The 112545-nt window shown below is 41.3% G+C and overlaps 3 protein-coding genes across 7 annotated transcripts in view; 1 reads left to right on the top strand and 2 right to left on the bottom strand.

Moving 5' to 3' along the window:
* Nucleotides 1–790: 790 nt before the first annotated feature.
* On the bottom strand, nucleotides 791–72090 carry LOC110077995 (alpha-2-macroglobulin-like protein 1). Of its 2 annotated transcripts, none has more exons than XM_072991650.2 (37): nucleotides 71678–72090; nucleotides 70643–70826; nucleotides 67275–67316; nucleotides 65714–65855; nucleotides 65107–65159; nucleotides 61064–61084; nucleotides 59341–59518; nucleotides 56714–56798; nucleotides 53567–53690; nucleotides 51604–51718; nucleotides 47875–47984; nucleotides 46394–46558; nucleotides 42488–42718; nucleotides 38712–38775; nucleotides 37783–37928; nucleotides 37450–37596; nucleotides 36441–36623; nucleotides 31025–31127; nucleotides 30196–30340; nucleotides 28418–28646; nucleotides 25301–25427; nucleotides 24731–24852; nucleotides 24369–24420; nucleotides 22976–23059; nucleotides 19186–19362; nucleotides 17290–17371; nucleotides 14939–15095; nucleotides 12917–12991; nucleotides 11095–11251; nucleotides 8680–8840; nucleotides 6945–7160; nucleotides 6080–6201; nucleotides 5059–5149; nucleotides 4057–4125; nucleotides 3403–3505; nucleotides 2155–2196; nucleotides 791–1474 (listed from the first exon to the last, which is right to left on the bottom strand). In XM_072991650.2, exons 1-37 carry the CDS (start codon nucleotides 71743–71745, stop codon nucleotides 1464–1466), a joined length of 4383 nt encoding a protein of 1460 aa, XP_072847751.2. In that variant the 5' UTR covers nucleotides 71746–72090; the 3' UTR covers nucleotides 791–1463. The 2 variants fall into 2 exon arrangements, with proteins under 2 accessions (XP_072847751.2, XP_072847752.2); XM_072991651.2 differs by having other exon boundaries at nucleotides 30196–30325.
* Nucleotides 72091–85399: 13309 nt separating this feature from the next.
* TMED1 (transmembrane p24 trafficking protein 1) lies at nucleotides 85400–91110 on the bottom strand. Its single transcript, XM_020791690.3, has 4 exons — nucleotides 90797–91110; nucleotides 90389–90486; nucleotides 88665–88848; nucleotides 85400–87052 (listed from the first exon to the last, which is right to left on the bottom strand). Exons 1-4 carry the CDS (start codon nucleotides 90995–90997, stop codon nucleotides 86834–86836), a joined length of 702 nt encoding a protein of 233 aa, XP_020647349.3. The 5' UTR covers nucleotides 90998–91110; the 3' UTR covers nucleotides 85400–86833.
* A 681-nt stretch (nucleotides 91111–91791) lies between these two features.
* C2H19orf38 (chromosome 2 C19orf38 homolog) overlaps nucleotides 91792–112545 on the top strand; it is a 25145-nt gene continuing 4391 nt past the window's right edge. The window contains exons 1-9 of one of the 4 annotated variants that reach the window (XM_078386684.1): nucleotides 91792–91865; nucleotides 100931–101254; nucleotides 101728–101775; nucleotides 103985–104032; nucleotides 104277–104372; nucleotides 105002–105026; nucleotides 105424–105467; nucleotides 105855–105892; nucleotides 106388–106682. In XM_078386684.1, coding sequence (XP_078242810.1) covers nucleotides 100939–101254; nucleotides 101728–101775; nucleotides 103985–104032; nucleotides 104277–104372; nucleotides 105002–105026; nucleotides 105424–105467; nucleotides 105855–105892; nucleotides 106388–106510 — 738 coding nt within the window. In that variant the 5' untranslated portion in view covers nucleotides 91792–91865; nucleotides 100931–100938 and the 3' untranslated portion in view covers nucleotides 106511–106682. Of the gene's footprint in view, nucleotides 91866–98992; nucleotides 99201–100930; nucleotides 101255–101727; nucleotides 101776–103984; nucleotides 104033–104276; nucleotides 104373–105001; nucleotides 105027–105423; nucleotides 105485–105854; nucleotides 105893–106387; nucleotides 106683–112545 lie in introns of those variants that run through there. The other 3 variants (XM_020791554.3, XM_020791560.3, XM_072991649.2) reach the window with 3 other exon arrangements.

The following is a 112545-nucleotide window of genomic DNA, read 5'->3' as shown; positions in this document are numbered from 1 at the left end:
CATGAGCTATACGTGTGCATTGCTTTAGGCTGCAGGAGATGCTCTGTGGTGGTGCAGTCTAGCTGACCCCAGACTTCCATCACAACCTATACTCTGTGCCATAATGAGCCCAGGGTGGCTGTCAACACAAGACAGGGTTTTTTCCCTGTTGAGGAAAAGAGAGGGGCAAGAGAGGAATTTCAGTTCTTCACACTGCTTCCGTAGTAATGTTGCACTTCTTTTCAGTCTCACTTTAACTCTTCTTCTGCTTCATCTTTGCCAGCACAGCAATTCACTGACAGTTCTATTAGCAGGTGCACTGGTACAGTGCGTTTCCTAAATATCTTTTTAAAAAAAACAGTGGTGAAATCCAGAATAAAATCAAATCATCATCATATGGATGCGTCTATAATAATGTTCTAGAAGCAATGTACATATTATAAAGCAAACAACAAAATGCCTTTTTAAAAAAATTGAGAAAAGAGCATTTATTTTTAAAATATTTTTTATTCTTATTTGATTATTCTTATCTGAATAAGTAAAATAATTACTTGGTGTAGGAAACCAGTTGCCTTTGGTAAATAGAGAGTAATAATACAGTCCACAGTTACTTTGTTGGTGTTGTTTTTATATATATTGTATTTTTTATATATATATGTGGCGATCCTTCTTTGTGCCCTTTATACTTCTGGGCTCCACAAAGGTAAATACGCCCTTTTCGCTGCCACCAGGTATTTTCCTAATACCAAATCAAGTCCCACACACAGGAGCTGTCACCCCAAAAGAGTCATATAATTTTAGGAGGCAAGGGTTTTAAATAAATTTTCTTTTATTATTGAACAAAATCATAAGGAGAATCAAATATAACTGTTTCATATGTTCATGGATATTAAATCAGGTGTTAAAGTGTATCAGATCATGTCATTATCTCTCATATTATACTGATGCGCTCATTCCTGCTTCTTCAATATATTTTACTCTTTCAATTTCCTTTCTTAACCTAAGCCCTAGCACTCTCTCAATAACTTCTGGTCCCTAACTCTCTCTAAACCTCTCTCTCTATCTCTGATTCCCTAACTGTCTCACCCAGCTGTTTCAACTGTCATTCTGACTCTGCCCCTCCTGCTCCATCCCCTGATTGACATGCAGGAATGACGTCATACTTTGGGTTCCGTTACAATATACTTGTCATTATTATGACCTCAGTTAATTATCTCAGACTGAAGCCTGGATTGTATCTCATCTTGACATCAGTAGCCTTCTTCTTCCCTCTCCTGATTAAATTTTTCAATTTGTTCCACTTTCAACCAATATCCAAATGATAAGTGCTTCCTGAATTCATTGTATCACAATGGCTAAGATATTACTGACAGTTAAATGAGAAAGGTTACATTTACTGTATAATAACATATGATGAGAGATCTTCTTGAGCAATTACAGTATTCACCAGTGATGGAGAGGTACTGCAAGCTTTAGATATAGAACTATTGGTGATCTGTGGAAGAAATATAAAGAAATTAGTTTGCATACTTTAAACATAAACAGGGCTGTGCTAAAGGGCTTATCAAGGGTTCCTTCTCCAGCCGGGAGGAGGTAACAAGCAGGATACTGGGTCAGTCCTGGACCCAATGTTCTTTGACATTTTATTTAATGACCTGGATGAGGAGGTGCAGGAAAGGCTTATCAAATCTATGGTTGACACAAAATTGGGTTGAATAGCTAACACTCTGGAAGACTAAGACAAAATTCAAAAAGGTCTTCAGAAACCAAATGCTCGTTTACAAGATGGAGAATAATACTACATGTAAAAAGGATCTTGAGATTTTTTTAAATTACAAAGTTAAAAATGTGTATGCGCCAAAAGTGTGATGTAGCTTCAAATAAGGCCAATGCTATTAACAGAATTATACCCTCTAAATCACGCGAAGGACTAGTTTGCCTATATCCGGCACTGGTTTTGCCTCACTTTGAGTACTGTGTCCAGCAGCAGTTGCTTGAATTGGAAAACCTTATTTAGAGGTCTCAAGATAAATGATTGACCAAATTAATGATTCAAAAGCACAAGTATGTACAGTATCACCTCATTAGCCAATGGCAGTTCTGGATTATTGGGAGTCTGAGAGCCCTCCTCCACCTTTTGGGATGTGACTAAGACTAACCTCCCCCCATCCTTACCTCTGCTACAAGGTGTGTTATATTCTTCAACCACATTGTCTTCTGCGCATGAAAAAAAAAGAGAGGACAGTCTGTGAGAAACCCCAATACCACTTTTTCTCTAATGTTCTGCCAGAAGTTACTGCTGGACAAGAATGGGCAAAACGCAGCCCTGTGGATGTTGTTAGACCAGCAACTCCTACCAGCCCTCGCCAGCATAGCCAAGGATGAGTGATCTCAGAGAAATCTTGGCTCCTTCTCACTGGATTTACAGGGCAAAGCCGACTTGCCACTGTCTATGGAGGTTCACTTTATCTTAGGCTTTTAGTTACTTTTTTTAAAATGTTTTTTTTTCCCCAGGCTTTTACTCTCTGATGAATTTGCATTTCTGTTGCAGCCATTTTTGGAGCAACCTGTTTTCTGCAACCTGTGGTAAATTACAGGAGTGGAAAATGTACTTTTGGCATTCAATGAGTCAAAAATATTTCATTCATTCATCGGGATCCTTTGCAAACAAACAGTCTGAACCTAGAAAAGTACACCACTAATATTTTTATTTAGCAGTATCAAGAAATGTGCACGGGGGCATTTATTTAGAGTGCTTGAGGACATGGCTTTCCATTTTGCTTCGCCTGGAGGCTCCATTTGAATCTCCCATTAGTGTATGTCTATACGTGTCAGGACGTCCTTGTCAGGAGCTAATAACTCATCATTATAATTCTATAATTATACACTCAGGAAGCATAAACGTCAATGTGGGTCAAAATATGTCATATCATTTATTTTGGACCCAGTGAAATTAACATGACTCTGATGCGGTAAGTGTACATCTGAATCTTTACATGCCGACTACATATGGGCCCACTTCAGACATTCATGAAGGAGGGCTGTAGTCTCACAGTGAAGGGGGTTTCACCTCTGCATGCTCCATTCCCAAGCTCCTAAGGTTGGTGAGGTAGATCTGCAAAGATGGCTAAAGAGCTTCAAGTACAGCTTCACACAGCTGTGAATGCTGGTTTATGAGGGTTCCTGGTCTTTGTGGAGAAGTGAATATGCTTTGTGAACATGCTTACAACCAACTTCCAACAAATATCCCTTATCAACACAAGAGTGAGCAGTTGTAGAAAGGGCGGGAGCCAAGTGCGCACCCCTGGCTCCCTTCAGTGTTACAGTAAAGCCTTCTATAACTAACACCTAAAGAGGACTTGTGGATCGATAAATGGAATCCGTTTGGTTATACCTATCCCTGCTGCAATGAGATGTGCTTACCGGGATGATAGTAATCATAGACTTTCACTGTTGCTGCCTTCAGATCCAATACTTCAGTTCTCTGCTTCACAGAGAAATTGTACTTTTGGACATTGTTATCCATCTACAAGGAGAAGAGAAAAATTACAGATAGTGTTGGAAATGGTGAATGGTGCAACACTTTGCAGAGCTCTATGCTTACAAGTGCCTGTAATACTGGAAAGAAAATTGTTAGGTAGCCTGACCATTTCTTATCCTGTTTTCCTGTGACATAAACTAATTTTCTTAGGAACTCACTTGTCTCCTGGTTCTCGAATGCTTCTTTCCTCAGCTCCCCTACTTGGCATATAGCACAGCAACTTAACTTGAACAGGGTTCCAATAGTGAAGATAATTATCTCTGTTTAATCTTAAACTAGTTCCCTTATTATTAATGCAGATTAACAAGACAAGATAAGTGAGAGAGGTGTCAGTGCATGCATACAGGGCGACCGGCCGCGCATACACACATACGCACATTCCTGTTCCTTCATTCCTCAAAAATATTGGAAGTATCCAGTGTGGCCCTCATGGTCAAAAGTTTGGAGACCCCTGTCCTAGATGAACCACCACCTCAGAGCTTCTTCTTCATACTCCAGTTTTAAGTCACTCTAACAGAGATGTGAATATCTCTTACCTGATCCAGGTAGATGTTGACCTTGTCATTCTCAATTTCCACATTTTTAACTTGGGTCATCCCCAGCAGCTGCCAGAATAGAAGGGGAAAAGACATGGTTAAAGTATTTTAATGTTAATGTAATTCAAAAAATTGTGTCTCAATAAAGGTACTGAGGGAGGCAACTGGAGTCCCATAAAATCTTGAACTGCACAAAGGACCTAAAGATCAGCACATATCTTCACGATTCTCCTGCAGAAAATGAGCTGTACTGATAAGATTAGAAGAAACAAAAAAAAAATAATGTATAGTATATTTTTTCATGGTAAAAGAGAAAAAAGCATGTACTGTAGATGAATAATTATATGCCACATAAATTGGGACACTGCTCAAACACTGCCATAGGCAATGAATGAATGAGTGAGTGAGTGAATGAATGAATGAATGAATAAGAGGGAGGGGAACTAGAGGGGAGGTTTAAAGTTCTTACTCTTTTCTGCTGGGTTTCTCAAGCTTTAGTTGTGTTTTTAATGTTCTTTTATAATTTCATAATATATTTTTCATAAAATATTTTAGACATAATTGTTGGGGTGGTACAACAACTACAATTGTGTTCTGTCAATTGTGTCTGCACAAGGATGATTGGTTGCAAGTTGGTCACATCCCAGGATAGGAGCAAGAACTCTTCAACTACCAGTAATCTGATGGTGGTGGTAGCATCATCACTAAGGGGAGGAGTTCTATGACATGTCGAATTTTTCACTGCAACCTATGTTTGAGCTTATGGGTGCACTTGAACATGTTTATGAGGAATCTGGTGAGAAAGGCCGGATGTCCCATAAACATGTTTGAACTTGCTCATGGGTTCAAATGTAGGTTGCAGAGAAAATGTGAACCATCATAGACATCCTCCCCTTAGTCATCACTTTTATGGAACAGGAGTTTTGACAATATAGTAGGATAAAAATTCCAAAATAAACAAATTAATGGAGGGTATATAGAAGACATTTTAAATCATCTTACCTTCTTTACAGATTTCTTCATAGGCCTAAATCCGGATAGCATATTCACCTCTAAAATGACCATGTTGCTTGTCTCCCGTTCACCTGTGTAGCTACAGGAAGAAGGAATGAGATTTCAATAATGAAGACAATTACCAACATTGTGAGAAATATGAACTTGAGTGGTGGGCTTTCTTTCATTTCTCCTGTGGGAAAGAGTTCCAGAATCTGGGAGCAGCAACCGAGAACATCGGAGTCCCAGTGAAAATAATAACACCTTGGCCCTCCTTCCTCTGCTGACTAAGCCCTCAGTGATTTTCATGATATTTCAAAACCACTTTGGTATGTGTTTTCCCGTGCCATATGGATCTCTTCCCTGCTGTCCTCAGTTAGCTGCACAAGAAATTGTGCACTAGACTCAGCTGAAGGCCCCTCTGGCCTCATCTTTTTAGAGTAAGGCTTCTTCAGTTGCCACTGATAAGTCATAAAATTTGGACAGGCTTGTTTGATGCAGTGATCATGACAGACCTTTTCCCCCATCATTATCATGCTCTATGCTGCAAATCCCTTGGCCAGGACTCTTTTGTTTCTTTACATCCCATCTCCTTTTCACCTTCTGCATGTGCAGGTGATCATGTCCTTTGCTTCTTGGGCTCCTCCCCAAGGGCCTGGCTGGGAATTCCTGCATTCTCCTGTCTTCCTTGCCCCAAAATAGCTACCTGGCTTTTCACCACCACCACCCCCAAAAAATTCCAGGTCACCTAGAACACAACAATTAGTTGGCTACAGATCAAAGGGCAGAAATTCACGGCGTCTAGTTAATCTACCTGCCTTTCTGCTCATCATTCTGCCTCCAAAGGAAAACATAGACTGAAGATGCCTGATGACAGACCAATCCCATTGAGCAGTTATTTTAAAAACATAAGGCCTGTTCCTCCAACATACTTATCTGCCTGCAACTATAACTTTTTCCCATATTCTTTTTGGCTCCGAGTGTGCTGTTTCTTATAGAAAGCAGAAAGACAAATAAGACAGAGCATTACCTCACTTGGAGGTAGATATCAAACTGTTTTATGGAATTCTGACTGCAGTCCTTTGATGATGTTGTCACATTTAGAGCAAAAGCATCAGATTTCAGAGGAGGTTTATTATAGCGAAGAGTGGCCTAGGAGACAGAAGAACGTGTTTTTATTTTGATACCTTACAAGTAACAGTGCTGGGTAAGAGAGATCCTACAACAGTGAATGGCAAATGGCTTGACTGTGTATTCACCAGGGGAATGTTGAGTGGGCCACCTAGTTTCCCCCCGTCATTTATTTTTATACTCCAAGTGATATGTATTTCAACTTCCTTCAGTTCAATGAACTTGTGGGATACAGCAGTCCTCTCCAATCTGGTACCCTCCTGATGTTTGGAGTTTCAAATCCCATCACCCTGACCTTTGACGATGCTGATGAAATATAACTAGAGTCCATAACATCTGGGGAGGAGTGTGTTCAGGAAGGCTGACACTGGCCAGGAGAACTGGGATAATTCTGGGAGGGGGATATATTTTAAGAGTAGAAATATCTAATGCTTTCCCCACATTTTTGATAATAAATAATGAAATCCTTTTCACAAGCTGGACTTAAAACAAAATACTGCACCATGGAGGAGAGTACTCTTGTTAAGGATTCCAGCCAAGCCTCATTTCCACCTCAGTCTCCCAGGACAAATTACTTGGCTAGGTTCAGTCAGTTTGATAAACGCAGGTTCTCTATTCATTTGCCTCTACTGCTCCCTTCGATACACAATTTCTCTGGCTCCCGTGATAACTCTTTGGAGACTTTTGCCAGGTTCTACTTCACATCTCAATCTTAGTAAATCAAAGGCCATGCTCACTGGTCTTTTTCTGGTCCATTAGCTCACCTTCACATACACACAGCCATTCCCTGAGACCTCCACCTTGTATTGACCTGGGATCTCTGGAAGAGAGACCTTCTGCAGCACCAGGCGGTTCTTCTTGTCCACATGGAATTCATGCTGGAAATCCTTGCTGGACTTCACCAAAACCTTTAGCTCTTCTATCTCACGGTACGTCAAGCCTGCATATTTGGTTAAAGCTTGCAGGGCAACTATAGAGTCCTGGAAACAAAGAAGGAGTTACCTGGGCAAGACAAGTTCCATCATTATTCTTTGGACCAAGAAAGCATTTTAACCTATATTGAAATCTTGTTTTGAATATGTTCAAATATAATACTATATCTGGGTTTGGTGATACGAAAACAAATCTTCCAGACATTCAATATGATAAACCTGTCTAGATCAGATGAGATTTTTCTTAACATGCTTCCATGTGTCAAAAATTACATTGTTAAAAGTTGTTTCATGAAGTGGTCTGAGGCCAGCTGGTGCAGTGGTTAAACTACAGTACTGTAGTCAAGCCTCTGCTCAAGATCTGAGTTCAAGCCACATAGCTGGCTCAAGATTGACTCAGCCTTCCATCCTTTCAAGGTCAGTAAATGAGTATCTAGCTTGCTGGTGGGCAAAGTGTTCCTTGCATAATTACATTGTAAGCCACCCAGAGAGTGCTCTAGCACTATGGGGCAGCGTATAAGCCAACACGACAACTGTGTGGCCTTGGGCAAGCTACACTTCCTCAAAGTGCCCCCCAGAAGAAGGGGAGAGTAAACCACTTCTAAGTACTCTCTACCTAGAAAACCCTGGAAACCAGTCATAATGAGTCAGAATTTACTTGACGAGACATTTTTCTTCATCATCACCATCATCATCATTATTAGCAAACTGACCAACCAGCTAGGTCTGGATATCTGGATACACCAAGATATAGATGGGTTAGTTTAGTATGATGATCACACCTTATTGATGGAGATAGAAAATGAGCTGACATAGTGGCAAACATTATTGGCTGGTTGGGAAGAATCTGTATTATAAAATGAACATGTTGCCAAAAATGTTGGCTGAAATCCTGGTGCACAAGTCCACATATGCAACAGTCATGATGACAGCAGCAGCAAATTGCCACTGATTAAAGGCTTCCTTGGGGATTTCAGAGTGCAGGCAATTCCATGCTTTATGGACTAGTTGCATGCACTGCCAAATCCCCCAAATTTGCTCCTGGTGATGATGCCATCATCATTGCACACATGAAGCTGTGCAACAGGATTTCAGCTATTAGTTTTGTTTATGAATGTCTAGTCGTTGTTGTTGTTGTTTTCTTGGAAAAACCTGATAAAGAAATTCATATTACACAGGAAACCCACTAACATGACATTGAAGATCCGGACACGGCCAATTGACAGAGGTAGTCCAGGAGTAACAAACATTAAACTATATGATAGAGCAGTTAAACTGGCCAAGAGGTTTCAGATGTAAAGATGTATCAGAACGGACACCTACATTAAGTAAAGGTTTAAGACAGAAATCGGATCTGGTTTTATAAAGGCACTCAACCACAGGGCGTGGCAGGCATTTCTTGCCACAGATCCCACTGCCCCATTTTTCAGTGACACTGCCTTCTGGTCCTGCACAGCATGGATTCAATGCTTGCTCTTTCATTAAGGGTCTTTGTTCCCCTGGAATTAGTTTTTCTTTACTTACTATGTGCTATCTCTTCCCCCCCATAGGAGAGAACTGGACTTACCTGTGTGGAAGAAAATCCCCCATATGCATTCTGTAATAGGACAAGGGCGCCTGCAAGTTTAGAGGCAACATTGATGTCATCGGGGGACACCTCTGGTGCAGAGAGGTGGGCCAAGAGGAGGTAAGCCACCACCTCGATATTCAAGAAAAATATTAAATTTTCTACAAAGGGAAGAATGAAATAAGACTTAATTTGGAGGGGAAAAGCAAGCCACCACTGAGTATACATTTCATCTTCTGCAGACACACCACAGAGGATTTGCTAAAGCAAGATCCAAAGGTCCTAAGCCCTTCCAAGCCTTTCGCATTACAAGATAGCTCTACTCTGAACTCATGGACTCCTTACTTTACCAAACTGTCCATATGCTATGTGCTAAGTTGCAATAATAGAGAAATTTAGCTTTGTTCGTGGGAGTTGCTTCAAAAATCATCCACAACATTTACTTTCTGTACTGAAAGAAAATAAGCCTTGTTCGGTTGTGTACTGGACTTGGAATGTTTCCAGATGAATTTTGTACCAATACCGGAATATCATGGGGCACTTTGTCAAAGGTTTTGCTGAAGTCAAGATACATTTGCTGAAGTTAAGATATATCATATCTACAGCATTTCCACCATCTAACAGGGAGGTCATCTGATTTTTTTTAAAAAAATTGGCAGGATATGTTCCTGACAAATCCATTTCAGCTTCTAGTTATTACTGCATTGTTTCCAAGGCACTTGCAGGGTGACTGCTTTATAATCTGCTCCAGAATTTTCCCTAAGACTGATATCAGGCTGACTGGTGTGTAGTTCCCTGGTTCCTCCCTTTTGCCCTTTTTGAGGATTGGGACATTAGCTCATCCAGCACTTTGCACCTCTTCCATGATTTCAAGAAAATAATAGACAGTGTTTCTGAGATTTCTTCAACCAGTTCCTTCAGTATCCTTGGATGCAGTTCATTGAACTCATTTAAAGTAGTAAGGTATTCCTCATTTTTCCTGCAATCTTGTCCCCTCCATCTGTACTTCACATCTGCCTGGAGGAGCATAGACTGCTTTTGGGAGAAGACGGAGCTGAAATAGGAATTGAGTACAGTGGGGTCTTGACTTGAGAACTTAATCCGTATTGGAAGGCAGTTCTCAAGTCAAAAAGTCTGTAAGTCAAGTCTCCATTGACGTACAGTGCATTGAAAACCAATTAATCCCGTAACAGGCCGTTTTTGTTCCATTTTGGTTTTTTTCTGGTCTGTAAGTCAATTCTCAGGCTGCAAGTCAAACCTAAATTTTGCGGCCAGAGAAGTCTGTAACTCAAAAAGTCTGTAAGTCAAGCCGTCTGTAAGTCAAGGGTCCACTGTATACAATATCTTACCATTCATTTTTATTTTTATTTTGGGGGGGGCTGGATGCTCTGGGACAGTGCAGCTTGCTCAAGACTACACGGGCTGGCCCTTCTCCTAAGAAGCACGGTGGGAAATTTTGTTGGAGTTATTTCAACTTTGTATAATGCCTCTGGTAGCTTTGTCTGGGTGGGACCTTTCTGGGCTGATGTGACTGTCAATCAATCAATAGTAAACAATTGTTCCTTCCCTGCATCTGATTTCAAAGAGAGCCACACCTCTCTGCTCATTCTCTTTTTCCCTCTCTGTCTTTTTATTTTTCTGGCAATTATGTACTTACTGTGCAGTGAGAATGTAGTCTGCAGGAGTCTGCTGAAAGCAGTCAATAGGCGTCTGTTGAGGACTGCTACTATTAGCATTCATTTTTGTTCAGGATACTGTTTTTGATGTATTAAACTGTGAGTAAATTAAACCTTTTATTTGTTCTCTTACTAATGTCAGAATGGGTTATTGAGACTGAAAATGCCAGTTGATGAGACAAAAAAGGGTGGTCTACTCTGGGAAGACTTCAAGCCAATTCTGCTCTGTCAGTCCTTAAATGTCTGCTGTGCAGCTAGAGGTTGTTGGGTTTTCTAAACCAAAATTCAAAACTCTGGAAGAAATTTAACTCCCAACCTCTGGCTCCACAGCCAAGTATTTAGCTCACTCAGCTATCCAGCCAATGGGGAGATTGCAACTCTCTTTTTCTAATAATGAAATAATAAGGTTTCATAAAGCTACCAGAAAGATGAACAAGATAAATAACAGAGATTCTAGGAAAAAAATATTTCTTGCAATTGTGGAGAAATCATTTTGACTTACTGACACAAAGAATCACCTGAATTAGAATTAATTAATTTATTTATTCGTCTATTCAGTCTATAGCTTTATTTTCCCCCAAGACTCAGATTCATAGGAGGTATGTTTAGGAAAGCTGGGTGCTCAGAAATCATAGTCAGTGGAAAGGGCTAGGAGTCAGACGGGATCAAGGTTCACAGAAACAGTAACCAAGTGCCATTACTTTGAAACAAAATGCTGAATAGAATATTTCCACTTAACCTTTTTTGTCAGCTTGTAGTTCCTTCAGGAGCTGTTGCCTTGTCTCCATGTCATTAGCCAGCGCAAACACATACGCCAACAGGGCCTTGGAGTAGACTCCATCTACAGAACTTAAATTTCTCTTCAGGCAGAGCAAGGCATCATCCACCATGGTATCCTATAATGCAACAGCAGTGAATTAGATTGCCAATTATGGGGGTACCATTCCTAAGGTTGCTAAGCCACACGGGTGTTGTAGTGAGGGAAAACTCTCCTAGCATCCTGTGGCTGCTTCTGAGGGAAGGAGCTGCCATCATTCTCCCTCCTTCTCATTATCATAGAGAGCTTGGCATAGAAGCCTTTCCTTAGGCCAATCAGAGCGCTTGATTAATTGCCTTTCTCCAGACCAATCCTAATGTAACCATTGTCCTGTCTGGACCCTGTCTACTATCTGTAATGCTGTCACTACCTGTGACCTTGTAATGTTAATAAAAGAACAGTCTCCTGGTGGCAGAACAGCAGAACGTCACAGACGGAGAAAACTTCTCATTCTGCTTCCTTGCTGAGTCGCCCACCAGGAGTACTGCTGGCAGACATCCATCTGTGTGTGTGGCTGACTTCTTCTATCTATTGCTAAGAGACTCTTTGCTATCCATTATCTCGTGATCACCACAAAGCCCATCAGCCTGCTCATTGCCTGAACCCCAACAGCCAATTAGAATATGATCTTCATTCAAATGAGCTCTAATTCACTTAGGAAAGCCTATAAATGTTTAATAACAGATTTTAAACCAATTCTCAGTCTCCTGGAATTCTGGAGTGATGAAGTTATTCATTCAGAAAGTGACCATCATGTGCTTCCTATCCACTTTAGCGTGGCTTCCAGGCTAGAAGGAAGATTTCACTGACATTCACAAACTTGGGTAAAGAGTACTTGATACACCATAAGGTCTTGTTCTTTCAGTCGAGACTGGTGCTGGAGAACGTTGAAAAGGCTGAACATAATGACTCATGTGATATATAGACTTCACTGATAAAATGACTGGAAATTACAGATAAGCTTATGGATTTACTGTTTACACTCCTCATCATAGGGTCCTCCACTGGAACAAAAGGCCTGACGCAGGCTTGAACGTCTAGATGAGGATGAGAGAAATTCCTTCACTGCACTCAGGATTCCTTCACCAGCAACCTTCTGAGGCTGAGCAGGTCAGCCTTCTTTTACTTTCTGCTCATAATTATGTGTGCTGCATAATGTCACCTCTTGTGTTGTCATACATTTTGTCTTGTTGCAGTTCTGCTTATTAAAATGACTCTTTAAAAAATATGGTTCAGACGGGACTATTTTCCATATTTGCTCGCTGGCTCACAATATCATAGGTCTATAGCATCCATTACAAGATGTGGCAAGGCATTTTAGGGGTTGGAGCCACTGGCTGGCTGCAGGGATGGCCCATGGAAAATAATTACAATCTTACAAGACAAAATATCCAGATGAAGACAATCAAAATATTCCAAAGATTGCCAAAAATATGCCAAAGAGCATTCAAATAAGAACTGGTAGTTGTTGGCAGCTGTTATGCACTGTACATATATTCATTGCTATGTTGATAGATTTAGCAGGTGCCATCCATAATACCTATGCAGGTTTGTAGGCATTGTTCACAATCAAAAGGAGATACCATAGTATCCCAGATATGTTTGCTGTGATTGAAAATCCCTTTCTTGGCTCATATTCATATTGTTCAGCTGACAGTAGGCTGAACATTCTATTTGGAATCAGCCTCACCTAGAAATCAGGATTTGGGGATAGGGAAAGGCTGCTGTAGAAAGTCCCACTTACATTCTTCTCCAGATGGATCTCAAGCAAGGAGGCAGTAACGTAAGCTGTCAGTGAGAGATCATCTTTGACACCACCCTGTAGATGAAAAGAACCCAGGCAAGACCATGAGATTTCAGCCTCTCTGTAGTTTGGTGACATTTTTAATATTACAGGGATAATAACTGGCCATTTATTAACTAAATTTCAGTTCTCTGTGACGTACGTCCAAATTATAAGTCTCTTGCCTATGAAAATTCAGCAGTTTTATATTCAGTTTCATTAAATCTCTTGCTTCAATGTTTGATAGCCCTGCAGAATTTTTTTTAAAAGAAATGTTGAATTCTTTACCACCGTACAATAGTGCACCATTCTGCAAATGGCATGTGACTAATAGCATTGCTATTATTCTCATAACATGTATCAGAATTCCCTTTACATGTGTTTAGTGATTTTTTAAAATCCATTGATTCATTTATTAATATTTAAAAAATAGGTGCCCCATCTTTTGGATATTTATGGTATTGGGAAAAAAAACTTTGCTAGAAGTGTGTGTGTGTTTTAAAAAAGGCATAAAAGTTGTGCAGTACTTGTACAGAATCCAAAGGCAAGGATGAGTGATCTGTTTATGAGTGATAATATAAGCCTAAACTAGCTATTGTCCCTATGTGTGTCTTCCATCAGGCTAAACACTATAGCGGTTCCAAAAGAAATTTTAAAAATCACGGCTACATATGCATGGCAGGCTCCCTGACTAAAATCAAGATTTAAAGTATTGGGGGGAGACTCTGGTCAGAGGTACAGGTTTCAGATTGATTGATTTGTTTGTTTGTTTGTTTGCTTGCTTGCTTGCCTCCTTGTTTTGTTTTAAGAAAGACCCAAGGTGGCTAACATCATTAAAATACAATATATAAAGCAAACAAAACAGTCCAAATACCACACTAAAAGACAGTTAAACAAAGGCAACACCGAAAACACATTCAAGGCAGCAAGGCACAGACATTCATGTAAAATTCCCCTCAAGCAGCCAGTCATTAAGGGAAAGCTTGCCAGAAGAGAAAGGTCTTTGCTGCTCGAGGAAGGACAGTAAAGATGGGTCAAGTCTGGCCTCCTGTGGAAGACTGGTTTTTAACAGGGACTCGGACTTGGGGCTTGGCACTCAGGACTTGGTACCAAAGACCTGGGGTCGGACTTGCGCCTTGGACCCAAAGAGTTGCCAACATCCCTGCAAGGTTTCTCTCTCTTTTTTGGCTGGGAACAGAGACACAGAAATGTGGCAAATCTTGTCTCGGAGAATTTGGGATAAAATTTAGTCTCATGTGAGGTAAGCCACCAATTACAGCCGAATTAGCACTATTCGCTAATGATTGGAGAAAGACATTGTCTTCAGTTCACAGTCCCAGTTGGACGATATTAAATGTTTGTGTTTTGTTTATGGATGATGCACTGGTCAGCAATTTAGAGGGTTTTTTTTTTTCCATAGTCCAACCAAAAGAGGGGGAAGAAAGCCACAACGGCATACAAAGACCCCATGGTTTCTAATTCTCATTTTTTATTACCTCATCTGAATGTCTTTCTTTAAAAAGATGCAACAAGCCTATAACAGAAGTCCAAACAAACAAAAATCTGCCATTTCTTAACTGAGGAAGGTTTGGTTGGACATCCCCATTTAGATTGGAAGCCTTTTCAGGGGATAAAGCCAAATAACACCTTACCTCCTGCTGCAGCCCCAACCTACATTGAACCCTTCTGTTTTTGAACCTGGAAGATGTTGACTACTTTTACTACACGAGTGGGAATTTTCCTTCCTATGCAGAAATGGTTTAAACCAGGACCACAGAGGGGTACAAAGACTTAAAGCAAACCTGTCCACCTTCCACTGCATCTCCATCTCCATTGGCAGTCCACTCATATTTACTTTTTAAGAACCATACATTTAAAAAAGGTAAGTGTATGAATGTCATCATATCTAGTTTGGCACATACATTGCAGTGTTCATGGGGGCCACACCTTAATCCACTATCCAGCAATTTATAATGTTCTTACCTTCACGGCATTGTTGAAGACTCTCCCCACACTCTGAAAGCAGCCACTGGGAAGTTGGTGTTGCCTTAACCAGTGAATGGCATCCTGAATATGCTTTTCTTCAATGTAGATGTAGGACTTTGCTTGAACAAAGGCTTTAGCCACAAAAGCAGTCAGCCTGTGGAATAAAAACAAAATCCCCAAAAGAAGTGAATACATAGTTTAACCAGAGAACCACACACCCCACCTACCATTTATTTTTCATTTGAGCTTTTCCCTGCACTGTAACTGTCCCAACTTCTAATCTTTGTGCCTTCCCTAAGCATTTATCTTGGGCAAAGTAAGGAAATCTAAGCCTTTCCAAACTCCTTCCTTAGGAGATTTAATGTATAGATTTTAGATTTAATGTATGCAAGTTTGCTGAAAAAGAAGTACCGTAGCTATTAATGTGTCTCTGTGTGAAAACGTATCAAGCAGTCCAGCATATGTTGCTTGGATAGATGTCTGTTTTGTTAAAAAAAATCATTGAAAAAAGAGCAATAGTTAATGCTCCTACATCCCCCACCCCAGCAGGGAACAGAAGCCCTCTAATTACAGGCAAATTAATCTCTTTTTCACCAGTAACAGAAGCATCATTCAAACAGAAAACAAGAACAGAAGTAGAAGCTGTAAGGAAACTAATGTTTCAGGGGGCTTTTGTTGACTTCTCTTTAAACTTCAGAGCACCTTGCCAATTCTGGCTGGATATGATTTGACTTGTAGCACAAGAGTGTGGAACTCTAAGGTGTCTCCATTACATTAATTGAAATATTGCATCTTCATTTTAATTCTAATTCCAGATGAATTTTAAAAATTCCTATGCCTAAAGGTAAAGGTAAAGGTTCCCCTTGACAATTTTGTCCAGTTGTGTTCGACTCTAGGGGGCGGTGCTCATCCCCGTTTCCAAGCCATAGAGCCAGTGTTTCATCTGAAGACAATCTTTCCGTGGTCGCATGGCCAGTGCGACTTGGACACGGAACGCTGTTACCTTCCCACCGAGGTGGTCCCTATTTATCTACTCGCATTTGCATGCTTTCGAACTGCTAGGTTGGGGGGAGCTGGGACAAGCAACGGGCGCTCACTCCATCACGTGGATTCGATCTTACGACTGCTGGTCTTCTGACCCTGCAGCACAGGCTTCTGCGGTTTAGCCCGCAGCGCCACCACGTCCCTCAAATAGTCCATGTATGGAAATAATCTCTTACCCAAATATACCTAAACTTTCTTGCAGAAACACAGGGGTTTGAAAATTGAGCTATATGCAATGTTTAGCCATTATATCGTCCTCTTGGACGCCTGCCTTAATGGTGGTGGCGATGGTGGGTTGATTGTGTCAGAGAAGCTAAAAGCAGTGCTGTCAGGAGGCAAGACTCCGTTGCAAGTCTGGACTCATAGCAGACTCAGGACAGAATGGTCAAGCTGAGGCACAACACTAAGATGCAGCTACCCTCTTCAGGATTAGTGGTTACATCAGCAGAAGAGAATAGATAGATTGATTGATTGATTTTTTTATTTTTTATTTTATTTTATTTTATTTTTATCTCACCTATCTGGTCTTATGACCACTCTAGGTGGCTCCCAAATGCATACATAAAAAACATATAAATATGACACAAAAATTATTACATCAACTAATAAATTATTCCAGATGGCAAGAGAAAATCAAGTGTTAACTGGAGGGAAGGCCTGCATGAACATCCATGTTTTTAGTTGGTTTTTGAAGATACCCAGTGAAGGGGCCGCACGAATCACCAGAGGGAGATTGTTCCAGTGGCGAGGAGCCACCGCCGAGAAGGTCCGTTTTCGTGTTTTTTCCCTCCGGGTCTCCCTCGGCGTCAGGCTCCTCAGCCTCACCTCCTGACTCGCTTGGGTGGTACGGGTAGACCTTGGTGGGAGTAGGCATTCCGCCAAATATCGAGGCCCTAAACCGTTTAGGACTTTATAGGTAAGCATTCCAATGGTAATGTGGGCGAAGCTACCGGGCAGCAGCAGTAGTAGAAGGTGACACTGACAAAGCATCTTTCACAGGTAACTGTAATGACTTTCAAATTAAGTATTCTGCAGCATGAACCTTGAACACTCTATGATGAGACTATCCAAAATGAAAGCGGTGATAGGGCTGCACAACAAAAAAACTCAAATGTTCAGGGTAGGGCACTCTAGTAGTGAGAGAAAAAGGCAGCAAATGTAAACAGTACCAGTAGGTGATGAGGCACAGGATTTGATTATATCACCTCCTATAATTGTTAAAAGCAGATGGCAAAATACATAACTGGATGGCACCCAATAACAATGACCAGTTTCTCTGGCTGGCACTTGGTCTGCTTACTCACCATGTATTCCCTTCAGTATCACGCTTCCCAAAGGCACTGTAGGAACCATTATCATGTTTGTAGAGCAGCTGACGCTGGTAACCTGTAGGAAGCAGGGAAGGGAAGATGTAGCATCGCCATTTGCTTTTCGTTATTTCTACTCTTACTTATGTACTGGTCTCTCTTTCCAAGCAGAAACCTCCCAGAGTTGATGACTAAGTTAAAACAATTAAACAATAAATATAGCTGTAACTGTACCAGAGGAAAATTACCACAAATCATATGAAAAAGTAAAATCCAATATTTAAAATGACTAGAAAAATCTTGAAGTCTTTAATGAGCACAGAAAATACATAAGGCTCAGCATGTGGTCACTGGGATTTTATTAGGTGAACCTCATATATGAATTTAATATGCAATCAAAGGTTTGACGTTTTATATTTCAATATAAGACACAATCTTTAGCCTTTCTCCGACTTTGTCTCTGCAAACTGGGTGCAACGATAGTGCTGTAGAATTTTCAAAGCACTTCATATTTATTATCCCAATAGTCCTAATAATGACTTAATAAAATAAGCTAGTATGATTATTTCCATAATGTGGTGTGTATTTATTTATCTGTTTTTGTTTGTTTTATTTACAGGCCACCTTTCTCCCCTATAGGGTACCCAAGGTGGTATGTATAGCAAAGGAGTGGTAGAAGCTGGAGGCAGAATGTTGCCTGACGCTGACAAGGCTTTTTGAATTCACCACAGAGGTAAGACATAGCCCCCCTCCTTCTCAGACACCTTATTACCTTACGTTTAACTTGGACCTGATCATTGTGTGCCCCATAGATTGGATTAACAAAGAAAAATCTGGATTTTGCTTCGCTGGATTTGAGGCAGGCACATAAGCAGCTTGATAAAGCTAAATTGGAAGTAACCTCCAACTCAGCTAGGATAGATATTTGAGACAGAGAATGCAGGATTTAGCTTGAAGTGGTTTGGGAAGGTAGTGGGATCATGCCTCATCATAGGCACTAAAAGGGTGCATAACATTTACACTTAACCAAGGATTACTCCAATTTATAGGTCCTCCCCTCTGCTGGGGGACCTCGGCAGGTGGATGGTAGTCCGTAACACACCAAATTGTTAAACCACCATTTTTATTTATCACAATAAAACACTGGGCCAACAGTATTGTTAGAAATTTTGTTGCTTTTTAGACTCTACTACTTTCTGATTTGAAAAGCTGGACCCAAAAGTATCAGACTATTGTATACCACAGGTACAACAACTGAATATCTTTAGAATGTTCTTCTTAAGAATATTAATACACATTATACAGTCACCATGGTATTATTATGCAATATGTTGACATGTGATTGCTTTCTAAAGAGGCCTTGCTATCTGGATTTTGGGAGCTGTAATCCAGAGAGGTGGCTTTTCCAAGCTCTGATTGCTTCAGCCTGATCCCGGGCTTCAACAAAGGCAGCATTCAGCAGCAAGGAGTTCAAGAGTAGCATCCAGAAACGTTCTAGAGAACCTATTAAAATATGGTAAGTTGCAAGGCTGATTTGATGAAATCTTATGACTACTTCTGTCAAATGGTAAAACAGAGAAGCCAAACTCCCATTCAGAAGACAGCTCACCGGAGGGCCAATTTGCTGTGTGAGCGCTGCCAGTCTCCAACACACTTTGATCTTTGCAAAGAAATCTCAAAAAGATCCCATGTTTCAGAGACCAGGCAGCAAAGGTTCTAATGCCTTCCGAAAACATCTGCATGCAGGATTATCCTGAGAACAACTTTCCCAATTCATCTTCCATTCTGTCCATGCTCCTGAGCAGGACATTGTGGTCCTCAAGCCTTCTGCTATTTCACACCATCCTTGCTAATGAACCTCTAATTCCAAGAATTTGATGAGGCAATACTTACCCATTTTCATTAAATTTTTCACCCAGTCTTTGGTCTCAGGAGTTGCCTGGTTGGTCTTCTCCAAGTACTGGAGCGCAAGAATGTTGGGTACAAATTTGATCATGTTTTGTTCACCACAGCCAAGGGGTAGCTGAATCAGACTCTCTAAATGTTGCAGTGAGATGCCTAAAATATCTCCTGAATATTGAAAAAAAGGGAGGACAAAAACATCCTTTAAACCTAGAAGGGCAGGTCACTATGGGGATTTACAATGACAGTTACTGTACTGCTACTGTATAGAAGCCCCAAACCTGTGCGTCCAAAATACAAACTAAGGATTTCCTCATTTGTAGCCTACTATGGAATGTTAGTACCTCAATCGAAAGAGAGTTGTTTCAAAACAGGTTGAAACCTTAATTACGGGTGCAGAGGACGAATATCACAAGAGGAGGAGAGTGCCTCCCACGTTTAGAGGCCGGCCATTCAAAGTCAGCCTGGGACTGGTGTGATGTTCAGGGCCCTACTGCTGCCTCTGAGAAAGAAACAAAGGGATTGTTTATACCAGTGGTCCTCAACCTTGGGCCTCCAGATGTTCTTGGACTACAACTCCCAGAAGCCTTCACCACCACCACTGCTGGCCAGGATTTCTGGGAGTTGAAGTCCAATAACATCTGGAGGCCCAAGGTTGGGGACCACTGGTTTATACAATGCTGGGGGGCATACAGGAGCATTGTTGCATGAAGAGACTACATGTGAGAATTCTTGCTTGCAATCCATCCTTGCCCCGGGATCAAGCAGAACGACAGACATGCTTTGTATTTTTTTTTCTTACATGAGGAAAAGGGGATAAAGATTGGGCTGTGCTTTTTCTGAAAACGTCTTCCAAATTCTAACCCCTCTTCGGGCACATCTTCTGTGCCTCATGGCGCAGTGGTTAGACTGCTGTACCGTAGCTAAAACTGTGCTCACGACCAGAGGTTCAATCCCAGGTAGCTGGCTCAAAGTTGACTCAGCCTTCTATCCTTCTGAGGTCGGCAAAATGAGTACTGTACCCAGCTCTTGCTTGGGAGGAGCAATCTGTAGCCTGCATAATTTAACTTGTACATCACCCGGAGAGTGCTTTAAGTGCCATGGGGGGGGGCGGGTAGATAAGCAGCAGGCTTTGCTTTTTTTGCTTTTAATTCCTAGAACACAATTTCATAGTTTTTCTGGTTGTGGCCTGCTGCAGGTCTCTTCTCCACTATTCGCCCAGGAAGGATTCTCGTTAAGGCCTGGTCTCACACTATTCCTATGCCTTTTGTAAACTGTCCTGGCAGTTGTACTTCAAGCCAACTTAATTAATTTAACTTGTTTCTTACTAAACTTTTAACAAACATCTATGTAAAATATTTGCTTTGTTGTGGTCATTGGCTGAAACCCTTTTACACAACTCTGTGTGAGCAATGTGGTAATGTTAGCAGCAGCAGCGAATGCTGTGGATTAAAACTGCTTTCAGGATGCGACTCATACGCAATGCAATGAAGTAAATGCATACCTCAGCATTGCCAAATGAACCTTGTAATGAGCAGAGATTTGGCACTGCTTCTGGTGGCCACCCTGCTGTGCATGCTGTCCAATTACCAGGTAAGATTCACTCTTGTCTAATGCTGTGATAGATCGTTCCCTCATTTTATGAAAACTTCAGACAAAAGACCAAACACTCTAGTGAGCAGGACAAGTAATCATCTGTTTGCATTTTTCCTTTATAGTATCTCCGGTTTCTATCTACAGTTCTTCTGGTTTGAAGTTAACTGAGTTCAAAAATGCAAATCTATGATTTACATAGAATCATAGAAAAATGAAGCTGGAAGGGGCCTACAAGGCCATCAAGTCCAACCCCCTGCTCAGTGCAGGAATACAATCAAAGCATATCTGCCAGGAGATTATCTACCGTAAGTTTTTCTTGAATGCCTTCAGTGTTGGAGCACTCACCAACTGCCGAGGTAACTGGTTCCACTGTCGTACTGCTCTAACAATTAGGAAGTTTTTCCTGATGTATTCAACCCAAATCTGGCTTCCTTTCCTTTATAATACACAATCTTATTCCTCCCCCCCACGAATTTTATTAGAATGATATTTTAGCACTACAATTGTTTTAGAACCCTTTTTCAGCTTTGTTTGAATTATGAACAGTTCACAGTCTATAACACAATCCACTTCTGATCTTCTTCCTACAGAGACAATAGAGCTCCTTGTGCTTCCAATAATATATTATGATATGTGTTGTTGAGTCACATTGGGTTTCCATGGTTGAGTGGTGATTTGAACCCAGGCCTACAGTCTTAGTCCATCACTCTACATAATAACCAAACTGACTCCCATCCAGGTATATAGTCCCCTTGATTTCTAAGTTGGTAATCACAACAATGACAGCTTACAATTGTCTGCTCAGTTGTCTGAAGCATATATTTGCGATAAACAAATTTGCTCTCTTGCTTCATTTCTGAATCTTAGGGCAAATTCTGACCATGTTTGGTTCTGCTTTATCTCCTACTTTGCTTCATGATTACCAGCATATGTTTTGGTGTGTGATCAATTTCTTCTGAATACTTGCACAAAAGCTTTCAATTTCTTCGTTTTCAGCTTCTGTACTCGAAGCATAGACCTCAATAATGTTTATGTTGATAGACTTTCTATTAAGTGTAATTCATGTATTTGGCTATATGTGTCATACACCATAAGGCTTTCCTTTTGCTTCCACAAAAATCAGCAACTAGAGGTACTTTTGACAGTAAGGCAGTTGTTTCATTAGTGACAGTGCTGTTTGTAATTATTCTTAGCTCTTCCCAAGTAGCTGATCAAGTGCTTTCCAAGTGGAGAGTACATCAGTACTACATCCATCTACTGTATCACCCTTAGGATTCACAGTGTGGTGTAGTGGATAGAGCAATGGACTACGACGCTGGAGAACAGGGTTCGAATCCCTTTTTGGTCATGGAAACTCACTGGAGGACTGGAACTGGTAAAATCACTCCTTAAATATCTCACTTCTCTTGAAACCCCACTCAGGCTGACATTAGTCAGTTCCAACTTGACAGCACAGAACACACACACACACACACACACACACACACACACACACACACACACACACACACGCATGCGCACGCACACACATACACACACACCTCTTGTTTTAGTTTGGATTGTACCATCATAGGATTTTCATAAGATAAATATTCAGAAGGGGATACCATTGCCTTTTCCTGCACAGTACTAACAAAAAGCTAGCTTGAGTGCCACTGCTATTGTTTCGAATTAAGGCCAAATGGGGAGATGTGTTGTACATACATGCCTGTCCTTCTTTGTTTGTAGAACGGGCTGCCTAAATTGCAACCATAAAACAACTACCAGACTCCTCACCTCCATCTAAGAGAGACAAGCCTGGCAAATGGCCAAGAACTGCTGGACTCAACATCTAAGGGCAACTTTCCTGGCAAAAAATATATATCTTGCCACATACTTTTGGACCTTAAGTTCTGGGCTTTAAGTTCTTCACACTGATACAATCCTGATGAAGTGACGTTTAATCCACAAAAGCTCAGTTTATTGTGTGATGATTTTTTAGTGGTCTATGAAACATATCGTCTATTTTTGCCTTTAGCTTTCCGTACACACATCTTTGGGACAGCCAGCTACGCAGATACTACTTTGAGGCTGGCATGAAAGAAAACAAACATGATCAGAGCCGCCAGCACTGAAACATGCTGCCTTCTCATCTTTACAGAGTCTGTGAATGGGAGAGACTCTTGGTCTGAAAACATTTTCTCACCAACAGCAGAAATGGTGGCACGGGCAGAATCCTTCACAACAGCTTCAGGCAGTTCAAGGGAAATGCTTTCCACCAATGGATCCCCTACAAGGAGATAAAGCCAGAGAATTATTATTAGGAGTTGGCCCAGAGCACTGCATATATAAGGCAGAGCCACAAGTACAACTCACTAGAGGGCAGGTGCAAGAAAGGGGAGGGGATAAAATCCCCATAACTGAGACTAGTAGGAGGGTGGAAGACATCAAGGAAGGAGAAGGAAGGAGCTAATGGGGGAGGATGGGAAATATGATGGCCAGGCCTTACTTTTGGACAGCTGAAAGGAGAAACTCTAATAATTTCTTATAATTATTCCCCAGGAGTTTTAAAGGGGACGGCCTGGCCAGTTATGCCCTTGGACCTCTCCCTGAAGCAAAGGAAGAATGAAATTACAGAGTAAGGGTCTCAACAGGGGGGATGATAGAATTGTCATGGGGGAAAAGGAAATCCAAAGAATGAGGAAGAGTTGCTTCATAACTGGGCAGTGAAATATCTTTTCTGTATTTTTCAGGCCTTTATTTTTTTAAATTATTTTTTGGTTGGGGAGTGCTAGACCATCTGGTGGTAGATAGTGTTAGTGCACCTCACATTTGTTTTATTGAATATTTATTATCAACACAGAAAGGAGAGTTGATAATATTAATGAATATGGGCTTAGATAATTCCAGACATAGATCTGAGTGACACAACTCCTCCCGGAACCTCATCTTGCCCCTGCTTATCTGCCAGGGGTGGGGGTGGGTTAATCTTGAATGGACTAGTCTTAGTCTTGAAAGATTCAGAGTGCAACTGCACAGCAAGAGAAATACAAGCCCACTCACATTCACTCGCTGTTATATCACTCTGGGGAACTGGAGTTTGTTCAATTTTAGTGGCCACACAGGGAAATCGGGAGAACCTACTGAAGCGTCTATGGGTGGTGCAGCTCGAAAAAGCACATTCAGAGCCACTATTTAGCTCTCCTCCCTACCATCAGTCAGGGGAGAGCTCCTTTCTTTTGTCTCTTTGTGTCATGCTAACACATTAGGACACAGACGCTTCCCCAGTCCAGCTAGAAACACTCCAAGTCCTGTAGGGCCCTGGGACAAGTGAGAGTTTCTTGGCAAGGAATGCAGCCAGGTTTTTACTACTACTTCTATTTTCCTTTGTGTGTGTGTGTGTGTTTTCCATTTCTCAGAGTAGCATTTTTCAATATTTGTATACTTATTGTTCTTAGCTTTAAATTTTGTCCTTTAATGATGTTAACCACCGTTGTATACTCATTGTTTTCAACTTTAAATATTGTCTTTCAATGTTGTAAGCCACCTTGGGTCCTTTTCAAGGAGAAAGGTGGGGTAAAAATATTTTAAATAAATACCTGAAGAGCAGAGGAATTTATTGTGGTTCTTTTCTTCAAGGATGCCTTCTGGCTGTGGGAGAAAAGAGCAGACATGGTTCATCCAGGCCTACTGACCCAAAAGAATTCCCCTTTACTCGTGGTTCCACCCAGTAGATGTGCTATTTTCATGCCAGGACCTCTGGATGAATATAGAAGCATGTAACTGACCTAGCAAGGTTAGTACCAGAAAACAGAGATACTGTAAAACTCAAAGGTTCTCTTTTGGCCATAATCTTGGTGCAACTTCTTTATGGGCAAACCATCCTCCAGGGCCTCCAGAACTTGGGAATGTTGGACAGATGTAAACCAGAATGTGTCCTCTGTGATGACAACTCACTGACCTTTACAAGCAGGGATTTGATCACGGTGTCAGACTGGCCTCGTTTGGGTATCACAGAGACCTTGTTGCCACATAGCTCTTGTGACGCCATAGCCTCAGCTGTTACGGAGAGTTTGACATGCCCTGCAAAAAATGAAAAATGAGCAAGAGTTCAACTGAACAGCTGCTGATGTTCAGTGGGACAGAACCTCACCCCACCTTCACTTTGGACACTGTAAGTCCGACTTGCCGCCTGTGCAAAGGAAAGCCATCATTGTACAACTCTGCCAATGAGATGGTGTAGACACAGATCTGAGCAGAGGTTTGGATGCTTCTGGAATGAATAGGAACTATAAATGCATACACTTGAGTTCCCAACTATGCATTTAGTGCAAACAACACTTAAACAATTAAGCAGGGGTTGGGAAGGGACACAGAACGGGTTTGACCGAAAACCTATCCATACGACCACTACCATCCTTTGCAAAGTGGTCTGTCTTAGTATTCACAGATACAAAGTATTTGAGAAGAAAGAGGAAGCCTGAACTACGCCAATCTCCATATTCCCTATGGCCCTCTTCTTCAGCCTTACCCAGATGAGTAGCTGTCATATTCCAGGAGAAGGTTTTGGCCTCATCAGCACAGAGGCAGTGAGTAAACTGGCAGTCTGGGCATGGCATCACTTCTACCTCTTGAGATTCCAGCAGGTTTACTCTCACCTAGAAGACGCAAAGAAAGAATACCGTACTTATGAGGTAGATGAGGCAGCTGGTTCATTCGGGTGTCAACTAATGAAAATAATCAACTTTTCAGGGTGGAACTTTAATAGAAAATGAGGGTGGAACTTTAATAGAAAAACAGCCATGGCACTCATGCCAACTCTTGTTAGTACTGCGCAGAAAAAGGCAGGGCTGAACCACTTGTGAATGCTTTACATCTCAGAAATCCTACAACGAGACAGTCATAAATAAAATAAGATGTAGTGCTGGAAGATGGGACTGCAGGGTCAGAAGGTAATTAATCATCTCCCTGTTTATAACAAGTAATTAGAATAAAGCCAAAAAGAGCTTAAGCTTCTGATATGGACAAATGTGAAATGATGCATTTTATTGGAATGTTAGAAGTATGAATCAAAGTTTTTTTTAAAAAAAATGTAAAACAAGAAATGGAACCTTGCAACATCACTTGCACCTCCTTCTATAATGACAAGGAGAGCAGTTGCTGGAATAGGCTCTCTATTAGAGCACCAGAACTCTTGAAGGGCCAATAGGGCCAAACCATAAAACTAATCAATTTAGGGTGCCAGGAAGTTAGCTTAACTCCCACAATTTTTGGGGCCATCCCCTCAAGAATCTTTTACTGGGAGGAGAGGAGCCCCACCTCTACCAGCTCCAGACACCTTGCAGGTTTGCAAGGCATGGGGTGCAACAATAAGGGTGCAGTATGCAGGGGGTCAGCTTGCCTTGGATGTGAGTGGGAAAGGCTCCTTCTCCTGCTATTCCTCCATCGTCTCTGCTGGCCGCTGCTATGGCAGTCCTCTCAGGGGACACGGCCAAACTCTACCTGGACCTGGCTGGCCTCTCCTGTGTAGCAAGGTGTGGGGTGAGAGCAACCTGAGGCTGTCCTCCCAGATGCAATTCCCAGAATCTTTGAGCTACAATTCCCAAAACTATTCCAGCCAGTATGCCAGCTGGAAATACTGGCAGGAGGAGGCTTGAAGTTAGATTCAAAACATAATTTCTTTAAGCACTTCTCAGCCCCCAACATATCATATCCTATAATAGGAGAACAAGATGGCAGTTGTATTACAAAACATACCTGGGCAACAGCAATGGAAAGCCACTGCTTGAACACTGTGTTTTTGAATTGTGTTTTTGAATTGTGTTTTTTGAACACAATTCAAAAATCCCACCAAGAAGTTGCAACTGACTTGATGGATACCACGATAGTAAGACCAAGAAGTGGGGATTGTTAGATGGACTCTGTGTCTTAAATGCATGGTGGTGTCTGTGATGAGCCCACTTCCCCTTCTGCCTCCTTGGCTGGCAAGGGGCTCACCACGAATTCTCAACCCCCCAGGCCTCTCAGCCCTTGGCCTGGTCCCAACGGACCCAGGTGGCTTCCTCTGGCAGCACCAACAATTCACCTGAGCAACTAGACTCAGGATCACGGCAGCACACTGTCTCCCATTCAGCCATCGACCTCTCTGGCAGAGACTGTGTGTCCTATGCCTCGCGTGCTTCTCAGTCCATGGTGTCCTCCCAACAAACCTCCTCTCCTGCCTTGTTCCCATCCTCAGATCACAGTCCCACCTGTGGCCTCAAGGGCTTGGCCTACCTCTCCCTCGCCAATGCCCCAAGTGAACTGTTGGTCAGGAATCTCACCCTTACTCTCAGGGAGGTAGAGACTCCACACTTGCAGATAGCGTCACCCTCACTGGTCCCACAGACTGCAATAGGCCATTTTCAATCAGATTACAGCATATTTTACTTGGGTAATGACCAGTTCAAAAGAAGTAGGAAAAACAATCCAATCAACTGCATGGATGTGTCACTGGAGATCAAGGCCAAGACCTAGTACTCCCCTCTACTGCTTTTCTTCTCCCTTTTTCTTTCCTTGTGGTCTCCTTCATCTCTTCTACAGCCTTCTGAGTGTTGCTCTCTACCTTGTGCCTTGCTCCATCCAGAAGGTTCCTCACCTATGGACTCTCAGGGGAAGCCCCTGTGTAATGAGTGTGCATGTTTAGCCTGGATCAGGTGAAGAACCAGGGAGAGAGAGTTAGGACACAAAGATGGAGACCAGCAGAACCAGAGGAACTATGGGACTTTGTATTTCTAGCTAGAAGCCCTCATTGTGAGAGATTCAACTTTTGAACTGTGAACGTTTTGAAATAAGTTGACAAAAACCATCTGCTGAGGGAGTGGAGCAAACTGGAGGGTTAAGAGTCTGGTACGAGACTCCTCCTGAGCAAAGCAGATTCCAAACCTGTCCACTAAGTGATGGAAGACATATTAAGCATTCCACACTTCACAATGAGTGATAAGGACTATATAGTTAAAGAAATCTCTACCACGCATGCCCAGCGAGCAACCTGAAACAAAGGAATCTCTTCTGCGCATGCTCTATTTAAAAAACTGCCTAAATAAGAAGAGGGGTCTGGGCAAACATTAGTCTGTCTCTTAGTCTGTATATCTGTCTGTCTGTCTGCTGAGACCAAAAAGCTTTTGGAACCAGTTACCTTCTTTGGAACTTGGACAATGCAGATAAAGAATTCTCTCTTTGGTGAGTATGTATGTGGTGTGAATGCGCTGAACGCATGAAGCCCCTTTATTTAGAATTGTAATCAATAGGTAATAAAGTATATTTATTTTTGCATTTATTAATGTGTCTTGTGGGGTTCTTTGCTGTTTAATGTTGTTCTTCCTGGGATACAAAAGAACACCCTTTTGTGACACCTGTCAGTGTTTTCCTTTAGTCCATCTCTATTGGCGACTTTGGCAGGCTTAGCGGCTTTACTGTAAGTGTTGGGACCACCTTCAAGGGATAGGATGACCATGGGGAGATCATGCAGGAGATTGAGTGGCGTGGAAGGCATGGGGAACAGCCAGAGACCATATCCTTCTGGGACCCCTTCCCTCTGCTTCTTCTTCTTCCTTTCCAGATAGCCATGTAAGGAAAACATTTTGTTTTTTGTCAGATGGGGACTCACCTGGATACATTCGGTGAGATAATTGAAGACAGAGGTCTTCATCTGGAAAGTCTCTCCCCGAACTACAGAATAAGGCAGCTGCATCTCAACAAAGAAGGGCTGGAAAATTTTAAGCGGGACTTCTTCGGAGAGTCCAAAGCCCACGTCAGAAGCCAAACAGAAGGCATTTCCTTTCCACTCTGTGATTGTGTCTGGAACGGTGACGGAACGAACTGCTCTGCCTTCCTCACTGCAAATCAGAAAAAGAACAATTGAGTACCTTCCCTTGCCCTGTGGTTACATGGGTTTCATACAGGGCTTTTATTGTGCAATCGATCTGATGGAAACCTCGAGTCTAATGGCAATCTGAATGGCACGTCCTTTGTAGTCTTTCCATCTTTCACCAGCTCTACTTGTTTCTTTTTACTTGCCACCAAAAAAACAAACAAATTTTTAAAAAGCCATAGAGAAAAGAGGAAAAGATAAAATGATTCCACAGTTCCTTCTAACGGCTCATCCTAAAAGTCATGAATCTGCAAACACCCTTCATAACTATAGCTTATTGTTCTGGAGGCTGGATTTATGCTTTCAGAGTAAAACTGGACTCCAGGTTATGTGACTGGAGCATAGAAGAGACTGGCTCAGAAATCCACACAGCTGAACGGCAAGAATTTAGATCTGAAGAAATGAACACTATTTCTCAACATGTGAGTCAAAATAGGCAGGGCAATTATCATAAAAAGACTTTCATTTTTATACAGCCGGAACCCAGAAAAGCCAATTTCCTGCCACAGAAAAACAGCAAGAGGTTCTCTAATTTATTTATGTTTTAAATTAATTAGATGGTGGAATATTTAGAAAGTGCACTCACACTGTCAATTGGCCACCTAGGTTGCTCATTTCTTCAGGTTTATAACCTCCTGCATAAACATTGTAACTACATAATAAAAGGCTGACGGGGAAGGAAAAGAGGGAAGAGTGAGAGAAAAAATCTGGATCTAAGCAGAGCTTGGAGAAGTTACCTTCTTGAATTACGACTTCCATGCTTGAGTCAGGGATTCTGGACTTGCACACCAAGTAAATAACTTTCCTGCACTCTGCAGTAGCATTAGCAATGGTGTGCACCTATAACTGCAGAGAAACTAATTTATCAGTTTTGAACACAATGGCCAAATCTCCTTTCTTCATATATATAAACTATGGGGGTTGGGGGGGGAATAACCCACCATTTTAAATGGATGTCCCTAGTATGTTTCAGAAAAACATAATGCATATAGATCCGATGTGATTGGGGGAAAATAGGAACATAAAAATACTATGTATGGCTTTCCTCTGTTTTTGTCCATGCCCCATTGTATTTAATGTATTTTATCTATTACTGTACATTTCAGCTCAATAATTTAATCTGCTCCTGAATTTTCAAGCAAGAAAGTGCTATAAATATCTTGTTTCATTTTTGTGCTTGGCACAGGAAACTTACAGCCCTTTCTTCCTTGAAAATGTCTATGTTCCTATGGGTGATATACTATACCATTTATTTATTTTTGTCCTAAAGAAGTAACCACTTTATGTTTTCCTGAAACACAACAGGGATGTCCATTTAAAATGATGGGTTACTACACACACTTTACTTACCCAGAAAAGTGGTTTTGTGGCATACCTGTCCCTTACAAGAGTTTCGGTCTTTAGTAAGTAAGCAAAGATTACCTTCTCTATCAGCAACACCTAAGTGAAATGAAATCAGCACAATCATTGGCATGTATTTAATACCTTCCTAGAAAAGTTTGGGATTCACTCACTCGATAGGCACTAAATCCCAGATCCAGGTCTCTGGAAAGTCTGATCTTGTTCTGGCTTTTTCCTCCGTTTTGGTTTCTACGGAATCTACAGCCTGAGACCCTTCTTCCACTAGAGCATTATTTTCAGGACCTGAGTCACCAAAGACTAATAGAGAGAGGAACAGAGATGTTAAATATTCCAAGTAAATGTGAATCAGCAAAACTGTGGCAGAAGACCAGGAGCACCTGTCTCATTAAAAACTACTGCATCTAGTAATCAAAGCACTGACTCGTGTGACGGAAAATCAGGAAGAAGACAGCTCAATTTGGTAGGATTCAGTAACCGTAAGGTAAGCAAATATCAGTGAGAACTAAATGTTAAGTAAGTGTGAAGCGTCAGAGGGTTATAACCAACATTAGTCTGATATCGATCAGACCCATTCAAATGACTAATAGCTATTAGTCACACAACTAATTTTTCCTATGACTTGAGTGATTTTAATTAGTCTTACATAGGTCTGATATTGGATTGAGCTCAGAGAAAACAGATCTGGATAGAAGAGTGATACCGAATTACAGTATCCACAGGGGTCAATTCCAATTCTACCCCCTGCAAATGCCAGAAATCATGGATAAGCAATCCTTATATATAGCATAATATCTGGTTCCCTCTGCTGGCCAATTCTGGTAATATATATTGGAAACATATATCTGAGCAGTGTTTTATTTAATATTTTCAGTCAGCAGGTAAGTGAAACTGCAGGTACTGATCCCACAAATATGGTGGTCCCACTGTAACTGGTCCTCCAATATTTTCCATCATTAAAATAGTGAAATGGCTAATTCTCACCTGTTTTCAGAGTACCTCTGAAAGGTATTCTCTCTGCGCTTGGAAGGTCACATGAGACAGGCTTTTTAACTTCCATGTTGGTTAAAATTTTCATTCGCAGTGTCTGTAGAAAGCCAGGAGAGCAAAGAAGTCAGAATAATCAATCAGTCTTGTTCATTTGCTTCTTGCTCACAAGACTGCAGTCAAGGTGAGTGCAGCTATGGAAGACTGGGGTTACTAGCCCATGTTAGCTCAGGGTTTGAAATCTTTGTGGGAAATTCTTCTCTCAGTCCCATTCCACTGTTGTTTGGTGAGAATATTGAGAGTCCTGGGCTTTGGGAACTCTTCAGGGTCTAGAACTCACTATCATGGGAGACTGTTAGACAAAATCCTTCCTCTTTAGGCAAATCTTTGGCAGCTGAGCTGGGCTGTTCTCATGAAACTTTTCACATGGTGGACAGTTTTGTTCTTTTACTGCTTTTTCTTCTTGTCCTTCTCCTATGACATGGCTAGACGTCATCATGCCTATTTTGACTTTGGAGGTAACCACCCTATGATGTTGTGTTCAAACAATTTTCCAGGATCTTAAGATAATATGCTGTCCCCCAACAGCATATTGCATTCTTTTCCAATTTTTTTTCAATTATCAGATATAACTGTCTGTATTTTTCAGAAGTGACAGAAGTATTCTAGCTTTCTGCATTTTATGTGTTCTGCGGTTTCTTGATCTTTAATGATTCACTTATTAAATTTATTGGTCACTTTCTTGTTCTAGGAAACTCTTAAATGTCTTGAGCAACATTCCCTATAATTTTCTGTCTTGCTGTGTGGGAATCTCACTCATGCACACAGGGGTGGTCAGGGCTTCATTCGAAATTGGAAGTAAACAAACTGGCTACCCATGTGCACCTTAGAGGGAACATTGGTCTCGAGATAAATACATGATTTCAAAAGAAATATATGAAATCCAAAAAAGACAATTTCTTTTAAGCATTTGTCTGTGTTTGCTTGTATCTTGTACTGAATACCATGATTCCACACCATAGAGTAGAATACATATATGCACTTTACTATGCGCATTCTCAAAACAATGTTTCTCTCTCTCTCTCTCTCTCTCTCTCTCTCTCTCTCATTCTCTCTCTTTCTCTCTCTGTGTGTGAGACATCATCTTAACACTACTTCCACTGCTTCACCAGGCCATCTCTATTTGTTTTTCATCATGTGTTTTTTGATCTCTCTGTTCATTCAAACAAATTCTAAGGTATTTTGAAGGCTATCTATCTATCTATCTATCTATCTATCTATCTATCTATCTATCTATCTATCTATCTATCTATCTATCTATCTATCTATCTATCTATCTATCTATCTATCTATCTGTCTGTCTGTCTGTCTGTCTGTCTGTCTGTCTGTCTGTCTGTCTGTCTGTCTGTCTGTCTGTCTGTCTGTCTGTCTGTCTGTCTGTCTGTTTATACCCTGCCCATCTGGCCTAAAAGACCACTCTTTTAGAATATTCTCCAAAATTTCATTTAAGATTTTTAACAGAATTTCTTGGCCTACTTGCTTTTTATTGACTGCCATGAATGTGGATTTCTTAACACTGATTTTTAGACCATGAGCATTACTTGGTTCATTGTCATTATTGAGTAATCTATTCAGACCTTCGGAATTGTTAGCTAATAACAGCATCTCATCTGCACACTGGCCTTTATGGATAACTTTTGTTGATGGTACTATCATCTGAATCAGCAACTGTTTCTTTAAAGATGTTTTCAAAGGACAAAATGAAAAGCATCAATGATACCATACATTTTCGTTATATTTCCAATCTTTCTATCCTCTGTCATCTGATCATTTCCTTTCACTGCAGCTTTTTGCATCCAGTAGGGGTTACCAGTGAAATAGCTATTGTGTCATAATAATCCTCCTTTGTTGGAATTTGTCAAAGGCTGTCTTGTGGTTACTAAACAAATCACTCATGTCCACGTTCACTGCAAGGCATCTTTTCCCAAATATACTGTATGAAGGCAGAATACTTCTTCCCTTCTTCCAAATCCTTCTCTGAATCTTTGATGCATGTCTGGTGCCTCTTCCTCACACATCTTATACACAGCTGCTTGACCATGCAGAGACTCTGGACTCTGATAAGTTCAGGGAGGTGCAGAGGAATTACCACACCTTGGAAGAGTACATCGCAAAAGCAGAAAACATCCCAGCTGAACCGCCTAGGAAAGTAACTGTGAGGGTTTTCTGAGAAGATGGTTGGTTGTAGTGCGAGTTTACAAAAAATGTGCTACGAACTTGGAGAGTCCAGAAACAGCTGAGATCTCAGAGACTTACAGGACACAAAACACATCAGCTAGTGCATCCTTGTGCATTTGCTGGTCACTTAGGGATGAAAAAGAACTCTAGACAGGATTTCCTAACATTTCTATTGGCCTTTAAATGTAAAATCCTATAGAATTTCTTAGCTAATGTGTAAAAAAAAAATCCGGCTACTCAAATTATAAGACAAAGTTGTGCCTGCAACCAGTACCAGTCATGGACCAACTCTTTTTCCAGGTAGCAGCAGAGGTCTGGGCCCTTTTGAACCCACCACCAGGCTGGGGAAAAAATTATTCTCACTTTCATCGGTGTAACGGGCAGACATAACATCACATGTCCGTCACAGCTGGGCTGTGAGTCATCAGCCAATGGTGTGACAGAGGGTGGAACTTAAGGGGAGGAGCTAGTATAAAAAGGGGGGTGAAGCGTGTGTAGGAGAGATTGGAGATTAGAGTCTGAGCTGAGAGCTGAAAGTGATTGTTAATTATAGTGAGTGAGGTAGCCTGTCAGTGAAAAATAGTCTGTGTGAGCCAGTGATTTAAGAACAGTGATTGACTAATTGATTCTTTACCAGTGATTTACTATTTTTATTTCCTGTAATCAATAAACCAGTTTTTGTTTTTCAAAGTTACACTTGTCCTTCGCTTGATTTTCAAGGATAAGTTGGTGGCAGCAGAGTTTGAAGTGAAGTGGCAACCACTCTTTGAGGTTGAGGGTGGCTTTTACAATAAATTGGTGCCAGCATGTGGGATACGTTTGATCCTGTGAAGCCTTGTGTGGAAAGGTGCCCAGAGCAGGGGTCTTTAGTCAGGGACGTCTGAGCTAAAGCGTGGGTAACTTCCTAGGACTTTTCTCACGGGGGAGAAAGTCTAGTAGGAGGGCGCTGAAGCTTCAGATTGGGGCAAAGACAGGGAGGCTCTGTGGTGACCATTTCTGTGAAGAGTTGCCCAAAGCAAAAAGCTGTGGCAGATTGGCTGGCTTGTCCTGAGTTTAGGGAAAACTCTGAGAGGACAAAGTAGAGCCAAGGGCAGTTAGGCTGAGGGAACTCAAAGGCAGCTGAACCGGAGACAAGGGGAAGCTGTGTGTGTGGTTAAGATTTGGTGCCTGAGACAGAAAGGAAAATTCTGTTTTGGCGGGAGGCCTAGCTGGAGGCTGAAGTCTGGTAACAGTAGCTAGCTTGCCAGTGCTGGTGGAGCAGCAACTTTATAACAGACTCACTGACAGGAAAAAAGTGGACTTTTAAAATCAAGGCTTGTAAGTGGGAACAGAAGCCTGAGGGAAGGAAAATGCCCTTTACTAGGGGAAAGAAAGCTGAGAAAGTGCCTTACGAGAGGGCAACTGGGTCAGACAGTGAGAATGGGGATATTGAGGAAGGATTTACCGCAGCTCAGGAGGGAGAGTCCTCAAAGGAAGACCCATTAGAATTTTAAAAATGGAGAATTGAGCTGGAGATGAAAGCCAAAGCCCAAGCTGAGGAAAGGGCCTTACAGGAAAGAATGAGGCAGAGGGAAATGGAGATTGCTCTAGAGAAAGAAAAAATGGAGAGGGAAGAAAGACTAGAGAAAGAGAAAATGGAAAGGGAGGCTGAGATGGAGAGAGAGAGGATTGCCTTAGAGAAAGAACATATGTCTTTTGAACTCAGGAGGCTAGAATTGACAAATCAAAATAATAATAATAATAGAGGAGACAACTCTGAGGGTAATCAGTTACCTAAAGCAGACCTAAAGAAGTTCCCAACTTTTAGAAAAGGAGATGATCCAGAATCATTCCTTATGATGTTTGAAAGAGCGTGTGAAGATTTCCAAGTGAGGGAATCTGAAAAGATGATTATATTGAGATCCCAAATTAGTGGAGGCCTCACTGAAATATATGCGGAGATGCCAATTGAATTAATCAAAGATTACCCTGAATTCAAAAAGTTAGTGTTTGCCAGGTATGGCATAAATGCAGAACATCTGAGGCAAAAATTCAGATCACTAACTAAGAAACCTGATGAATCCTACTCACATGCTGAGCAATCAGAAACACCTGAATTGCCTCCAGATTCTCCTTCCTCAGCAGACAAGCTTCGGGCCAGGCTTCGGGGAAGACTTATGGCAAAAAGGTCAGAGGATCGCTCAAAGGCTATCCACAGAAACATCCGTTCAACTAGCCCTATTGACAGGATGGAAAGGTTTCCAGCAACTCAAGGGGCTGTTTTGCTATAAAAACAGCTCCTAGTCAGCTAGAATTTCTGTGGAAGCAACAAGTCAAAACCTCTGGCTAGCATCCATGCTTCTACAACCTTGAACCGTGTTCCTGACTCTGGACTCTGACCTTGGACTACGTTCTGTGAGTTGGTTTGGTAAATGGTTATCAGCTTTGCATTCTTGGTATTCCTGACCTTGGACTGGTTTATCGGACTTCGGCTGTTGTAACCCCCGGGAACATGACAGATTTTTTAAAAAGTGCAAAGTGAAAAGAATTGTTGCCCCAGTTGCTTTTTCAGAAATGGAAGTATAAATGAGTTGTTATTGTTGTTTAGTCGTTTAGTCGTGTCCGACTCTTCATGACCCCATGGACCAGAGCACGCCAGGCCATAAAATGAGTACTGCCTGACAAAGCTCCATCTATTTCACATATTGGCCAGGGGACATCTTACTCCGATACAAAGAATCTGTGTGTTAAGAACCACTGGATATAGTGCCTATAATTCTAAATCTGTATGAATGTTGCTGGTTCCCATTTTATTTATGGAAAAAAACCAACAGCTTAACTCAAGATGACACGAGAAGTAACCAAGATGTTATCCAAACCAGTACAGAATGAACGCTTGATCTCTCAAATCTAAGAGAGTGGTCTGTGGCTAGGAAACTTCAAGGCTTACTTGCAGACCCTTATGAATGGAAACACAGGCTAGATAGATAGATAGATAGGGGTTTTTTTTTTGGGGGGGGGGAATGATGAATAAGTATAAATAAGAAGAATGCTCCATACCAAAGAATGAAAACTTGTTAATAAACCTTAAAATCTTTGGCCATGTTTAAAAGAAAGGAGCTCCCTAGCAGCTCACAGAAATAACCAAGGAGACTGTGAGAGAAGCAAGCCAGATTCAGCAACAGATGTTACTCACCTTAAACAGACTATAGACATCGGCCTCATTCTGATACCACGGGGCTGCCCGCAAAGACTGTTTTTGACTTTGACTGGGACCATGAGGGGGCAAACAAGGGTATGGCTCAAAATCTTCCAAACGATATGAAAATCCTCTTGTAGAGATTATACCAGAGTCGGAGGCAGCAAAAGCTTCATATATCTAAAAAGAGAAATTGTTGAAATGAGTTGAAAACCTGGCAATGCAACTGTAGACAATGATTATAAAACGAAATTAAAGTGGCATCACTAAAAGGTTGAACTGCAAAGTAGTGGCAACACTAGTTTGTAGTTCAGCCTTTTCCCAACTTTGTGCCCCTCCAAAAACTGGGACAATGACTCTCAGAATATTAAACAACCATGACCAGCAGCCATATTTTTGCTGTTGGCAGAAAATAGCCTCATGTGTAACGTTTTCCGTCGCCCCACACACCCATCACACCCATCACCCTTAATGATAATACTATGCCACCAAGACAATTCTGACTTATGGCAACCTTTCCAGGGGTTTCTAAGTAGAGAATGCTCAGAAGTGGTTTACCATTCCCTTCTTCTTGGGGCTCATGACTACACAGGCTATCTCTTTTCACAGGAATTGCAGTGGGGAATCAAATTCCCAGCTTCTGGCTCCACAACACAATACCTGAACTACTGAGCTATCTAGCCAGCTAACCTTTAATTAGCGACACTACTCATTCAAAGTACTGGACAAGTGACTAGTGCTCATTCAGATCAAGTACTAGGAATTCTGATGGAGGCACGCAGGAGGAATAACAGCTGTCTTAAAAGTAATGGAGGTGAGGAAAGGTATTATGTGGTCAGGAAAGGAAGCTGAGGAAATTCTAATATCCTACAATGGATGAGAAACTGAGGGGATTAACAAGGCATTTAGTAGCCAACAGAAGAAATCATGTAAACAACTGCCTGCATCCAGAAAGGCACAGAAGAGGAATTAATTGACCCTATTTAGGAAAGAAGAACTTCCTTACTTTTTCTGCTGTCAGACTGTCATCCTTTTTCAGAGTAACGCTCTTGTCTATAGCTTGAACAGAACACAGTGCACCAGGGGCAGCTTCTAGCTGCAGATTGACCTTTGATCCTGGAAGCTGCTCCTTCTCTGAGAAGTCCAATGTCACCTGTACAGCAAGGCAGATAAGAAGATTATCACCTTTGATGGGAGCGGATGATCGGCAATGTCAAGTCAGGCATACCATGGCATCGTGGATGAAGAAGAGCAATCATACTAAGAAACTACTGTAAACAAGAGAAAGAACCCAAGATTTGAACACCAGGTCTTTTTCTGCCTTTGTTTCCTCACAAACCTTATGCTTGAAGCAATTCTCAATGGTGAACATATCGATGTCAGCTGCCACCTCACCATCAGCAAACACAGCATAAAGGAGAAGCCAGGCAAAGGGGGCCAAATCAGAGCTGGCAGACAGGGTGAGAGAGAAAGTCCCTTTCAATGCTGAGTGAGGAGAAAGACAAGAGGGGGAAAAAAAGAAGGTTTAGACTTACACCACGACATCAAGAACACAGTGGCCAAAATCGTGTTTCCATAAAGTTACATGGCAGAAGCTGATGATGTCATCAGATGGCACCAGATAACAGTTAATTTAAACTAATTTAAAGCTTCCTACGCCCTCCCTCCCCATTTTAAGTTCTGAGGTTCTCTAGGGCTCCATTTTTGCCCTGGAGAAGCCTTCTGGGGCTGTGCAGTAGAGGGGAAAAGCCTTTAGAACTCAAAGAAATCACTGCTAGATCATTGCCAGTGGGACCAGGACTGCTGGCAGTGATTTCTGAAGGCTCAATCCATCCTAAGGCTTTGAAAGTCTTCCCCAAGGCAAAAGGCTTCTCTGGGTGGTCTCAGAACCTAATACAGAAGCACAAAAAGGTTTTAACTAACTGTTACTGGTGTCATCTGATGATGTCACCCACTTCTATCACATAACTTCATGCAAACAGGATTTTGGCCAGTGGATCTCTCCCACACCTGCTAAATGGCAATAAAGCAAGGGGCAGTCAATGAACCCACCCAAACACATTGTCTGTGCATTGCAGAGGAATTTGAAACGGCCATTTTGTTATTTTGAAACTGATTTCTCACCAAGAATTTTGTTCTGCTCTACATAAAGTGCTTCAAAATAAATCCATTTTCATCTATACTGCCAGACTTTATTACCCTGATCTCATGTGGTGCTTCTCATTTAACAAAATATACTGATGGAACAATGTGGTTTCTCTCACTTACTCTCATCCTTGCCCACTGGGACTCGCTTCTGTCCACTAGACACAATCCGCCCTTTTGATAAAATCTGCAGGGAAACAACAAATTAGCCTTGAGACATGACAAAAATACCCCTCTTGGCATTGCTGAAACAAAAAAAGAAAACAGTAGAAAACATGGGACAGTGGAAACCCAAAGACGGTAGTGCAGTTTACCAGAGAAAGTCCATGGCTTAATAGGAAGAGAAAGGACTAGAAATTTTCTGCCTATCACTTGTCCACATAACAGTGGCTTCCAAGTGAAGCCAGAGCTGTTGCTTCTGAATCTGCAAGGGGAGGAAGCAATGAGGAAGGAAGGCATAAACGCACGTGGGAGATCTCCAGCACTCATTCCTGGCAAGAGCCTCAACGGGAGAACACAAGGAGTAAAAATGAAGAGCTGGGCTCAGAAGAGTAGAACAGAAGAGGAAACAAGAAAAGCAACAATGACAAAAAGACAGATGCCAGGGCTGAATGGAGCCTGAAGAGGGAACAGGGGCAGCAGCCAAGTGGGTCACCCCTCCCATTAAGGAGCGGCTACTTACTTAAGAACACAGTCACAAAAGAGCTGAAATCACTTCATGGGCCAGCCCAAAGGACTGCTCCCACTGCCAGAATAATCCAGCAGAGGGATCGTACTTTTTCGATTCAGGCCAAAGTCCACATGAATCCAAAACTTTTGTGGCGGTGTGTGGGTCCAATGGGGGTAGGGGATGAGAAAGGAAGTGACAAGAGTTGGGGTTTTTTTGTTTTCTTTTGTTTTTTGCAAAGCTGGTACAAATGCGCGCACACAAGTACACATACAGAGAGAGAGAGAAGAGGAGGAAGAAAGACAGGTTTGGAGTTGTAGTGAGGGAGGCACCAGATCATTTCTCCCCACTGGATGCAGGAGACCCAAACTTTTCACCTAGAGAACAAGGAGGTGGAGGAGGAGGGGGAACTTTCTCTTTGAGTTCCAGTTCCTGGAGAAACTGCCTTCATAAATCCCCATGATTTTATATGTAGGATCACCCCAAAACACAAAAGTATGGGTCCCAACCATAGGTCCTCATGAACTTTATATGTAGGATCACGACAAATCAGAAAAACATGGGTCACAGGTATGCATGATTTGGGTTGGTATTCTGTGGACACAGATGAGATCTAGGATTTGATGGTGGTTTGGTGATGATCCCATATAAAATTTATATGAGATCATGAAATCTTCTGTTCCTTCTTGTCCTTTCCCCTCCTCCTTCTTTTTCTTCTTCTTGTCATTTTCCTGCCTCCTTCCCTCCAGCAATCCTAAATAAATGACTCTCTGCCAAGCCAAAAAAGTGTGCTCAGCTGTGTGTCATGTAAATGGATATTTTAAAATTGATTTAAAACCTGCTCAAACCAGTTCAAAAGCAGTGTTTTTGTAACTGTAACCAGGCTCAGAGATGCTTCCCCCCCCCTTTACGATATCTGTGCATTATCCAGTGCAGAGGGCTCGTTCTGTATGTGTGGTTCAAAATCAGCTATATTTCTCTAGATTTTCTTTTCTTTTATTGTATAGGACGCTGATTAAGTGGTTCAATAGTTTCTTGGAGATGGTGCTGCATAATCTTTTGCCGTAATCTGTGGGGTATGTGGAACATAATGGGTTTTTTTTTACTCATAAGTCTTTTGCAGATGGAGTCTTGTTTGCATTTAGTAGGATGAGATACACCAGACAAGACATAGCTGCTGTTGTAGGAATACAAAGCAGAGGAAAATCATTCAGCAATACACAGTGATTGGACAGCTGTAAAAAGGGAAGCTAGATATTTGGAAAGGGACCACGGATTTCAAGTTCGGACTGCCAGCTAGTAAAAACCCAAAGCTTGTAAGGTATACTGATGCAACTGGGCAGAGGACAATGCAAATCATAAGTCCACTAGTAGTTTCCTGTTCATGTATGGTGGTGGTCCTATTTCACTGGCTAGTCACTCGTTTTCCACTGAGTCTAAATTAACTGCTGCACCTGAAGCAATTAACCCTAACCCTAACCCTGAAGCCTGGGTGGTTTACAGGTGTTTTTTTAATTATACAGGCTACACATTGCTTGCCCTTCAAGATAGCGAGCTGGGTACTTCATTTGCCAACCTCAGAAGGATGGAAGGCTGAGCCAACCTTGAGCCAGCTACAGTACCTGAGCCCGGGATCAAACTCAGAGTCTCCACTGCAGTACTGTACCACAAGGCTCCTTTTGATGGAAGACGACAGAGCTGCGTTAAACTCTTAGTCTGTTGTAAGCTGTGTCAGTTTGTTTGCATTTGATCTGTTTACAACTGTAAGCAATGGAATGTTTTTATTTGTTCTCCTACAAATGTCTCAGAGAGATTTATTGAGACCTTAAGTGCCAGTTAATGAGAAATGGTGGACTATCTGGAGAACTTGAAGCTATTCTCCTCTGTGAGTCTCTGTACTTCTACTATGTAGCAAAAGGAATTTTAACCAGAAATTCAAAACTCTGCATCATTAATAAAGACATGTTTCCATACATAATAACTCTGAATGTTGGTAAGCTCAGCCTACTCAAAGTTATACCCTTCTCCTTTCTCCTTCTTGATCTATACATATATGGCCACGTCTCTGGATCTCCAGGGTGGTTGTATTTTTCAGACGATCTGCATACTATGCACAGCAAAGACATGTGACACTGCTATCAGGCCTCAAGCTGACTTGAGAGCCTCATGGTGCAGTGGTTAAACCGCTGTACTGCAGCCAAAACTGTGCTCACGACCTGGGGTTCAAATCCCAGGTAGCCGGCTCAAGGTTGACTCAGCCTTCTATCCTTCTGAGGTCGGTAAAATGAGTACCCAGCTTGCTGGGGAGGCAATGTGTAGCCTGCATAATTAACTTGTAAACTGCCCAGAGAGTGCTTGAAGCACTGTGGGGCGGTATATAAGCAGCACGCTTTGCTTTTTTGACTACCTGAGCAACAGTCTCTGGCAGCAGTCTCTAGTACCCGCTCAACTTTTTCTCTGCCTACAAAGTGGCATACTTTCAAAACAACCTGTTTGCAGCGGCATTTTTTTTAACACGGGCCACTCACTCCTGGTCACACAGTAGAAAGATTTGGGAATGCTTCATAAAGGACTCGACCAGTTGTGTAATATAGAGTTTATTGTAAATAGCATTGGTTGTTGATGGTTGCTATAGAAAAAGCTCAACATGCCCTAATCATATTGAATCAGCCGCCAGAATCCAACAGGTGCCATTCCCAAATAGGTATAGTAACTCGCCAATGAGCTAGCCTGCTCTGTTATGTGGGCAGAAGGCAGGAGGGCCCTCATGTCAACAGTGCTTTATATTTTCTGATTCTCTCACTCTGAGAAATACGTACTGGAAACTGGGCCAGGAGGAGCATAGAGAAGGAGCAGGCACCTTTCCTCCCTTCATACTACGATCCACAAGAAGTGCCAAATGAGTAAAAGCAGCAAACAAGAGCTGGCTGCCCCTTGTCTTTCAGGCATGGCCTAGCTTCTCAGGAGAATTTCCAGTCACTTTATCAGCATAGCTTAGAAAGCAACCCAGTCCACCATGCTATGAGCTCATAGAAGGATGTACTACTCAGAACAGCCAAGCTAAAGGGAGCAACAAATTTTAATATCTAAAAGTAAAGAGCGTAATCCGAATGAAAGTCAAGGAAATTCAAACAATGGCCCAATTTTTCTAGTTATTTTGCCATTCATTCTTTTCTCTCTTCTTTTTTCCCCTCACACACGGTTTTAATTTCAAAAATCATTAGATACTCACCAAATAGTAGACATCTAGGTGGTCAGCCTCTGCATCTAGTTCCTTCCGGTCAAGGATATAATCTACCAGTACCTCCTGATCCTCTCCACAAGGCAATTCTTCTTCAATATGCTGGATCTCAAGGAAACTGTTACTGTCTGAGTAGAAAGGCTTCAGCCACATTAAATCTTCATTTTCTTCCATCCTCCAAGTACCCTCAAGACCAGTTACATCCTCAAGATAGTATCTACCCTAAAGAGCAAAAATGGGATAGAAAATGTCAAGGGTGTTTGGGAATGACATGGGGAATTGTTCAATTAATGAACTATTTTGTGTTACTAAGAAATTCAGGCATAGGCTTTGTGTATACCTATGTACATGCTTTATATGTTTGTTGACATCTCTCCTAGTATTGCCTCTTGGCTACAGTATCAGTTTTCTTCTTAAAAGACTGCAACATCAAGAGTATTGGTGGCAGTCTGTCAAAGATGATAAAAGGGCAACTATCACCTGATCACAGTTACTGAAGCTGTGTATATCCTCTACAATACCGTAACCAATGGAGGTGCTCAAATTTAATGTGCGAAGTACAAGAATTTGAGGCAATGTAAATGTTATCCTAACTGCCTATTGAAAAAGAGGTGCTACAAGCACATAACTATTAATGTAGTTGTGTCTGAACAAAGCCAGACTATACACAATCTGTCTATGCAGTGGTGCCTCGACATACGAACTTAATTCGTTCCAGAGCTCTGGTCATAACTCGAAATGGTCGTAAGTCGAAGCACCATTTCCCATAAGAACGCACGGAAATTTATCCGTTCCAGCCAAAGAAAAAAAATCACCAAAAACAAAACAAAATCACACTACAAGACCCTTTGGAAACATGATTAATCCATTCTGGCTGAAGGTGTGTGGGGGGGAAGAAAAGCAAACAAACTGTGCAAGACCCTTCAGAAATGAAAAAAAAACAAAGCAGAAAGCAAACAAACCATGCAAGACTCTTCGGAAATGGAAAAAAAAGCAAAGCAAAAAGCAAACAAACTGTCTAAGACCCTTCGGAAATGCAAAAACAGCAAAGCAGAAAGCAAACAAACCCTGTAAGACCCATCGGAAATGGGGAAAAAAGCAAAGCAAAAAGCAAACTAATCCTGCAAGACCCATCGGAAATGGGGGGGGGACACAAAAAACAAACAAACCCTGCTACACCCATCAGAAATGGGGGGGGGCAAAAAGCAAACAAACCCTGCAAGACCCATCGGAAATGGGGGAAAGAACAAAAAACAAACAAACCCTGCAAAACCCATTAGAAATGGGGGGAAACCCCCCAAAAAACAAATAAACCCTGCAAAACCCATCACAGCATAGAAACATAATCCCACCACCCAGCCCAAAACCATGCTGCAAAACCCACCCAAAAGCAGCACCTTACCGGGCAGTCTGAAGCCTCTTCCAATCACACACTCTCTAACTGCTGGGGTGAAAGAGCTACAAAGAAGCAGCCTCTTCACCGACCAACGGTTAGCAATTTTAATTCCCTGCCTTTTCCCCCTGACTTTTTCTGGCTGTAACTTGAAGCTCCAGTCGCAAGTAGAAGACAGGAGAGTCTGGCGTGCTCTGGTGCAGGGGGGTCACAAAGACTTGGACATGACTTAATGATTGAAGGGCAACAACAAGGTTTTATTCACTAATGTTTACTTATATCCTCTCATCTGCGTAAGGTACGACTACAGAGAAGGAAAAATGTGAATAGATTCAACGTGAAGTTCCACCCAGTAATTTGGGTTTCTCTGGATTAACACAGGGGTCAGCAGGGAAAGGGGAGGAAATTGTCACTTGAATGCCTTGTTTGCAGCTTAAGGTAGCTCTGATCTGGCCACCCAGATTTACAGGAGGCATATTAGAGTGGAGCTACCTTAACAGGTTGGAAACAAGACTGATTGATAACTTCCTTTTCTCTTTTGCTCCTGCTTTCTCTTTCTGCTGAGTCTTCAATCCTTTTTTTGTTTTTGTTTTGGTAGTCACCTGGCTACTCTAGTGCTAGGGCAGCAATCCTTTAAAAGACAGAAAGGAAAAAAAAGAAATGGAATTAGAAGGGAAAAGGAAAGTAGAACCTGGCACCAGGTTTTGGAGGACACCATGTTACAGATGGCAGTCAGTTTCCCTGCTGCCCTGACTTTCTCACTACTGCTGTAGCTATCTGGAATGGCTTCAAACAGAATGGCTGCAAAACCTTCCACATTGGCTTAGGAACATATTGCATGAACCAATCCAAATACCTTCAATTCAAACAATAAAATAAAATAAAATAATGATAGAAGCCCCAACAGGAGAGGAAAAAACCTACAGATTAGGAGGAAAAAACTCTGGGCACATTGACTTAAACATCACATTGTGAACTGAAAGTAATGCAAATCTGATTATCCCAATCCCACATTATTATCAAAGCAATTGCCCCCCAAAACTCTCAGGGTAGATATTTGGAGGGGCAAACACCAACCCAGTGGACAATTTTCAGCAGGATACCAGCATAAAACTGTTATATAAGTTTAAAAAAATGACTCAAAAGAATAACAATCTGGAATGACAACACACAAGCTGTGTCCTACTTTCCACAACAGGAGAAGGAAATGTCCCAATAGCATGAGGAGGAATTATATTTTGAGCCACATCTACCTTTCTCCAAGCACCACAGAAAGAAGGACTCTACATGGACTCCTCCAGAATGTCAAAACGAAGAACTGGACTTTTACATTGAGTGCTTTCTCCACTACACCCAGACTGAGATCATCAACAAGGGACATGACTGAACATACAACCTCACCCACATAGAGCATGATGCTATGCACAGCCTCACAAACAATCCCATCTTAATAATCAAAGAGGGTGGCACTGTGCTTGTCAAATAGAAGAAACTGAAAGACAATTGTCCAACTCTAAATTTTATTAGTTTCTAAACAGAGATCTAACTTTGTTGTTGTTTAGTCGTTTAGTCGTGTCCGACTCTTTGTGACCCCATGGACCAGATCACGCCAGGCTCTCCTGTCTTCCACTGCCTCCCGAAGTTGGGTCAAATTCATGTTGGTAGCTTCAGTGACACTGTCCAGCCATCTCATCCTCAGTCGTCCCCTTCTCCTCTTGCCTTCACACTTTCCCAACATCAGGGTCTTTTCAGGGAGTTTTCTCTTTTCATGAGATGGCCAAAGTATTGGGACCTCAGTTTCAGGATCTGTCCTTCCAGTGAGCACTCAGGGTTGATTTCCTTTAGAATTGATAGGTTTGTTCTCCTTGCAGTCCAGGGGACTCTCAAGAGTCTCCTCCAGCACCACAATTCAAAAGCATCAATTCTTCGGCGGTCAGCCTTCTTTATGGTCCAGCTCTCACTTCCATACATCACTACAGGAAAAACCATAGCTTTGACTATTCGGACTTTTGTTGGCAAGGTGATGTCTCTGCTTTTTAAGATGCTGTCTAGGTTTGTCATCGCTTTCCTCCCAAGAAGCAGGCGTTTTTTAATTTCGTGGCTGCTGTCACCATTTGCAGTGATCATGGAGCCCAAGAAAGTCAAATCTGTCACTGCCTCCATATCTTCGCCTTCTATTTGCTAGGAGGTGATGGGAATAAAATCTTACATACTAATTAAAAACTCATTTTCAGGATGCCAATCCTTGTATAGCCAAAAGGTCACCATTTACAACTAAGAGGAAAGTACTGTGTCAGACAACTAACCCTTTTGTAATTTCAAAAGCCACAAGTTTTGAATTTATCTGAAGATCCGCTATTACACTTGCATACTATTGTGTATGTTGAAACGTATACCCCATGTAATAGCTAAATTACACAATTATGATGGTGTGGTACAATAACTTTACTTTTCATCTCTTCCCTGCCATATTCTTTGTAAACAAGCCCACATTTTTAACTCACCCATAGAGAAACCAGAGTGTTCTTCCAGTTTGTTGTGTCTAGGGAAAATTGTACTTCACCATTCTCATCAGTGACATATGGAATGTTTGTTTTCACATCATCAACATCAACAGTGAGATAGACAGTCCAGTTTTGAACAGGAAGGCCAAGGACTGAAACCTTAATCTGCAGGAATTAAAGGCAATCTGTTTTACTAGAAAGTTAATAAAAGTTTTGTCATGGCTGTCATAACTCTCTGTGCTTTGTATCATGTGCAAAAATCATGAGAGTGTATTCATATACAATATTTATTTTGTGACATCACAACTCTTTCTCTCCATTCTTGCATTCTGCATTTTGTAATTTTTTTTTTAAAAAGGTTTACATTAGTTATTCGTTCCTGACTGAGTACTCCCCTTCTCTACATCCCAGCACAAGAGGGCCCATCTGGTCCTTTTAAAAATCCTTTGCAGTCAACCAGGCAAAGACCAAAGGTCAGATATTTAATAACAAGTCTGGTCAACTTAGAGGCTATATAGTGCCTGCCAGCTGCAGGAAATAATGTGCATTTTCCTTTTGTGTGTGTGTCTTAAGAGGAATGTGAGGCAATGGAACACACTATCCAAAACAATTAGGCCATATAAGTCATCAAATTCCAGACGATCCTGGTTCAGATCCTGACAATGCCATAGAAACAGAACAGACAGGATTTTTGCCACATAAGATTTGCCTATCAAGTGAAGAAAAATGTAGCAGTAACCTTTTTCAGGCACAGCACTCAGTGCGCAAGACAGAGTGCAAGTCTTCACACATCCATCACAAACTTCACACATCCTATTTACTCCATTCCCTGGATGTCTCTGTGTTCAACACAATATATGCAAAAGGAACACCAGCGTGGGCAAATGTTTACAAGTCCTGGTTTCCTTTTTGTTGATACCAGCAAAGAACTGAGCCTGAGAGTGCAATTGGACTGACCCTTAGCACAATGCATGGTGCACCATGTCTGGAGCCTCCAAGACTGGCAACCGCCCACCTTTTTCCTGGACATTTTACCATACCGTAGGTTGATGCCTTTACCCACTGACAGTATGATTCGGATGCACAAACCATCACAGACTAGGAGGGCTCTCCTCAGCCTTTTGCTGAGCTTAGTTTGGCTGCCCAGCTAGGCTCAGTGACAATAACCGCAGCTCTGTCCTGGCCTCTTCTCTATACTCAATATACGAAGAAAGAGATGCCACGAACAGTTGGCTCACCTTTACTTTTGAAGGTGACCTTATTTATTCACTTACACTGTTGTCAGCATCAGGAAAACTAAACTCTAAACTCTTCACTCCAAAACAGTTTCTTTCAATGTCCTTTTGGGCAAAGCAAATGTTTCTTGTGGGAGTTATCCCAGAGGAAAGTGAAAATGCCAATGTCTTGCCTTCCCACTTGGAAGAAGTGATGTGGAAAAAGTGACAATCTTGCCCACAGGGTCACTGAACAGGAAGGGTTACCTTTCCAGTGTAGGGAAACCCTTGTTTATAGAATGGGTTGAGTGTGCCAAATTTCACTGTCACCTCCTTGACAGCTATAGAGATATTGGTCGATCCCTCCTCCTTCACTCCTGCAGAGAGAAACGACACGTTGGCTCAGCAAAGAGTGTGGAAAACCAAATGCATGACGTAAAAACAGATCTTTTAATTTCTCCCTTCCGTTGCCCAAAAGATGGTCAACAGGCAAAGGAATAAGTTGTATAGTACTAATTACATAAATGGAACTAATGAATACATGTTTTGTTATCTGCAGTTGTGGTGGATGCCACAGGACTGAGAGTGTTAAGCAGACATTTAATTCTTCCAAGATGCTTCTAGATGAGACTTTCATTGTGCAATTTGCCTTTTGTGCAAATGTATGGAATTTTAATGTGGAACGGGCACAGGCAGCAACGATTTCCACTTACTACACATTTTCCTACTAATTTGTCCTTTCCATAATCTGTTGGGGAGGGGGGAACTAGAATAACTGCATATGTTTGGAGCAGTCCTTTGACTAGCAGCATCCTTCTGAAAGCAATGTTTCTGGCTGCCTTTGCCCTAATCAAAATTGCCTCTTGGAAGTTGCTATTTATATTCGACAGGAAATCTCCATTGCCACCACAGCAATCATGCAATCAATGTACTGTCTAATTGGAATGTGTAAACACCGCAGTGTTTTGAGTCAGTGAACTAAAGCGGTCTGGAATGGGACGTTTTTCAGTCAGACAACTAGAAAGTGTTCCACTTTGGAAATGGCAAAATCAGAAGAAATGAAGTGGCTCTAATACTGAGGCAACGCATAACACAGACAACTATGGGCTTTAATGCAAGGTCCGACCAAATAATATCAATCTGACTCCATGGAAAATCTATCACCATAACCATCATTCAAGTCTATGCTCCAGCTACCAATACTGAAGATGATAGAACTGAAAGTTTTTACATCTGGGCATTACCAGATGGTCAATAAAGAAACCAAATTGACTAATAAATGGAAGCAGGAGCTAGAGAAGCTGTATTCTCCCTGCCAAAACAAGACCAGGAGGAGATGGTGGTACTGATCATGAACTGTTAATATCCAAATTTAGAGTAAAGCTGAAAAAGAACATTAAAAGAATCCTAGGGCCAAAATATAATTCAAACTACATTCCTGATGAATTTAAAGTTCACATTAGTAAATTTGATTGATCGTGAACTAGAAGAACTGTGGATTGAAACCAGAGATATTATTAGGGAAGAATGCAAAAAGACAAATCTGGTAGTAAAAAGAAAAGAAAAACCTAGTTGGATGATGGGGGAAACACTTAAAATTGAAAAGGGTAGGTGAGAAGCAAAAGTAAAAGGTGATGGAAATAGGGTCAGAATTCCGAATGCAGTTTTTCAGTGATTATCACATAGAGACAAAGAGAACTACAGCAACAACCAATGCAAAAAAATGAAGAAACAAAAAGACAACAGCAAGAGATCTCTTCCAGAAGCTCCAAGAAATAAAAGGGAAATTAAGCCTTGAATAGAAGTGCTGAATGATCAACAGGGAAATACATTATCTGCCCAGGAGAAAATAAAGAGAAGGTGGAAACCATACTGAAGATCTACACAGAAGAAGAAGAAAAGGATAACAGAATCCTTTGAAGAGGAATCCTATGACAAAGAACCTGTAGTTCTAAAAAGCGAAGTGAAAGCTTCTCTGAAAGCACTTGGAAGAAATAAATCACTGGGGTCGGTGGGATACTGATAGAACTGTTTTAAGCCACAGAAATGGAATCTGTCAAAAGCCTAACAAAAATATGTCACATGAGGTTTAGGAAGGAAATGACATTCAAGGGTACAGTAAATGGTTAACTAATAAAGATATCTTAAAACTGGAACAGGGGAAATATAAAATGAGGTCAAGGGAGGATTTATTGAAAGATGGCTATGTTTGTCAGTGGTTTGCATATCCACAATTATTAGAAAGATTTAAAGCAGTTAAAAAGTATTTGGTTTTGAGAGAGAGAAAAGTATGTTTGAAAAAGAAATGTGACAATGAGGATCTTCTGATTTGTAAGATGTATAAAATGCTTTTGAAATTTGATACAGAGGAAGAACAGATCAAAGAATGCCTGGTTAAATAGGCAAAATAAATGGACGTAATATCCAAACGGAACAATGGGTGGGGTATGTGGTACAGTGGGGTCTTGACTTGAGAACTTAATCTGTATTGGAAGGCGGTTCTCAAGTCAAAAAGTTCTCAGGTCAAATCTGCATTTCCCATAGGAATGCATTGAAAACCATTTGATCCGTATCTGCTCTTTTCCGTCCATAGAAACTAATGGGAAGCTGCTATTCTGCCTTCGACCACTAGAGGGGGATATTTTGTTTCTTTTTTTCTTGGGTCAAGAAAGGTTCAGGGAAGGCAGGGAAAATACAGTCCAGGCAGTACAGTACCAGGCAGTCCGAAGACTGTCTCCCAATCCACTCTCTAAACGCTGGGAGGAGTGAGGAAGCAGACAGGCACCCTTTTCACTGGCCAACAGTTAACTGAAAGTTCACATTTTGCACCTTCCCTGCCTCCCACGTGGGTTTTTTTCAGTTCTTAACTCAAATCTAAGTACTTAAGTCAAGTCAATATTTTCCTATGAGAGCGGTTCTTAAGTCAAAATGTTCTTAACTCAAGCCGTTCTTAAGTCAAGACCCCACTGTAGTATGGATTGAAATTTACAATGAGTTATAATCTTAAAGAAAACTTTTACAAAATAACGTGCATATGGTATTTGATGCCAGAAAAGCTGTCTAAAATGTATTAAAGGGTTACTAATAAGTCTTGGAAGTGTCAAGACAAAGGCTCCTTTTACCATATGCGGTGCAGCCAAATGTTCTGGAAGCAAATTCATATAACAATGCAACCCAGAAATGTTACTTTTGATTCTAGCAAATAATCAAATTAAAAAGAATAATGCAGTAATTATCAGATACCTGACAACAACCGCAAGACTTTCTTATGTGCAGTAGTGGAAATTGAATAACTTATCCACAGTGGGGGAATGGTTATTTAAGGAGCTGGAAATAGTGGAAATGGTGAGATTGCTGGCACTAATTAATGACAAATCATTAACGAACTTCTGAACAACTTGGAAGCCTTTATTGGACTTTTTGTTACATAAGGGAAACAATAAACTGACGGTATATGTTTTTGAACTTCAAAGATATGGATAAGACATAATTAATGGCAATTTCTAAAATCTTGAGTACATACTAACTTTCATGTAGTGAATGTTAACAATGAGGTATCTATAGATAAGTGAAGGAGTAACTGTAAGAGGAATAAAAAATGGAAAGTTCCAAAACATCAATACTTCAGAAAAACTGGTTTCCTATCCCCAAACTCTTTTCTCCTTTCTATACCTGTTTTACTAGAAACTCAATAAAATCCTTAAAACAATAATAATTGTCATTTTTCACTTTGAATATTCATGCTGTTGTAATTTCACTATATTAATTTATCATTACTATTGAAGAAGAATTTGGGAGGAAAAATATCCTTTTATTTGTTGTTTACGTATGCATTTATAGAGATGTGCTTCTCTCAAGCCCTAAAAATAATTCCATGGGAAAGCAACATTTGAAAGTCTACGGTTTAAGAGCATTGACGGAGAAAACAAGAAGTGCAAGGTGACTGAAGATTGTTATAAGGTGGAAAACAGTTTCACCAAATCGTTTGCCTCGTACCTGTTCCTTTTTCCTCCATTTCTGCAGTAAGCGAAATGTATTTGGCATAGCCTTTTTGCACCAGCTTGATATCAGCTCCATTAATAGTAAACGTAGCACAACCTGTTTTATCTGCCTGGAGACACAAATACATATATATAAATACCACTGGGAAGCCATTTTCTGATTATGCTCCATTGGGCATAATTCAGGATAGCTCATGTATTATTTCAAAGTTGGGGGAGAGAAAGTAAATGTGAATTGCACTTTCCTGATTCTGTGCAACCAGTTCATATTCAGCAAGGCTCAACATGGCAGAGACAGACAAATACACTTCTATAATCAATATAATCAACCCTAAGCCTCCTAGAAAGCACTGGGGCAGGATGTAGGCCCCAAAGAGCCTACTGTCCTAGTCCACTGGGCAGCGTGGCAGTAGTGGCCGAGGGGAGATGGGAAAGAAGAGGAAGCCTGGAGTGAGTAAGGTTGGTGCTGGAGCACATGAAGGGGATCTTAAACGTTCCAAATGTTGTTTCACTTCATGAAAATACTGAACTGCCCATGAAACAAACCATGGATCACTCCGATTCATGAGGTTTTGTGTTTTTTGGGGTGTGTGTGGTTCATTTCACGCCCATCCCCAATCATGTGCCATCAAGTAAATTCTGACACGTGCCAACCTTTTGCAGGGTTTTCCAAGTAGAAAGTACAGTACTCAGAAGTGGGTTGCTGTTCCTTCTTCTGGGGGCACCCTGGGACAATGCAGCTTGCCCAAGGCACCCAGGAGGCGCAGTGTGGAATCAAACTCCCGACTTCTGGTTCCATGACCAGATATCTAAACCACTGAGCTAGCCAGCCAGATGAGTAATCATTGGCTATCAAGTCAATTCTGACTGAGGGCGATCCTACACCAATCTAAAAAGATGTGCTTTTACTCCCTTCTTCAAATCAGTCAGCACGGAAAGAGGTGGCAACCCAGAAGAGAGGACTTTCCACACTCTAGATGCCACACAGGAGAAGATCTTCCCTTGCAGGCTCGTTAGGTGTGCTTCTGGCACTGCTGGTATTTTTAAGAGGGCCTCTCCTGATTATTGTAACATCTAGACAGGCTCATAACAAGACAGGCAGTTCCTCAGATAACTGGGCCCTAAGCTGCTCAGGGCTTTGTAAGTTAAAACTAAAATCTCAAATTGGGCCCAGTAACCGATTGGCAATCAGTGCATATCTTTCAGTGTCAGGGTCTTATGATCATGACACTTTGTACCAGTTAGCAGTCTAGCTGCCACGTGTTGCACCAACTGAAGATTCCAGACCATCGTCAAGCGTAGCCCATGTAGAACGCATTGCAATAGGCAAGATGTGATGGAATTAAGGCATGAATGCCTGTCTCTAAGTCAGGCTACTCAGGAACAGTCGTATCTAGTGCACTAAGAGGAAGTATGCAAAGCCGTTCCTCGTTGCCACTGCCACCTGGCAGTCCAGTAACAGTGCAGAGTCAAGGAGCACTCCCAGATTACAAACCTGACCTCCCGCAATAGGTTGAATCCCAGTTCCCGAATCTGACTTGTAATGCCTCTCAGAAAAGTTATTCTGTGACCAAGTACAGAATACTGTGTAATGTTCTGCACTCTGTACCTTAGAAAAGATATTGTTGAACTGGAGGGGGGGGGAAGGATGTAGCAACGAGCAGCTGGATCACTGAACTTACAAAAAAGGTAGGAACGTTTGTGTTCTTGTTCAAGCATAGAAAGCCAATTCAAAATACAAAACAAAATAGATACAGAGGCCTGCTCCCTACAGACTAATGTGGCCCCATATGTGCTCTTCTTCCTCTCCACCCATATTCTTGGGATGTAGTGAAAAATGGTCAGTGGAGTGAGGGGAAATGGAACAAGGTTACCAGTTTCTAAATCAAAGAGCAGATGTAGGTAATTCATCTCATCTTTCTGTTTCTTTGAAAACCACCCCTTCCCAGTCATCTTACCTGGCCCGTGTATTCTTTTTCAATTATAGACAATGTTTCATCAAAAGCTTCTTCAAAAATATATGATATGTCCCTTGTCAAGTGGAGACATACATTTCCTTGAACAGGCTTCCCATAAGTGTACCTATGCCAGAGATAAAGCAGAGGAAGGGAAAGAAGTATGCTTTAGTCAAACGAAGTAGTTTTCACACTGTGTCCTGAGAGACTCTGGATCTCCTCAGAAGTTTATTAGGATTTGCCAAGAATATTGATAATGGCTGAGAAACTTACCAGAAAGTTGGAGCCTCATGGTGCAGTGGTTAAACTGCAGTACTGCAGTCAAGACTCTGACCTGAATTTGATCTTGATGGAGGCAGGTAGCTGGCACAGCCTTCCATCTTTCCAAGGTTGGTAAATTGAGTACTCAGTTTTTTGGGGGGGATGTGGGAATATTAGATTACAACTCTTTCTTATGCCATCAGGCCAAGAGGTCTTCGAGCTATGTATTGCTGTAACTTTCACATTAGGTTTGAATTTGTTTGTCAACTTAGCAGTTTTTTCACTCTGTCCTGAGGTAAGTAAGCTCTGGAAGTTCTGAAATCCAGAAGTACACCAATGTCATGGACTGTCTGGTATGGTTTTATATTTGATTTTTCTAGATTCAGATGAAAGCCATGATCCACCAGGAGAAGTAAGGAGAAAGATACATGGTTTTTTTCTTAAGACCTTGGAGTTGGCAACAAACAACCACTCGTGTATGTATGGAAACATTATTGTACCACAGAGTCTGAGGTAAGCAGTATGTGGTGCCATACAGATTTGGGGTGCTATAGAAAGACCAAAAGGAATTGCTTTGAACTGATGCATATCATTGTTCAATGCAAACCACAAGAAACAGAAATGGTCTTTGAGGATAGTAATATGGAAATAAGCGTCCTTCTTTGGGACCACGAAATAATGGGCATATGAGAAGCATATCTGGTGGAACAGATTTGATGGCATCCTTCTTCAATAGTAAAACAAACAAACAAACAAACAAAGCATGCTGCTTATATACATACCACCCACTAGTACTTCAAGCACTCTCTGGGCAGTTTACAAGTTAATTATGCAGTCTACACATTGCCCCCCCCCAGCGAGCTGGGTACTCATTTTACTGACCTCGGAAGGCTAGAAGGCTGAGTCAACCTTGAGCCAGCTACCTGGGATTGAACCCCAGGTCGTGAGCACAGTTTTGGCTCTAGTACAGCAGTTTAACCACTGTGCCATGAGGCTCTTTAGTGTAACTATTTCTTCTTTTAAAACTTGAGATTGTGTTGTAGGTCTGAAGAGACCTGTCAGAGGGAGAGCTATCAATACATACCTTTGGTCTATGATGGCTAAAACCTATTAATGGTTGATGATGATGTGCCACATGGTGACGTGTGGTGATAAGAGTGAAATGATGTCAAAAGTTGTCAAAAGCCAGAGGATCTTGGTATGTACTGTAAGCAGTCAAATGTGCTGCTAAGATTTCTCTTGTTGTTTGGTGCCACATGATTCCTTGAATTTCTGGCATTGAAATTGTTGCCTGCAACAGATGGGGCTTCTGTTGATCAGACTGACATTCAGTGATGAATATGGGTGTGACCATTTTCAGCAGGGTTTGTACTATCTTTGTTGGTACTGAGGATAAAAGCCATTCTTTTGGTAACATTCCTTTTTTAATGTAATTTATCTGTTCGATCACTGCTTTTCATCAAATAGTCCTTCTCGGTCAAAGAGCAGACCTTCTGTTTTGGCCCTAGAGTTTTCTGAGAGACTAGCTGAGCAGACCCAAGCAAAACATTTCAGGGCCACTGCTGCAGACATATTTTTCGCAGTCAGTTGCATGTTGTGCAGAAAGCCTCTGTTGTGTGGCAAGAGACATGACCTTGTGTTGAAAAATAAGGACTAGGACTCTCTTACCCTCAGATAAGCTGTTGAGTAGTGATTGGATTTTGTCCCAGAGAAACCTTTGGTATGCATCCATTTATTTTGATCATCATCTCAGAATCTGATGTTGTTGATCAGAGTAGTACTTGGCTATGTGTATGCCTAAGCCCACCGCAGAGTACATTCTCCTGCCCAGGATGTCCACTGTGCGGCCATTTCTGTTGTTTGGAGCAGTGTTGGGATGCCCTAATCAGAGAGCCCTTCATAATGATAGAGTTGGCTGTGGATATTTTAGGAAGAACGTTGCTTCGTTGTTGTGGATCTTGTATAGGTTTTCCATTTTGCCAGAAGTAGGTTGTGAGGCAGATGGTTCTTCTTGACCAAGTCCAGGAGAGATTGTAGCATTCCAATATGTATTGGAAGGGCAATAGCCTTATTTATTTGACCATAAGCTGGATCAGATCTTGGAGAAGGTGGCTTCTGAACCTCTAGCCACAATAACTTGACCATTCTGAACATTAGAATAGAAGCAGATGTCCTCAGAGGGAACAAGGAGGGTTGACATCACCAACTTCAGATTGAGAGTCTTCTTCTTCTTCTTCTTCTTTTAATTGTTTTTATTAATTCTCAAAGGGGATAGGGATTAAGGTACACATAGGGAGACCAGGTAGAAGGGGCGGGGAAGGGTAGGAAAGAATATTTTTTTTCCTTTGTATCATATCCTCTTTTAATATAATTGTATGAGTGGATGTAAGAATACTTTTCACTCAATGGATGGAGTGTTTTCTGATGACCTATTATCTGCATTTCAGGTCATACAATGGGTATTATCAGTAACCACAGTTAATTCTCCTTCCACAGGGGACTTTGAAGACTTGAAAGCTTCTCATATGCAGAAGATATTTTGGTAAGTACTTCTGTAGCAGGTTTACAAGAAGATTTTGCCTTTGCCAATGGGTACAGAAACCAGAGTAGACAATGTTTAGATCTAGATAGAACCTGGATAGTGGAATTGGGAGGCTGTGGCATGTCTTCTTGGGTTATGGTGTCTCAGCTGTGCAGATGTCTCCAGTTCCAATCCTGAGGATTGGTTCCAGGAAGTCTATTTGGCTTTTTTCAATCTTCTCCATTCTGACCCAGAAGATGAAAGTATCATAACTGCCTTGAGTAAGTGTTATGGGTTAAGAAGTTAGATCTCCAAGATGTTGAGATATATATTCTGCTGCTATGTTGTACTGTATGAATTTTACTTACTTGCCACACACTTTGACCTGAAATTCTTTATCTGAAGTGGTGACCAGTGATGGAATCTCAAATAACACTTCAAAATTATGTAGTTCTGTAATGAGACATGATGACAAGAACAGAAGAAAATAAACAGATAAACCAGTTTATGTAAGATTAATAATGGCTACTTATATATATGGATATAGAGCTAGAAATCATACCTGAGCTTAAAGGAGTATCATAATACATCAGAATACATTGTCAAATATTGACTGGGTTTCAAGTGGTATTAAATCTGTAAGTGATGTTCAAGTTCCATTCCTTGCATTGGAATGGATGGAACAGAATGATAATTCTTCCTTTGTTTTCCATTTCACATAGGAGTCATACGATATTGTCATCAAATTATTGTTCCCCTTTGCTTTTCCTATGGCTCTTTTTGAGAATCACAAAATCTGACTATTTTGATGGAATGGAATGGAAAAGCAATGCAATTGTCCCTCATATAGAATGTCTTAGTATTACTCTTTTGTCTATGGAAGAACTCTGGTTTTCATGTGGGTACTGATATAGGGTGTTGACACATTTCTGCATAAGACGAACTCTGTGGCTGGATCCGACCAAAGACCTCTCTAGCCCAGCATCCTGTTTTCAGAGTAGCCCAGCTGATGCCTCTTGAAAGCCCACAAACAAGATACAAGTGCTTATATTCATACAATGAACATCATTTATCTAAGATACACATGAGATCTGATTTCGGGCCTTAACTTTCACAAGAAGACCTGATTAAGAAGCAAGACTAAGTTGCTAGTGTTGCATGCCCCACATAAAATGCTGCTCTCAACCTTCCCTCCCTCTGAAACATCCACGAGGAATGCATTGAAGCATTTTCCTTCTGCTTTCAAGTCTGCATGTTATATATTGATGTCCAAACCAAAACCATCTAACCTATGGTTTAGGAAACGAAAGGAGGGTAATAAACCATAATCTGAAATAGTCTTGTTTCCTTGAACTTTACTGAAAAGTGACTACGACAATAAATACTGACCTGGGCACAAAAATAAATCTTCCTGAAAAAGGAAGCTTCCAATCTCTTCCTGTGCCAGAAGATAAGAGGTGAATGGCAAGCTCATGAGCTTGAGGCTCATTTAGGTAATACTAAATTACAGCTTAACATTTGGTATGAACAAGGACAGACTGTCTCTGTATGGCCTCAAGTGTGCCTCACATGTTTCAACGACAATGAACAATTGCAGTTCTATTCACAGTATTCTGTATTATAGTTCAAGTAGGAACCCACTTATGGCGATGCTCGTAGGGCTTTTAAGATAAGTTAGATATTTAAGAAGTGTCAAGCTCTATTTTCTCTCATTGTGTTTACATTTGAACTTTTACCTGAGTTTCGTATCTGCCTTCCGAGTTCCAGGTTTACTGTTACATGTTTTGGCTAGTTAGATATGAATTGCTGAATCCCTGAGTAAACATTAAAATTTGTATCTGGAAGGGAGAGCTTGTATGAGAATTGTAATGTATAGAATCCAAATGAGAAATATTTCTAGGGTTGCAGAATAATATATAGTTGAATGTTTCCTTTAAAATCTGTTCGGCAAGGCAAAAACTACTTTTCTTTAGTTTACTTTCAATTTTCTGGTTTTTCCCTCTCTCAGACACAGAGGGTTACAGTGGCAGAATCATTTTCGTTGTTACACAATGAAAATGAGGAAGAGAAATTTCTTAGTTGAAGAACGTCATGTTGCAACTCACTACCCAAAGTGACACCCCATAGGCCAACAACTGATTTATTATGTATTTTGTTTATATCATTTCCATGCTGTTTCCATGGTTGAGCGGGGGTTTGAACCTTGTTCTCCAAAGTCCTAGTCCATCACTCTATCCACTACAGCACACTGGGATTCAATATATTATTTGTTGTTGTTAAGTCATGTCTGACTCTTCGTGACCCCATGGACCAGAACACGCCAGGCCCTCCAGAACACGCCAGGCCCTCCTGTCTTCCAGTTGGGTCAAATATATGTTGGTAGCTTATATATATATTATTATATTTTATTATTACCTCCTTTTAAGGCTATAAGCTCTTGTCTATTTAGATTGAAACATGATTTAGATTCTTGTCTATATATTTTATAATTTCTAGTCTGTAACTGAAATAGATTCTTCTGACTTAAGTATTTTCCTGCAACTTAAGTTCAACCTTCATATATTTTTAAACATTTGTACCTACAGTTTGTTCATACAGTAGAAGTAAGATTGATTTCTACGTAACTGAAATGTGCCTATAACTTCCAAGTTTCTATATTTTTATGCATATGGAATATGGAAGTAATTAGATGAATAAAGCTTGTAAATTTATCAAGTTGATGTTGTGGAAGGGGATTTGTAGAGATTTCCTTCACCATGAGTGAAACAAGTAATTTATTCTCATCCTCTGAAGAGAGATCGAGTATTTGAACAATGAAATAACTTATAACTTGACCCCCAAATGAACTCTGATATGACTGACATGGTTGTTTGATTTCACACTGAAATTAATCCTTAAAAGGGATAAACAACAGAATCAAACTACCAAGGTGTGTTATAAATGTTATAGTGTTCTGATGTTTGATTTTTATCTTGACATCTTATTGAAATAATACCATATTCTTCCACTGTGAATGTTTTCTCAGTTTCCTCCTTCTTGTCAAATGAAATGCCTTCTAATTTGATGGTGTATGTTCCCAGGGCTGCTTCAGAAGCCAAAGGAAAGGACAGATCCAGAATGCCATGATGAGGCTTCATATCTACCCACTGGCCAATTCGGTTACCATATGGATCCTGAGCACAGAAGTAAGATCAACAGAAACATACGCTCATTTGCTTGACTGATGGCAGTCACCAGAATATTAAGATTAAAGGAACAATGCACAGAAATTCTGAAAGAGTACAGTACATATTTTGAGCATGCTCTGACAAGTTGGTCCTACTAGAGGTGATGGCAAAGATAAAAATGGCCTCTCTTGGGCTTGCACCCAGGCTATCTGGCACTGGCTGAGGTGCTTCCCAATGACAGCATTTGCCCCTTTGTCTTGTTCCACTATCAGTCTTATGACACCATCCTCAGCATCCCCAAACAAGGCTTCCCAATCTTTCCACTCCTTAAGGAAATTCATATGGAATATTTGTGGAGGCTTCCTGTGGTTGAGCATGTGGATTTCGTAATCCACAGGGCCCACCAGATGTACCAGTTAGAGTGGCCCTTGCCACTGAGTGAACAACTTGACTGTGCCAAGGACCAGAGAAGTAAGACCTTTTGCTCAGGCCTGAATGCTGATGGTTGGATTCCAAAGGATCTCCTGTATGGAGAATTAGTGCAGGGAAATTGCCCCAGAGGGAGACCACAGCTGTGATACAAAGATATCTGCAAGCAGGATCTGAAGGCCTTAGGAATGGGCCCCAACAGATGGGAAACCTTGACATCTGAGCATTCAGCCTGGAGGCTCTACTACAGGATGTCAAATCTAATTCACTCAGAGGGCTGGTCAATCAAAGGCTGGAGCAATAGGGAGCCTCCTGGCTGGGGCTTTTAGCTACGTGCACTAGCACTCAGGACAGGAGGCCCAGGAGAGCTCTACTTGCTTGTAGATTCCTGATCAGTAAAACAGCTGTAACACCCACACCGTGTCTTCTCAGCGGCCAGTTTCTGTCAACATGCTCTTGAGACACCTTCCAGCCCCTACCCAACACAGTTTCCTGCAACAGGACAGGGACCAGTCCCATCTGCAGCGGGCACCTCTGCTATTCTACCTGCACTGTCACCCAACAGGTTGCATAGGATCGTTCCTTTAAAGTAAAATTAGAGTTGTGCATGCTTCTTCTTAAACTCTGGGTGTCTTGGGGAGTGTGCTCTGCATCTGCCTCTAAACATAGAGCAGGGGGTTGACACTTCAGAGTCTCTGAAACGTCTCCTTCCTTCCTTCCTTCCTTCCTGGTGCTTCCCTTGAGGGCCACCTTTCCTCTCTTCTCTATTTTCTCTTCTCCAAACACAGACACTGTACATGTAAAAGAACAAATCCATGAACCATATGTAGAAATGTTTTGTTGCTTTAATGAAGAAGCACCCAGTAATCTTTTTTTCCCCCTTTTCCAATAGAACGTGTCTGATTTGGCACGTTGGCATGTATCTTCATGCTTTTCTTCAAATTAAAAAAAAAAAAAGGAATAACAGAACTCCAAACCCCTCCAACAGATATAACACCAGAGATCTTAGAACTGTGCAATTGTAATAATTGAATGACTTTCACTCCCAGTGTAAGGTAAGTCAGGTGGCCCCCAAAGAACGAGTAGCGCGTAATGTGAGAAAGATCATTCTAAATTACTTACTATCAGCAGTATCTCTGGGATCTGCAAAAAAGAGGGAGAGAGAACAAAGGAAATCAGCTTCATGAAAAATATCCTATTTTTCCTAACATTTCTCCAAAGCTAGTTGAAGAACTGATATGAGTTAATCAACGCAGCTTGCTTGCTTAAAGATTGTAACATTTTACAGAACCTTTGATCAAGTTCATATAGGATGGAAATAGTATCCAAACTAACAAAGGTATGCAAATGGTTTCCTACACAAATTACTGAGTGTAATTCCATGGTCAGTATCATGTTGCATAGCTGTCTCCAGAATGGGAGTGAAATCATTATATGTAGCAGGTTGTTGCTAATTAAATAGTTCTCTTTTTTTTCAGTGTGTGCATGACTCACTCATAATAATACAAAGTTTCATAAACCCTAACATTAAATTTTAAAACTCTTTAACTAGAGTGAGTATTTGATCTGCCAGCTTAGAGTGCGTTCTGCTGTGTGGGTTCAGTTTCTGGGTTTTTTTTATTTATTTTTCTCTTTCATTTGCTTTTGTTGATATTGCATTCTGTAGTGTGCATTGATTATTGTATTTTGTTTTTGTAATTTGTTGCATCTATTAATTTTGATGTCTCATTTTGTATTAGGCTTGGTTATTATTGTTACAATTTTTTTTGTCTGTTTTCGTAAGCTCCTGTTTGTTGTCCATATTTGGGGATGTAGTACAGATCGGGCCTTTTAGCCTTATCTCTTATTCTAATTTTGAAAATATAGCTTAAGAGACCTTCTCATTGAGGATTGCTGAGAGTATAATTTGTGGGTGGGTGATCAGGTTTTCTCTGTGGATTTTTTTTTAGTTTGTTCTTTGCCTCTTACTTTGCTTGTGGGGTGTGGCTTCAGCTCTGTGCGGTTCAGAGGAGGGGCACATAGGATGGCAAGTAATCCCATTCTGGTGCTAACAGGTAGAGGGAGATAGGCTGTAGGAGGGAAGCTGGCTGGTGTAGGAAAGCTCACCCTCAATGCATCGTATCCATTCTAAGCTCTAGCCCTCCCGACACCCAACATACGCAAGGTAACCAGCTCAGATGTCCCTCTGCTCTGACCCTTTTTGCTGCTTAATGCCAGGTCAGTCCAAAACAAGTTCCAACTGATCTTTGATCTAATTGTGGATGAATGGGCTGATTTGGTGTGTATAGCCAAGATCGGGGGGGGGGGAGGTTTCCTTCCCTCAGATCTTACTCCCAGGTTACTCTATCCAGCATCAGGGCAGACGGGGGGGGGTTGCCATTGTCTTCAAAGACACCATTAAGCTTAGCAAAGTCTCTGATATGACTTGTACTGGTTTAGAGTACCTCCACTTAACTGCAGATGATGAGGATAGGCTCGGGATAGTGTTGGTGTATTACTCTTCCCATGACCTAGCTCTCTCCCTCTCAAGGCTGACAGACTTCAGTTTGGCTGGGCCATTGAGGTCACCTAGGCTTTTATGCCTGAGATGACTTAAACATTCATGTGGAGGTGGCTGTCCATGGTGCAGCGCCAGAGTTCATGGGGGCCTCGGCATCCATAGGCCTATCCCCATTTGTGAAGGGTTCCACTCATTCTTCTGGACATACCCTTGGTCTAGTGCTTGCAATTGACTGAGATGAGGATGATGTAAGGGTTATGGATCTAACAACTTCTGCTTTTTTAAGGTCTGATCATCATTTGATAAAGTTTTGATTGACTGTGATATCCCTCCTTCGCTGGGAGGTTGGATCCATTAAGATGGTCTATGCCTGGAGGCTACTGGACCTGACTGGGTTCCAGGAGGCCTTCAGGGTGTTCGCAACTGACATGGTCATTACTCCTGTTGAAACCCAGGTCACCAGGTAGTACTCCTTGGCGGCCTGGACGGTTGACACTATTGCTCCTAAATGCCCTTTCCATTCAAGGGCTCATTCTTCATCCTGGTTTACAGATGAGTTACAAGCCATGAAACTGAGAAGAAGGCTAGAGAGTAACTAGAGGAAAGCTCCCTCGGATGGGAATCTAGCTGCAGTAAGAAAATTGTCCAGCAAGTATTGTAATATCATATGATTGTCTAAGAGAGCCTATTATACCTCACTCATTAATGAGGCATCTCATCAGCAAAATGCTTTCAAGTGGTCTGGGACCTCACAAATGCTGGACAGTCCAATGGTCCTCAACCTGATATTGCCACTCCTAATTGACTTGCAGCTCACTTTCAGAGGAAAGATTGAGGCCATTCCTAGGCACCTCGACTCTCTTAGGGACGTAGCTTATTGTACTGAGATGTCCAACATCCTGTCTTGTCTGGTTTTGTTGGCCTTTGATACTGTCAACTATAGACAGACCATTGGGTTTGAGGATTGGAGACTCAGTGTTACACTGGCTCCAGTTCTTTCTTGACGGCTGTGACCACAGTGCGCAGGTTGTGGATGTTGCCTCATCTCTGTGGGTTCTGCATTGTGGAGACTCACAGAGGTCAATCATCTCCCCAATGCTATTTAATATCTATTTGATGCCATTCAGGATGGTCATCCAATGATTTGGAGCTTGTTGTCATCAATATGCTGATGACACACAGCTCTACATATCTCTCCTTCTCATCATCATCGGTGGAGGCTGTGCAGACCCTGGAGTGATGACTGACATTCCGGATTAGGGCTAACAAACTGAAACTAAATCCAGACAAGACAGGGATCATGTTGTTGGGAAGGGAGCCTGCCCAATTAAAAGGTACTGTACCTTGCCTGGCCTTGAAGGGGTCACGCTCCCCTTAAAGGACCAAGTCCACAACTTGGGGATGTTGCTGGATACAGCTCTCACCAAGGCGAAATAAAGATCTGCCATGGTCACGTCTGCCTTTCTTCATCTTTGGCAAATTGCACAATTGCTGCCCTTTCTGTACAGGAACTTCCTAATCACACTGGTCCATGTGTTGGTAATCTCTAGGATCTATTACTGCAATGTAATAGAAGAGTCTAGTGGCACAGAGCCTCGTGAAGAGCCTCATGGCGCAGTGGTCAAACCACTGTACTGCAGCTAAAACTGTGCTCACGACCTGGGGTTCAAATCCCAGGTAGCCGGCTCAAGGTTGACTCAGCCCTCTATCCTTCCGAGGTCTGTAAAATGAGTACCCAGCTTCATGGGGGGGGCAATGTGTAGCCTGCATAATTAACTTGTAAGCCGCCCAGAAGAGTGGTTGAAGCACTATGGGGTGGTATATAAGCAGCAAACTTTGCTTTTTTGCTTTGCAATGCTGTCTACATGGGGCTGCCTATTCATACAGAAACTTCAACAGGTACAAAATGCGGCAGCCAGTATAGTATCAGGGGGTGTGGGGAGGAGAGAAACATGATGATATCTCCCCAATTCTGGCTCGCCTGCATTGGTTGCCTATTTGCTTGCATGCCAAATTCAAAGTGCTAGTGTTATCTTATAAAGCCCTTTATGGTTTGAGGCCTCATTATCAGTTTGAGCATTTCTCCTTAAGATTGTCTACCTGATCTATACAGGCTTTGTGTTTGCAGGTGGTCACCCCTATAGAGATGCCCAGAAAACCACCACCAGGAACTGAACCTTCTCAGTGGTGGCCACAATGAAATGCATTGCCTGTCAATGTTTGCCAGCGTCCGTCGCTTTCGACCTTCAGGGAATGGGTGGAAGCTGAGCATTTCAAAGAGGCTTTTGGTACCATCTCCCTCTCTTTAATATCTTTATAGATCCACCTGTTTTTAAATAAGTTTTATTTGCTGTTGCCTCTGGAGTCTTTTCGTCGGTACTTTAATTGGGTGTATATGCTGGTGGGTTGATTATTATGTCTTTTTATTGCTGTTTGCTGCCCAGAATGCAATGAATAAATTGAATAAATTAAATAAACTAGCAGCAACCTGACACAGCCAGTAACATCACTCCCGTTACACATGTGGAGCTATGCACCAGGATTCCGATCCATGTTTTTAAAATGAGCAACGAGAGAGACCCTCTTGGGTCTCAGAGGTGTTTCATTGTAGACAGAATGAAGTGCATTCAGCCGTTGTATCACACAATAAGAAAACAATACTCACTCTTTCGCCAACAGCTTTAAATTCTCCATTAAGCCTCACTATGCGAAACTTAGCTGAAAAGGCAAAAGAGAAATGTATTACTGATCCTTTTTAAAAAGAGATGGCCTCTTTCGCCAGAGAGGCAGAGGCAAGAAGGACCATCCCACAGTTTTATTCCATCATCATTCCCCATTTCATCCTGCTATATTTTGAAAGGTCAGTAAACACAACAGCTTCCCCCAGCCTTGTTTTACTTCTATGTGTTTTTGAAAGAAATGTTGTTCAGGTCAACTTACTGGTTTATGTGCCATCCAGTGGCATCTGATATGGTAACCCTTAACAGGGTTTTCAAGGTATGTAAGATGTTTAAGGGATGGTTTTACCATTGCCACCTCCCAGTGTATTGCCATGGCTGAGCAGGAACTGAACCCAGGTCTCCTGAGTTCTAATTCAACAGTATCTACTACTCAGTCCTGGCAGTTCTCCTTTATGTCCAGAGAGATCTGGAAATTTCAACCCCAATTCAGCATTGCACGTCTTACTGTTCTTTATCCCATTGCCCTTATCTTATTTTACATCATCAGAACAGGTACCTTTCTCTTTTGGGTTCCGCTACACGCAGGCTTACCTGTTTCTCCAGGTTTATAAAAGGGCTTGCTTGGTTTTATAAAAACCTTTGGATGTGCATATCTCATCATCACCTTCTTCCGGCCCTCAAAGCTCACACTGTCACCCTTTTGAATGGAGACGTGAACGTGGGCAATTTCTTCCTTCACAGGGCGAAAGAAACAAGTGGTTTCAACAGCAGAAGTGACAGCTTTATCACAAGTGGAAGAGAAGTTTAGGAACTCTCCTCAAACAAGACCTCTTTTCTACAAACCATTACACAACTTGGTTGGTGTAGGCCAAAGAGGGTCACTTTAGGTTGGGTGGCGATCCTGGATGCCATGTGGTGCGAGCTTTGCATCCACATGGCATAGTGACCGTATGTGGCCCACTATACCTTTTAGAGGGGACGAGGGGGGGGGAGGTTTCTTCCTGGAAGAGGAAGGAGACAGTAAGAGACAAAATTGGTTCTTTTGTCTTTTCATTATAGCCTGAGAAACCAATTTGCTTTGCTAGGGACAGACACTCTAAAGAAAAGATAAAATACCTGACCTTGCTTCTGCCTGTCTCCTCCCACTTCCAAGAGGAAGCTTTCATTTAAAAAAAGGAACAGCACACCAGCACTGCCCTAATTGGCTTTAAAAATTTTTGTTTTCCTTCTTCCCTTAGCTACAAGTGGCTGAACTGTTTAAACCACTCATTACACAAGAAAATTGAAACCAGCAGACAAATTGAAGGAGGAATCTTCAGTTTTCAGTTTGCTTTTTTGCTTCGGTTCATTTCCAGTGATCACATGCACTGGAAATGAACCAATAATAGAGCGATCCTACCTACACCACCTGCTAGGGATGCTGTGGCACTGCGGGTTAAACCGCAGAAGCCTCTGTGCTGCAATGTCGGAAGACCAGCAGTCGTAAGAATGAATCCACATAACGGAGTGAGCTCCCGTAGCTTGTCCCAGCTCCTGCCAACCTAACAGTTTGAAAGCATGTAAAAATGTGAGTACATAAATAGGGACCACCTCGGTGGGAAGGTAATGGCATTCCGTGTCTAGTCATGCTGGCCACGTGACCACAGAGACTGTCTATGGACAAATGCTGGCTCTGTGGCTTGGAAACGGGGATGAGCACCGTGCCCTAGAATGAGACACAACTGGACTAAATGTCAAGGGGGACCTTTACTTTTACCTTTACCTACCTGCAGCAAAAAGTAGAAACCCTTGACAGGAGCTAAAAAGGTGAAGGTAGAAACACTTTGGAGGCAGGCTGATTTGCTCCAACAGATATGGTGTCTGATTGCCAGCGTTAGGAGCAAACCAGCCCATCCCTCATATACACATGTACACTGATACTACATTCACCTCAACAGCACAAAAACATTGTCATTTTTCTCTGTTCCCAGATTTGTGTTGGATTTCCTCTTCATTTCCTGGTTCTCTGTTTCATTTTCCCCCTTCCCTTCATCCCTTCTTCCTCCTATGCCATTTCAAAATCCCTCCCTTTTGCTTTCCTATCTAGAATGTTCGTCATTGCAGTGCCCAGGATATTAGAAGAAAAGGAATGGTTGGAAGATAGAAGACTTACATTCTCACTCAAAATATTTTCGCTGGGAGCAAAGTCAGGGACCTGCGGAGAAATAGAGAGAAGTAAGAAGGAAAGTGAGAAGAAAAGATTTATCAGCATAAAGTTTCTTAAATGTACTTGTAATCTTATGACTCGATTCTAGTACAGTTTAATACTACAAGAAGGGGTTCATCCACATTGTAATGTTGTTGTCCTTGGTCATTTGAGGGTTGTGCTGACTCGTTATGATTTTTTTTTATTTAAGATCTTAACAGATCATCCTGACATTGGTATCCAGACAGGGGAAGGGTATTTATTGCTGAGTACTCTGATTCCCTGATTCTCCCTGGTACCAAGTGCAGTGGAATCTTGACTTACGAACGTCCCTACTTGCAAACAATTTGAGTTATGAACGGCTATGTTCACAAAAAGTTGCTTCAACTTGCAAACGGAGCCTCGACTTACGAACCAAAAAAAAGAAAGGAAAAAATCTTTCCTACCCTTTTTGACCTAAGTTCATCTTAGGTCAAAAGAAGAAGAAATTTTTAAAAATTGCGCCCTAGTGGTAGAGTATGGATTAACCGGCTTTGCATTAGTTCCTATGGGAACTAATGCCTCTACCTACGAACAGCGCCTCACCATATGAACGGAAAACAGCAGATACGGATTAAATGTGCATCCCTATGGAAAAGTTTGCCTCGACTTACGAACTTTTCGACATACGAACACAATTCCAATACAGATTAAGTTCGTAAATTGAGATACCACTATATCCACATACACCTGGAATTGCTGTCCGAGGTCTCACTTCCAACATAGACCAACATCCTCTTTTGCCAACCTTCTCTGCTCTTTCACTGGCTATTTCACTTTCTCTTTCCTTCCCTCCTTGTTTGTGACAAACCCATAATTCTCAGACTTGTTTTCATGCAATGCATTCTAATTTCTTTTTATTTTTAACTTTTCCACTGTTTCCATTCTGTGGGTGTTCCTGAGCTCCACTTTTTTATTGTTTTACACTATCACTATAGTGCAAAATTAATCACATAAAAGAATAAAAAAGGAGATCTCAGGGAGAGCTGATCTCTACCCTCTCCCTGCCTACATCTCTCTCCTCTCCTCATTTTACCGCCAACTGTTCTTAGACTTTAGACTACAGCTCCAATATTCCCCAGACACAGTTTTTGTAGATTAAGTTTTCATGCAAAATTGATGACATTTAAAAAAATCAAAAGCAGAACACAAGAACAGCTGAAAACTAAACGTAGGTGGCAATAAGTCATGGAGGGGCAAAGGCCAATCAGGTGAAACATCCTGTGGCAATTCTTCTCATGGTGGATATAGGTGCAAGTATACTTATAAACAATATTGATAGCAGGTTTGTATGATGAATGGCTATGATGAATGGCCGGGTAGGTGGGGCTCATCAGCCATGGAACGCAACCCATCTAGGAGAAGGAAAACTCCAATTTCAAACCTCCACTGCCTTGTGGCTATATCCACTGATGGAAAAGGCTTCAGGAGTTAACCTCGAGGCAAAATCCAGAGCTGGAGTCCCGAAGGCAGTTCGTTTCGTTCTGCCAACTCCTACGACGTTGCTGGAACCAATTGTATTGGCTCTTGCCTTTCCATTGGACCATTTCAGCAATGTGGAGAGGGGGGGATTTGCTGCTTGGGTAACAGCCTATCCTCCTTATTACTTTACCCAGGCTTCATGCTCTGGAGAGGACACTCCTCAATTCAGAGCATGTTACCATGGTCTCTTGAGACTGAAGGATGCCCATGATGATGTGGCTATGAATGCCTGAATAATATATGCATAGAATAAGTGTTAGTATGATAGGCAAATAGATGATACAATGTTGAATGCAGACTAGGGGATGTGGCACCTGGTGAAGGGGACAGAATTTTGCTAAACTAAAAAAAGTTCAAGGAAAAAGGATTTACTAAATACAGTATGAATGTGTTGTTATCCACCCATTCAAAGAGAGATTCATAGCTTCATTTGTAATTAACGTTAACACCACAATGACAGCAGTACAGTATTTAAAATAGTACCACCTTCTCCTTTTCTCATGCACCGTTTTTTGTTTTTTGTTTTGTTTTGTTTTTAACTAAGGCCTTGATCCTATTAAGAAACACTGTTGTATCCTGTTCTGCTTTTTGAAAAAGGTTCAAAATAGAGAGCTTTTTTACCTTTACCTTTGCTTCCCAATAAGATCCATTCTAAATGGAATTGATTTAGAAATCATGTGGTAGTCACATGGTATTTCGGTTGGTGTGTGTGTCTTCTGGGAAAACTTTAATCAGTTTTTTAGCTATTTTGTATCTCAGTTGAGGCGGCTACATTAGCTTTTAGAATCAATGCACTTGAGGCTTTGTCCTGCATCCACCTGCCTTGCATTAACACTGGCCACTTGCCCCTGCTGCTGTGGTGAGGCCAGGGAGAGGAATGGACTGCTAGCAAAGTTGCTTGTTCCTTTAGAAAGCTTGGCTGCTTCTATCCCTTTAAAAATGCTCCAACTGTTCTTATTTGTATGCACATAATACACCACAGAAATGAAAGATGCCTGCCTTTACAGTAGTGCAACAACACTGAGCCAAGCATGGATCCTCCTGAATCCACATGATTTTAACATGGGATCATCACCAAGCCACTGTCCAATCTGTGGACAGAGATAGTGCCTATGATTGTTTTGGGGATGATCCTACATGATCAAATTGAAATAAATCAGGGTTTCATATGAGTACTACAATAAATGACCCTCTTCTGGAAGAGTATTTTATATTGCTTTTCAACCAGAAACCATGCTTCCCTGAAAAGTAATCTGTGCTTATCATTACATCATTCTCTTTCACATGTTCATTATCTTCCACAGGGATAAAAGAAACCTCCAAAAGTATGTATTTCATGAAAACAAGGCATGTTTGGTGCATACATGATTGAGACAGTTGTTTCTAAAATAAAGGTTTTAATTTTAAAAAATACTGCAGCAATGCAATGAGAAATGAAAACAACAGATTGTTACAGCTGATCATTGAATGTAAAAATAAACAGGAAAAGAAGTGCAAGAAGAACTCATTTGCTGAAGAACCTGAGAGACTCTTTTTGATGCAAGAAAACCTCATAGTTTCAAAGGCATTAGAAATAGCTAGGATGATATCCAGTCTCCAGTAGGAGAAGAGCAAATGTTGCAGTATGGAAACCCACTATATCATGATATCAATTTGTATCAAATCATAATTAGGGAAATAGCTGCAGTGATAACAGTCCCCAAGCCACGGCTTAGCTGTATGTCATCATACTTGGCTTTTTCCCCCTTCCTTTTTTTTCTGGCTAAGGAAGAAGAGCACCTTCTGGTTAATAAAAACGAACTGGATAAACTTGCCTGGAAGCTGATGCACTCATAGATTCCTCGTTTCTCCACGTCCTTCTGCACTAAGGTATGATTCTCAGCCTCTGTTTCTAACTTCACTTCCAAGTGGACAGTTTCTGGAAGGGAGTGCAGGAGTATACACAGCTTTTCTGTATTAGGATGATTAATAACAGCTGGCACAACCACCAAATAATGACTGGAAGAGAAACAAGAATCTTGAACAGTGTTTTGGGACGATTTCAGTTCATTACTGTCTAGGATCTAGACTTCAATCAGGCTATATCTTCTTCTCCTCCTCCTGATTTGCAAACTCTTTGAAGTCATATTGTTAACACACACACACACACACACACACACACACACACACTCTCTCTCTCTCTCTCTCTCTCTCTCTCTCTCTCTCTCTCTCTCTCTCTCTCTCTCTCTCTCTCTCTCTCTCTTCAATTCTGCTGCCATTTCACAGATGGGCATTTTTAATCAAGGCACTCTTGTATCCCACAATTTGCTAGTAGATCCAACAGAAAACAATGCTAAAAATGCCCATTTGTTGTTGAAATGGACAGAGAGAAGTAGAGGGGAAGCAGAGTGTTTGTACTACTCCCTGTAGTTAGTTGAAACAGATGATGGCATGCATGGAAGTGGCACAGGGTGATTTGTGAGGGAACTGCCTGCATAAGGAAATGCTTGCTTCCATCTTGTCAGGCAGGCCCTGCTATTAATTTATAAATAAAGCAAACGTGCTCACTTTCTCACATAAGAAGTGAATGCTGCAATGCAATGCTAAGGTGGAAGTGAACTCTCTTTAACTTAATGGGATTTATAAGGAATCATGCATAGCTTTAGGTTCATATCTAGGACTGGAATGCAGTCTCTGGAACCTCTCCCATAACAAACCAATCCAAGCCCCATGTTCCACCTCCATTCCATTTTGAAGACAGGCAATGCCGCATCTGAATACCAAGAACTCAACACTACTCTTCTTCACTCCCATCTGCATTTGTATTTACCTACAGCTGAGCAAAGAGAAATGAAGAATAAAAATCTTACGGATCTGAAGAGGCCAACGTCATGCATGAAAGCAGAGCCAGGGCCCAGAGGAACACAGCCGCACCCATAGCTTCAAGTATAATGGGCAACGAAGATCAGATCCACTTCTGGAGTTCTGGTGCAAAGACCTAATTACCTCCCAGAGATTTCCGCATGTTAAACACCATTTGACATGGGGTCAATGACCACCCATGTTTGCTTTCTTCCTTCTGTAGTGCTGAGTTAGCAACAGGTATCCCCACCAAGCCCTGGCCTAGGACATTATGTTGACTTTTACAGGGGAAAGAGACAGAGAACTGAGAGGGTAATGAAATGCAGGCATGGCTGATATTTTAACATTCACAGCACTCCATTTTGCTCTCAACTCTGCTATTGTCCTGTCCTCACCCCTACAGACTCAAGACAGAGGTATTTAAAGGCATGTGTATTCAGTTTGAATTAAAAGCGTACTCTTGTATTCCTTTCAAAACTAGAATCATTTATAATTATTTATTTATACTTAGTAGAATCAACATATTTATAGTCCATAAAAGATACATGGATAGTCCAGCATAATAGGGGTCCTCAACCCCCAGTCCGTGGGCCAGTGGCAGTCCATAGCCATGGCAGGACCAGGCTATGGAGAGAGGTCTCCCGCCCCCTGCACGCACTCCCCCCACGCACCCCACCGGCACGCATGGCATGCCACCCATATGCATGGGTGCCCCACCCCTCCAGAAGCGCACCTCGCACCTCCATGCATGCACGCAAGTGCACCCTGCCCTTCTGTGAATGCACCCTGCCCCTCTGCGCATGCGCACAATGCACACACACACCTCGCGAGTGTGCCCCATCCCTCTGCATCTTTGCAAGGGTGCCCCGCCCACACTCAAGTGCATGGGGGTGCACCCCATGCAAGGACCCTGCCGCCCCAACTGGTCCACAGTTCAGAAAAGGGGGGGAAGCACTGCAGCATAACAATAATTCCATTAATGAGATAATCCCCTTCACAGATTGCTGCCTTGTTATGACAAAGGGGCTTGAGTAATTCAGAGAAGCTATGGGCTATGCCGTGCAGGAACACCCAAGACAGACAGGTCATAGTGGAGTGTTCTGACTAAACGCAATCCCCCTGGAATCTCATTATAGGGGATTGGGATGCTAAAATAGGGAGTCAAGAGATAAAAGGAGCAACAGGTAAGTTTGGCCTGGGAGTTCAAAATGAAGCAGGGCAAAGGCTAATAGAGTTTTGTCAAGAGAACAAGCTGATCATCACAAACACTCTTTTCCAACAACACAAGAGGTGACTCTACACATGGACAGATACATTAAATGACAGACTGGGTAATAATAAATAGGAACCTCTTTATATCTGGATGAAATTTACATCAACTTAAGTAGAATAGATTAGATCAATACTATGTTAGAGAGTATAAGTTTAAATGAATTGAATATATTGTAATAAATCACTCTGGTTGCAACAGATCGAAAGGTAGAAAAAATACAATAAAAATATTTTTTTTAAAAAAAATTGATGCTTTCGAATTGTGGTGCTGGAGGAGACTCTTGAGAGTCCCCTGGACTGCAAGGAGATCAAACCTATTCATTCTAAAGGAAATCAACCCCGAGTGCTCACTGGAAGGACAGATCCTGAAGCTGAGGCTTCAATACTTTGGCCATCTCATGAGAAGAGAAGACTCCCTGGAAAAGACCCTGATGCAGGGAAAGTGTGAAGGCAAGAGGAGAAGGGGACGACAGGGGACAAGATGGTTGGGTGCCACCGAAGATACTAACATGAGTTTGACCCAACTCCGGGAGGCAGTGGAAGACAGGAGGGCCTGGCATGCTCTGGTCCATGGGGTCACAAAGAGTTGGACGCGACTAAACAACAACAATAAAATCAAGCAAATACCATACTGGAAAACGGTAAACAAAATCAACACCAAATACACATTCAAAGCAATAAGGCACAATAATTCATTTTTAAAAACCCACTCAGGCAGCCAGTCAAGGGGAAGGTTGCCTGATAAGGAAAGGGCTTTGCCTGCTTGTGAAAGGCCAGTAAGGAGCCTGGCTTCCCGTGGGTGGAAATTCCAAAGTCCAGGAGAAGGGACAGAGAAAGTCCTCTCCTTTATTCCCACCAAGTGCATCTGTGAAGGTGGCGGGACCAAGAGAAAGGCCTGCCCTGATGATATTAACACCCAAGTTGGCTCATAATGGAAGATGCTGTCCTTGAGGTAGCTTGGACCCATCCCATTTATCAAATTCAGACATTTTTAGCATTCCTTAAAAGGCTTTAAAATTCTTTTTAATCTTGATTGATGCTTAATCGTGTTTAATATAGTTTTTGTATATTATGTTACACCTGTTGTGTAGTTTTAATGATTGTGAGCAGCCCTAGGTCCCCTACAGGGGAAAAGGTGGCAAATATTTAATATATAAGTAAAATAAAATTGATGTTTATAAATTTGTGTAAACGAAAGAGAGGTTCATGAAACTGTCAGGTTCTTTCATGTTTTCTCTTTCATTTAACCTTTGACCTGTTGCAGATCAAATCACCTGCTTAATGTGCCATCAGATAGCACCATAAGTCTCAGGACGTGGGCTGCTAGCTGCTAATCAGAACTGGGAGGGACACGGGGACAAGAGGACGGCTTCGTCTTCAAAAGGACCTTGAAACTCATTCGCTCAGGTGGTGGCTCCTTATGGGACTGCTGTGCTATTCTAGAGCTTCTGCTGCTGGTACCACTGCTCTCCATCTTTTACGTAAATTGATTTTTGAGGACATTTTTTTTCCCTTTCCCTTCCTTTTTTTCAGATTGCCTCTCTCTGGTAAATGAGCTTGAATGCTGCTGTTGGACTCAGGATGTCACTCATGGATGGGGGGGCAATCTCTTCATATTCCAAGAGTTTTGATTGCGAGTGGAGCTTTAACTATATTTTTTGGCTTTCTTTACTTGCCTTTTCCACCTTTCATTTTTGGGAAAGGGTTTGCTCTCCCCCCCCCCCCCGGTTGTATGTTGTTGCTGTTGCTGCTGCACTGCTTTTTCTGTTCAATAAATCTTTTCTTTTAATTACTCTTTGGTTGTTTTACTGTGTATATTTATTCTATCGGGGAGCTGTTCTATATGCTTCTATGGGCGGGTGCTTGCCCTGTTTGATAGATTATTTTCAAATGATTCGTGAAGGCTTTCACGGCCGGGATCTAATGGTTGTTGTGGGTTTTTCGGGCTCTTTGCCCGTGTTCTGAAGGTTGTTCTTCCTAACATTTCGCCAGTCTCTGTGGCCGGCATCTTCAGAGCACAGGCAAAGAGCCCGAAAAACCCACAACAACTATTTTCAAATTGCTGTTTGGTTCATTTACTGTGTTTATTTATTCTGCTATAAGTGCATTTTTTGATGGGTGACTGCGGGAATCTTCTGTTTGCTTCTGTGTGGAGGTGCACCAAATACAAATCCTCAGTATTTAATTTATCCTGTGAAAAGTTTGTTTCTGCGGCATGCCTGGGCTGGGAGGTGGACTGTGTTTTTTCTTTTATGATCAGGCTCAGAGAGGGCTGGCATTGAACCTTTACTTGCCTACCTCCCACGCACTTCTAATATTTGGGTGCTTTGCTGCTTTTTGAATTGTCTGGTGGGCAAGCAAGGTTTGTTTTCTCTGTGTGTAGGACTGGCACCGGTGGGAGGTATCTTCCTGACTGGAGAAGCATCTTTGTGTGGTCTCTGTGCACACAGGGTCGGCAAAAGCTTTCTACGCTTTTGTATTGTGGTGTGGAAATTCAAAGTCCACAAACCAACACCTTCTCTTCGATCAAATACAGTATGAGCAAAGGAATGCATCTTTCTAGTATCTTAACATCTATCCCAAGTACATACTATGGCAATAATCCTATATAGCATATCAGTAGTGGTATGAGAAACCTGAAAAGAAACACAAATTTGTGACTGTCAATCGGGTCCAGTGTTTCCCAACACTGGGTTTTCTTGGGGGAGGGGGGTATTGTGGGCCACCTTATATGTGTTGTAGCCCTTGTTCAATTAGTTCTTCTCAGAGTGGGATATTACAATTAGTGTGTATCTGTATGTATGGGAAACAGGCCTTTTGGGGGAGAAAGAAGCCTCTGCTTTCTGAGAAGGGATTAAAATGGTATTAAAAAGACCATTTGATGCAAACATGGTGTGGGGGGGGTCACAGGTTGCTTGGCTATTATAAAAGGCTAGAAATCACTGATCTAGTCCATGGTAAATGTTCATTAGTACAGTCCAACTGAACAGTACTGGGGGAAGGAAGTCTCACAGTGTTTGATCGACAATCCTAAGTACATAGATGATTTTCTCTCTTTAGATAAAATCAAAGAGTGGAACTCCATTCCCGCAGTTTGGTTTGGTTTGGTTTGGTTTGGTTTTTACATGAATGGTGAAGTACAAGTGCTTATGGTTTGGGTGAGGAATTTTCTTACTTTTTGAGATAAACCTTCACCCTTAAATTTTTTGCTTTAAACTGAAATTTGTTTTATGAAACAGGTTGAACGTGTGGTTTCTCCTTGCTGTGAAGGTCAATTAAACATAGAAATAGAACATTCTAAGTCAATGACCAGAAAGCCTACCAGTATCAAGATAAGACATCAGGGTAAAGGACATAAGCCTTCAGGTTACTCAAACACAAATTTCAAAAATGTTTTTGGAAAAACTTCTCACTAAAGACTCCTATACTGTATAAACCTACCATTCACAACACGAGAGCAGCATACTGGCTAAACATTAGATTTCACCAATTTATTATAGCTGCATGGTAATGAAACTTTATTATCATGCAGCAAAGAAAATCAACATTCTATAGGGCAAATGCAAAAACAGAGGCAACCCAAAGAAAATTATATAACTTTGAAGCTGATTGGTACCAAATTTGGCAGAGATGTAGCAGACAGACTGTTCTTGCTCTTTACCAAATTTAGGGAATCTTGGGCAAAGAGTTTTCAAGTTGTGATTTTTAAAAGTAAAATGGTTTTCCCCATCATGCACAAATTGGCAACTCTAAACATTCCCAGATTTAAAACAGATCAAACAAACTGAAAAATCCAGTCTTGCTTATCTTGATAGAGAATGTTTGGCTGTAGTCTTTTTTTTTAAATTCAGAAAGAATCCAGGTTGCATGGTTTGAAATACTGGTCTTCAAAAAAAGACTTTTCAAAAGGAAAAACAGTGACTTTGTTATAAACTGAGCATTTGTGGAACAGGCTTATCAGCAAGAGAGGTCCAAAGTAAATACAATGTTGCAGCTTTGGGGGGAGGCTGCGGGTAATGGAAACAAAGTCAAAAGACAGGTTTTATTTAAAGAGTTAACTAGAACAAGCTTGTTTTAAAGAAAGTAATGAAGTGCCAGTCCTCCAGAAAAGGACATTTTGTCATGTATCTCCAGGGAATTAGCATACAATTTTGTACATCATATTTAAAGTATTTCTGCATTACAAAAGCACAGAACAGTTGTGTTTGCCCCATAATATTTTCAGTAAACATTATCTCAGGATTTCCCACCAGGCTCCTGACACAAGTTTTTAAAGGTGAGATCACTTCCAGACGGTGGAGTGCCAAGTTCATGGCAAGATGGATTTTGCCAGGAAAGATACTCTTAAAGCCCAAAAATTCTTGGCAAGGTGGATTTTGCCAGGCACATTTTCTTAGATGTAAGTCAGGAAAAAGGTTGGAAGCATGCCCTGTGCCCCTTTGTTTGACAAACAGAAGTGTGAAACCCAATCCACAGCAGCCTCAGTTGCAACTTTAAAACAACAACCTCACTGCTTCTGGCCTTTAATGGTCTGTAAAGGTATCACCTATTCTTATAAATACTGAATATTTAATGACTTCACAGAACCTTTTAGTATATAAATAGGATACGTATAGAAGTCTTTATCCTTCAGAGGGAGGAATTATACATAAATTATAGGATAGTAGACAAAGGTTAATTATAAAACATGTATTCTAAAAACTGGACATGGATCTGGTTTGAAGACCCATAGACAAAGAAGTGGGAACGGCTCAGGGTGCCCAGAGAAGAAGCTGAAAGGAGACAAAGAGTGGTACTGCCAGTGAAGCCTTATTATTGGGGTGAGAAGGAGGTTCAGAAGTGGGCAAGGAGGATCGGGCGGGGGAGAGAGCCCCGGCTGGACAAGGAGAGGAGAGAGAAGAGTAGATAGCAGTGGCCCTCAGAAACAGCAACACCTTCGACCCCAATGCTTGGGAATACTCAGGAGCAGAACTCGACAGGTCAACACCAAGGGCATCTGGAGGGAATGGGGTGCCCTTGCTGTCCATTCCACAAGGTGCCACATGAATGGACTTCTCCTTGGAGAAAGGTTTTGAACTGTTGGACTTTAATGTTTCAAACCCATTTCAGAAACCGGAAGCTAAACCCTTCCTCACGCTGTTGTGTGAGGAAGGTCAGTTACGTATTCCTGTCACTGTTGAAAGTTTCCTAAGTGCACCTATAATAAGTCCTGTTGGTACAATAAATAAATGAATGAATAAACATAAAAACAACAACTAGAAATGTAATCTCACTCATGTCATTTGCACGATGGTGTGTCTTCCTCTACCTCCCCCCAAGGAAAATCGTGACGGTACAATAACTCTGGGAATATCTTCAGTGCCTTTCTCCCCGCTGCCGCCCCCAGGAAACACTGGTTCCCAGGATACATTTTGTGTTCAAATTTCATTTTTATTTCAAAAGAAAATCAGGTATTCCTAAGATAATAAAATGATTTCATTCTCTACATTACACTCTCTCTTTTTTGGGAGAAAAGGAGGCTGCAGGGGTTAACATAAATGTTTATGTGCATGTCAGTAGTAGTAGTTGGTTGTATTTATGCCACTGATTATCCAAGCTTTCAGGTGTATTACTTCATTAAATTGTTTACAACGGCAATCAAAATGATTCATAACTCAAAAGATCAGATGGGAAAGGACGGTCAGGAAGGATATTTCTGTGTCCAGCAATATAAATCCTGTATCTATGGCTGTGCAGGATTTCACATGCATATGAAAAAAATACTTGAAATGTTCTGGTTTCTTCCTCCAATTTTATTTTATTTGTACCTGTTTTTCCCTAACTCTGTACCTCTACTCACAACAAAATGTCTTTTTTTTAGTATCAACTAATGCATAGTTTGGTGGTGACACAGCAGCATGAGGTTTATGCTGAAATTGATTAAATAATAGTACTGTAATAAAAATTATACATGGAGTCTTGTGTGGCCATTTCCCATTGCTTCTGTTGACAGAAGGGAATGAAAAATATGCAGAAAGTTATTGTTAAAGTTGCAATTCATTTCCCAGCTCCATCTTTGAAAGATGAGGACGTCAAGCTCTTGCATGATGATCATGAAGGTTAATTCATATATTGTTCTTTCTCTTTATAATGCCTCAGGAATTCAAAAGGCACAGCAGCAGCTGTGCAATGATAGTGTGGATCTGCAAAGTTACATTTAAACATGGTAAAAGAAGCTGTCAGCTTCCCTTTGGGAGTCAGATCAGTGGGAATAGGGATAGCACGAGGAAACTGCTCATCCAATGACGAGACAGAGATTTCACTGCTTCCAGTGATGAGACATCCTGTCTGAGGGGGTCAGTAATCTTCACAAAGAGGAGAGTGATTAGAAAGACAAAGTCACATTGCTATCATAATTGGTGTCTCTAAAAACTGGATAGATGATATGTAAAAAAAACTGCACTGCTGCCTGTTGCTTGGTGTTTGGAGAACTATCTGGTCCCTCAATTTCTTCCCCAAGAAATGTAGAGGAAGATTTAGTGTCAAAGGGCGCCATTTGGTGGTTTAACTGAATGTTGCAGGAAATTGCTCTGAATTATAACCAAAGAAGTTCAGAAAGGAAAGCCTTAAAAATTAACACAAGAAAATGCATACAATGATTCAAAAACCCCATGATAACCACTTGATTATAAATCGATTCCACTTACACTTGTGGCATATTCCAATTCATATATGTACCAGTGTAATCGGGCTCTTAGACAGAATTCCTGAAGTAGATTTTTCCTAGATGACGCTCCACTAATTTTTTGTAGTACCTTTCTTTTTGAGTCTTGTATTTTCTCAGGACTCTTCTTGAATGTTGTCAAATGCTTCTTCATTCTTGTTGCACTTTTAAAGACTTCTGTCAACAATATTTACATTTACAAATTCCTTTTAAAGTATTTTCAATGTAATGATGCCACACACTAGTCCTCCTGGTTTTGGCATTACGACTTAGCTTAAAGTAACAGCAAGTGCTAGATGACTACAAATCTTATGCAAACACTTGTAGCCTGAGCATAGAAGAAATGAGACACTCTGCTGAGAAAAGTGAAATGACTCCTGTTCTTAGTTTCAGTTTCACTTTTTCTTCAGTTTGTTACCGAAGAACCCAAACAACTATGTAATTGCTCAGATGTTGTACTACTTAAGCACATATACTTAGTATCCGTTTCTGTAGGTCATTTTTATTTTCAGATGTCAGAGACTCCTGCTTAAGTATCTTTTCAGAAGCTAGAAAAACTTCAGTGGAAATCATCTCCTTGAGACAGCTGAATGTTTCATCTATATCCGGGCAATAGCTTGAAAGAAGCCTCATGGCACAGTGGTTTAACTGCAGCACTGCAGCCCAAACTCTGCTCATCACCCAGGTTCAATCCCTCAATCCCAGGTTCAATCCCTCAAGACAGCTCAATGTTCACTCAGCCTTCCATCCTTGAGTATCCCCAGCTTGGTGGTGGGGTAATGTGTAGCCTGCATAATTAAAAGTTGTAAACTGCCTGGAGAGTGCTTTAAGTGCTATGAGGTGGTATATAAGCAGCACACATTGCTTTGCTTTGAAAGGCAGGAGAATTTACAGACAAAATATCCCCTGCCAAGAAAATGAAAGAAGTGACACTTCAGCCTAGTCATTTCTCACCAGGCTGTACAGGAACAGTCTCAAGGTTTCACGAACATGCCTGACACGAAACTAAACTAAATGGGAGGAAGGCTTTTCTGAGTTATTGTCATATAAAGTTGAACAGCAGTACAGTACTTACCAACAGAATGAGTGTAAGAGTCAAGCATCTGCTGCTGTTTCCAATAGTTTAAAATGTCATCTCATTGAAAAGAGGGTTCATGTGGTCTGTAAATGTTTTCTGGATTTCTGCATTATGTTGCTTCACTGCTTTTTTGTGTTCTAGTTTTGTCTGCAGGCCAGGCACATCTTGAGGAATCTCTTTAACTGTAGTAAGCAACTAAGACAGAAATAAACTGTGGGATTTCAAATACCACCTCCCTCATTACAAAAAGGTGATCTGATTGTCGTAGAATAATTGAGTTAGAAGGGGTCTATAAGGGATACAAATCAAAGCAGATGAATGCATCCAGTGTTGGAGTGCTCACCACCTCTCGAAGTTATTGGTTCCATTATCATACTACTCTAACAGTTAGGACATTTTCCTGATGTTTTACCAAAATCTGGCTTCCTGTAACTTGAGCTTATTGTTGCATGTCTTGCAGTCATATTTAAGCCATCTTAAACTGCATTCCTGTAGAACATGCAGCAGCAATCTTAAGTTACAGAAGATAGCCTTTGCCACTGTTTATGGCTTTCAGCAGATAACAAATTATTAAATTTCTTTGCACTGGGACCATTTCTAGTTGCAGAAGGACGTTGCAACCTTACCAGCCAAACATGCCCTAAAGTAGGAAGTTTATTTCTGAGTGCCAAACACATTGAAATGGGAGTGTCAAAAGCCCTTTCAACATATCAGTAACATGTATGGCATCCAAAAATTAGGGTTGCAATGTAGGTCCTTCTGCTACTGCATCCATAAACCACCCTTGCCTTCAACATCTGAGTACAGACATCTGAGGAAACGATAGAGACCCACAATCAGCTGAGCTGCATCCAGCCAAATTCCATTCATTTCCCAGTAACTATGAAACCCGGAGGTTTTGCTGCTGAAACATGGTACTAAAACATCACCAGATAAAAACAGCAAACAGAAATTCTCACCAAAATAAATTAAACAAGTGAAGACAAAAAAAATTCAGCCACAAAGGTCTGGCTTGCATGCAACACCAAAACACTATTTAATTTTGTACAGAAGAGCATCTGTATAAAGGAACTTTAACAAGGAATCCTGTGTCAGCTTCTTTCTTTCTGGTTTGTCATTGGGAGTGGCTTTAAAAAAGTGACAGATTTTACTTTCTTGGGCTCCATGATCACTGCAGATGGGGACAGCAGCCACAAAATTAAAAGATGCCTGCTTCTGGGGAGGAAAGTGATGACAAACCTTGACAGCATCTTAAAAAGCAGAGCTATGGTTTTTCCAGTAGTGATGTATGGAAGTGAGAGCTGGACCATAAAGAAGGCTGACTGGACTGCAAGGAGATCAAACCTATCCATTCTGAAAAAATCAACCCTGAGTGCTCACAGGACAGATCCTGGAGCTGAGGCTCCAATACTTTGGCCATCTCATGAGAAGAGAAGACTCCCTGGAAAAGCCCCTGATGTTGGGATAGTGGGAGAGCAAGAGAAGAAGGGGACAACAGAGGATGAGATGGTTGGACAGTGTCATCGAAGCTACTCCTGAAAGTTTTTTCGTGTGTTAGAATAAGTGTAATGTTAAAGATAAATACTTCTCACTCAATAAAATAGGTTACAGAGGCACATCTTACCTCAAGATTGATTGATGCAGGAGAGAATGTTGCAATTATAGACATTTTTGTGTGTCCGCCAATAGAGTCTTGCAGGATTCTGGGGAGCTTAGATGCTCTATATGGAATATGTGGGGTCCTTTCAACAAGTGCAGTAATACCTCTTCCCAGCTGAGACTAGTATTTCCAGCTTCATAAGCTGTATTTTTTTTAAACTGCTCCTGAATGACCAATGTTTTGACTTCTTGCTAAATCAACCTACGACTGCAAAACTTGCATACATCAAGTGGATCTGGGCCACGTTCAAGGTGCTGATGGTAAACAGTTTAGGACCTTGCTACCTGTCAGAGTGCCTTTCCCTAAGACTGACCTCCCGTACCACCTGCACCTCCCAATCCATGACGTGACAGTTGACCACTCCAAGGGCTTTCTCTGTAGTGGCTGGCTCATTGTGGAATGCCCTCCTGGTGGAGGTGGAAGAGGCGCTTCACTCCTCAACTTTAGAAAACAAGTGAAACCTGGCTTCTTACTCCAGCCTTCCACAGTCTTACCCCTGCCTAATTTCATTCTCTGTAATTTTTGTTGACCCACTGTTTATGAGATAATTGGCCTTGTTTTGCCACCATCTTGTGTTTAAGCCTAGATCTTTTTCGTATCATAAGTCTTAAGGAGTGTTTTTTCTGTTTGATTTTTTTTTAGCTTATATTGATTATTGAATTTTATTTTATGCCTATGTTGATGTTTTGACGTTGTCAGCCACCCTGAGTAGTGGCTTTGTCACTAGATGTGCAGGGTAAAAAAAAATTGAATAAATATAAAGAAAATATAAATATGTTTTCTCTTTCAACTGGAACCTGGGGTTTTACCAGCCGGAACGATACTCCAAAGTGGTAGAAGGGGCACCGCTAATGAAGTACAACTTCCTGAGAGCAACAAAGTGGGATGACCTGCTTGCAAAAGTACAGACTTGAGATACTATTAAACAAAAAATTCTAAGAAAAACAAATGGTCCGTATTATTGGAAAAAGACCTCATCAAGGGCAGCCAATTAATTCTCGTACTTGATGTCTGAGGAAGAGAGAAAGTGAGATTTCTCTCAGATCAAGGCCAGCCATTGAACTCATGGTAGATCATTCGTTTTCATTGCAGTTTGTAAAAAAACAGTGAATTTTGTCAACATTCTAATCATGAAATGGAGCTCCAGAGTTAAAGAGGTATGTGTACAAGTACCAAGGATACATACCTCAAATAATTTTCTCCATCTTACCACCAATAAGGAAACCTAACTACTCAACCCTATGTAGTTTCACTCAGCTACCCCAGGAACTACACTTACATTCAGTGTTAGACATAAAGTAAGCATAACTACTGTGTTGGAAAAGTGTTGCTAGCATCACCAAATTACAAGGACTTGAGATTTGTGGGTTTTTTTTTTTAAAGAAAATCAGTTCTCTGATTGGATGAACACAAGTAAAGATGCTGGCAAATGGTCGCTGGTCAACTCAAGGAGCAAGAAAATTAAAAACAACACCACGACTACAAAAGGAATTGGATGAAGAGTGGCAGGAGGACCTCAGCGAACATGGTGGAAAGCCAGGAAAGAAGAGGGTGAGAGTGAGAGTGACCAGAGGCAGCACTGGGGAGACCTGCACGACCCTCGCTTTCCACACATGGGAACAAGGAGACTTCAGTCCTTCAGAAACTGTGGAACAGAAGCATGTCCTGTTCCCTCCCTCTGCCCCATTCTGCCTCTTGCAGTTGCTACAAAGCAGATAGAAGGGTAAAAATATAATTTCTATAAGGTAATCCTCGGTATTTGGAAAGCCTCGGTGAATGCAGAGAGTTCTCGGTTTTGGACTCGCCATTATGATGGCCAGTAAAAATTGAATTAAAGCCGGTATGTGTAGAGGTGCATCTTCCAATGCCTACCCCCTGCTTGGAGGATTTCCCCCATACCAAGCATCATAAAACTGTTTGAACATCTGCCCTTGCCATGGGACCCAATCTTGAGTTAGATCCAGAGACCTTGTCCATTTGGGGATTCCTGGCTCTTCCTCTCCCACCACCCCCCCACCGCAGTTCTCTGAGCATCCCAAAACTTCATCAAAGTTGAGGGACCCTTGGAACAAAATCCCATGCAAGCATGGGGAGCTTCACTATGACCTGGAAGGCTTTGTGGAATGCCTAGAAATGGCTTTCTGCCCAATTTAAGTCAACACTGTACCCAAGCCATAAGGCTTCTTTGTTTTTAGAACAAATTGTTGCTTTCTTAAACTTTGGAAGGAGAAAATGGATTATGTGTGTTTGATCTATATTAAGCAGGAAGAATACCCAAAGCTGAGCTATGCATACCATACTTTTAAAAGTGAATGCCGACTCTCTGGATTAGTATCTGTAAAGTGAAGACAACTCAGAAAGGTTAATCAGAGTCTGGGACTCAGCAGGGACAGGAATGAGTGGCCCTCCAGATGTCGGGGACTTGCAACTCCCTCGGTCATACAGATTACAATTAATAGAAGCTCCAGTCTAACTCCTCAAAGATGATGCCTTTCCCACACCTAGCTGTCAGGTTCTGTCCACTGTACGTCCTGCAACAATCCTTTCCATGCATAAATGAGACTTTCTTCCCAAGCTGAAGTGCAGGAAGGAGGAAAGGGGGGGCAGAGCTACCTTCTGGAAAAGTATACAGCTGGAGAAGATCAACTCTCCTTACTCCTAAAGCATTACTTCCAAGCTGTAGCAATCCCACATAAAACACAGCAATAGCTGCGGGTTCATTGACTATTTTCCAACTGCTGATGGACAATTAAAAAAACCACATTCAACATCACATTCAGTAGTAACTTCAGCCCTGGCTCAAGTGCTAATTCTCTATTTGACCAGCCAAACTGCAGCTTTAACCAAATAACGCCTGACAGAAACGTGGGGGTAAGTGGGTGGGGCACCGTCACAGGGAGGGCAAAGGACTCTTGTTAACAGAATTCTGTGCCATGACAACTCTTACATAAGGGAACAAGATGTTGCAGACCCTATTAAAACGCAAGACCAATAAAGAGATTCAAGAGACAAAAATCTACAGTTTGAAGACCATTTATTGAAAGCACAAACATTAACCTACAGAGATGCTTGGGTCCATTTAAAAAAGTCCTTGCTGGCGACCCATCATATTAGTATTATCCCAGCCAATTTCTGAGGAAGACCAAAGCAAATATTTCAGCACACAAACCACTGTTATCTGGCATTAGGAAAGCCATTACCAAAAATGGGCATTATGCTCCCTGAAGAGCAGATAAAGCAGTACCATGAATGGACAACTCAGGCTTCGCTATCTTCAAGTGTACATTGTGGTACACCATGGATATGAAGGAAAACGCAAAATGCAACTGCACTTCTGAAAAGGGATACTAGTAGCATCAATCACTCTTGCACATCCTCTTCTCCAAAAAGAAAAGAACAAGATCGAATCTTCTCCTCAATGGAGATCTGTCCTGACACAGATCACCTCCTATCCTTTGTCGTTGAGGACCCAAGTCAAACATCTTTAATCTCTCCAGTCCAAGGCCCAGGACAAATCCTCAATTGCTGAAGACCAAAATAGAGCAGTCTCAGCAGTTCAGAGATTAGACAAGTCAATCCTATACATATGTGTGTGTGCAGACACATGCACTCTCTCTCACACACGCACACACCAGATTCACTGCTGAATGCAACATCTTGAAGAGTTGGTTGTAAAAAACAATTATTTTCTCTCAAAGAGAAAAGCTAATGTAATTGGCACGGCTTCTGCTGGAAGTAGGAATTCTAGATCAGAAGCATGCCCTTTCCATAGCAAAGCAGTACTAGCCCTTTCTATCCTTAGCTGAGTACCAAGGCATCAAAGCTAAACTTTTTGCAACACTCCCTTTAGCAGTTACACATTTTCCTTCTTATCATCCCTGGAAGAAAAGCATGTAGAGTAACAGAGGACTGATATAAAGCTACCAGATAAGTCTTAGTGCTCCGAATTATTGTGGGTGCTTCTTAGGAGAAGAAAATTCAAAAGCAAGAGAATAAAGGCTAAAAAAAATCTTTCGACAGCAGAAGGGGCAGGAACATGCCTCATTCCAATCACACTAGCACCTGTTCCTAAGGCACCTCTGAATCGAGCCTAATGCAGAACGGAGGCCAAGGGCCAAGCCTTTTCCGGGTTAGAGTCCTTCCAACTCTAAATCCACCCTCCGCTATAAATAAAGGAGCACCTGAAGTTGATGTTGATGTTCTTCTTCTTCTTCTTTTGTTTGCCTGCTGCCTGAACAGCCCAATTTCTTCTACTTTCTCTTGTCCCAAATTTCAGCTTCCACAAATGGTGATCAGCATCCTAACTGCTCCCTCCATAATATGTGGAGGTACACTGCCCCCCTCCCTTACCCTGACTATCATTTAACCTATCTGTAGGGGGGCTAGGCAAAGTGGCAGAAAATTTTGGCGGTCCTGAGCTTTGGCAACATGGGCAGTCAAGTTCTTGGTTGCTATGTCCAGACTCTCCTCTTGTCTTCAAAGAGGCTTTTCAACATATACACTTGGAGGAAAGACACCACCAGCAACACACTCAGGTTGACCGCTGACCAGAAGTTGACTCGGCTTAGGTTGCTTTCTTGCAAATTGCGATCTCGTGCTTCAAACGCTCGTAGTAATGCCTGCATTTGAATGCTTCGCTCCAGACGGCTCTTCATGGTTTCAATAGATTCCTATAATTGTAAGAACAAAGGTTCAGCAGGGATTAATGTAAATAAGAAGCCAGGAAATTACGTTAGTGATGGACAAGCACAGAAGAATCAAGGGCTTATGAGGGAGAGAAAGACAGACTATAAAGACAGTCTATGGTTTAAATAAAATGCTACAATGTGACTTGGAACTGACTTCAAGAAACATTATTTCTGGAATAAATGTTAATCTTTAAGGACTCTGATCCACAACTATCTTCAATAATGAGCCAAAGGTATGTATTAGGCTTTTTCTAAATACCTGTTTCAGTTTTGGTATTGCATACCAATATACTAGTACTTTTTTTTTAATGAGATGTTTCACTTGAAGGAATGTTTGCTAATCTTCCCTGGTATTGTTGTTTACACTGTATTTCTAAAAAAATTAAAACAGGCTATACATTATCAACAGTTTTTAATTCATCAGAGTTAGGTAGAAAGTCGTCAGGGCCTCCTTGTGCCCAAAAGGAAGCCAACACACCTCCTATGTACAGCAGCTGCATCTGTCTCAGGGCCTTATACAAGTAGCCTTGTTGGCAGCTACTATAATCCAAAATGAGCAAATCATGTTTATCAATGCTGTTATATTTGGAAACTCGTCACAGCTGGCTCCCAAGAGGGGAGGATCTACATCCTAGCATGCAAGACTTCCATTGCTATTTCATTTCATGACATAAACTAAGAGCCCATGAATCCAAGAAATGTTTCCCCCGACAAAGCTTTCCGTCAAAAGGCACAAGTTATGTCTCTACATCTGTGCTGTGATGCTCTGCTTTGACTAGTTTGAACCAAGATTTTGCTCTCTCTTTTTTTTTTTCATTATAAAAATCTCAGATTCCCTCTTCAAAGTTTCTTCATCTTATCTCAGTTTGGGAACCAGTAGCTCAGAATACAAGACAGAATACAGCACAACTGTTACAGGCACTGCCTATGCCATTGCCTACATATTTGTCAGGACGGCAGTAAATTAGTTCATAACATACCAAGGTGCCTAATTGCTCACCAGACAACTACTGATTATAATTATGACCATTACGTAAGTAAGTAAGTAAGTAAGTAAGTAAGTAAGTAAGTAAGTAAGTAAGTAAGCAAGTAAGCAAGCAAGCAAGCAAGCAAGCAAGCAAGCAAGCAAGCAAGTGACTTCTCAGTCTTCCCCACAATCAGGATTTCAATGTAGTCGGGACTTGCAAGCCACGGCCACATCTCAGGGTTCTGCTTGGCAATCCAAGCCCACAGCAGGTGCAAAGCCAGAGCCAGTAGCTCTGAGCTATTGGGAAAGCGCAGAAGCTTGTTTCTACATTGCGGGGGGGGGGGGCGCACAACCCAACCCTGCATAGAACTGGAGAGGAAGCAATAGCTTGTCCTCGTCCTTTCAGGGGAAAAGTCTCAGGCCAATCTTTGAAGGTTGCCTGGCATGGGCTGATACCTTCCTGTTTGGTCAAATTAATGTATATTGTAAAAAAAAAGTTTCAGGCAGGTTTTGAAATGTCTGGTTCTACTCCCTGTCTAATGCCAGTGTTACAAAAGCTGCGTTTTGTCCCATTTCCCTTGGTCGGAGCACTCAGGATTTCTGAGTCTCCCCTGCCTCGTGGCCCACCTTGATATCTTCTATCTTAATGTCAAGCATTTCCTCTGGCTCAGCCACTTCCGCCCAGTGATTCAAGTCCTCGTCTTCCTGGGGGGTATCGAAGATTAGTTCAAAGAATACCAGCTTCTCTGAGATGGTGCTGAAGGAGTTGTCGAAGCACAGCTTATAATCACCGCCCTCTGTAGGCTCCACTCTGCAGGTAAAGGAGGAGAAAAAAACAGTCGCGAAGCTGAATCAAGACCTGAATGATAAAAGCATGTATTTTCACCTCAGTTGGACAAGGACAAGGCCAAAAAAAGAGGTCATAAGTACTTTTCTTTTTTACAAACAGATACATTGAAATGTTCCCATCTCTACTGCTTCTAAAGGCCCACAAGTGTAGGCAAATAAACTATGCTTTTGATCTTCCTACTAACATTCTGTCAAATCATATTTCAACTTAATATTGTCAAATCTTGATTGCAGCTTGATCGTACCTCTTTTTTTCAAAACGGAGTCATAAGCTTTTTGTTATCAGTTTTAATATTTCTATTTTCATTTTGTGTTTTCTATGTTATGAGATTGTCACCTGCCCAGAGTAGTGCTACGACACAGCAGGATGGCAGCAGGATACAAATGGAATAAAATAAAATACATAAATAAATAAATGAGCTTAGTAGATTAAGATAATATTCTAGATAGATCTTGATTTCAGCAGCATTTTAGGTAAGGTCCGTCATGATATTCTTACGGCCACAATAGGAAAATACAGGCTAGATGATGCTGCAGTCAAGAAACCAGCAAAATCAGGGATCTGGACAGGGGACAGATTGTATTTGTCTTCAAGGGATTGCCACTCTCAAATTGGCATTCACAGCCACACTAGACGCTGTTCCAAGATCTCTATTCAGAGTACGTTATGTCTCCCAAGACTGAAGGATGCCAACTAGAGGTTTTACCATTCATTTACACACACACGAGGGATGCAGATGGCGCTGCAGGTTAAACCACTAAGCCACTGGGCTGTTGATTGAAAGGTCAACAGTTCAAATCCGCACAACAGGGTGATCTCTCATTGCTTGTCCCAGTTCCTGCCAACCTAGCAGTTTGAAACCATGCAAATTTGAGTAGATGAATAGGTACTACAGTACCTTGGTGGGAAGATAAGGGTGTTCCAGGTCTAGCCATGCTGGCCATGTGACGAGCACCAGCCCCTAAAGTCAGACACACCTGGACTTCATTGTCAAGGGGAACCTTTCCCTTTTGACACATACAAATATAAATTCCCATGGTCAAGCAGGACTTTGAAGCCAAGCCCCATTGACTCCTAGTTGTTACTCCATTCAGTGCACCACCCTCCAGTTATGAACTACCAAACAGACCCTCATCCCATGTTCACTTTGTCAAATAAAGTACTGTACTTTACTTTATCCTAATCTTCATTTTATTGTATAATATTTGTCGGAACATCTCTCCCAGAAAGCAGCTACCCATTTCACATGCTCCTCCCAATCCACAGTGTCAAAGGTGGCCACTCCATGGGATGCTAGTAAAATATTAAACCATCCAACCAACCAACCGGTAATCTTAGAAGAGAACATAGTTTGTGCTATCATGAAGGGTCCCTGCACTTCTGAATTTGCCACTAATCTGCTGATGGTAAGGGCAACCATTCTCACGAAACAACATCCGTGCCAGCAGATCCAAAAGGCATTGCTGAGGCAACCCCATGAGGAAGGAGCAGCTTTACTCACGTGTGCAACCCATCGGATCTCCGGAACTCCTCGACCAGCAAAGCGCCCGACGGGCTCGCCAAGGAGAAATCCACGTCCAGTCCCGCCCCGCCAATCACCTGAAAAACACCCAAAAGGGAGGTTGGAAGGAAGACACCCGTGTCCGGCCACCACCACCACCACCACCCCTCAAGTGGCCAAGGGAGGCCAAGCTTGCCTCCATCAGAAGAAGCGCTGGGGCACAACAAGCGCCTCTCGTCCCGCCTGCGCTCGCTTGGGCAGGACTTGCACGCTGAGGAAGGGGTCCGCGCAAAGGCAGCTCCCACCCCATCGATCCGGTGGGCCCCTGTGGCTGCCACGCCAAGCATCTCCCCAGGCCCTGGCTTGCTCAACACACACACACACACACACACACACACAGAGTCACACCTGGTATTCGACTTCCATAGAGCTGTTGCCCGGCGCCACCTGGTAGAAGCATTCCCTCCTCCCGGCCGGCAGCAGGAAGGTGAACTCGGCGTCCTGTGGCAGGGCCGGGGGCCCCCCGACTGCCTGCAGGGATCTCCCGGGGGCCCCCCAAGCCAGAACCAGCAGCAGCGGCAGCCCGACCTCCACGGCGGCCGCGGCCATCACGCAGGTCTCGCCCTCCCATCCGGAAGGGGAACGGCTTGCTTGGGTGGACCCCGGGGAAGGGGAAACCCGCGGCCCGCCTCCGCTCTCGGGCGAGAGGAGGGCGGGGGCTCGGAAGGGAAAAGGGCGCGGGGTTTTTTTTGGGGGGGGAGTGGAATGATGTGGGGGGGGCGAAGCGCGCTTCCCGCAGGCGGAAAGCCTGGCCCTGCCCGAGGGTCTCCTCGCGAGGAGGAGGAGGCAGCATGCTGCCTGGGAAGCAGGCCTCTTTCCTGCCCCGGGTGCGCTTGACTGCATGGAGCGAGAAAGCCCCGCAGAGGCCGCGGTGGGCGAAGGCGAACTGACGCGGCCAGGCGGCCCTGTGAGGGAGACCTCCGTCGATTCCCCGGCCTTTCCGCCTTCTGTTTAATCATCACATAACGCACAAAACTGTACGACGATCTGCCTTCAGCCGCACCGTATGGAACACGAGTGTGCATTTTAACGATAGGAAACCGTTAAAAAAATGTGCCTGAAAAGTAGGCAGGGTTCGGAATGACCGGCTTTTGCCCCGACCCAGGCTTGACCCAAACATTTTGCTGCCTGAAGCACAGCAGCGGATGTTTCTCTCCATTCTCACGAAAATCCAGGAGTGCAGTACCTAAAGCCAGTGAAGTTCTTGTGGCCCCAAAGCAGAACAGGCAGCAAGGAAGTCAATAATAATAATAATAATAATAATAATAATAATAATAATAATAATAATAATAATAATAATAATAATAATAATAATAATAATAATAATAATAATAATAATAATATTGGCTGCCCTTTCCTGACAAACAAAATCTACTGCCAAAGGCCCAAAAAAACGTGATTAGATGTTGAAATCAAGGTAGAGTTCCAGAGATGTTGAAAGAAAGCCTATATTTACATCCTAGGTATAAACTCTTAGAGATGTGGGAAGCTATGACAATCAGCCATGGAAAGAATTCCCTCTTTCTAATGAATTTATCTTCATGTGTATTTATGTATTCATGCCAGAATACTGCAACATATAGAAAGATGGGATTCATATTTTTTTAAATACTAAAAACATCAAATAAGGATTCATATAAAATACAACAATAGAGGATAAATCTAAATCAATTGCATTATCTTTTCCTCCCAAGAGGTGCTGACACTCGAGGTGCTGGGTGGGAGATGGTATGCCATTGTACGCCTGAGACCAGATGCTGGGTAGATTTATTCATTTTTGCGCCAAGATTTACGGCCATTCTTTGGGATCTTGACTCCATTTGTACAATAAAGTCAAGTTAAGGTTGATGTTGTTCAGTGCCTTGGTGGGTCTTTTCCAATTGTCTTGAGTCACTGCGGCCAGCAGTCATATATGTTTCTGGAAGCCTTGGCTTCCCTGTCTGGTCATTCTGTGCACTGGCAGCTGATGACTAGAGCCAGGGATTGGGGCACATGCCAAGGTTCTGAGGTGAATCATTCCTGATTGCATTACGGAGTAAACTTGGCAGCCTTCAGCTGAACTGCTTTTTAGCAACAAGGCACTGAATTCTAATGGTGCTCTAGCCTTCCTTTTTGAAAATGAGGGTTCATATTCCCTCGGAAACCTTATGAGGTACATTAGGGTTAGTGCATGTGATTTAATGTGTATCAAGGTCACGCCATGAGTTTCAGTTTTGAAGAGAAATTCAAGCCCAGCCTATGTCTGTTACTGGATACAAGGTGTCTATCAACAGGCAATGCAAAGCAAGCGAGTGAGTGGAGGAGACTTCAGAGCATGGGTAGCTTTCAGAAACGATGGTTACATATTTTTAAACTGAACCAGGGTTCACACAAAGTTTGTCATCTTTTTATGACAGGCTACAGAGTAAATGAGCCTGGCTCAAGACCAACATTCTTTTCCTGCTGCCTTCAAACTTTCCCAGCATTATTGTCTTTTCCAGAGAATCTTGCCTTCTCATGATGTGCCCAAAGGAGGACAGCCTGAGTTTCATCATTTTTGCCTCCAGAGATAGTTAAGGCTTGGTTTGATCTAGGATCCACTTGTTTGTTTTTCCAACAGTCCAGGGGATCTGCAAAGTCCTTCTCCAGCACCATATTTCATTTTTTTCCTGTCAGCTTTCTCTACTGTCCAGCTTTCACTTCTATATATGGTGGTCAGGAATACAAGGGTGTGGATGATCTTTGTCTTGGTCTCCATCCTTACACTTTATTACCTTTTCTAATTCTTTCATTGCTGCCCTTCCAAGTCTCAGTCTTCTGATTTCTTGGCTGCAGTCTCCATTTGGATTGATGATTAAACGGGTATATGAAAACCTTAACAATTTCAGTTTCTGGGTTGCCTGCAATAAAGCTGCATAGTTCTTCTGTAGTTTTGATTTTTGTCTTAATGTCCAGGTGCAGTCCTGCTGTGTTACTTTCTTCTTTCACTAAAAGTCATTTCAGGTTATAGAATTTTTTTTTCTGCCATGTTTCTTCCTCCAATTTTCACTCCTCCTCTGTCTGAATCTGGTTTGGCTTTCCATGTGATCTGCATACAGATTGAACAGATTAGAGGATAAAATTCACCCTTGTCTGACACTTTGTTTATAGAAAACTATTCTGTCTCTTCATATTCTCCTAATGTTTACTTCTTGTCCACAATACAAGTTACACATCAGAACAATCAAGTGCTGAGGCACACTCATTTCATTTAGAACAACTCATAGTTTCTCATGATCTGCACAGTCAAAGACTTTGCTGTAATCTATTAAACAAAGACTGATCTTCTGAAATTATTTGATGAGATTCAGTAGACAGCAGTATTTGTTATCTGATCTGAACCCAGCTTGAGCATCAGGCATTTCTGACTCCATATAAGATAAAAGCATTTGTTGTAACACCTTAAGCATCAGTTTGCTTGAATGGAAAATTAGAACAATGGTCCTTTAGTTACTGTTCTCCTTGGCATCTCCTTTCTTAGTAATTGGAATGTACTGTACACTGAACATTTCCAATTTGTGGGCCATTTCTTTGTTTTCCAAATTTGTTGGCTTATACTTGTTAGGACTGATTCAATTTCTGTGCCTTGAAATAGTTCTACTGGTATGCCATCTATCTCTGGTGATTTATTTCTTCCCAATGCTTTCAGAGCAGCTTTCACTTCACTTCCTAGAATTGTAGGTTATTCATCATAGGATTCCTCCTCAAGGGAGTCTGCAATCCTTTTATCCCTTCTTTATAGGTCTTTAGTATATATATGTCCAACTTATCTTTATTTTCTCTTGGTCAGATAGTGTTGGTCATTCAGCATTCCTAATCTAGGTTGAACTTTCCCTTTGCTTTCTTGGATTTTCTGGGAAAGATCTCTCATTTTTCCTCTTTTGTTCTTCTCTTCTAGGTCTTTGCACTGGTTAGTGTAATAATTCTCTTTATCTTTATATGAGAGTAGCTAAAAATTTATTTAGGGTTCTAACTGTATTTATCTCACCTTTTACTTCTGCTTCTTGCCTGCCCTTTACAATTTTAAGTATTTTTTCCATCATCCTTTTAGGTTTTTTCTTATCTTTTTACTATAGGAATTGTCTTCTTGCTTTCTTACCTAATAATATCTTGAGTTCCAATCTGCAGTTCTTCTGATTCATGGTCAAGTGAATCAGAAGTAATGCAAATCTGTTTCTTATATAGACTTTAATTCATCAGGAGTGTTGTTTAAATTATATTTGAGCACTAGGATTTTTTAGGGTTCTTTTTCAGTTTTACTCTAATGTTGGATGTTACCACAGTCTGTTTCCAGTCTTGATTTGCCAGGGAGGATACAGTTTCTACACCTCTTGTTGCCAATTAAGTAACTCTATGAATTATTCTCCTGCTTTGTTTCTGTCCCATAGACCAAATTTTCCAACAACATTTGGTTCTGCTTTTCTCCTACTTTAGTGTTCCAGTCCTCTATGATCATAAGCATATCTTGTTCTTGTGTGTGTGAGACCAGGGGCAAGAGTGCTACTCCTCTCGCAGGAGTGCCGTCCCTCCCCCCTCACTGTGGAGAAGGAGATCCAAATCATGCCCATCTCTCCCCCTAAGAAAACGGAGCAGCCAGCAACAGATTCGGGAAAAGTAGAAAAGGAAATTCAAAAGTTGGCGGTTAGAGGAACTGGGGGAAAACCGGTGGGAACAGAGTGGAAGCCAAGGATGGAAGTAGAGGCGGGGGTAGCTGATATAAGGAGGAGAGAGGAACCTTTACCTCCAGGCTAGGAGTGGATCTGGGTGGAGGATCCCTGGACCGGTACATGGGAGAGATTAAGGGTCCTGAAGGAGGAGGCAGACTACAGAAGACAGAGGGAAATACCACACCATCCCTCTTATTTGGGAGAGGCTGAAGTGAAAGAGTAGAGAAGGAAGTTGAGGGAGGAGAAAGAAAGCGCAGAAAGAGAAGAGAGCCGAGTGGAGGGTGAGAGAAATGAGGGAGAGGGAGTACCTGGAGGACCCTGGCAGACCTTCACGCCTACCCAGGACCCCTTGTGGACCAATGACCAAGATGAAGACACCGTCCCCTTGTTGGAGGGCGAGGCGGGACTGGCACTAAACCCAAACTTATCTTTGAACTGGCCGGGACCTTGGAACTTGGGTGATACGAACCCTTTCAAAGGTGAAGACTGGAAGCCCCTTGCCGACCTGTTGTTAGAAGGAGATAAATGTTGGACTAATTTTGCAGACACCGGTTTCTTGTTAAATACACCAATAAATGTTACACCTGTTTCAAAACCATATAAATCTGTTTGTTTATTTATTTATTTATTTATTTATTTATTTATTTATTTATTTATTTATTTATTTATTTATTTATTTATTTATTTATTTATTTATTTATTTATTTTATTTTATTTTATTTTATTTTATTTTATTTATATCCTGCCTATCTGGTCGGTTAAGACCACTCTTCGGACGAAGAAAGGAGCTTGAAGTAGAACCCTCACAGTGTGCGATCAATTTCCTCCTGACTGCTTGCATAAAAGCTTTAAATTTCACCTTCTTCACCCTCTGTAGTTGAGCATACATTTGGAATGATGGTACAGTAATTTTGATAGGTTTTCTATACAGTCTGATTAATATTGTTTGGTCAGACCTTACATTATAGTTCCTAACTGCCTGTGCTACATCTTGCCTCAGTATTAGAGCCACCCCATTACTTCTGAGTTTGCTGTTTCTAAAGTAAAATATTCTGTATTTGTCTGATGAAAAATATCCCAGTCCAATCCACTTCAGTTCACTGACACCAAGCACTGCAGTGTTTTTATATTCAGTTTCTTGCCTTACACTTTCCAGTATTGGTTCATACAGTACTTCTCATGTTACATATTCCAATTGTATGTGTCGGGAAGCACATCAGCAACTAGACATCCTTTCAGCTTTAATCTGTTTGCCTCATTAGCAACAGCACTATTCGTATTTATCCTTTGCTCTTCCCAGTAGCTTATGGAGTGATTTCAGACTTGGGAGTCTCATCTTCTAGCACTATATCTTATTTCATTTTGGATGGTCTCATCATACGATTTTTCAAAATAAGAAAGACTGAGTTTATCATTGCTACCTTCTACACAATGCTAACAAAAGTTGGCTTGAGTGTCACCACTGTTGCCTTCTCTGCCAGTCTCACCTGTTCAATAGCTGCCATCACCATTTTCTTCTACTGATGTGGCTGTTACCCTTAAAGAGGGTGGATGCATTTTTGTCTGGTGTCTCAGCTGTGACTATTCCACCTGGGTGATCCTGCTAGAAGTCTAGAGTCATAATGGAGTGTGGCCTCCTGACGACATTGCTTTCACTTCACTAACATATTCAGACCCCTTTACCATGTTAAAACGTGCCCCCAAGAAGAGGTGAGGTGAACTAGCAAATAATATCTCTCATGCTAGTCAAGGAGCAGAGTACCCAGAGCCAGTCAACTTATTTTGTTCACCAAGGAAGAAAATTCCATAAGTGTCCTTTCCCTGAACTGTCAGTAAAAACACACACAAAAAATTATTTGTTTCCTTTTCATTATTTCTCAGATCTGATGCCTGTGATAGTTCCTTAGGAGTTCTGCAGCCTTGAAAATAAGGTTGCTCTTTTTTTTTACCTCATCTTCTCAGATTGTTTCCTCATAATCTAGGAGAAAGGGATGATCTTTTAGTTTTTGAAAGCATTTTTCTTTAATGGAACCGGGCCTACTTACATGCAGTGATGTAGTGTCAACTTTGAAAGTGCATGTGCTCAGCATGAAAATCACTAGAGCCTGCTCTGTTCCAGAACTGCAGGTAACTAATTGGTCTATCAACAAATTAGAAGCTTCTTAGGCATCCCTCAGTCTCAAAAGACCATGGTAATGGGCTCTGTATGAGTGCCCTCTCCAGCACACGAAGCCTGGGTAGGATAATATGGAGGATAGGCTGTTACCCAAGCAGCAAATCCCCCCCTCCATGTCGCTGAAATGGAAAAGCAAGAGCCAATACAACTGGTTCCAGCAACGTCACAGGAGTTGCCAAAGCGACATGAACTGCCTCCGGGACTCCGGCTCCGGATTTTGCCTCAAGGTTTACTCCTGAAGCCTTTTCCATCAGTGGATATAGCCACAAGGCAGGGCAGGTTTGAAATCAGAGTTTTCCTTCTCTTACATGGGCTGCCTTCCAAGGCTGACGAGCCCCAGCTTTCCGGTTTGTCATTCAGTGTCTTAATTTATTGTTAAGATATTTCAGTCAAAGTTTTCTTGGCCATAGTCTTGATCCTTCGAGTCCCAAAATCAAGGTCAGTTAGCAGAGTCAATAACGATGCAATATATATCTGGTCTCCTTGTGTTCAAAGTGGCTTACTTGCTGGGACATGAATATAAGATGACAGTTTCAGTTTGGTAAGATCCAGTAAGAAATCAGACCAGTCTCAAAATAAATAGCTTTAGAAGCAGGTCTTTTGTAAAGGACCATTTTTGCCCACTCTAGACCAAACCACTCTCAGATACTTGATATTACAGCAGGGATGGCTTGCAACAGTATATTGTTCCCGGGGAAATCCATGCACACTCCAGCCACCCTAAACATTGCAATGAAGCTCAGAGGAAACAGGGAAACCTAAAGAGAGTGGCAGAGGATGTTGTCATCCGTGCTAGTCAGAAAGCGCAACGCCTTGGACCTTGCGAGTCCTAGCTTCACGATGCCACTGCATGTGTGGCGCTAGCTCATCTGCTCTCCTCCCCACTATGTTTTACATTTGTGTCTACACAACTGTGCCTTTTTGGTCTCCCAGGCCTGGCCAGCATTCTGGCAACATTTGCAGCTGGGGACTGATTGAGGGGTCTGGTGCAAGACAGATGATAACAGTGCTGTTAATTGGGGGTCAAGACCACTTATCTGGATCACCGTCTTCCAGTATATTGGCTTCCTGTATGCAGTAGGTTTAGCCACTGTCTCTGCCTAAAATGGAGATGCACATCTAGTTGTATCCAGACGTAGGACGGGAGCAGGTGGAGATGGAGCCAAATTCATGCACAAGCTAAGGAAGCTGTAGCTTCTACGAGGGCTCTCTTAATGCATTATCTATTCAATTTCAAATTTTACATAACTGTTGGAATAATACACATTTATTTGCCATAGTTTGACATTAATCTTGGCATAGCTTACATCCTCGTTATATTCTCATCTGGTGCAGGCATGGTACAGACAATACAGGCAAGGTCCACTACATGATTATGGTGCACTTAATACAAACAGATGCAAACCTATGTTTGGGTTACTATAGATGCATAACTCTGGGAGGAACCAGTACAGCTGTATAAAAGTCCAGCATTTTAAAAATGATTTCTATTGTCACTATTATGATACATTCCCTGCATATGAGGGTGGTACTATATATACAAGGAAAGGTTAAAGGGCAGTTGAAGAAACCAGAGAGATGTTGCCACATATAGTATTTGGGGTAGTTACAGAATTGGTACACATTCTACATTTGTTGAGACATCACCTGTGGCAAGAAAGCTGTAAAGTTTAATGTGCCACAGGAAATAGAAACTTTCTGCTTCTCCATTCAGGGACAAATTGCAATTTCCTTCTTAAAACAGGAAACTCCACATGAACTCTTCTCCTTTTTGTTTCTCCTATCTTGTAAATAATTTCTGTTGAGGAGTTGTTTTTTCCCATCACTGCCCACAAAAGATGCAAGATGTTCCACAGTAAAATGAACATGAAAATTCTCGTCCTTCTATCTGGTATGTCTTCTCTTGTTTCGCCCTGTCACATATGAAAGAGCATTCTAGGTGGTTCTCTAAATAGAAGAGAGACGTTGGGAGAGGGGGAGAGAGCTTCACTATGGGCTTTTGTATATTGCTTAGTGGTCAAACAATGGTTGCTGCTGAGGTTATTTTTACATTTAGATTTTGGAAGTAATACATTAACTTTGGAGACGGCAGAGTAAGTAAACTGCTTTAGACTTTCTAGGCTGTAGGGTGAGTTCTAGCTAAACTAATGGGGTTTCTGAATTCTATTCAAATAGAAATGAGGCTACCATAATTTAGACATAGAGACAAGTATCCTGTTGCTAATCTCAAGGAGGGATTAAACCCATTGAATCATATTTATGTTTATGTACATCTTATGCCTTATGTTTGAATAAATCCTTTGGAGTGAGTGGGTTTACTAATGTTCGGATACAGGCCAGAGTTTGTAACAATTGTGAACTAAATAATAAATTAATATCAGATAAGGATTAAGGTAATAAAACATTTACTCCAGATAGAACTTTGTGTTGTGTACAAAGTAAAGAACTAAAGTTCATGCTGTTATTTCATTAAAACTAATAAGAGCATAATGATGAATAACTAAATAAGTTTTCTGCCCCTCCCCAGCATACACACTAGAAAATAACGGTGATAAGACCAGACTCTCTTTTGATGAGAGGATACCTGCAAAAGAATTATTAGATATTTCAATTGTTTAAAGCTGTTTTGAGTTAACAAGGTGCAGAATATTAACACTTGGTTAATATAAAGTTTGAATTGGCATGAAAGGGGGGAAATTAACATATGAAATCCTGAAGAAATACTTTATCGAAAGAGCTGATCCTTAAATAATAAACTTGCTGGCCACGTTTTTAGTCAGGGAGATTTCTAATGTTTTGTGGCATTTTGAGAGGAATTCATTTACGAGAATATCTTGTTATATCACTTAATCTGATAAATCCAAATTGTAGCTATGTATACTTCATACACCTAAAACCAAAGATGGCAGACAAAATGGTTGACACCAATCCTGAGAAACAGCAACATACTCCTGGAGCCACAGTGTTCATTCAATTCTGATAAAATTGTGAGAACAAGCTGATATAAAGTGTAATATTTGTGTCAGTTTAAACATGACAAAATGGTGGTCAGTTGAAATGTATTTTTTATTTTCCATAGTGTAAAAAGTTCATCACAATTCCAGCATATAGTGGAAAAGTAATAATTAGAAGTAGAAGCAGTCATTCTGAACATGCTCTTGGGATGAACAGATGAACAAACCACTAAGGTTAAATATCTGACAACCCAAAATTTCTTTTCTTTGAAAATTATGGTGGATCAAATATTTTCTGTCCAGAGTTGAATATCTAGATAAATATCTAATCTTGCTATAGAAAGGCTATCTATCTTGGTAGGCATGTTAGTCTGTTGTATCAAAAAAGAAACCACGTGTCTTATAGCATCTTGAAGAATAACTTGTTTTAATTTTCCCTCAGTTTTCGTGAGTACAGGAAGGGTGCTTGGACTTGTGAAAGCTTATGGGAACTAAAAACAGTTAATGCTATTAGACCTCTGGCTTCTCTTTTGGTATAGAAAGGATTAGGAAAACCTTTCTTTTTTTCCAGAATATACGTTCTTTTAAATTATTTTGATAGAAGAACCTAACGAATGCCTATTCTGAACGTCCATTTCTTGACTCCTCGTTCCTTTTGATCTTTTAGGTTCTTTGATGGCTTCGAGTCTATTTCCTGCTCCACTTATTTTGCTAGGCACTGTTTCGGATTGCCCCATTGAAGGAGAATCTGTCGATATAGCTTGTTATGCACCCGGGGCTTTTATGGATGCTTGGTTCTCTTTGTTCAAGGATGACCAGACTCGGGCAGTGCAGACTCTGCCTGCTGCAGAGACCCACCACCATGTTATTTTCATTCTGAAGAACATCACTACCAGAGATAAAGGACAGTACAGGTGCCAATATGGTCTGTTCAATAGAAGTGAATTCAAGTTGTCTCAGTTTAGCCAAATCCTACAGATTCCTGTGGGGGGTAAGTCATTTCTCAAGCTGGAAGAGCTTATTATTCAAGGGAACAGTCAAGGACTGCACATGATGTTGAGAAACCATGATTCATAATATATGGCCTATAAATGTCCTTTCTCATAGAATACTGGTATGGCTGAGCTTTTGTAACACAAAATGTATAAAGAAAGCAGACAGCCAGTCCATCCTGCAATGAACTGCAGGAGTCTCATGAACAGGGGGCTGGGTATTCCAAATCTGAAAAATTATTATTCCGCTTACCAAATAAGGCAACTAATCTGAATTATTAATAATAGATAGGTACCTGGTTGTCCATTAAATTCGAGAGATTGAGCTAGAAAAAAAGGGCATCCTTTTATCTCAGTCCATTGTTCTTTAATTCTGATTAAGTTAACCCAATTTAAAAACTGGAAGGACTGTATCATTTGAATGACCTGTAATTGTAGAAAAAGAAACAGCCCAGTCGTCTTTTTGTTTCAGAGTGTGCCTTCACCACTTTTTCACCAAAAGATCTCCCCAGGTCAAAAGGTAAGCAGTTCAGATGTCCAACTCAAAGAGGTTTGAAGACATAAGCTGATTAGGAAACACATTAATGGGCAGGCAAGGCCACTGTAGGAAGGGTAGAGTAAAGAAGCATGACAATTCAAATGGCTAATCTGAAAACAAATGCTTTGGAGCCTTTTATTGGGAGACTGAGCTAGAAATGAATGAATGAATGAATGAATGATGATGATGATGATGATGATGATGATGATGATGATGATGATGATGATGATGATGATGATGATGATAATAATAATAATAATAATAATAATAATAATAATAATAATAATAATAATAATAATAATAATAATAATAATAATAATAATAATAATAATAATAATAATAATAATAATAATAATAATAAAGCCATCCTTTTGCTCTCAGTCCATTGTTCTTTAAATCTGATAAGTTCACCCAATTTAAAAACTGGAAGGACTGTATCATTCAAATGACCTGTTTGTTGGTCAGTGTCATAAGACAGCAGCTCATTTTAGGGAAGAAGTAAGAGAGGGCTGGCAAAATCCATAGAAACAAAACAAAACAAAATCATGTGGCACCTTAAAGACTAACTATTACATTTTAATGTGAGCTTTTGTGGACACATTCACTTCATCAGACATATGGTTTTTGGGTTTGTTTTGTTTTGTTTTATTTCTTTGGACTTTGCCTGATATGCTTGCACAGACTAACACAGCTACCTCTTCTAAGAGAGGGCAGGTTTCAGATGTCAGAGTTTACATCTCACTCTGTAGTGAAAACTCAGGCAACTTGCCCTTTGTCTTCAAATCATTGATCTTTTTCTCATTGGTCTTTTGATGACTCTCAAACTAGAATTTATAGCATTCTGATTGATGTCCCTCGTGGAAGTAGGAAGGGAGCCAAATTAGGCTGTGGTCACGCTAGTAAATTTGACTCGATTTCTCTTCAGACTTTTTAAAAATCAGATCATATGGTGTATAAACTGGTGGCTGTGATCACATGCACTGAATGGAAATGGATTCATTTCTGATTATTTAAACCATTTTTAACTACACTGCTGAAACCAACTAATTTCCTTTCTGTTTTAGGAGCATGCTGTTCTTAAAAGGTTTTTGTTTTGTTTTATTTTTTAAAAGTAAGTCATACATCAATAAATCGAGTGTCTAGGAGGTGCCACCTGGTGTCATAATAGTCACTAGAAACCAGAGGGAAAACATCAGAGAGGTGAACGCAGCCAATTAATTATGAAAAAAAATAGAATGGGGAAAAGGCTTCCAGATCCTTTGCAGGCTGCTGCTGCTGCTGTTGGTGGTGGTGCAGGGCCCATCCTCCATGAAGAGACATGCCCACTCTGCAACCACTGGTCTTGTGCTGGCCCGCTGGCTCCTTTATTGGCTGAATGGAGAGAAGGGGGTAGGTGGTTGTAATGCCAAGTGTATTGATAAAATGATGCAACAATAAACATTCTAAGAAATAACGTTAAACAGTTGTAAAGAAAAAAATTGTGCCCCTGCCACCTAAAATCCGTAGACATAAATTAAAACAACAGCAGTGTTCAACATCCATGAAACCACATGGAATTGATTCCATTTTAGAAGCCAGTTATTTTAAAAAGTACCTGCTGGCCAGTTGGAAAAAAAACCCCTCACTTTGCAGCCCATATAAATCAATTTCAGTCTTGCATTGTGTGAACAATCAAATATTAATTGATTCAAATGACACTTAAATGTGGTTCATATACTGCCAGTGTGACCACAGATTTAGTGTGGGAAAAGGAACTTGGAATTTCTGTTGATGACTGTGTAATGATCAACCATGGAAGTAAGATTATGATTTAACTAAAGTAAGATTAATGATTTAACAAAAGAATATAGCAGATGTGAAAATTAATTTTAAATTAAAATTAAATAAAATTTATGTGGGATAACTAGGATAAAATACATGAAGCACTGACTGCAAAGTAACCACATAAAATAGCTAGTTGTCTGTATCATCTAGAGATATGAAGCACTTATCCAGAGAGACCACATATAGAGATGTAGCAGTCTTGGGATTCTATACTCAGATGTGTTTTAGAGAGAAAGTGTTTGTTCAGTTCTGAGAGATCATTCTGGCTTTTGCAGTAGTGGAGGGATCAGTTTTCGAAAGTCCATATTGTATTTCATATTTGTATACTTGTAGAAAAAGAAACATCCCAATCATCTTTTTGTTTCAGAGCCTACCTTCACCACTTCTTCACCAACAGATCTCCCAAGGTCAAAAGGTAAGCAGTTTAGATGTCCAACTCAAAGAATCATGGAAAGTGATTGAGAAGCACATCAGTGGGCAGGCAGGACCGCTGTAGGAAGGGAGGAGTAAAGAAGCATGAAAACTCAAATGACTAATCTGAAAACAAACACTTTGGAGTCCTTTATTGGATCTGCCCAAGACTTGGGGTGGGAGGGAGAGAGAGGTGGAGGAAAGAAACATCGAACTTGCACTAACTGACCTCCTGCCTCTATTTCCAGATTCCATTTCTTGGGTGGTCCCCACTGCTGTGAGTGTGGCTGGAGTCCTGCTTCTGGTTTTGATCCTAGTGGTGGCCATGGTAGCAACTGGACGCTGTACGTGGAATGCAGAAGCTATGTTTCTCTGATCTTTCTACTTAGGAGTGCAGGCCAGCACAGTTGAGGTCTAGAATGTGCCTATTTCAGTGATACAAAGAAGATAATATTTTTGAACCGATCACTTTTCTTTATATTTATTAGTACGTAAACAGCAGTGCCAAAATTCATAAAGCTATACCGAGTTCTTTGAGTTAAAAAACAATAGTGTATTCCCTATAGTTGCCAAATTTATACTGGTCTCTAGTGTTCTTTTCATCCTACTACGCTCTTTCGGCAGAAGCAGAGCATGTCTTAGAAGATGTGTCTGTAAACTGTAGTCACTGGGAAACAGACAGCATCAGAGGAGAAGCAACAGACCCAACAAGTCTCTTTCAGTAGCGAGACTTTTTCAAGATGCACAGCTAATTGCTGGACAGGGCTTTAAATGTTCTCTTTTAGATGGGATTCCAGGAGTTGTAGTCTAGATTAGAGAAGATAAACTTTTCTAAGTGCTGCCTCTGGAGCATCATCTTTATCTGCTCTTTGTTTGCTAACCCATCAAAATTACAATTCTTAGCTGGAAATGCCAGACCCTGGGTCTCCGTTTCTGTGGTAAAGCTATATAAGGATTTCTCTTTCTTTAACAGTAAAAGAGAGAAGACAGAAGAAAAGGTGAGGACACTTTACTCTTGTAACATTTCTACAAACCTCAGTCGAAATGAAGCTTTTCAGAGTGTTCCACAAGGGTGGAGAAACATCTGCCCAGCTGGAGTGCAGAATGATTGTGAGAGGAGACAGTAATTTTGTCCTTGTGCCTGCTACTTCTGAAAGACTGGCTTTGAAGAAAATTTTGCACAGCTAGGATTAGCTATGAGGGAAGTCCTAACCATTAGTCTCTCTGGTGGCAAGTATAGGAGACGTTGCAAAATTCACATTCCTATACAGCTCTGCTGGGAAATCAGGTCTTATCCTACAGTGTGAAAAGACTACCCCCTATCTTTGGAACAGACGTGTATTCTGGTGTTGCATAATATTCTTAGTTATTAGTTTGACGTTTTCGTTTGCTTAGGGAGATGGATTCCTGCTGGACAGAAACAAGCTACCCTACAACAGGTGTGTAAAACATAAGTGTAAGTACCTGTTAGCACTGATGACAAATTGTGCTCTTATTTTATTTTGTTGGATGTAAGTATAAAGGTTTACAGTTACAGTTCCCCCAATATGAAAAACGGTTCTATAATGTATGAGTGAAATGCTAGTCTAAGACTTCTCCCATCTCCTTTTCCAGTAAGTATTCAGATCTATAGGGCCAATCTGCCGAAGAACTTGAGATTCAATTTCAGAACTGTGTATGTCAGGTCCAAGAGTCATAGACACAGTATGAAAACAATAAAGTGCTATTTCATTGTTTATCAAGGTGCCATGTTAAATGCTACAATGCTTGTGTGACTCCGATGTTAGTGGTTCAGTAATTTTATGCACACTGTTTTTTTTCCTCAGAGATATCCTTTGATAACTACATGTTCACTGTTTCAATGGTAAGTTATGCAAAAAATCCAGGACTAAAAATCCTTTTGCTTTAAGCAGTGACCTTGGAGGGCAGGCAATGAATAATCAAAGACTGTGCAAATGATGCCCCATGCAATGCAAGTAATGAACATTTCCTTGTGATTTGGCTCTGTATGGAACTCAGAGCAGAAGCAGTCATTACTGACAGTCTCTTATTAGAAGAGGGAATCATTAAACTGCTCAAAGTGTCCGAGTGCACAGCAGGAACCTTACTCTGCTTGTATAACTTCCAAACTAGCTTGCTTTGTTTTGTGATTGGTCTTTAGAATTTACCCGCAAGATTCCTTTGAAGTCTGACTTCTCAGACACGAAAGCCTGCTGGAATCATGTTTCTCCAACACTAACCTGCTATCGGCTCTAACAATGAGCTATCTATAGTGTCTGTTTATGCCCTCATTGCCCTCCCCCCACCAGTTGTTTTGTCTCCTTCATTTCTGCCCATTTTGACCATTTTATCTCACAAGAAACCAGACAAAGAAGCTGTAGAGAACCAAAGCACCTGGATCTCCTTAGCCATGGCTGCAAGGCTTTCCTCTAGCAGTTCCGTGGAAAAGCCAGCCTTCTGTACCTTCAGAATTCCAGAATGACATCCTGGTACCTCTACATCAACACCCGACACATCATTCCTACCGCACCAAGGGAAGCAAGGCTCATTGGATGTTCCTGCCAGATGCTCTTTCTTCATGGTGTTATCATCTCTCATCTATTTATGTATTGCCTGTTATCACCACCAATTATATATACTGAACTTGAGTCATACATGCTGAATGTGGGTCACTTTGTTTCATACTTCTGAGACGTCTCCCAGGAATTTTGGTTGGGATAAGTAAGAAACACAAGAATGAAGATGGATTCAAGAATTACCGTACTCCGTTCTGGAACTATAAAGATAGGAAGGAAGGAGGAGCGCAATCCTCATAAGTGACACTATTGTCTACATTTCAAAGTAGACTAAAAGTACTCTTTTTTTGCCTTTATGCCCTGAAAGCAAGCAACTATTTTAATTACATAATGTTTAACACTTTTCTTTAAAGGCCATCAACCCAATTGTCTACACTACGTTACCAAGTAACGGGAAATTCAGACTAGGTTTGCTGGACTGAAAGCTGAAAAGAATTTGGTAGCAGTCTGAAGATGAACAAATACCTCTCTTAAAGTGCCAAAAGGCTATCAGATACAAGCTGTTCCTCAGTTGACAGACACACATGTACAATGAAAAAACACAGATAAACACTGGGGCTAAAAACAACAAAATACCAAACTGCCACGGGAAAACACTGTGAATACATAAAACTGCTGTGCTGCAATTCATGAGCAAATCCAGATTCCAGTCCCGTTAAAGCAGACTGAGAGCATGTTCAGACAGGTGGGGTGGATTGATCTGCTCTGTTTTCTGGCATACACAAGTGGAGTAAATTTGCTCCAAATTGCCCCCAGGGCACCCCAGCCTGCCCCTTTTCGAGTCCCTATCAGGGTCTTCTACTTCTTCGATTCAGGTTGGTGTGCTCTAGAACTCAACTACAACACCAAATTCATTGGGATTTGCTCCACTTATAAAGCAGTTGAACCTGAAGTAATGTTTGCTGCCTACGTGATGCAAATGCTGGTTCGAATCCATCTGGTGCTTTTTGCTTGCAAAGCAGCATCTCTCTCTCTCTCTCTCAATCTCTCTCTCTCTCTCCTGCCTAGGGACTTCTATTTTGTTTCTTGCTAGAGGGATTCAAAGGGACTTGTTTCTTTCTGGATACAGTGGGGTCTTGACTTAAGAACGGCTTGAGTTAAGAACATTTTGACTTAAGAACCACTCTCATAGGAAAATATTGACTTGACTTACATACTTAGATTTGAGTTAAGAACTGAAAAAAAACCACGTGGGAGGCAGGGAAAGTGCAAAATTTGAACTTTCAGTTAACTGTTGGCCAGTGAAAAGGGTGCCTGTCTGCTTCCTCACTCCTCCCAGCGTTTAGAGAGTGGATTGGGAGACAGTCTTCGGACTGCCTGGTACTGGACTGCCTGGACTGTATTTTCCCTGCCTTCCCTGAACCTTTCTTGACCTAAGAAAAAAAGAAACAAAATATCCCCCTCTAGTGGTCGAAGGCAGAATAGCAGCTTCCCATTAGTTTCTATGGACGGAAAAGAGCAGATACGGATCAAATGGTTTTCAATGCATTCCTATGGGAAATGCAGATTTGACCTGAGAACTTTTTGACTTGAGAACCGCCTTCCAATACAGATTAAGTTCTCAAGTCAAGACCCCACTGTATGTGTAAAGATGGGAGATAGTGTGTCTGTAGAGGAGGAGTGGGGAAGAGCAGAAGGAGAAAGACCAGCCGTGAAGAAAGAGAGGGAGGCAATAAGAGTGGGGACTGTGGTGCATATGACTAAGGGGAAAGTAGGGGAGGGGGAAAGAGAGCGAAAAGGAGTCTCTCCTTCGCCACCTTTATCGCACTGTGGAAAGGCATCTGGCTCACCTCTTGCTTGCCTGCATGTGTGTGGATAGTTTCTGTCTGAGGAAGTGCATGTGAAAAGAAAAAAAAGTGGGGGGGGGTTCATTAAGTGCAGGAGTGGATTGGCAGGGGGCAGAAAGAGGGGTAGTAGAAAGAGAGGCGTGAAACAGTGGTATAAAAATGGAGGGACCAACTGAGGTTGGGGAGGAGAGGCAGAAAAAAGAAAAGTAGAGGGCAGTTTGCCCCAAGCATAGAACAACAGACAGACTCTTGAAGGGAGGTGTGTTGGGAAAGTGTTTGGAGTTTGTTGTTCGCTGAATTGTTCATGTGTGAAAGATGAACTCCCAATTCAACCAGAATGCCCAGGATGAGCATTGATTTATGATTTCAGACATAAAGGCTGCCAGATTGAAAGAGAGGCTTTGCCAAAGCTGCCAGCACTCCTGATTTCAGTCTTTGGTGTCACAGAGTACATAATAAAGAAGCTGCTTCAGGATGTTAGCAAACTGAAACACTTAAGAAAACAAAGAAATACATTTTGTTTTTCTGGAAAATCCAAAGAAGAAAAGAAAAAACATAAAAATAAAAAGACAAAAAAAACCATGTGGCACCATAAAGACTAATTATTCTATTAAAACCTGAGCTTTCATGGATCGAGTCTACTTCATCAGACATATGAAATAAAATGAAATATGGAATTCACAAGTAAAACATTCAAAACATATATTGGCTTTAAGAGTATGGAGTGTGTGGTTACATCTCACTTGCATTAATTTATGACCTATATTTGGTGGTGTAAACATTCCCACAGGCGACAGAAAACACATAACAAGGCAAGAGGGAGAGAGGGGGAAAAATGGGGGAAAGGGGGTGGTGACAGTATTGTGAAGACCAACCATGAGCAGTAACAGGAATAGAGGATATGAGGCAAAGCTCAAAGAATTAAAAAAAGGGGGGGAACACACACACACACACACACACACACACACACACAGACAGACAGACAGACACACACACACACACACACACACACGCAAAAGCATACATTTGGTAATGACCTAAGTAAACCTAAGCTTATGTTTGATCCATTTAAATGGCTACCCATCATGAGTATAAATTTTTGTCTCAGTTTTTCCCCACTGTATTCTTGTTCTGTAGTGCTTCTTTCCCAGAATAACACCTTTCATATATTCTGAAGTGTGTTTTGGTAGATTGAAATGGTTGGAGACAGGTTTCTGTGTACTGTAGTTTATGACGTCTGATTTGTGGAACAAGTGAAGGCGCCCTTGATGTTGTGCGTGACATTGTTAGGTTCTGTAATTATGTTACCAGAATAGATGCTGGGGCAGAGTCGGCATCTGGTTCTGTGACATGGTTTAGTCCCCATGTCTGTGTTATAGTTGTGTGGTCCATTGTGTGTTAGTAGTTGTATTGTTTTTCTTTTTTCCTTCTCTTTTTTTGGTGGGGACTTGGCTGTTGCATGCAAAAGAGAGGTGGAAAAGGTGGATGAAACTGGAAGGCAAAGGGTGGACAGAAAGTTGTGCGTGGTGCAGTGTTAAAAATGTCTTTTATTTTAACACTGACTTAGAGATCTTTTGGAGAGGTCTCTTATTTGGATTCACATACTCCCTTTCTTTTTAAACTTGCTTTGCACCCGCCTAACAATCCCCAAGTCATTCTTGTCTTCTTCTTCTTCTCCTTTTCCTCCTCCTTTCCCTCCCTCCCCCTCCCCCTTCTGTCTGTCTGTCTGTCTGTCTGTCTGTCTGTCTGTCTGTCTGTCTGTCTGTCTGTCTGTCTGTCTGTATGTATGTATGTATGTATGTATGTATGTATGTATGTATGTATATGTACAATACAAGGTGCAAAAAGGGAGGGTCCCTTTCCACTGGCAAGACTGGGAAGCATGGAAGATTGCAAACCCCTCTTCTCTGCATGTCCCCTTCCTTGGAGTGCTTGTTCTTGTGCAGCAAAAACCAAGCCTTTGGTTTCTTTCTTTAGGGTCCCCAGTTTTAGCCATGGCCATGTTGACTTATTATCATGCTTTCCATCAATATTTCTCAGGTGTTGTCCATGTAGTGGTTTATTTTTCCAGCTGTTTCATTTATTTTCAAATTGTTATTTCTTATATTGAGCCTTTGTTGTTTTCAAAATATTCTCCATGTTCACTGCTTGAAGTAATTTTTCTCTGCTTGTACTGATATAATTTAGGCTTCTTATTTTCCTCTTCTACTACCTCCTGTATTTGCAGTAATCCACAGCCTTTGATTTTTCAGGGTAAATATCACTTTTTGGTGATATCTATCCACATCACTTTAGGATGTAGTGTATGATGCATGTTCATTAGTTTCTGTATTTTTCGATCCAATATCTTCTAATTCATTTTGAGTCCAATCTCTTGTTCCAGCTTGGTCTCTAATTACTGGAACAGTCCATGTGTTTATGGCTTTGATTGTATTTCCACCATTTAATTTTGATTTTAAGATTTTTTGCAGCATTTTGATATATTCCCTTTCTGTCAGTTCTTTAACTTTTGTGCTATCTGCTTCTTGTATACCAAAGTATTTATAATTTTCATCACTTCAGAGTGATTTTATAATATTGCCATTTTTAACTCTATTCCATCTAGTTTTTGGATCTTGCCATGGTATATAGGCAGAATTACATATTTGTCAATTTTGGATAGCATCACTAAATATTTGCACTGTGTTTAGCAGTAATTCTATCTCCATGGAACTTTTTGCATATAGTTTTATGCCATCCGTTTATGAGAGGTGATAATTTTTTCTGCTTGTTCTGAAATATTGTAGCCCAATCCAGTTTTATTTGGAGATTAGTGAAAAGTTAAACAGCAGTGATGACAAAGAATCTCCCTGAAATATTCCTGATGCTACCTTCCCCAGTTTCTTCACCATGGGCCATTAAGACAGTTTTCCATATTTCCATGTTTTCCTGGAGGAACTTCTGAATGTTTTTACTAATCCCAAGCACTTTTAGACAGGTGTTAATCCAGCTGTGTGGCGATGAGTCAAATGCCTTTTAATAGTCTATCCAGGCCATGTGAAGGTTTGTTTTCCGTCTTTCTGCATTCGTCAGTATCATTTTATCAAGAAGCAGCTGATCTTTTGTGCCTCTTGGCTTTTTAAAGTTCCCTTTCTCTTCAGTTGGGTATAGGGAGTTGTTGTCTTCATCATCATCATCATCATCATCATCATCATCATCATCATCATCATCATCATCATCATCATCATCCTTGGAGAAGGTTCCACACACAGGGATTTGTAACACTGGCTTTCTCATGAGCAGGTTTACCCATTTTACTTCTGAGCAAGGTTTACCTAGTTTACTCACAAATAAGATCGCAACAGCAGTGGAGGACATGATGGCACAAGGGAAAATATTGGGGTGAAGGTTCGAAAGATGGAGGAGAAAAAAGCCTTCTTTTCCCACATTCCTCTACCACTGAATAATTCTGTAAGGGAAATTTTTGATTAAATTTGTAGCTAGCATATATATATTTAAACTCTCATTTTAAAAAGCCAGGAAATTTAATTCTTGGGGTGGAAAAACCTCTGATTTATGAATGTGGGATACTGTGCTTCTGAACCCACAATTCAAAAAGTCACAATATTGTGCCCACATTGCCAGCAGGAAAAAGGAGCACAAGACATGGCAGCCTTAGTCAAGAAAAACTGAGGCAGGTCAGGCCACAGAAGCTAACAAACTCATCCTCACAGAATACTTCTCAATAAAATACAGAATGTTGTTGTTTAGTCATTAAGTCATGTCCAACTCTTCGTGACCCCATTGACCAGAGCACGACAAGCCCTTCTGTCTTCCACGGCCTCCCGGAGTTTGGTCAAATTCATGTTGGTTCCTTCGATGACACTGTCCAACCATCTCGTTCTTTGTTGTCCCCTTCTCCTCTTGCCTTCACACTTTCCCAACATCAGGGTCTTTTCCAGGGAGTCTTCTCTTCTCATGAGATGACCAAAGTATTGGAGCCTCAGCTTCAGGATCTGTCCTTCCAGTGAGCACTCAGGGATGATTTCCTTCAGAACGGATAGGTTTGTTCTCTTTGCAGTCCAGGGGATTCTCAAGAAAACACAGAATAGTGTTGAATTAAATATTGCTACAACTTCATTTTCCCATTACTAGTAGTATCATCTAAAGCCTCT

Source organism: Pogona vitticeps, chromosome 2 (assembly GCF_051106095.1).
Source record: "Pogona vitticeps strain Pit_001003342236 chromosome 2, PviZW2.1, whole genome shotgun sequence".
NCBI lineage: Eukaryota > Metazoa > Chordata > Lepidosauria > Squamata > Agamidae > Pogona > Pogona vitticeps.
This window is presented reverse-complemented; position numbering and strand designations above follow the sequence as displayed.

Bases quoted from the DNA above. Each gene is read 5' to 3' on its own strand.
- LOC110077995 (XM_072991650.2), bottom strand. From the start codon at position 71,745: ATGGGTGCGGCTGTGTTCCTCTGGGCCCTGGCTCTGCTTTCATGCATG. The intron at 31,128-36,440 runs GTGAGTAACATC...GGCTTTCTACAG, and splicing joins ATGTCTATAGTCTGTTTAAG to ACACTGCGAATGAAAATTTT. The intron at 24,421-24,730 runs GTCAGTGAGTTG...TTTCTCCCACAG, and splicing joins TCAAATCCCTGCTTGTAAAG to CCAGAAGGCATCCTTGAAGA.
- TMED1 (XM_020791690.3), bottom strand. From the start codon at position 90,997: ATGGCCGCGGCCGCCGTGGAGGTCGGGCTGCCGCTGCTGCTGGTTCTG. The intron at 88,849-90,388 runs GTGAGTAAAGCT...CTTTACCTGCAG, and splicing joins AGATCCGATGGGTTGCACAC to AGTGGAGCCTACAGAGGGCG. The intron at 87,053-88,664 runs GTGGGCCACGAG...TTACAATTATAG, and splicing joins TTAAGATAGAAGATATCAAG to GAATCTATTGAAACCATGAA.